The 125216-nt window shown below is 53.9% G+C and overlaps 3 protein-coding genes across 4 annotated transcripts; 2 read left to right on the plus strand and 1 right to left on the minus strand.

The window, feature by feature from the left end:
- The first annotated feature begins 302 nt into the window (after positions 1-302).
- On the plus strand, positions 303-1826 carry LOC137544568 (E3 ubiquitin/ISG15 ligase TRIM25-like). Its single transcript, XM_068265668.1, has one exon. It carries the CDS (start codon positions 303-305, stop codon positions 1824-1826), a length of 1524 nt encoding a protein of 507 aa, XP_068121769.1.
- A 32662-nt stretch (positions 1827-34488) lies between these two features.
- Positions 34489-120921, plus strand: FHIP1B (FHF complex subunit HOOK interacting protein 1B). 2 transcript variants are annotated; one of them, XM_068266470.1, is made up of 13 exons: positions 34489-34571; positions 62148-62416; positions 64556-64780; positions 67440-67832; positions 89412-89570; positions 89652-89738; positions 91454-91621; positions 91947-92026; positions 105050-105216; positions 111035-112114; positions 112881-113059; positions 113906-114068; positions 119650-120921. In XM_068266470.1, exons 2-13 carry the CDS (start codon positions 62288-62290, stop codon positions 119943-119945), a joined length of 3126 nt encoding a protein of 1041 aa, XP_068122571.1. In that variant the 5' UTR covers positions 34489-34571; positions 62148-62287; the 3' UTR covers positions 119946-120921. The 2 variants fall into 2 exon arrangements, with proteins under 2 accessions (XP_068122571.1, XP_068122572.1); XM_068266471.1 differs by lacking the exon at positions 34489-34571 and adding an exon at positions 51918-51937.
- On the minus strand, positions 35735-52832 carry LOC137544570 (mucin-12-like). Its single transcript, XM_068265669.1, has 9 exons — positions 52810-52832; positions 50388-51032; positions 49174-50181; positions 42143-48921; positions 41512-42051; positions 41357-41450; positions 40104-41300; positions 38952-40044; positions 35735-38890 (listed from the first exon to the last, which is right to left on the minus strand). The coding sequence occupies exons 1-9, from the start codon at positions 52830-52832 to the stop codon at positions 35735-35737; spliced, it is 14535 nt and encodes a 4844-aa protein (XP_068121770.1).
- Positions 120922-125216: the final 4295 nt, after the last annotated feature.

The following is a 125216-nucleotide window of genomic DNA, read 5'->3' on the forward strand; positions in this document are numbered from 1 at the left end:
GAAGATGGCCACCCGAAGCCCTGTACTGGAGACATAGTCTCCAGAGCAGGGCTTCGGCGGCGGCCATCTTCCTGTAGCCCTGCTCTGCTCTGCCAGCCCGGCGGGGCTGCGGGGAAAAAGTGACGTCACGCCGACGTCACGGAGCCGCCGAGGCCCCTAAGATTGTGAGGCCCCAAGCGACCGCTTGGTTCGCTTTATGCCTCGCGGCGCCCCTGCTTGTATGTGCCCAGGAAATACTTGTAATTCCAGGTGTGGCAATGGCATCTGCTGATGTGACCTCTGAGCTGCGCTGCTCCATCTGTATGGAGATCTATAGAGATCCTGTGACCTTGCCGTGTGGCCACAACTTCTGTCGGGGCTGCATCACGCGAACCTGGGACCTCCGAGACGATCTAACAGAACATAGATGTCCTGAATGTCATAGGATATACAGGAAGAGGCCTGAGCTGGTGAGGAACACAACTCTACATAATATCTGTGAGGCTTTTCATGCTACAGAGACAGATCAGGAGCAGACCGGGGTCTTCTGTAATTACTGTGACTTTCCTGTTCCTGCTACTAAATCCTGTCTGCAGTGTGAGACCTCCTTGTGTGACCATCACCTGAGGAAACATGACAGGTCAGGGGAACACACTTTACTGCCTCCCACCACTGACCTGGGGAAGAGGAAATGCCCCATCCATAAGAAGGTCCTTGAGTTGTTCTGCACTGAGGATGATGCCTGTGTCTGTGTGTCCTGCTCCGTGATTGGGGGACATGTAGGACATAAGATGATGTCACTGGGTGAAGCCTCTGAGGAGAAGAAGAAGAAGCTTAGAAATGAACTATGGAAGCTGATGGCAGAGACAAAGAAGGCAGAGAAAAGAGTCCAGAGTCTGGAGGAAGGCGGGAGAAAAGCACAAGAAAAAGCATATGGTGATACAGAGAGAGTCACTGCCCTATTTAGAGACCTCAGGAGACGGCTGGTAGAACTGGAGAAGAGAGTCCTAAGTGACATCACCAGGCAGGCAGAGCAGGTGTCAAAATACTATGATGATGTCATCAGACAGCTGGAGATAAAGAAAGAGGAGCTGTCCAGGAAGATGCGTCACATTGAGGAGCTGTGTAACATGACTGATCCACTGACTGTCTTACAGGAATCAGACACAGGTGACTTGTGTGACACGGAGGACAGACATGATAAGCAGCTCCATGATGGAGGGGATATGGATGTGGCTGGCATCTCATACACATTACACACGTTATCTGATATCATGTATCAGGTAATTGGCGGGATCTACATACATTATATACGGCCTGAAGACATATTACTGGATGTAACCACAGCTAGTAATTATCTACATATATCAAATGACAGGAAAACTGCATCCTGGGCAGATAGAAGACAGAATCGCCCAGAAACACCAGAGAGATTTCAATGTTCTCAGGTGCTGAGCAGCCAGAGTTTCTCCTCAGGGAGACATTACTGGGAAGTGGATGTTGGGGGATCAGATAGGTGGAGAGTCGGGATGTGTTACCCCAGTATAGCCAGGAGGGGAGAGCAGTCACTGATTGGATGTAATAACATGTCCTGGGGTTTGTGTAGGTGGGATAATAAGTATTACACAAGACATAACTGGAGAGAGATCCAGTTACCCGACAGGATCCCCAGTGATAGAGTCAGGATATACCTGGATTATGAGGCTGGGCAGATCTCCATTTATGCCCTGTGTGACCCCATCAGACACCTCCACACCTTCACTGCCACCTTCACTGACCCCCTCCATGCTGGGCTATATGTGGGCAGAGGTTGTATAAAGATATCTGGGGGCAATCAGGGGTTGTAAGGGATCCACCCACTGGTGACATCACAGGGAGAGACTTGTGATTGGCTCATTGTTCAGCCAAAACTGAAACTGGTATTGTGGCGAACATTACGGAAAGTCGTGCGCAATCGCCAACGATTTTCATATGGTCCTGCACAATTACTGTCAGTCCTGGGTAAATGTACAATAGATGTCTTTTCCCTCTCTTCTCTTAAAAACAGAGCCCCTCACCCCCTCCACCTCCTCCAGCTTTTCACACGTAGCTGGTGACACATAGGTGTTACAAGCTAGGACCAAATGGTGGCCATGGGATAGCTTCAGCAGCTCAGCAGATAACAATCAGACCCTCTCCCCCAAGCCAGCTCAAACTGGCTGAGATAAGAGCCCCCTCCAAAATCATACAATCAAACAAAGAGAACTTTAATTTATTTGTAATTCAAAATAGCCTTGTCGCAGAAAAACAAAAAACACATTTTCTGATACCTAGAAATCAGTTCTATCATTCACCTGAATTACAATTTTCTAACTGTCAGGAATCCATAGGAAAATCACTTTATCCGGCCTGCGTAGAGCGAATGCGATAGAATAGGCATGTATAGCCTCGTTTGATACAGGGTCGCAGGCCGCTTATGAATATAGTCTCGGATTTGCGATGCGCCAATCTGGGACGGAGTCACACAGATTATTAATAATTGGTACATTTTCCTGCTCTGAGTCTGGGGGTGGCAACCTTGCTGCCAGGAGATAACCCTGCCTTAAACACACCTACTTTCCAGGTAGTGACAGCCCAAAACTCAGGTCCTATAAAAGTGGGGCGGGACCAAACCCGCCCAGTTCTCCAAATTCCATCGACCAGGAAAGTCCAGGCATGCGTTCAAGGAGGACCGACACATGCTGTGTTCCAGGACTATTAACATTAATGCCTACTTTTAAACTGGACTCTTTTTCTTCATTCTTCAAATGGACTGCTCAGCTAACTAAGTAAGAACTTTCTTATTTTATTCCTTTTTATTTTTAAGCTCTGTGTGTATATGTTAATTGGTGTATATAACTGTATGTAATGCAATTTTGTTATTAAACGTTTTAAAAATCGTTTAGCGGTTATAACCTGTTGCTGAACATACACAATCGTACCTATTCTCCTGAAATCGCTACCCTGTGTTTAATAGAAGTGTGCCTTTATAACTCGTATGCGAGAACCCGGCCCAGATATAAAGATCTGACCCAGGTTCCTGCATACTGCTAAGGGTTAATATAGCGTTCTCGAAGTCCTAGTATAATTACAGTAGCGGGCTGTGTAACCCGATTGGTGGCGGATCTTTGAATTGTATGTGTGTGGTGAGTCCTTTGTCGTCTGAACGCTCCCTCCACGAGTCAGTTCATCAAATTGCGAAGTCGGGTTACCCTTCATGATGAGCAAAAGTTGTTTGCTATTGCTCAAACAACTGATAAGACGCAGCTCAAGTCAATCCAACAATTGTTGTTTGATAATTGTGCATTTAAAAGACATTTGTTGAGAGTGTGTGTAGGAGCCTTTAGCTTGTGGTCAATTAATTTTCTGTTCCTTCTGACTGACTGTTCGGCCCGAGAAAGAGGAATACTTCCTGTAACTTTAACACTTGATTGTAAAAAAAGGAGGTAAAATTAATGGGTTTTTTTAAATTGAACCATATGTTTAGCATACATTTTCAATTTGCTATAGAGTTGATCTGGGAGTTAAAAATAATGCTCGGTTACCTTTAATTTAACTAGTTAACAACTGAGGGGTTTTCCCCTGGAGGACCAGAGCAATTTTCACCTTTCAGTGCTCTTCCCTTTCATTTACCAATAACTTTATCACTACTAATCAAAACAAAATGATCTATAGCTTCTTTTTTTTGCCATCAATTAGGCTTTCTACGGGTGGTACATTATGCTAAGGATTATTTTATTCTAAATGCCTTCTAATGAGAAATATAAGAAAATAATTGAAAAAAAATCATTTTTTCTCAGTTTTCAGCCATTATAGTTTTAAAATAATACGTGCTACCGTAATTAAAATGTAATTATTTTATTTGCTGATTTATCCTGGTTATTAAATGATGTATCTATCACAATATATGCCGACAATATTTTATTTGGAAATAAAGGTGCATTTTTTCCAGTTTTGCGTCTGTCACTAATCACAAGCCCTTAATTGCCAAAAAAAAAAACAAAAAAACAGTAATATACACTCTTGACATACATATTAAAAAACTATTTGTGTATTTTTTTATGTCACTTTTTTGTACTAAAGTTTTTATTTTGGTAAGTATGGGAGGTAAGGGGTTAATTAACGGTATAACCACTTTATTTGGATTATTTACTTTGACGGTATGCACGCATTACAGGAAGTAACGCATGTATGCAATACATTCATTTTTGTCATTCATTTAATGAGATGCCGGTTTTCATTGATAAAGGCACTTAGATCAGCGAATGTTCACTGATCTGTGCACTAACAGATGGCGTTGAGAACGGCGCGCAGGACTCGACGGGAGCGCACACAGCGGCGATCTTGGCAGTAGACTAATATCTACGTCCCTGGGAATTCAGATGAAATCCTGCAGGGCGTAGATATACCTCCCTGGGTGCGGTAACTAGTTATTGTCTGTCATTTCCAAGGACAGTTCCTGGTTTCCATCCTGGGTAATTATCCACCCTGGCGTTCTGATTAAATCGCCAGGGTGGCTGCGGGAGGGTTTTTTTTAAATTAAAAAAAAACTATTTCATGCAGCCAACTGAAAGTTGGCTGCATGAAAGCCCACTAGAGGGCGCTCCGGAGGCGTTCTTCCGATCAGAGGCGTATCTAGAGGGGTGCAAGCATGGCTTGTGCCACGGGCGCCACAGCACCATGGGCGCCATTCCTGCCCCTGTGCTGCACCGCTATGCCTGCCCCTGTGCTGTGCCTCCATGCCTGCCCTTGTGCTGTACTAGCCTGCCTGCCTCAATGCCTCCCTGTCATTCAGACCTCAGATCAGATTAATGCTGTTATCTGGGGAACATGACTACTTAACCTATGCATGTAGGACGCACTTTGCTTAGTGTTAGAACAGAGGACAGAGGGTGAATAACAAGAGCCATTTCCAAAAAAGTAACTTCAGCAATATCCTGAACCAAAACACACAAGCAACCATAACACATGTACACAAGAAATGATGCTGTTTTTAGAGGGGAAGGGGGCTCTAGCTGAGGGGGGGGGGGCGCAATTTCAGTGTTTGCCATAGGCGCTATATTACCCAGATACGCCCCTGCTTCCGATCGCCTACGGCGCCCAGAATAAACAAGGAAGGCCGCAATGAGCGGCCTTCCTTGCTTTGCTTACATCGTCGCCATAGCGACGAGCGGAGTGACGTCATCGACGTCAGCCGACGTCCTGACGTCAGCCGCCTCCGATCCAGCCCTTAGCGCTGGCCGGAACTTTTTGTTCCGGCTACTCTGGGCTCAGGCGGCTGGGGGGACCCTCTTTCGCCGCTGCTCGCGGCGGATCACCGCAGAGCGGCGGCGATCAGGCAGCACACGCGGCTGGCAAAGTGCCGGCTGCGTGTGCTGCTTTTTATTTGACGAAAATCGGCCCAGCAGGTCCTGAGCGGCAGCCTCTGGCGGTGTTGGACGAGCTGAGCTCGTCCAGACCGCTCAGCAGGTTATATCCTGAAATCCTCATTTATTGTCACATTATTATAATTGTATTTGTTTATCTGTAATTGGTAATACTCTATATACTCTGTATTACTTCCAGCGCAGAGCTGCCTGTGATAAGGAAAATGTAACATGAAACAAATCAATTCTATATCTGCTTATAATCTGGAGTCCTATAAAAATAAATCTATCCTGTATAATAAAACCCCTGTGTCCCTGCGTCACACTGTCCCTGTGTAGCTAGGTCCATGCTTTTTGCTACTGCGCATGTGCGCAGGACGGACCTAGCCTCAGAGACAGGAGGACAGGGAGCCAGGCGGGCGTGTGAGCGGGCGGCCGGTGCGCGCGCGTATGCAGTACATGCGGCGGGCGGTGGAGAGAAACACAGACCCTAGAGCCTGTTTTTAAATGGGCTTGGGTCTGCTAGTATATTGTATATATAAAATCGGATGTATGTATGTGCTGTGATCACGCGAAAACGCCTTGACCTATTTGAATGAAACTTGGTACACAGATCCCTTACTACCTGGGATGATATGTTCTTGGGGTCTCGCGGCCCCCCTGCACACCTGGACGGAGCTACAAACAGCAAATTAGATTCCACCCATTCAAATCAATGGAAAAAATGTAAAAGGCTGCCATTCTCACAGTAATCAAGCCAGAGTCCCCACACTTGGCACAGTTGGTCACTTGGTGACCGAGGTTACAAATCCAGGAAAAGTGGGCGGAACATAAAACAGCCAATTATATTTCAGCTATTCATTTTCAATGGGAAAATGTAAACTGCAGTTATCTGTACACTGTTAATCGCAGGGTTCTCCAACTTGGCACACTTGGTCACTGGATGACTGGGATTAATATTCAGGAAAGTGAGTGGAGCCTACAACAGCCAATCAAAATTCAATCAACTATTGATTTTCAAGGGGAATATTTAAACTGCTGCTATTCTTACACTGTTAATGGCAGAGGCTTCAAACTTGCTACACTCGGTCATTGGGTGACTAAGGTTCAAATTCACTAAATAGGGTGGAGTCACAAACAGCAAATCAGATTTCTTTGCTGGATAAACTGCTTCCAGTCACACAATTTAGATGCCAGGAACCTGAAAGCTCACACACTTGGTCATTGAGTGACTGTGTGTCCAGGTTACACAAAGTGGGCAAAGCCAAAAACAAATTTCCCTGAGAAAATGTGAACTGCAGCCATTCTCACACTGTTAATCGCAGGGGTCTCAAACTTTGCACCGCTTGTCGCTGGGTGTCTGGGATTAAGATTCAGAAAAGAAGGTGGAGCCTACAAATCCCTATCAAAATTCACCTTTTGATTTTTTTAGGGGAAAATTTTAATGCTGCCATTTTTGCACTGTTAATGGCAGAGGCCTGAAACCTCAAACAGTTAGGTGACTGGGGTTTAAATTCAGAAAAGAGGGTGGAGCCAAAAACAGCCAAACAGATTTGTCTGATTTCAGTGGGAAAATATAAATTATTGATGCCAAGGACCCCAAAGCTCATAAACGTGGTCATTGAGTGACTGTATGTCAAGGTTACAAAAAGTAGGTGGAGCCAACAACAACCAGATTCATATCCGAGCAACGCCAGATCATCTGTAAACTGCAGCCATTCTTACACTTGGCACAGTTGTTCACTGGGTGACGAGAATTAAGATTTAGGAAAGGGGGCGGAGCCACAAACAGCCAATCACATTTCTTTGCTTGATAAACTGCTTCCATTCTCACATTATTGATGCCAGCAACCTGAAAGCTCACAAACTTGGTCATTGAGTGACTGTGTGTCAAGGTTAGAAACAGTGGGCGGAGTCAACAACAACCAAATACATACCCGGGCAACATCGGGTCTTCAGTTCGTACATGTTATACAGTAGGGGGAGCTCAGACACTGCACTGGCATTTTGCGACTTTATCAGGGAGGGACACAACAATATGTGCCTCTCTGGAAAACTGCAATTGCAAATACAAAATAGCAGTGACGTGTCTAGGAGGGGTACAAATGGGGGCGGGACAGCCCCAGGTGACTGTAAGACAGGGGTGACACACTGTGCCCCAGGTGTCAGGGCAATGTACTCCGGAGACATACTCTTTCCTACTCGACCCTGGCGATGTTGCAGCGGCTGTGGCAGCACAGGATGGCACTTCGCAGGTACATGTGTCAGACAAACGTCTAGGACAGCACCACCAACCTGCAGGCGATCTCCGCAGCTCAGTGGCAACACATGCAGCAAGTGTGCTGCATGTGTTGCCACTGAGTAACAGGCAGAGACTGAAACTATGATAGCCCGAGGTGCACAGCAGGAAGCAGCTCTTTATGCTGAGGTCATCCAATGGGAGCAGACATGCAGATTCCCACACAGGTGAATGATAATCAGTCACAAGCTGGCAGCAGGAAAAGGCAGACAAAACTATGCAACCTGCATGAAAGGGATTGCAGCTCCACTGCAACAGACAATGTTTGACTTCACAAGAGCATCCCAAACTGCCATGAACTGCAGAGCTATTGCAGATGAAATCAACACTTAGTGTGAATGCCAGCAAAACTATGCGAGCAAATGCATGTAAAGAAATCAAAAACTGCTTGGCTGCAGTACATGCTGCAGCCAGCAGTACATGCTGCAGAAGTGATCATAACACTGTGATCACGGATTCAAATGGTAATCACGGCTAAAGTCCGACTCGAATTCTTAAGTCAGTTTCAAATCCGGATCAGAATCACGACTTATCCAGATTTGGGACTGCCGTGGCCGGGTTTATTTGAATCCGTGATCGGGGGTATCCGAGCAACACTACCTCTAGGTATGGGTGCAACCCCCCCTCTTGTTCCCCCCTATTCCTTTATGCTGGGAAAATACCATGATATTTTTGTGCAGATAGATGGCTCTATAGATAATTTCTGACAGGTCTGATCTAATTTTGATCGTTTTTCGGATTGATTTTCTCATAGAAGTGAATTGAAATCGATCGGAAAATCGATCGGCCAGTAAATCTGCCAAAAGAACGAAAAATTCTTTCCCCTTTTGTGTCTTGGAATTTGTTATACATTTTATTCACGTTATTTTTGTCACCGTCATTGCCAATCCTGTTGTATTATGTGCCAGTGTATATTTGGTGTACACAACTGCCTGTGTACGATTACGTGTGTACCACATGTCATTTTTTTTATTGTGTACACTACAGCACCACGGAATATGGTAGCGCTTTATAAATCAACTAGCCGACCCGCGGCGTAGCATACGCCACATAAGAGGGCAAGAAGGGGGTATTGGGCACAGCGGTGGGGAGGGGGGTTGGACCCCTCCTTAACTGGGTCCCCCATGTGTGCGCTACCTCCAGCTTAAGCTCAGCAGGACCCCCCTCACCTGGGTCCTCCATGTGCGCTCCCCCTCCTGCTTAAGCACAGCGGGAACCTCCCTCCCTCACCTGGGTCCCCCATGTGCACTCCCCCCCCTCACCTGGGTCCCCCATGTGCACTCCCCCCCCTCACCTGGGTCCCCCATGTGCACTCCCCCTCCAGCTTAAGCTCTGCAGGAACCCCCCTCACCTTGGTCCCCCATGTGCACTCCACCTCCTGCTTAAGCACAGTAGCAGCCGCCACTATTAGTAAGAGGCAACGGGCGGGGATGACTCACCTCTTCCGTGTTCCATCGTGCGTTCCACTGTCGTCACTTCCTGCAATGCCGCACACTGTATTGGTGTAATTTGCCTTTTTAAAACAGAAGGAAATCTGCAGTAATTCAGCTATAAGTGAACATTTGTGGTTACCCACAATGCACTGCTACTAAATATGCAAATTACCCCTTTTCCCCCTTGGTAAGCCAAGCAAGCATCCAGAGCTGCTGGTGTATAGCAAGCATATAGCTTTAAATTTTACATAGTCATATCAAACCCACATGTAGACAGCCTGTTTCAGACTTTTGGTCCTCATCAGTACATGGCAGGGATTGATACGGCTGTATAAGATAGGGCTTGGACCAGTACAACAGAGTAACCAAGCAGCTCAGGGTGACCCAAACTACTCGTAATGTATAGGGGGTAAAAGGGACCAAAAAGACCTACTAAAAAAATCAAAGCTTGGTGTAATTTGCCTTCCTAAAACAGAAGGAAATATGCAATAATTCAGCTATAAGTGAACATTTGTGGTTACCCACAATGCACTGCTACTAAATATGCAAATAATTCCTTTTCACCCTTAGCAAGCCAAGCAAGCATCCAGAACCACTGGTGTATAGCAAGCCTATAGCTTTAAATTTTACACAGCCATATCAAACCCACATGTGACAGCCTGTTTTGGACTTTTGGTCCTCATCAGTACATGGCAAGGATTGATAAGGCTTGGACCAGTACAACAGAGTAACCAAGCAGCTCAGGGTGACCCAAACCACTCGGAATGTATAGGTGGATAAAAGGGACCAAAAAGAAAATCTGCAATAATTCAGCTATAAGTGAACATTTGTGATTACCCACAATGCACTGCTACTAAACATGCAAATTATTCCTTTTCACCCTTGGTAAGTCAAGCAAGCCTATAGCTTTAAGTTTTACACAGTCATATCAAACCCACATGTGACAGCCTATTTCAGACATTTGGTCCTCATCAGTACATGGCAGGGATTGATAAGGCTGTATGAGATAGGGCTTGGACCAGTACAACAGAGTAACCAAGCAGCTCAGGGTGACCCCAATTACTAAGAATGTATAGGTGGGTAAAATAGGTGGATAAAAGGGACCAAAAAGACCTCCTACTAAAAAAAAGCAAAGCTTGGTGTAATTTGCCTTCTTAAAACAGAAGCAAATCTGCACTAATTCAGCTATAAGTGAACATTTGTGGTTACCCACAATGCACTGCTACTGAATATGCAAATTATCCCTCTTCGCCCTTGGTTTGATATGACACTACTTCTTCTTCTTGCTTGGCCCGGCCCCTTCTTCTTGCTTGGACCGGCCCTGGGGGCAGGGCGCTACTTCTTCTTCTTGCTTGAAGGTTGAGGCACTTACTTTATTGTATATATAGATAGCAGGTTGGGCTATGGTGATGGGAGAGGCTGGCTGCAGTACCGCCTTGGGCCGGCAGGTGGAGTTCCTGCATAGCAGGTGACAGGGGATGAGGCTGGCTGCAGTACCGCCTCTGGCCGGCAGGTGGAGCTCCTGCACAGCAGGTGACAGAGGCTGGCTGCAGTACCGCCTTGGGCCGGCAGGTGGAGCTCCTGCACAGCAGGTGACAGGGGATGAGGCTGGCTGCAGTACCGACTCTGGCCGGCAGGTGGAGCTCCTGCACAGCAGGTGACAGGGGATGAGGCTGGCTGCAGTACCGCCTCTGGCCGGCAGGAGGAGCTCCTGCACAGCAGGTGACAGAGGATGAGGCTGGCTGCAGTACCGCCTCGGCCGGCAGGTGGAGCTCCTGCACAGCAGGTGACAGGGGATGAGGCTGGCTGCAGTACCGCCTCTGGCTGGCAGGTGGAGCTCCTGCACAGCAGGTGACAGAGGCTGGCTGCTGGTACCGCCTTGGGCCTGGCAGCTGGAGCTCCTGCATAGCAGGTGACAGGGGATGAGGCTGGCTGCAGTACCGCCTCTGGCCGGCAGGTGGAGCTCCTGCACAGCAGGTGACAGTGGATAAGGCTGGCTGCAGTACCGCCTCGGGCCGGCAGGTGGAGCTCCTGCACAGCAGGTGACAGTGGATGAGGCTGGCTGCAGTACCGCCTTGGGCCGGCAGGTGGAGCTCCTGCACAGCAGGTGACAGAGGCTGGATGCAGTACCGCCTCGGGCCGGCAGGTGGAGCTCCTGCACAGCAGGTGACTGTGGATGAGGCTGGCTGCAGTACCGCCTCGGCCGGCAGGTGGAGCTCCTGCACAGCAGGTGACAGGGGATGAGGCTGGCTGCAGTACCGCCTCGGGCCGGCAGGTGAAGCTCCTGCACGGCAGGTGACAGTGGATGAGGCTGGCTGCAGTACCGCCTCGGGCCGGCAGGTGGAGCTCCTGCACGGCAGGTGACAGTGGATGAGGCTGGCTGCAGTACCGCCTTGGGCCGGCAAGTGGAGCTCCTGCACAGCAGGTGACAGTGGATGAGGCTGGCTGCAGTACCGCCTCGGGCGGGCAGGTGGAGCTCCTGCACAACAGGTGACAGTGGATGAGGCTGGCTGCAGTACCGCCTCGGGCCGGCAGGTGGAGCTCGTGCACAGCAGGTGACAGTGGATGAGGCTGGCTGCTGTACCGCCTCGGGCCGGCAGGTGGAGCTCGTGCACAGCAGGTGACAGTGGATGAGGCTGGCTGCAGTACCGCGTCGGCCGGCAGGTGGAGCTCCTGCACAGCAGGTGACAGTGGATGAGGCTGGCTGCAGTACCGCCTCGGCCGGCAGGTGGAGCTCCTGCACAGCAGGTGACAGTGGATGAGGCTGGCTGCAGTACCGCCTCGGGCCGGCAGGTGGAGCTCCTGCACAGCAGGTGACAGTGGATGAGGCTGGCTGCAGTACCGCCTCGGGCCGGCAGGTGGAGCTCCTGCACAGCAGGTGACAGTGGATGAGGCTGGCTGCAGTACCGCCTCGGGCCGGCAGGTGGAGCTCCTGCACAGCAGGTGACAGTGGATGAGGCTGGCTGCAGTACCGCCTCGGGCCGGCAGGTGGAGCTCCTGCACAGCAGGTGACAGTGGATGAGGCTGGCTGCAGTACCGCCTCCGGCCGGCAGGTGGAGCTCCTGCACAGCAGGTGACAGTGGATGAGGCTGGCTGCAGTACCGCCTCGGGCCGGCAGGTGGAGCTCCTGCACAGCAGGTGACAGAGGCTGGCTGCAGTACCGCCTCGGGCCGGCAGGTGGAGTTCCTGCATAGCAGGTGACAGGGGATGAGGCTGGCTGCAGTACCGCCTCTGGCTGGCAGGTGGAGCTCCTGCACACCTGGTGACAGTGGATGAGGCTGGCTGCAGTACAGCCTCGGGCCGGCAGGTGAAGCTCCTGCACAGCAGGTGACAGTGGATGAGGCTGGCTGCAGTACCGCCTCGGGCCGGCAGGTGGAGCTCCTGCACAGCAGGTGACAGTGGATGAGGCTGGCTGCAGTACCGCCTCGGGCCGGCAGGTGGAGCTCCTGCACAGCAGGTGACAAGGGATGAGGCTGGCTGCAGTACCGCCTCGGGCCGGCAGGTGGAGCTCCTGCACAGCAGGTGACAGTGGATGAGGCTGGCTGCAGTACCGCCTCGGGCCGGCAGGTGGAGCTCCTGCACAGCAGGTGACAGTGGATGAGGCTGGCTGCAGTACCGCCTCGGGCCGGCAGGTAGAGCTCCTGCACAGCAGGTGACAGTGGATGAGGCTGGCTGCAGTACCGCCTCGAGCCGGCAGGTGGAGCTCCTGCACAGCAGGTGACAGAGGCTGGCTGCAGTACCGCCTCGGGCCGGCAGGTGGAGTTCCTGCATAGCAGGTGACAGGGGATGAGGCTGGCTACAGTACCGCCTCGGGCCGGCAGGTGGAGCTCGTGCACAGCAGGTGACAGTGGATGAGGCTGGCTGCAGTACCGCCTCGGGCCGGCAGGTGGAGCTCCTGCACAGCAGGTGACAGTGGATGAGGCTGGCTGCAGTACCGCCTCGGGCCGGCAGGTGGAGCTCGTGCACAGCAGGTGACAGTGGATGAGGCTGGCTGCAGTACCGCCTTGGGCCGGCAGGTGGAGCTCCTGCACAGCAGGTGACAGTGGATGAGGCTGGCTGCAGTACCGCCTCGGGCCGGCAGGTAGAGCTCCTGCACAGCAGGTGACAGTGGATGAGGCTGGCTGCAGTACCGCCTCGGGCCGGCAGGTGGAGCTCCTGCACACCTGGTGACAGTGGATGAGGCTGGCTGCAGTACCGCCTCGGGCCAGCAGGTGGAGTTCCTGCATAGCAGGTGACAGGGGATGAGGCTGGCTGCAGTACCGCCTCTGGCTGGCAGGTGGAGCTCCTGCACACCTGGTGACAGTGGATGAGGCTGGCTGCAGTACCGCCTCGGGCCGGCAGGTGGAGCTCCTGCACAGCAGCTGACACTGGATGAGGCTGGCTGCAGTACCGCCTCGGGCCGGCAGGTGGAGCTCCTGCACAGCAGGTGACAGAGGCTGGCTGCAGTACCGCCTCGGGCCGGCAGGTGGAGTTCCTGCATAGCAGGTGACAGGGTATGAGGCTGGCTGCAGTACCGCCTCGGGCCGGCAGGTGGAGCTCCTGCACACCTGGTGACAGTGGATGAGGCTGGCTGCAGTACCGCCTCGGGCCGGCAGGTGGAGCTCCTGCACAGCAGGTGACAGTGGATGACGCTGGCTGCAGTACCGCCTCGGGCCGGCAGGTGGAGCTCCTGCACAGCAGGTGACAGTGGATGAGGCTGGCTGCAGTACCGCCTCGGGCCGGCAGGTGGAGCTCCTGCACAGCAGGTGACAGTGGATGAGGCTGGCTGGAGTTCCGCCTCCGGCCGGCAGGTGGAGCTCCTGCACAGCAGGTGACAGTGGATGAGGCTGGCTGCAGTACCGCCTCCGGCCGGTAAGTGGAGCTCCTGCACAGCAGATGACAGTGGATGAGGCTGGCTGCAGTACCGCCTCGGGCCGGCAGGTGGAGCTCCTGCACACCTGGTGACAGTGGATGAGGCTGGCTGCAGTACCGCCTCGGGCCGGCAGGTGGAGCTCCTGCACAGCAGGTGACAGTGGATGAGGCTGCCTGCAGTACCGCCTCTGGACGGCAGGTGGAGCACCTGCACACCTGGTGACAGTGGATGAGGCTGGCTGCAGTACCGCCTCGGGCCGGCAGGTGGAGCTCCTGCACAGCAGGTGACAGTGGATGAGGCTGGCTGCAGTACCGCCTCTGGCCGGTAGGTGGAGCTCCTGCACAGCAGATGACAGTGGATGAGGCTCGCTGCAGTACCACCTCTGGCCGGTAGGTGGAGCTCCTGCACAGCAGGTGACAGGGGATGGCTGCAGTACCGCCTCGGGCCGGCAGGTGGAGCTCCTGCACACCTGGTGACAGGGGATGAGGCTGGCTGCAGTACAGCCTCGACCGGCAGGTGGAGCTCCTGCACAGCAGGTGACAGTGGATGAGGCTGGCTGCAGTACCGCCTTGGGCCGGCAGGTGGAGCTCCTGCACAGCAGGTGACAGTGGATGAGGCTGGCTGCAGTACCGCCTTGGGCCGGCAGGTGGAGCTCCTGCACAGCAGGTGACAGTGGATGAGGCTGGCTGCAGTACCGCCTCGAGCCGGCAGGTGGAGCTCCTGCACAGCAGGTGACAGAGGCTGGCTGCAGTACCGCCTCGGGCCGGCAGGTGGAGTTCCTGCATAGCAGGTGACAGGGGATGAGGCTGGCTACAGTACCGCCTCGGGCCGGCAGGTGGAGCTCCTGCACAGCAGGTGACAGTGGATGAGGCTGGCTGCAGTACCGCCTCGGGCCAGCAGGTGGAGCTCCTGCACAGCAGGTGACAGTGGATGAGGCTGGCTGCAGTACCGCCTCGGGCCGGCAGGTGGAGCTCGTGCACAGCAGGTGACAGTGGATGAGGCTGGCTGCAGTACCGCCTCCGGCCGGTAAGTAGCGCTCCTGCACAGCAGGTGACAGTGGATGAGGCTGGCTGCAGTACCGCCTCGGGCCGGCAGGTGGAGCACCTGCACACCTGGTGACAGTGGATGAGGCTGGCTGCAGTACCGCCTCGGGCCGGCAGGTGGAGCTCCTGCACAGCAGGTGACAGTGGATGAGGCTGGCTGCAGTACCGCCTCTGGCCGGTAGATGGAGCTCCTGCACAGCAGATGACAGTGGATGAGGCTCGCTGCAGTACCACCTCTGGCCGGTAGGTGGAGCTCCTGCACAGCAGGTGACAGGGGATGGCTGCAGTACCGCCTCGGGCCGGCAGGTGGAGCTCCTGCACACCTGGTGACAGGGGATGAGGCTGGCTGCAGTACAGCCTCGACCGGCAGGTGGAGCTCCTGCACAGCAGGTGACAGTGGATGAGGCTGGCTGCAGTACCGCCTTGGGCCGGCAGGTGGAGCTCCTGCACAGCAGGTGACAGTGGATGAGGCTGGCTGCAGTACCGCCTCGGGCCGGCAGGTAGAGCTCCTGCACAGCAGGTGACAGTGGATGAGGCTGGCTGCAGTACCGCCTCGAGCCGGCAGGTGGAGCTCCTGCACAGCAGGTGACAGAGGCTGGCTGCAGTACCGCCTCGGGCCGGCAGGTGGAGTTCCTGCATAGCAGGTGACAAGGGATGAGGCTGGCTACAGTACCGCCTCGGGCCGGCAGGTGGAGCTCCTGCACAGCAGGTGACAGTGGATGAGGCTGGCTGCAGTACCGCCTCGGGCCGGCAGGTGGAGCTCCTGCACAGCAGGTGACAGGGGATGAGGCTGGCTGCAGTACCACCTCGGGCCGGCAGGTGGAGCTCGTGCACAGCAGGTGACAGTGGATGAGGCTGGCTGCAGTACCGCCTCCGGCCGGTAAGTAGAGCTCCTGCACAGCAGGTGACAGTGGATGAGGCTGGCTGCAGTACCGCCTCGGGCCGGCAGGTGGAGCACCTGCACACCTGGTGACAGTGGATGAGGCTGGCTGCAGTACCGCCTCGGGCCGGCAGGTGGAGCTCCTGCACAGCAGGTGACAGTGGATGAGGCTGGCTGCAGTACCGCCTCGGGCCGGTAGGTGGAGCTCCTGCACAGCAGATGACAGTGGATGAGGCTCGCTGCAGTACCACCTCTGGCCGGTAGGTGGAGCTCCTGCACAGCAGGTGACAGGGGATGGCTGCAGTACCGCCTCGGGCCGGCAGGTGGAGCTCCTGCACACCTGGTGACAGGGGATGAGGCTGGCTGCAGTACAGCCTCGGCCGGCAGGTGGAGCTCCTGCACAGCAGGTGACAGTGGATGAGGCTGGCTGCAGTACCGCCTTGGGCCGGCAGGTGGAGCTCCTGCACAGCAGGTGACAGTGGATGAGGCTGGCTGCAGTACCGCCTCGAGCCGGCAGGTGGAGCTCCTGCACAGCAGGTGACAGAGGCTGGCTGCAGTACCGCCTCGGGCCGGCAGGTGGAGTTCCTGCATAGCAGGTGACAGGGGATGAGGCTGGCTACAGTACCGCCTCGGGCCGGCAGGTGGAGCTCCTGCACAGCAGGTGACAGTGGATGAGGCTGGCTTCAATACCGCCTCGGGCCAGCAGGTGGAGCTCCTGCACAGCAGGTGACAGTGGATGAGGCTGGCTGCAGTACCGCCTCGGGCCGGCAGGTGGAGCTCGTGCACAGCAGGTGACAGTGGATGAGGCTGGCTTCAGTACCGCCTCGGGCCGGCAGGTGGAGCTCCTGCACAGCAGGTGACAGTGGATGAGGCTGGCTGCAGTACCGCCTCGGGCCGGCAGGTAGAGCTCCTGCACAGCAGGTGACAGTGGATGAGGCTGGCTGCAGTACCGCCTCGGGCCGGCAGGTGGAGCTCCTGCACACCTGGTGACAGTGGATGAGGCTGGCTGCAGTACCGCCTCGGGCCAGCAGGTGGAGTTCCTGCATAGCAGGTGACAGGGGATGAGGCTGGCTGCAGTACCGCCTCTGGCTGGCAGGTGGAGCTCCTGCACACCTGGTGACAGTGGATGAGGCTGGCTGCAGTACCGCCTCGGGCCGGCAGGTGGAGCTCCTGCACAGCAGCTGACACTGGATGAGGCTGGCTGCAGTACCGCCTCGGGCCGGCAGGTGGAGCTCCTGCACAGCAGGTGACAGAGGCTGGCTGCAGTACCGCCTCGGGCCGGCAGGTGGAGTTCCTGCATAGCAGGTGACAGGGTATGAGGCTGGCTGCAGTACCGCCTCGGGCCGGCAGGTGGAGCTCCTGCACACCTGGTGACAGTGGATGAGGCTGGCTGCAGTACCGCCTCGGGCCGGCAGGTGGAGCTCCTGCACAGCAGGTGACAGTGGATGACGCTGGCTGCAGTACCGCCTCGGGCCGGCAGGTGGAGCTCCTGCACAGCAGGTGACAGTGGATGAGGCTGGCTGCAGTACCGCCTCGGGCCGGCAGGTGGAGCTCCTGCACAGCAGGTGACAGTGGATGAGGCTGGCTGCAGTACCGCCTCGGGCCGGCAGGTGGAGCTCCTGCACAGCAGGTGACAGTGGATGAGGCTGGCTGCAGTTCCGCCTCCGGCCGGCAGGTGGAGCTCCTGCACAGCAGGTGACAGTGGATGAGGCTGGCTGCAGTACCGCCTCCGGCCGGTAAGTAGAGCTCCTGCACAGCAGATGACAGTGGATGAGGCTGGCTGCAGTACCGCCTCGGGCCGGCAGGTGGAGCTCCTGCACACCTGGTGACAGTGGATGAGGCTGGCTGCAGTACCGCCTCGGGCCGGCAGGTGGAGCTCCTGCACAGCAGGTGACAGTGGATGAGGCTGGCTGCAGTACCGCCTCGGGCCGGCAGGTAGAGCTCCTGCACAGCAGGTGACAGTGGATGAGGCTGGCTGCAGTACCGCCTCGGGCCGGCAGGTGGAGCTCCTGCACACCTGGTGACAGTGGATGAGGCTGGCTGCAGTACCGCCTCGGGCCAGCAGGTGGAGTTCCTGCATAGCAGGTGACAGGGGATGAGGCTGGCTGCAGTACCGCCTCTGGCTGGCAGGTGGAGCTCCTGCACACCTGGTGACAGTGGATGAGGCTGGCTGCAGTACCGCCTCGGGCCGGCAGGTGGAGCTCCTGCACAGCAGCTGACACTGGATGAGGCTGGCTGCAGTACCGCCTCGGGCCGGCAGGTGGAGCTCCTGCACAGCAGGTGACAGAGGCTGGCTGCAGTACCGCCTCGGGCCGGCAGGTGGAGTTCCTGCATAGCAGGTGACAGGGTATGAGGCTGGCTGCAGTACCGCCTCGGGCCGGCAGGTGGAGCTCCTGCACACCTGGTGACAGTGGATGAGGCTGGCTGCAGTACCGCCTCGGGCCGGCAGGTGGAGCTCCTGCACAGCAGGTGACAGTGGATGACGCTGGCTGCAGTACCGCCTCGGGCCGGCAGGTGGAGCTCCTGCACAGCAGGTGACAGTGGATGAGGCTGGCTGCAGTACCGCCTCGGGCCGGCAGGTGGAGCTCCTGCACAGCAGGTGACAGTGGATGAGGCTGGCTGCAGTACCGCCTCGGGCCGGCAGGTGGAGCTCCTGCACAGCAGGTGACAGTGGATGAGGCTGGCTGCAGTTCCGCCTCCGGCCGGCAGGTGGAGCTCCTGCACAGCAGGTGACAGTGGATGAGGCTGGCTGCAGTACCGCCTCCGGCCGGTAAGTGGAGCTCCTGCACAGCAGATGACAGTGGATGAGGCTGGCTGTAGTACCGCCTCGGGCCGGCAGGTGGAGCTCCTGCACACCTGGTGACAGTGGATGAGGCTGGCTGCAGTACCGCCTCGGGCCGGCAGGTGGAGCTCCTGCACAGCAGGTGACAGTGGATGAGGCTGGCTGCAGTACCGCCTCCGGCCGGTAAGTGGAGCTCCTGCACAGCAGGTGACAGTGGATGAGGCTGGCTGCAGTACCGCCTCGGGCCGGCAGGTGGAGCACCTGCACACCTGGTGACAGTGGATGAGGCTGGCTGAAGTACCGCCTCGGGCCGGCAGGTGGAGCTCCTGCACAGCAGGTGACAGTGGATGAGGCTGGCTGCAGTACCGCCTCTGGCCGGTAGGTGGAGCTCCTGCACAGCAGATGACAGTGGATGAGGCTCGCTGCAGTACCACCTCTGGCCGGTAGGTGGAGCTCCTGCACAGCAGGTGACAGGGGATGGCTGCAGTACCGCCTCGGGCCGGCAGGTGGAGCTCCTGCACACCTGGTGACAGGGGATGAGGCTGGCTGCAGTACAGCCTCGGCCGGCAGGTGGAGCTCCTGCACAGCAGGTGACAGTGGATGAGGCTGGCTGCAGTACCGCCTTGGGCCGGCAGGTGGAGCTCCTGCACACCTGGTGACAGTGGATGAGGCTGGCTGCAGTTCCGCCTCCGGCCGGCAGGTGGAGCTCCTGCACAGCAGGTGACAGTGGATGAGGCTGGCTGCAGTACCGCCTCCGGCCGGTAAGTGGAGCTCCTGCACAGCAGGTGACAGTGGATGAGGCTGGCTGCAGTACCGCCTCCGGCCGGTAAGTGGAACTCCTGCACAGCAGATGACAGTGGATGAGGCTGGCTGCAGTACCGCCTCGGGCCGGCAGGTGGAGCTCCTGCACAGCAGGTGACAGGGGATGAGGCTGGCTGCAGTACCACCTCGGGCCGGTAGGTGGAGCTCCTGCACAGCAGGTGACAGTGGATGAGGCTGGCTGCAGTACCGCCTCGGGCCGGCAGGTGGAGCTCCTGCACACCTGGTGACAGTGGATGAGGCTGGCTGCAGTACCACCTCGGTCCGGTAGGTGGAGCGCCTGCACAGCAGGTGACAGGGGATGAGGCTGGCTGCAGTACCGCCTCTGGCCGGCAGGTGGAGCTCCTGCACAGCAGGTGACAGTGGATAAGGCTGGCTGCAGTACCGCCTCGGCCAGCAGGTGGAGCTCCTGCACAGCAGGTGACAGGGGATGAGGCTGGCTGCAGTACCGCCTCGGGCCGGCAGGTGAAGCTCCTGCACAGCAGGTGACAGTGGATGAGGCTGGCTGCAGTACCGCCTCGGGCCGGCAGGTGGAGCTCCTGCACAGCAGGTGACAGTGGATGAGGCTGGCTGCAGTACCGCCTCGGCCAGCAGGTGGAGCTCCTGCACAGCAGGTGACAGGGGATGAGGCTGGCTGCAGTACCGCCTCGGGCCGGCAGGTGAAGCTCCTGCACAGCAGGTGACAGTGGATGAGGCTGGCTGCAGTACCGCCTCGGGCCGGCAGGTGGAGCTCCTGCACGGCAGGTGACAGTGGATGAGGCTGGCTGCAGTACCGCCTTGGGCCGGCAGGTGGAGCTCCTGCACAGCAGGTGACAGTGGATGAGGCTGGCTGCAGTACCGCCTCGGGCGGGCAGGTGGAGCTCCTGCACAACAGGTGACAGTGGATGAGGCTGGCTGCAGTACCGCCTCGGGCCGGCAGGTGGAGCTCGTGCACAGCAGGTGACAGTGGATGAGGCTGGCTGCTGTACCGCCTCGGGCCGGCAGGTGGAGCTCGTGCACAGCAGGTGACAGTGGATGAGGCTGGCTGCAGAACCGCGTCGGCCGGCAGGTGGAGCTCCTGCACAGCAGGTGACAGTGGATGAGGCTGGCTGCAGTACCGCCTCGGCCGGCAGGTGGAGCTCCTGCACAGCAGGTGACAGTGGATGAGGCTGGCTGCAGTACCGCCTCGGGCCGGCAGGTGGAGCTCCTGCACAGCAGGTGACAGTGGATGAGGCTGGCTGCAGTACCGCCTCGGGCCGGCAGGTGGAGCTCCTGCACAGCAGGTGACAGTGGATGAGGCTGGCTGCAGTACCGCCTCGGGCCGGCAGGTGGAGCTCCTGCACAGCAGGTGACAGTGGATGAGGCTGGCTGCAGTACCGCCTCGGGCCGGCAGGTGGAGCTCCTGCACAGCAGGTGACAGTGGATGAGGCTGGCTGCAGTACCGCCTCGGGCCGGCAGGTGGAGCTCCTGCACAGCAGGTGACAGAGGCTGGCTGCAGTACCGCCTCGGGCCGGCAGGTGGAGTTCCTACATAGCAGGTGACAGGGGATGAGGCTGGCTGCAGTACCGCCTCGGGCTGGCAGGTGGAGCTCCTGCACAGCAGGTGACAGTGGATGAGGCTGGCTGCAGTACCGCCTCGGGCCGGCAGGTGGAGCTCCTGCACAGCAGGTGACAGTGGATGAGGCTGGCTGCAGTACCGCCTCGGGCCGGCAGGTGGAGCTCCTGCACAGCAGGTGACAGTGGATGAGGCTGGCTGCAGTACCGCCTCGGGCCGGCAGGTGGAGCTCCTGCACAGCAGGTGACAGTGGATGAGGCTGGCTGCAGTACCGCCTCGGGCCGGCAGGTAGAGCTCCTGCACAGCAGGTGACAGTGGATGAGGCCGGCTGCAGTACCGCCTCGAGCCGGCAGGTGGAGCTCCTGCACAGCAGGTGACAGTGGCTGGCTGCAGTACCGCCTCGGGCCGGCAGGTGGAGTTCCTGCATAGCAGGTGACAGGGGATGAGGCTGGCTACAGTACCGCCTCGGGCCGGCAGGTGGAGCTCCTGCACAGCAGGTGACAGTGGATGAGGCTGGCTGCAGTACCGCCTCGGGCCGGCAGGTGGAGCTCCTGCACAGCAGGTGACAGTGGATGAGGCTGGCTGCAGTACCGCCTCGTGCCGGCAGGTGGAGCTCGTGCACAGCAGGTGACAGTGGATGAGGCTGGCTGCAGTACCGCCTAGGGCCGGCAGGTAGAGCTCCTGCACAGCAGGTGACAGTGGATGAGGCTGGCTGCAGTACCGCCTCGAGCCGGCAGGTGGAGCTCCTGCACAGCAGGTGACAGAGGCTGGCTGCAGTACCGCCTCGGGCCGGCAGGTGGAGTTCCTGCAGAGCAGGTGACAGGGGATGAGGCTGGCTACAGTACCGCCTCGGGCCGGCAGGTGGAGCTCCTGCACAGCAGGTGACAGTGGATGAGGCTGGCTGCAGTACCGCCTCGGGCCGGCAGGTGGAGCTCCTGCACAGCAGGTGACAGTGGATAAGGCTGGCTGCAGTACCGCCTCGGGCCGGCAGGTGGAGCTCGTGCACAGCAGGTGACAGTGGATGAGGCTGGCTGCAGTACCGCCTCGGGCCGGCAGGTGGAGCTCCTGCACAGCAGGTGACAGTGGATGAGGCTGGCTGCAGTACCGCCTCGGGCCGGCAGGTAGAGCTCCTGCACAGCAGGTGACAGTGGATGAGGCTGGCTGCAGTACCGCCTCGGGCCGGCAGGTGGAGCTCCTGCACACCTGGTGACAGTGGATGAGGCTGGCTGCAGTACCGCCTCGGGCCAGCAGGTGGAGTTCCTGCATAGCAGGTGACAGGGGATGAGGCTGGCTGCAGTACCGCCTCTGGCTGGCAGGTGGAGCTCCTGCACACCTGGTGACAGTGGATGAGGCTGGCTGCAGTACCGCCTCGGGCCGGCAGGTGGAGCTCCTGCACAGCAGCTGACACTGGATGAGGCTGGCTGCAGTACCGCCTCGGGCCGGCAGGTGGAGCTCCTGCACAGCAGGTGACAGAGGCTGGCTGCAGTACCGCCTCGGGCCGGCAGGTGGAGTTCCTGCATAGCAGGTGACAGGGTATGAGGCTGGCTGCAGTACCGCCTCGGGCCGGCAGGTGGAGCTCCTGCACACCTGGTGACAGTGGATGAGGCTGGCTGCAGTACCGCCTCGGGCCGGCAGGTGGAGCTCCTGCACAGCAGGTGACAGTGGATGGCGCTGGCTGCAGTACCGCCTCGGGCCGGCAGGTGGAGCTCCTGCACAGCAGGTGACAGTGGATGAGGCTGGCTGCAGTACCGCCTCCGGCCGGCAGGTGGAGCTCCTGCACAGCAGGTGACAGTGGATGAGGCTGGCTGCAGTACCGCCTCGGGCCGGCAGGTGGAGCTCCTGCACAGCAGGTGACAGTGGATGAGGCTGGCTGCAGTTCCGCCTCCGGCCGGCAGGTGGAGCTCCTGCACAGCAGGTGACAGTGGATGAGGCTGGCTGCAGTACCGCCTCCGGCCGGTAAGTGCAGCTCCTGCACAGCAGATGACAGTGGATGAGGCTGGCTGCAGTACCGCCTCGGGCCGGCAGGTGGAGCTCCTGCACACCTGGTGACAGTGGATGAGGCTGGCTGCAGTACCGCCTCGGGCCGGCAGGTGGAGCTCCTGCACAGCAGGTGACAGTGGATGAGGCTGGCTGCAGTACCGCCTCCGGCCGGTAAGTGGAGCTCCTGCACAGCAGGTGACAGTGGATGAGGCTGGCTGCAGTACCGCCTCGGGCCGGCAGGTGGAGCACCTGCACACCTGGTGACAGTGGATGAGGCTGGCTGCAGTACCGCCTCGGGCCGGCAGGTGGAGCTCCTGCACAGCAGGTGACAGTGGATGAGGCTGGCTGCAGTAACGCCTCTGGCCGGTAGGTGGAGCTCCTGCACAGCAGATGACAGTGGATGAGGCTCGCTGCAGTACCACCTCTGGCCGGTAGGTGGAGCTCCTGCACAGCAGGTGACAGGGGATGGCTGCAGTACCGCCTCGGGCCGGCAGGTGGAGCTCCTGCACACCTGGTGACAGGGGATGAGGCTGGCTGCAGTACAGCCTCGGCCGGCAGGTGGAGCTCCTGCACAGCAGGTGACAGTGGATGAGGCTGGCTGCAGTACCGCCTTGGGCCGGCAGGTGGAGCTCCTGCAAAGCAGGTGACAGTGGATGAGGCTGGCTGCAGTACCGCCTCGGGCCGGCAGGTAGAGCTCCTGCACAGCAGGTGACAGTGGATGAGGCTCGCTGCAGTACCACCTCTGGCCGGTAGGTGGAGCTCCTGCACAGCAGGTGACAGGGGATGGCTGCAGTACCGCCTCGGGCCGGCAGGTGGAGCTCCTGCACACCTGGTGACAGGGGATGAGGCTGGCTGCAGTACAGCCTCGGCCGGCAGGTGGAGCTCCTGTACAGCAGGTGACAGTGGATGAGGCTGGCTGCAGTACCGCCTTGGGCCGGCAGGTGGAGCTCCTGCACACCTGGTGACAGTGGATGAGGCTGGCTGCAGTTTCGCCTCCGGCCGGCAGGTGGAGCTCCTGCACAGCAGGTGACAGTGGATGAGGCTGGCTGCAGTACCGCCTCCGGCCGGTAAGTGGAGCTCCTGCACAGCAGGTGACAGTGGATGAGGCTGGCTGCAGTACCGCCTCGGGCCGGCAGGTGGAGCTCCTGCACAGCAGGTGACAGGGGATGAGGCTGGCTGCAGTACCACCTCGGGCCGGTAGGTGGAGCTCCTGCACAGCAGGTGACAGTGGATGAGGCTGGCTGCAGTACCGCCTCGGGCCGGCAGGTGGAGCTCCTGCACACCTGGTGACAGTGGATGAGGCTGGCTGCAGTACCACCTCGGTCCGGTAGGTGGAGCGCCTGCACAGCAGGTGACAGTGGATGAGGCTGGCTGCAGTACCGCCTCGGGCCGGCAGGTGGAGCTCCTGCACACCTGGTGACAGGGGATGAGGCTGGCTGCAGTACAGCCTCGGGCCGGCAGGTGGAGCTCCTGCACAGCAGCTGACACTGGATGAGGCTGGCTGCAGTACCGCCTCGGGCCGGCAGGTGGAGCTCCTGCACAGCAGGTGACAGAGGCTGGCTGCAGTACCGCCTCGGGCCGGCAGGTGGAGCTCCTGCACACCTGGTGACAGTGGATGAGGCTGGCTGCAGTACCGCCTCGGGCCGGCAGGTGGAGCTCCTGCACAGCAGGTGACAGTGGATGACGCTGGCTGCAGTACCGCCTCGGGCCGGCAGGTGGAGCTCCTGCACAGCAGGTGACAGTGGATGAGGCTGGCTGCAGTACCGCCTCGGGCCGGCAGGTGGAGCTCCTGCACAGCAGGTGACAGTGGATGAGGCTGGCTGCAGTTCCGCCTCCGGCCGGCAGGTGGAGCTCCTGCACAGCAGGTGACAGTGGATGAGGCTGGCTGCAGTACCGTCTCCGGCCGGTAAGTGCAGCTCCTGCACAGCAGATGACAGTGGATGAGGCTGGCTGCAGTACCGCCTCGGGCCGGCAGGTGGAGCTCCTGCACACCTGGTGACAGTGGATGAGGCTGGCTGCAGTACCGCCTCGGGCCGGCAGGTGGAGCTCCTGCACAGCAGGTGACAGTGGATGAGGCTGGCTGCAGTACCGCCTCTGGCCGGTAGGTGGAGCTCCTGCACAGCAGATGACAGTGGATGAGGCTCGCTGCAGTACCACCTCTGGCCGGTAGGTGGAGCTCCTGCACAGCAGGTGACAGGGGATGGCTGCAGTACCGCCTCGGGCCGGCAGGTGGAGCTCCTGCACACCTGGTGACAGGGGATGAGGCTGGCTGCAGTACAGCCTCGGCCGGCAGGTGGAGCTCCTGCACAGCAGGTGACAGTGGATGAGGCTGGCTGCAGTACCGCCTTGGGCCGGCAGGCGGAGCTCCTGCACAGCAGGTGACAGTGGATGAGGCTGGCTGCAGTACCGCCTCGGGCCGGCAGGTAGAGCTCCTGCACAGCAGGTGACAGTGGATGAGGCTCGCTGCAGTACCACCTCTGGCCGGTAGGTGGAGCTCCTGCACAGCAGGTGACAGGGGATGGCTGCAGTACCGCCTCGGGCCAGCAGGTGGAGCTCCTGCACACCTGGTGACAGGGGATGAGGCTGGCTACAGTACCGCCTCGGGCCGGCAGGTGGAGCTCCTGCACAGCAGGTGACAGTGGATGAGGCTGGCTGCAGTACCGCCTCGGGCCGGCAGGTGGAGCTCCTGCACAGCAGGTGACAGTGGATGAGGCTGGCTGCAGTACCGCCTCGTGCCGGCAGGTGGAGCTCGTGCACAGCAGGTGACAGTGGATGAGGCTGGCTGCAGTACCGCCTAGGGCCGGCAGGTAGAGCTCCTGCACAGCAGGTGACAGTGGATGAGGCTGGCTGCAGTACCGCCTCGAGCCGGCAGGTGGAGCTCCTGCACAGCAGGTGACAGAGGCTGGCTGCAGTACCGCCTCGGGCCGGCAGGTGGAGTTCCTGCAGAGCAGGTGACAGGGGATGAGGCTGGCTACAGTACCGCCTCGGGCCGGCAGGTGGAGCTCCTGCACAGCAGGTGACAGTGGATGAGGCTGGCTGCAGTACCGCCTCGGGCCGGCAGGTGGAGCTCCTGCACAGCAGGTGACAGTGGATGAGGCTGGCTGCAGTACCGCCTCGGGCCGGCAGGTGGAGCTCGTGCACAGCAGGTGACAGTGGATGAGGCTGGCTGCAGTACCGCCTCGGGCCGGCAGGTGGAGCTCCTGCACAGCAGGTGACAGTGGATGAGGCTGGCTGCAGTACCGCCTCGGGCCGGCAGGTAGAGCTCCTGCACAGCAGGTGACAGTGGATGAGGCTGGCTGCAGTACCGCCTCGGGCCGGCAGGTGGAGCTCCTGCACACCTGGTGACAGTGGATGAGGCTGGCTGCAGTACCGCCTCGGGCCAGCAGGTGGAGTTCCTGCATAGCAGGTGACAGGGGATGAGGCTGGCTGCAGTACCGCCTCTGGCTGGCAGGTGGAGCTCCTGCACACCTGGTGACAGTGGATGAGGCTGTCTGCAGTACCGCCTCGGGCCGGCAGGTGGAGCTCCTGCACAGCAGCTGACACTGGATGAGGCTGGCTGCAGTACCGCCTCGGGCCGGCAGGTGGAGCTCCTGCACAGCAGGTGACAGAGGCTGGCTGCAGTACCGCCTCGGGCCGGCAGGTGGAGTTCCTGCATAGCAGGTGACAGGGTATGAGGCTGGCTGCAGTACCGCCTCGGGCCGGCAGGTGGAGCTCCTGCACACCTGGTGACAGTGGATGAGGCTGGCTGCAGTACCGCCTCGGGCCGGCAGGTGGAGCTCCTGCACAGCAGGTGACAGTGGATGACGCTGGCTGCAGTACCGCCTCGGGCCGGCAGGTGGAGCTCCTGCACAGCAGGTGACAGTGGATGAGGCTGGCTGCAGTACCGCCTCCGGCCGGCAGGTGGAGCTCCTGCACAGCAGGTGACAGTGGATGAGGCTGGCTGCAGTACCGCCTCGGGCCGGCAGGTGGAGCTCCTGCACAGCAGGTGACAGTGGATGAGGCTGGCTGCAGTTCCGCCTCCGGCCGGCAGGTGGAGCTCCTGCACAGCAGGTGACAGTGGAAAAGGCTGGCTGCAGTACCGCCTCCGGCCGGTAAGTGCAGCTCCTGCACAGCAGATGACAGTGGATGAGGCTGGCTGCAGTACCGCCTCGGGCCGGCAGGTGGAGCTCCTGCACACCTGGTGACAGTGGATGAGGCTGGCTGCAGTACCGCCTCGGGCCGGCAGGTGGAGCTCCTGCACAGCAGGTGACAGTGGATGAGGCTGGCTGCAGTACCGCCTCCGGCCGGTAAGTGGAGCTCCTGCACAGCAGGTGACAGTGGATGAGGCTGGCTGCAGTACCGCCTCGGGCCGGCAGGTGGAGCACCTGCACACCTGGTGACAGTGGATGAGGCTGGCTGCAGTACCGCCTCGGGCCGGCAGGTGGAGCTCCTGCACAGCAGGTGACAGTGGATGAGGCTGGCTGCAGTACCGCCTCTGGCCGGTAGGTGGAGCTCCTGCACAGCAGATGACAGTGGATGAGGCTCGCTGCAGTACCACCTCTGGCCGGTAGGTGGAGCTCCTGCACAGCAGGTGACAGGGGATGGCTGCAGTACCGCCTCGGGCCGGCAGGTGGAGCTCCTGCACACCTGGTGACAGGGGATGAGGCTGGCTGCAGTACAGCCTCGGCCGGCAGGTGGAGCTCCTGCACAGCAGGTGACAGTGGATGAGGCTGGCTGCAGTACCGCCTTGGGCCGGCAGGTGGAGCTCCTGCAAAGCAGGTGACAGTGGATGAGGCTGGCTGCAGTACCGCCTCGGGCCGGCAGGTAGAGCTCCTGCACAGCAGGTGACAGTGGATGAGGCTCGCTGCAGTACCACCTCTGGCCGGTAGGTGGAGCTCCTGCACAGCAGGTGACAGGGGATGGCTGCAGTACCGCCTCGGGCCGGCAGGTGGAGCTCCTGCACACCTGGTGACAGGGGATGAGGCTGGCTGCAGTACCGCCTCCGGCCGGTAAGTGGAGCTCCTGCACAGCAGGTGACAGTGGATGAGGCTGGCTGCAGTACCGCCTCGGGCCGGCAGGTGGAGCTCCTGCACAGCAGGTGACAGGGGATGAGGCTGGCTGCAGTACCACCTCGGGCCGGTAGGTGGAGCTCCTGCACAGCAGGTGACAGTGGATGAGGCTGGCTGCAGTACCGCCTCGGGCCGGCAGGTGGAGCTCCTGCACACCTGGTGACAGTGGATGAGGCTGGCTGCAGTACCACCTCGGTCCGGTAGGTGGAGCGCCTGCACAGCAGGTGACAGTGGATGAGGCTGGCTGCAGTACCGCCTCGGGCCGGCAGGTGGAGCTCCTGCACACCTGGTGACAGGGGATGAGGCTGGCTGCAGTACAGCCTCGGGCCGGCAGGTGGAGCTCCTGCACAGCAGCTGACACTGGATGAATCTGGCTGCAGTACCGCCTCGGGCCGGCAGGTGGAGCTCCTGCACAGCAGGTGACAGAGGCTGGCTGCAGTACCGCCTCGGGCCGGCAGGTGGAGTTCCTGCATAGCAGGTGACAGGGTATGAGGCTGGCTGCAGTACCGCCTCGGGCCGGCAGGTGGAGCTCCTGCACACCTGGTGACAGTGGATGAGGCTGGCTGCAGTACCGCCTCGGGCCGGCAGGTGGAGCTCCTGCACAGCAGGTGACAGTGGATGACGCTGGCTGCAGTACCGCCTCGGGCCGGCAGGTGGAGCTCCTGCACAGCAGGTGACAGTGGATGAGGCTGGCTGCAGTACCGCCTTGGGCCGGCAGGCGGAGCTCCTGCACAGCAGGTGACAGTGGATGAGGCTGGCTGCAGTACCGCCTCGGGCCGGCAGGTAGAGCTCCTGCACAGCAGGTGACAGTGGATGAGGCTCGCTGCAGTACCACCTCTGGCCGGTAGGTGGAGCTCCTGCACAGCAGGTGACAGGGGATGGCTGCAGTACCGCCTCGGGCCAGCAGGTGGAGCTCCTGCACACCTGGTGACAGGGGATGAGGCTGGCTACAGTACCGCCTCGGGCCGGCAGGTGGAGCTCCTGCACAGCAGGTGACAGTGGATGAGGCTGGCTGCAGTACCGCCTCGGGCCGGCAGGTGGAGCTCCTGCACAGCAGGTGACAGTGGATGAGGCTGGCTGCAGTACCGCCTCGTGCCGGCAGGTGGAGCTCGTGCACAGCAGGTGACAGTGGATGAGGCTGGCTGCAGTACCGCCTAGGGCCGGCAGGTAGAGCTCCTGCACAGCAGGTGACAGTGGATGAGGCTGGCTGCAGTACCGCCTCGAGCCGGCAGGTGGAGCTCCTGCACAGCAGGTGACAGAGGCTGGCTGCAGTACCGCCTCGGGCCGGCAGGTGGAGTTCCTGCAGAGCAGGTGACAGGGGATGAGGCTGGCTACAGTACCGCCTCGGGCCGGCAGGTGGAGCTCCTGCACAGCAGGTGACAGTGGATGAGGCTGGCTGCAGTACCGCCTCGGGCCGGCAGGTGGAGCTCCTGCACAGCAGGTGACAGTGGATGAGGCTGGCTGCAGTACCGCCTCGGGCCGGCAGGTGGAGCTCGTGCACAGCAGGTGACAGTGGATGAGGCTGGCTGCAGTACCGCCTCGGGCCGGCAGGTGGAGCTCCTGCACAGCAGGTGACAGTGGATGAGGCTGGCTGCAGTACCGCCTCGGGCCGGCAGGTAGAGCTCCTGCACAGCAGGTGACAGTGGATGAGGCTGGCTGCAGTACCGCCTCGGGCCGGCAGGTGGAGCTCCTGCACACCTGGTGACAGTGGATGAGGCTGGCTGCAGTACCGCCTCGGGCCAGCAGGTGGAGTTCCTGCATAGCAGGTGACAGGGGATGAGGCTGGCTGCAGTACCGCCTCTGGCTGGCAGGTGGAGCTCCTGCACACCTGGTGACAGTGGATGAGGCTGGCTGCAGTACCGCCTCGGGCCGGCAGGTGGAGCTCCTGCACAGCAGCTGACACTGGATGAGGCTGGCTGCAGTACCGCCTCGGGCCGGCAGGTGGAGCTCCTGCACAGCAGGTGACAGAGGCTGGCTGCAGTACCGCCTCGGGCCGGCAGGTGGAGTTCCTGCATAGCAGGTGACAGGGTATGAGGCTGGCTGCAGTACCGCCTCGGGCCGGCAGGTGGAGCTCCTGCACACCTGGTGACAGTGGATGAGGCTGGCTGCAGTACCGCCTCGGGCCGGCAGGTGGAGCTCCTGCACAGCAGGTGACAGTGGATGACGCTGGCTGCAGTACCGCCTCGGGCCGGCAGGTGGAGCTCCTGCACAGCAGGTGACAGTGGATGAGGCTGGCTGCAGTACCGCCTCCGGCCGGCAGGTGGAGCTCCTGCACAGCAGGTGACAGTGGATGAGGCTGGCTGCAGTACCGCCTCGGGCCGGCAGGTGGAGCTCCTGCACAGCAGGTGACAGTGGATGAGGCTGGCTGCAGTTCCGCCTCCGGCCGGCAGGTGGAGCTCCTGCACAGCAGGTGACAGTGGATGAGGCTGGCTGCAGTACCGCCTCCGGCCGGTAAGTGCAGCTCCTGCACAGCAGATGACAGTGGATGAGGCTGGCTGCAGTACCGCCTCGGGCCGGCAGGTGGAGCTCCTGCACACCTGGTGACAGTGGATGAGGCTGGCTGCAGTACCGCCTCGGGCCGGCAGGTGGAGCTCCTGCACAGCAGGTGACAGTGGATGAGGCTGGCTGCAGTACCGCCTCCGGCCGGTAAGTGGAGCTCCTGCACAGCAGGTGACAGTGGATGAGGCTGGCTGCAGTACCGCCTCGGGCCGGCAGGTGGAGCACCTGCACACCTGGTGACAGTGGATGAGGCTGGCTGCAGTACCGCCTCGGGCCGGCAGGTGGAGCTCCTGCACAGAAGGTGACAGTGGATGAGGCTGGCTGCAGTACCGCCTCTGGCCGGTAGGTGGAGCTCCTGCACAGCAGATGACAGTGGATGAGGCTCGCTGCAGTACCACCTCTGGCCGGTAGGTGGAGCTCCTGCACAGCAGGTGACAGGGGATGGCTGCAGTACCGCCTCGGGCCGGCAGGTGGAGCTCCTGCACACCTGGTGACAGGGGATGAGGCTGGCTGCAGTACAGCCTCGGCCGGCAGGTGGAGCTCCTGCACAGCAGGTGACAGTGGATGAGGCTGGCTGCAGTACCGCCTTGGGCCGGCAGGTGGAGCTCCTGCAAAGCAGGTGACAGTGGATGAGGCTGGCTGCAGTACCGCCTCGGGCCGGCAGGTAGAGCTCCTGCACAGCAGGTGACAGTGGATGAGGCTCGCTGCAGTACCACCTCTGGCCGGTAGGTGGAGCTCCTGCACAGCAGGTGACAGGGGATGGCTGCAGTACCGCCTCGGGCCGGCAGGTGGAGCTCCTGCACACCTGGTGACAGGGGATGAGGCTGGCTGCAGTACAGCCTCGGCCGGCAGGTGGAGCTCCTGCACAGCAGGTGACAGTGGATGAGGCTGGCTGCAGTACCGCCTTGGGCCGGCAGGTGGAGCTCCTGCACACCTGGTGACAGTGGATGAGGCTGGCTGCAGTTTCGCCTCCGGCCGGCAGGTGGAGCTCCTGCACAGCAGGTGACAGTGGATGAGGCTGGCTGCAGTACCGCCTCCGGCCGGTAAGTGGAGCTCCTGCTCAGCAGGTGACAGTGGATGAGGCTGGCTGCAGTACCGCCTCGGGCCGGCAGGTGGCGCTCCTGCACAGCAGGTGACAGGGGATGAGGCTGGCTGCAGTACCACCTCGGGCCGGTAGGTGGCGCTCCTGCACAGCAGGTGACAGTGGATGAGGCTTGCTGCAGTACCGCCTCGGGCCGGCAGGTGGAGCTCCTGCACACCTGGTGACAGTGGATGAGGCTGGCTGCAGTACCACCTCGGTCCGGTAGGTGGAGCGCCTGCACAGCAGGTGACAGTGGATGAGGCTGGCTGCAGTACCGCCTCGGGCCGGCAGGTGGAGCTCCTGCACACCTGGTGACAGGGGATGAGGCTGGCTGCAGTACAGCCTCGGGCCGGCAGGTGGAGCTCCTGCACAGCAGCTGACACTGGATGAGGCTGGCTGCAGTACCGCCTCGGGCCGGCAGGTGGAGCTCCTGCACAGCAGGTGACAGAGGCTGGCTGCAGTACCGCCTCGGGCTGGCAGGTGGAGTTCCTGCATAGCAGGTGACAGGGTATGAGGCTGGCTGCAGTACCGCCTCGGGCCGGCAGGTGGAGCTCCTGCACACCTGGTGACAGTGGATGAGGCTGGCTGCAGTACCGCCTCGGGCCGGCAGGTGGAGCTCCTGCACAGCAGGTGACAGTGGATGACGCTGGCTGCAGTACCGCCTCGGGCCGGCAGGTGGAGCTCCTGCACAGCAGGTGACAGTGGATGAGGCTGGCTGCAGTACCGCCTCCGGCCGGCAGGTGGAGCTCCTGCACAGCAGGTGACAGTGGATGAGGCTGGCTGCAGTACCGCCTCGGGCCGGCAGGTGGAGCTCCTGCACAGCAGGTGACAGTGGATGAGGCTGGCTGCAGTTCCGCCTCCGGCCGGCAGGTGGAGCTCCTGCACAGCAGGTGACAGTGGATGAGGCTGGCTGCAGTACCGTCTCCGGCCGGTAAGTGCAGCTCCTGCACAGCAGATGACAGTGGATGAGGCTGGCTGCAGTACCGCCTCGGGCCGGCAGGTGGAGCTCCTGCACACCTGGTGACAGTGGATGAGGCTGGCTGCAGTACCGCCTCGGGCCGGCAGGTGGAGCTCCTGCACAGCAGGTGACAGTGGATGAGGCTGGCTGCAGTACCGCCTCTGGCCGGTAGGTGGAGCTCCTGCACAGCAGATGACAGTGGATGAGGCTCGCTGCAGTACCACCTCTGGCCGGTAGGTGGAGCTCCTGCACAGCAGGTGACAGGGGATGGCTGCAGTACCGCCTCGGGCCGGCAGGTGGAGCTCCTGCACACCTGGTGACAGGGGATGAGGCTGGCTGCAGTACAGCCTCGGCCGGCAGGTGGAGCTCCTGCACAGCAGGTGACAGTGGATGAGGCTGGCTGCAGTACCGCCTTGGGCCGGCAGGCGGAGCTCCTGCACAGCAGGTGACAGTGGATGAGGCTGGCTGCAGTACCGCCTCGGGCCGGCAGGTAGAGCTCCTGCACAGCAGGTGACAGTGGATGAGGCTCGCTGCAGTACCACCTCTGGCCGGTAGGTGGAGCTCCTGCACAGCAGGTGACAGGGGATGGCTGCAGTACCGCCTCGGGCCGGCAGGTGGAGCTCCTGCACACCTGGTGACAGGGGATGAGGCTGGCTGCAGTACAGCCTCGGCCGGCAGGTGGAGCTCCTGCACAGCAGGTGACAGTGGATGAGGCTGGCTGCAGTACCGCCTTGGGCCGGCAGGTGGAGCTCCTGCACACCTGGTGACAGTGGATGAGGCTGGCTGCAGTTCCGCCTCCGGCCGGCAGGTGGAGCTCCTGCACAGCAGGTGACAGTGGATGAGGCTGGCTGCAGTACCGCCTCCGGCCGGTAAGTGGAGCTCCTGCACAGCAGGTGACAGTGGATGAGGCTGGCTGCAGTACCGCCTCGGGCCGGCAGGTGGAGCTCCTGCACAGCAGGTGACAGGGGATGAGGCTGGCTGCAGTACCACCTCGGGCCGGTAGGTGGAGCTCGTGCACAGCAGGTGACAGTGGATGAGGCTGGCTGCAGTACCGCCTCGGGCCGGCAGGTGGAGCTCCTGCACACCTGGTGACAGTGGATGAGGCTGGCTGCAGTACCGCCTCGGGCCGGCAGGTGGAGCTCCTGCACAGCAGGTGACAGGGGATGAGGCTGGCTGCAGTACCACCTCGGGCCGGCAGGTGGAGCTCCTGCACAGCAGGTGACAGTGGATGAGGCTGGCTGCAGTACCGCCTCGGGCCGGCAGGTGGAGCTCCTGCACACCTGGTGACAGTGGATGAGGCTGGCTGCAGTACCACCTCGGTCCGGTAGGTGGAGCGCCTGCACAGCAGGTGACAGTGGATGAGGCTGGCTGCAGTACCGCCTCGGGCCGGCAGGTGGAGCTCCTGCACACCTGGTGACAGGGGATGAGGCTGGCTGCAGTACAGCCTCGGCCGGCAGGTGGAGCTCCTGCACAGCAGGTGACAGTGGATGAGGCTGGCTGCAGTACAGCCTCGGCCGGCAGGTGGAGCTCCTGCACAGCAGGTGACAGTGGATGAGGCTGGCTGCAGTACCGCCTCGGGCCGGCAGGTGGAGCTCCTGCACACCTGGTGACAGTGGATGAGGCTGGCTGCAGTACCACCTCGGTCCGGTAGGTGGAGCTCCTGCACAGCAGGTGACAGTGGATGAGGCTGGCTGCAGTACCGCCTCGGGCCGGCGGGTGGAGCTCCTGCACAGCAGGTGACAGAGGCTGGCTGCAGTACCGCCTCGGGCCGGCAGGTGGAGCTCCTGCACACCTGGTGACAGTGGATGAGGCTGGCTGCAGTACCACCTCGGTCCGGTAGGTGGAGCTCCTGCACAGCACACAGGCAGCGGAGAGGCGCTGTGCGGGGCGGGACTACATTTCCCGACATTCCCTGCGAGCCGCGCCTACTGGTGGGCGGAGCCAGAGAGGTGCAGTAGCCACAGAGCGGAGCAAGATGGCGGCGGGGAGCTGCTGAGACAGGTGAGACCCCCCCGGGCTGTGCTGCGAGTGCGACCCCAATATCTCCCCTCCCCCCCCGTGTACCCCACCGGGTGTGTGCAGTGTGGCCCCTCCCCCATATATTATACATATATACTGTGTGCCTGCCCTGTCCATATACAGCACTGTATACACTGGTCATTATATACCTGTACAGCTGTGCCTGCACTACATGTACCAGCATACCCCCTGGATATACACTGCACTGTATATACTGGCCATTATATATACCAGTACAGCTTTGTGTGCACTACATATACCAGCATACTCCCCATATACCCTGTGCCTGCAATACATGTACCAGCATACCCCCCATATATACTCTGTACTTGCACTACATGTACCAGGCCAGCATACACTGTACCTATATACCCTCTGTATACTCCATTATATATACACTGTACCTGAACTACATGTACCAGCACACTATCATATATATATATATACACACACACACACACACACACACACACACACACACACACACACACACACACACACACCTATATACCCCCCATATACATTGCACCTATATACACCGCTAGATATACTTGCATACCCCCCCATATATACACTGTACCTGCACTATATATATATATATATATATATATATATATATATATATATATATATTCTGTGTGCCGTTCACTGTACCTATATACGCCACTGTGTACACTGTCTGTATGATACCGATATGTATACTGTCTAGTTTATATATACTGTATGCCTGTACTGTACACTCCCATATGTATACTGTGACTATACTCTCTGTACTTTATACCTGTGTACACCATTATATACGCTGCCTGTATTACACCTGTTATATATACGCTGTGTGTTCCCATACATATTGTGTGTGTATATATCATTTTTTATTTATTTTTTGCATTTTGTATAACATATCAGGGTATGTGTTAGAATTATAGCCTGTAGGGGGCACTAGTCTAGTTTAGGGGACCCAGCAGATAAATGTCATAGGTTACAGTTCTCCGATCACAGCATCCTCTTCCAGCACAAAGCATTTGGATTGGCCGAATGGTCATACAATGATTCCTATGGACTATCTGAAACCTAAAAGTGTGAGATGGTGCCGTCCATCCAATCATACTAGCAGAATTTCCCTATGAGATTTCCTGCTGGGTCCCCTAAAGTAGACTAGTGCTGGGATTGGTGTGCTTGTTAGTGTGAGGGTTGGGTGTGATATGATTGTTAGTGTGAGGGTTGGGACTGGTATTCCTGTTAGTGTGAGGGCTGGGTCTGGTATGACTGTTAGTGTGAGAGCTGGGTCTGGTATGACTGTTAGTGTGAGGGCTGGGTCTGGTATGACTGTTAGTGTGAGGGTTGAGACTGGTTTTCCTGTTAGTGTGATAGTTTGCACTGGTATGACTGTTAGTATGAGGGTTGGGACTGGTATTCCTGTTAGTGTGAGGGTTGGGTCTGATATGACTGTTAGTATGAGGGTTGGGACTGGTATTCCTGTTAGTGTGAGGGCTGGGTCTGGTATGACTGTTAGTGTGAGAGCTGGGTCTGGTATGACTGTTAGTGTGAGGGCTGGGTCTGGTATGACTGTTAGTGTGAGGGTTGAGACTGGTTTTCCTGTTAGTGTGATAGTTTGCACTGGTATGACTGTTAGTATGAGGGTTGGGACTGGTATTCATGTTAGTGTGAGGGTTGGGTCTGGTATGACTGTTAGTGTGAGGGTTGGGACTGGTATTCCTGTTAGTGTGAGGGTTGGGTCTGGTATGACTGTTAGTGTGAGGGTTGGGGCTGACATGACTGTTGGTGTGAGGGCTGGGACTGGTATGACTGTCAGTGTGAGGGTTGGGACTGGTATTCCTGTTAGTGTGAGGGTTGAGTCTGGTATTCCTGTTAGTGTGAGGGTTGAGTCTGGTATTCCTGTTAGTGTGAGGGTTGAGTCTGGTATGACTGTTAGTGTGAGGGTTGGGACTGGTATGACTGTTAGTGTGACGGTTGGGACTGGTATGACTGTTAGTGTGAGGGTTGGGACTGGTATTCCTGTTAGTGTGAGGGTTGAGTCTGGTATGACTGTTAGTGTGAGGGTTGGGACTGGTATGACTGTTAGTGTGACGGTTGGGACTGGTATGACTGTTAGTGTGAGGGTTGGGACTGGTATTCCTGTTAGTGTGAGGGTTGAGTCTGGTATGACTGTTAGTGTGAGGGTTGGGACTGGTTTTCCTGTTAGTGTGAGGGTTGAGTCTGGTATGACTGTTAGTGTGAGGGTTGGGTCTGGTATGACTGTTAGTGTGAGGGCTGGCTCTGGCATGACTGTTAGTGTGAGGGCTGGGTCTGGTATGACTGTTAGTGTGAGGGTTGGGACTGGTTTTCCTGTTAGTGTGATAGTTGGGACTGGTATGACTGTTAGTGTGAGGGTTGGGACTGGTATGACTGTTAGTGTGAGGGTTGGGTCTGGTATGACTGTTAGTGTGAGGGTTGGGACTGGTATTCCTGTTAGTGTGAGGGTTGGGACTGGTATTCCTGTTAGTGTGAGGGTTGGGTCTGGTATGACTGTTAGTGTGAGGGTTGGGGCTGACATGACTGTTAGTGTGAGGGTTGGGACTGGTATTCCTGTTAGTGTGAGGGTTGAGTCTGGTATTCCTGTTAGTGTGAGGGTTGAGTCTGGTATTCCTGTTAGTGTGAGGGTTGAGTCTGGTATGACTGTTAGTGTGAGGGTTGGGTCTGGTATAACTGTTAGTGTGAGGGTTGGGACTGGTATGACTGTTAGTGTGACGGTTGGGACTGGTATGACTGTTAGTGTGAGGGTTGGGACTGGTATTCCTGTTAGTGTGAGGGTTGAGTCTGGTATTCCTGTTAGTGTGAGGGTTGAGTCTGGTATGACTGTTAGTGTGAGGGTTGGGTCTGGTATGACTGTTAGTGTGAGGGTTGGGACTGGTATGACTGTTAGTGTGACGGTTGGGACTGGTATGACTGTTAGTGTGAGGGTTGGGACTGGTATTCCTGTTAGTGTGAGGGTTGAGTCTGGTATTCCTGTTAGTGTGAGGGTTGGGTCTGGTATGACTGTTAGTGTGAGGGTTGGGACTGGTATGACTATTAGTGTGACGGTTGGGACTGGTATGACTGTTAGTGTGAGGGTTGGGACTGGTATTCCTGTTAGTGTGAGGGTTGAGTCTGGTATGACTGTTAGTGTGAGGGTTGGGACTGGTTTTCCTGTTAGTGTGAGGGTTGGGTCTGGTATGACTGTTAGTGTGAGGGCTGGCTCTGGCATGACTGTTAGTGTGAGGGCTGGGTCTGGTATGACTGTTAGTGTGAGGGTTGGGACTGGTATGACTGTTAGTGTGAGGGTTGGGGCTGACATGACTGTTGGTATGCTGGTTGGGTCTGGTATTCCTGTTAGTGTGAAGGTTGGGTCTGGTATGACTGTTAGTGTTAGTGTGAGGGTTGGGGCTAGTATTCCTGTTAGTGTGATAGTTGGCACTGGTATGACTGTTAGTATGAGGGTTGGGACTGGTATTCCTGTTAGTGTGAGGGATGGGTCTGGTATGACTGTTAGTGTGAGGGTTGGGACTGGTATTCCTGTTAGTGTGAAGGTTGGGTCTGGTATGACTGTTAGTGTGAGGGTTGGGGCTGGTATTCCTGTTAGTGTGATAGTTGGCGCTGGTATGACTGTTAGTATGAGGGTTGGGACTGGTATTCATGTTAGTGTGAAGGTTGGGTCTGATATGACTGTTAGTGTGAGGGTTGGGACTGGTATGACTGTCGGTGTGAGGGTTGGGTCTGGTATGACGGTTAGTATGAGGGTTGGGGCTGGTATGACTGTTAGTATGAGGGTTGGGACTGGTATTCCTGTTAGTGTGAGGGATGGGTCTGGTATGACTGTTAGTGTGAGGGTTGGGGCTGGTATGGCTGTTGGTATGCTGGTTGGGCCTGGTTTTCCTGTTAGTGTGATAGCTGGCACTGGTATGACTGTTAGTATGAGGGTTGGGACTGGTATTCCTGTTAGTGTGAAGGTTGGGTCTGGTATGACTGTTAGTGTGAGGGTTGGGGCTGGTATTCCTGTTAGTGTGATAGTTGGCGCTGGTATGACTGTTAGTATGAGGGTTGGGACTGGTATTCATGTTAGTGTGAAGGTTGGGTCTGATATGACTGTTAGTGTGAGGGTTGGGACTGGTATGACTGTCGGTGTGAGGGTTGGGACTAGTATGACTGTCGGTGTGAGGGTTGGGACTGGTATTCCTGTTAGTGTGAGGGTTGAGTCTGGTATTCCTGTTAGTGTGAGGGTTGAGTCTGGTATTCCTGTTGAGTGAGGGTTGAGTCTGGTATTCCTGTTAGTGTGAGGGTTGAGTCTGGTATTCCTGTTAGTGTGAGGGTTGGGTCTGGTATGACTGTTAGTGTGACGGTTGGGACTGGTATGACTGTCAGTGTGAGGGTTGGGACTGGTATTCCTGTTAGTGTGAGGGTTGAGTCTGGTATTCCTGTTAGTGTGAGGGTTGAGTCTGGTATTCCTGTTAGTGTGAGGGTTGAGTCTGGTATGACTGTTAGTGTGAGGGTTGGGTCTGGTATGACTGTTAGTGTGAGGGTTGGGACTGGTATGACTGTTAGTGTGACGGTTGGGACTGGTATGACTGTTAGTGTGACGGTTGGGACTGGTATGACTGTTAGTGTAACGGTTGGGACTGGTATGACTGTTAGTGTGACGGTTGGGACTGGTATGACTGTCAGTGTGAGGGTTGGGACTGTTATTCCTGTTAGTGTGAGGGTTGAGTCTGGTATTCCTGTTAGTGTGAGGGTTGAGTCTGGTATTCCTGTTAGTGTGAGGGTTGAGTCTGGTATGACTGTTAGTGTGAGGGTTGGGTCTGGTATGACTGTTAGTGTGACGGTTGGGACTGGTATGACTGTTAGTGTGACGGTTGGGTCTGGTATGACTGTTGGTGTGAGGGTTGGGTCTTGAGGGTTGGGTCTGGTATGACCGTTAGTGTGAGGGTTGGGTCTGGTATGACTGTTAGTGTGAGGGTTGGGTCTGGTATGACTGTTAGTATGAGGGTTGGGACTGGTATTCCTGTTAGTGTGAGGGTTGGGTCTGGTATGACTGTTAGTGTGAGGGTTGGGTCTGGTATGACTGTTAGTGTGATAGTTGGCACTGGTATGACTGTCAGTGTGAGGGTTGGGTCTGGCATGACTGTTGGTGTGAGGGTTGGGTCTGGCATGACTGTTGGTGTGAGGGTTGGGTCTGGCATGACTGTTGGTGTGAGGGTTGGGTCTGGCATGACTGTTGGTGTGAGGGTTGGGTCTGGCATGACTGTTGGTGTGAGGGTTGGGTCTGGCATGACTGTTGGTGTGAGGGTTGGGTCTGGCACGACTGTTGGTGTGAGGGTTGGGTCTGGCACGACTGTTGGTGTGAGGGCTGGGTCTGGCATGACTGTTGGTGTGAGGGCTGGGTCTGGCATGACTGTTGGTGTGAGGGCTGGGTCTGGCATGACTGTTGGTGTGAGGGCTGGGTCTGGCATGACTTAGTGTGAGGGCTGGGTCTGGCATGACTTAGTGTGAGGGCTGGGTCTGGCATGACTGTTGGTGTGAGGGCTGGGTCTGGTATGACTGTTAGTGTGAGGGCTGGGTCTGGTATGACTGTTGGCGTGAGGGTTGGGTCTGGTATGACTGTTGTCGTGAGGGTTGGGTCTGGTATGACTGTTGGTGTGAAGGTTGGGTCTGGTATGACTGTTAGTGTGAGGGCTGGGTCTTGTATGACTGTTGGTGTGAGGGTTGGGACTGGTATGACTGTTGGTGTGAGGGTTGGGTCTGGTATGACTGTTAGTGTGAGGGTTGAGTCTGGTATGACTGTTGGTGTGAGGGTTGGGTCTGGTATGACTGTTGGTGTGAGGGTTGGGTCTGGTATGACTGTTGGTGTGAGGGTTGGGTCTGGTATGACTGTTAGTTTGAGGGTTGGGACTGGATTTACTGTTAGTGTGAGGGCTGGGTCTTGTATGATTGTTAGTGTGAGGGCTGGGTCTGGTATAACTGTTAGTATGAGGGTTGGGACTGGTATTCCTGTTAGTATAAGGGTCGGGTCTGGTACGACTGTTAGTGTGAGGGTTGGGTCTGGTACGACTGTTAGTGTGAGGGTTGGGACTGGTATGAACGTTGGTGTGAGGGTTGGGACTGGTATGACCGTTGGTGTGAGGGTTGGGACTGGTATGACTGTTAGTGTCAGGGTTGGGACTGGTACTCCTGTTAGTGTAAGGGTTGGGTCTGGTATGACTGTTAGTGTGAGAGTTGAGTCTGGTATGACTGTTAGTGTGAGGGCTGGCTCTGGCATGACTGTTAGTGTGAGGGCTGGGTCTGGTATGACTGTTAGTGTGAGGGTTGGGACTGGTTTTCCTGTTAGTGTGAGGGTTGAGTCTGGTATGACTGTTAGTGTGAGGGTTGGGTCTGGTATGACTGTTAGTGTGACGGTTGGGACTGGTATGACTGTTAGTGTGACGGTTGGGTATGGTATGACTGTTGGTGTGAGGGTTGGGTCTGGTATGACTGTTGGTGTGAGGGTTGGGTCTGGTATGACCGTTAGTGTGAGGGTTGGGTCTGGTATGACCGTTAGTGTGAGGGTTGGGTCTGGTATGACTGTTAGTGTGAGGGTTGGGTCTGGTATGACTGTTAGTATGAGGGTTGGGACTGGTATTCCTGTTAGTGTGAGGGTTGGGTCTGGTATGACTGTTAGTGTGAGGGTTGGGGCTGGTATTCCTGTTAGTGTGATAGTTGGCACTGGTATGACTGTCAGTGTTAGGGTTGGGTCTGGCATGACTGTTGGTGTGAGGGTTGGGTCTGGCATGACTGTTGGTGTGAGGGTTGGGTCTGGCATGACTGTTGGTGTGAGGGTTGGGTCTGGCATGACTGTTGGTGTGAGGGTTGGGTCTGGCATGACTGTTGGTGTGAGGGTTGGGTCTGGCATGACTGTTGGTGTGAGGGTTGGGTCTGGCATGACTGTTGGTGTGAGGGTTGGGTCTGGCACGACTGTTGGTGTGAGGGCTGGGTCTGGCATGACTGTTGGTGTGAGGGCTGGGTCTGGCATGACTTAGTGTGAGGGCTGGGTCTGGCGGCATGACTGTTGGTGTGAGGGCTGGGTCTGGTATGACTGTTAGTGTGAGGGCTGGGTCTGGTATGACTGTTGGCGTGAGGGTTGGGTCTGGTATGACTGTTGGCGTGAGGGTTGGGTCTGGTATGACTGTTGGAGTGAAGGTTGGGTCTGGTATGACTGTTAGTGTGAAGGTTGGGTCTGGTATGACTGTTAGTGTGAGGGCTGGGTCTTGTATGACTGTTGGTGTGAGGGTTGGGACTGGTATGACTGTTGGTGTGAGGGTTGGGTCTGGTATGACTGTTAGTGTGAGGGTTGAGTCTGGTATGACTGTTGGTGTGAGGGTTGGGTCTGGTATGACTGTTGGTGTGAGGGTTGGGTCTGGTATGACTGTTGGTGTGAGGGTTGGGTCTGGTATGACTGTTGGTGTGAGGGTTGTGTCTGGTATGACTGTTAGTGTGATGGTTGGGTCTGGTATGACTGTTAGTGTGAGGGTTGGGACTGGATTTACTGTTAGTGTGAGGGCTGGGTCTTGTATGATTGTTAGTGTGAGGGCTGGGTCTGGTATGACTGTTAGTATGAGGGTTGGGACTGGCATTCCTGTTAGTATAAGGGTCGGGTCTGGTACGACTGTTAGTGTGAGGGTTGGGTCTGGTACGACTGTTAGTGTGAGGGTTGGGACTGGTATGAACGTTGGTGTGAGGGTTGGGACTGGTATGACCGTTGGTGTGAGGGTTGGGACTGGTATGACTGTTAGTGTCAGGGTTGGGACTGGTACTCCTGTTAGTGTAAGGGTTGGGTCTGGTATGACTGTTAGTGTGAGAGTTGAGTCTGGTATGACTGTTAGTATGAGAGTTGGGTCTGGTATGACTGTTAGTGTGAGGGCTGGCTCTGGCATGACTGTTAGTGTGAGGGCTGGGTCTGGTATGACTGTTAGTGTGAGGGTTGGGACTGGTTTTCCTGTTAGTGTGATAGTTGGGACTGGTATGACTGTTAGTATGAGGGTTGGGACTGGTTTTCCTGTTAGTGTGATAGTTAGGACTAGTATGACTGTTAGTGTGAGGATTGGGACTGGTATGACTGTTGGTGTGAAGGTTGGGTCTGGTATGACTGTTAGTGTGAGGGTTGGTTCTGGTATGACTGTTAGTGTGAGGGTTGGGACTGGTATTCCTGTTAGTGTGATAGTTGGGACTGGTATGACTGTTAGTATGAGGGTTGGGTCTGGTATGACTCTTGGTGTAAGGGTTGGGACTGGTATTCCTGTTGGTGTGAGGGCTGGGTCTGGCATGACTGTTGGTGTGAGGGCTGGGTCTGGTATGACTGTTGGTGTGATAGTTGGCACTGGTATGACTATTAGTATGAGGGTCTGGTCTGGTATGACTGTCGGTGTGAGGGTTGGTACTGGTATGACTGTTAGTTTGACGGTTGGGACTGGTATGACTGTTGGTGTGAGGGTTGGGACTGGTATGACTGTCGGTGTGAGGGTTGTGTCTGGTATGACTGTTGGTGTGATAGTTGGCACTGGTATGACTGTTAGTATGAGGGTTGGGACTGGTATGACTGTCGGTGGGAGGGTTGGGACTGGTATAACTGTCGGTGTGAGAGTTGGGTCTGGTATTCCTGTTAGTGTGAGGGTTGAGTCTGGTATGACTGTTGATGTGAGGGTTGGGACTGGTATGACTGTTAGTATGAGGGTTGGGTCTGGTATGACTCTTGGTGTAAGGGTTGGGACTGGTATTCCTGTTGGTGTGAGGGCTGGGTCTGGCATGACTGTTGGTGTGAGGGCTGGGTCTGGCATGACTGTTGGTGTGAGGGCTGGGTCTGGCATGACTGTTGGTGTGAGGGCTGGGTCTGGCATGACTGTTGGTGTGAGGGCTGGGTCTGGCATGACTGTTGGTGTGAGGGCTGGGTCTTGCATGACTGTTGGTGTGAGGGCTGGGTCTGGTATGACTGTTGGTGTGAGGGCTGGGTCTGGTATGACTGTTAGTGTGAGGGCTGGGTCTGGTATGACTGTTAGTGTGAGGGCTGGGTCTGGTATGACTGTTAGTGTGAGGGTTGGGTCTGGTATTCCTGTTAGTGTGAGGGTTGGGTCTGGTGTTGCTGTTAGTGTGAGGGTTGGGTCTGGTATTCCTATTAGTGTGAGGGTTGGGTCTGGTATTCCTATTAGTGTGAGGGTTGGGTCTGGTATTCCTGTTAGTGTGAGGGTTGGGTCTGGTATGACTGTTGCTGTGAGGGTTGGGTCTGGTATGAACGTTGGAGTGAGGGTTGGGACTGGTATGACTGTTAGTGTGAGGATTGGGTCTGGTATGACTGTTAATGTGAGGGTTGGGTCTGTTATGACTGTTGGTATGCTGATTGGGTCTGGCATGACTGTTGGTGTGAGGGCTGGGTCTGGTATGACTGTTAGTGTGAGGGTCGGGTATGGTATGACTTTTGGTGTGAAGGTTGGGTCTGGTATGACTGTAAGTGTGACGGTTGGGACTGGTATGACTGTTAATGTGACGGTTGGGACTGGTATGACTGTTGGTGTGAGGGCTGGGTCTGGTATGACTGTTGGTGTGAGGGTCGGGTATGGTATGACTTTTGGTGTAAAGGTTGGGTCTGGTATGACTGTTAGTGTGACGGTTGGGTCTGGTATGATTGTTAGTGTGACGGTTGGGTCTGGTATGACTGTTAGTATGACGGTTGGGACTGGTATGACTGTTAGTGTGACGGTTGGGACTGGTATGACTGTTAGTGTGAGGGCTGGGTCTGGTATGACTGTTAGTGTGAGGGTTGGGTCTGTTATGACTGTTAGTGTGAGGGCTGGGGCTGGTATGACTGTTAGTGTGAGGGTCGGGTATGGGATGACTTTTTGTGTAAAGGTTGGGTCTGGTATGACTGTTAGTGTGACGGTTGGGTCTGGTATGACTGTTAGTGTGACGGTTGGGACTGGTATGACTGTTAGTGTGACGGTTGGGACTGGTATTCCTGTTAGAGTGAGGGTTGGGTCTGGCATTCCTGTTAGTGTGAGGGTTGGGTCTGGTATGACTGTTGGTGTGAGGGTCGGGTATGGTATGACTTTTGGTGTAAAGGTTGGGTCTGGTATGACTGTTAGTGTGACGGTTGGGTCTGGTATGACTGTTAGTGTGACGGTTGGGTCTGGTATGACTGTTAGTATGACGGTTGGGACTGGTATGACTGTTAGAGTGACGGTTGGGACTGGTATGACTGTTAGTGTGAGGGCTGGGTCTGGTATGACTGTTAGTGTGAGGGTTGGGTCTGTTATGACTGTTGGTATGCTGATTGGGTCTGGCATGACTGTTGGTATGATGGTTGGGACTAGTATGACTGTTGGTATGATGGTTGGGACTGGTATGACTGTAAGTGTGAGGGCTGGGTCTGGTATGACTGTTAGTGTGATGGTTGGGTCTGGTATGACTGTTAGTGTGAGGGTTGGGACTGGATTTACTGTTAGTGTGAGGGCTGGGTCTGGTATGACTGTTAGTGTGAGGGTTGGGTCTGGTATTCCTGTTAGTGTGAGGGTTGGGTCTGGTGTTGCTGTTAGTGTGAGGGTTGGGTCTGGTATTCCTGTTAGTGTGAGGGTTGGGTCTGGTATTCCTGTTAGTGTGAGGGCTGGGTCTGGTATGACTGTTGCTGTGAGGGTTGGGTCTGGTATGAACGTTGGAGTGAGGGTTGGGACTGGTATGACTGTTAGTGTGATGATTGGGTCTGGTATGACTGTTAATGTGAGGGTTGGGTCTGTTATGACTGTTGGTATGCTGATTGGGTCTGGCATGACTGTTGGTATGATGGTTGGGACTGGTATGACTGTTGGTGTGAGGGCTGGGTCTGGTATGACTGTTGGTGTGAGGGCTGGGTCTGGAATGACTGTTGGTGTGAGGGCTGGGTCTGGAATGACTGTTGGTGTGAGGGCTGGGTCTGGAATGACTGTTAGTGTGAGGGTCGGGTATGGTATGACTTTTGATGTGAGGGTTGGGTCTGATATGACTGTTAGTGTGACGGTTGGGACTGGTATGACTGTAAGTGTGACGGTTGGGACTGGTATGACTGTTAATGTGACGGTTGGGACTGGTATGACTGTTAGTGTGAGTGCTGGGTCTGGTATGACTGTTGGTGTGAGGGCTGGGTCTGGTATGACTGTTGGTGTGAGGGTCGGGTATGGTATGACTTTTGGTGTAAAGGTTGGGTCTGGTATGACTGTTAGTGTGACGGTTGGGTCTGGTATGACTGTTAGTGTGACGGTTGGGTCTGGTATGACTGTTAGTATGACGGTTGGGACTGGTATGACTGTTAGTGTGACGGTTGGGACTGGTATGACTGTTAGTGTGAGGGCTGGGTCTGGTATGACTGTTAGTGTGAGGGTTGGGTCTGTTATGACTGTTAGTGTGAGGGTCGGGTATGGGATGACTTTTGGTGTAAAGGTTGGGTCTGGTATGACTGTTAGTGTGACGGTTGGGTCTGGTATGACTTTTAGTCTGACGGTTGGGTCTGGTATGACTGTTAGTATGACGGTTGGGACTGGTATGACTGTTAGTGTGACGGTTGGGACTGGTATGACTGTTAGTGTGAGGGCTGGGTCTGGTATGACTGTTAGTGTAAGGGTTGGGTCTGTTATGACTGTTGGTATGCTGATTGGGTCTGGCATGGCTGTTGGTATGATGGTTGGGACTGGTATGACTGTTAGTGTGAGGGCTGGGTCTGGTATGACTGTTGGTGTGAGGGCTGGGTCTGGTATGACTGTTAGTGTGAGGGTCGGGTATGGGATGACTTTTGGTGTAAAGGTTGGGTCTGGTATGACTGTTAGTGTGACGGTTGGGTCTGGTATGACTGTTAGTGTGACGGTTGGGACTGGTATGACTGTTAGTGTGAGTGCTGGGACTGGTATGACTGTTAGTGTGAGGGTTGGGTCTGGCATTCCTGTTAGTGTGAGGGTTGGGTCTGGTATAACTGTTGGTGTGAGGGCTGGGTCTGGTATGACTGTTGGTGTGAGGGTCGGGTATGGTATGACTTTTGGTGTAAAGGTTGGGTCTGGTATGACTGTTAGTGTGACGGTTGGGACTGGTATGACTGTAAGTGTGAGGGCTGGGTCTGGTATGACTGTTAGTGTGATGGTTGGGTCTGGTATGACTGTTAGTGTGAGGGTTGGGACTGGATTTACTGTTAGTGTGAGGGCTGGGTCTGGTATGACTGTTAGTGTGAGGGTTGGGTCTGGTATTCCTGTTAGTGTGAGGGTTGGGTCTGGTGTTGCTGTTAGTGTGAGGGTTGGGTCTGGTATTCCTGTTAGTGTGAGGGTTGGGTCTGGTATTCCTGTTAGTGTGAGGGCTGGGTCTGGTATGACTGTTGCTGTGAGGGTTGGGTCTGGTATGAACGTTGGAGTGAGGGTTGGGACTGGTATGACTGTTAGTGTGATGATTGGGTCTGGTATGACTGTTAATGTGAGGGTTGGGTCTGTTATGACTGTTGGTATGCTGATTGGGTCTGGCATGACTGTTGGTATGATGGTTGGGACTGGTATGACTGTTGGTGTGAGGGCTGGGTCTGGTATGACTGTTGGTGTGAGGGCTGGGTCTGGAATGACTGTTGGTGTGAGGGCTGGGTCTGGAATGACTGTTGGTGTGAGGGCTGGGTCTGGAATGACTGTTAGTGTGAGGGTCGGGTATGGTATGACTTTTGATGTGAGGGTTGGGTCTGATATGACTGTTAGTGTGACGGTTGGGACTGGTATGACTGTTAATGTGACGGTTGGGACTGGTATGACTGTTAGTGTGAGTGCTGGGTCTGGTATGACTGTTGGTGTGAGGGCTGGGTCTGGTATGACTGTTGGTGTGAGGGTCGGGTATGGTATGACTTTTGGTGTAAAGGTTGGGTCTGGTATGACTGTTAGTGTGAAGGTTGGGTCTGGTATGACTGTTAGTGTGACGGTTGGGTCTGGTATGACTGTTAGTATGACGGTTGGGACTGGTATGACTGTTAGTGTGACGGTTGGGACTGGTATGACTGTTAGTGTGAGGGCTGGGTCTGGTATGACTGTTAGTGTGAGGGTTGGGTCTGTTATGACTGTTAGTGTGAGGGTCGGGTATGGGATGACTTTTGGTGTAAAGGTTGGGTCTGGTATGACTGTTAGTGTGACGGTTGGGTCTGGTATGACTTTTAGTCTGACGGTTGGGTCTGGTATGACTGTTAGTATGACGGTTGGGACTGGTATGACTGTTAGTGTGAGGGCTGGGTCTGGTATGACTGTTAGTGTAAGGGTTGGGTCTGTTATGACTGTTGGTATGCTGATTGGGTCTGGCATGGCTGTTGGTATGATGGTTGGGACTGGTATGACTGTTAGTGTGAGGGCTGGGTCTGGTATGACTGTTGGTGTGAGGGCTGGGTCTGGTATGACTGTTAGTGTGAGGGTCGGGTATGGGATGACTTTTGGTGTAAAGGTTGGGTCTGGTATGACTGTTAGTGTGACGGTTGGGTCTGGTATGACTGTTAGTGTGACGGTTGGGACTGGTATGACTGTTAGTGTGAGTGCTGGGACTGGTATGACTGTTAGTGTGAGGGTTGGGTCTGGCATTCCTGTTAGTGTGAGGGTTGGGTCTGGTATAACTGTTGGTGTGAGGGCTGGGTCTGGTATGACTGTTGGTGTGAGGGTCGGGTATGGTATGACTTTTGGTGTAAAGGTTGGGTCTGGTATGACTGTTAGTGTGACGGTTGGGACTGGTATGACTGTTAGTGTGACGGTTGGGACTGGTATGACTGTTAGTGTGAGGGTTGGGTCTGTTATGACTGTTGGTATGCTGATTGGGTCTAACATGACTGTTGGTATGATGGTTGGGTCTGGTATGACTGTTGCTGGGAGGGTTGGGTCTGGTATGAACGTTGGTGTGAGGATTGGGACTGGTATGACTGTTAGTGTGAGGATTGGGTCTGGTATGACTGTTAGTGTGAGGGTTGGGTCTGTTATGACTGTTGGTATGCTGATTGGGTCTAACATGACTGTTGGTATGATGGTTGGGTCTGGTATGACTGTTAGTGTGACGGTTGGGACTGGTATGACTGTAAGTGTGACGGTTGGGACTGGTATGACTGTTAATGTGACGGTTGGGACTGGTATGACTGTTAGTGTGAGGGCTGGGTCTGGTATGACTGTTGGTGTGAGGGCTGGGTCTGGTATGACTGTTAGTGTGAGGATCGGGTATGGTATGACTTTTGGTGTAAAGGTTGGGTCTGGTATGACTGTTAGTGTGACGGTTGGGTCTGGTATGACTGTTAGTGTGACGGTTGGGTCTGGTATGACTGTTAGTGTGACGGTTGGGTCTGGTATGACTGTTAGTGTGACGGTTGGGTCTGGTATGACTGTTAGTGTGACGGTTGGGTCTGGTATGACTGTTAGTGTGACGGTTGGGACTGGTATGACTGTTAGTGTGACGGTTGGGACTGGTATGACTGTTAGTGTGACGGTTTAGACTGGTATGACTGTTAGTGTGAGGGCTGGGTCTGGTATGACTGTTAGTGTGAGGGTTGGGTCTGTTATGACTGTTGGTATGCTGATTGGGTCTGGCATGACTGTTGGTATGATGGTTGGGTCTGGTATGACTGTTAGTGTGAGGGTCGGGTATTGTATGACTTTTGGTGTGAAGGTTGGGTCTGGTATGACTGTTAGTGTGACGGTTGGGACTGGTATGAATGTTAGTGTGAGGGTTGGGACTGGTATGACTGTTAGTGTGAGGGCTGGGTCTGGCATGACTGTTAGTGTGAGGGTTGGGTCTGATATGACTGTTAGTGTGAGGGTTGGGTCTGGTATGACTTTTGGTGTCAGGGTTGGGTCTGGTATGACTGTTAGTGTGAGGGTCAGGTATGGTATGACTTTTGGTGTGAAGGTTGGGTCTGGTATGACTGTTAGTGTGACGGTTTGGACTGGTATGACTGTTAGTGTGACGGTTGGGACTGGTATGACTGTTAGTGTGACGGTTGGGATTGGTATGACTGTTAGTGTGACGGTTGGGACTGGTATGACTGTTAGTGTGACGGTTGGGACTGATATGACTGTTAGTGTGACGGTTGGGACTGGTATGACTGTTAGTGTGAGGGCTGGGTCTGGTATGACTGTTGGTGTGAGGGATGGTTCTGGTATGACTGTTAGTGTGAGGGTCGGGTATGGTATGACTTTTGGTGTGAAGGTTGGGTCTGGTATGACTGTTGGTGTGAGGGATGGGTCTGGTATGACTGTTAGTGTGAGGGTCGGGTATGGTATGACTTTTGGTGTGAAGGTTGGGTCTGGTATGACTGTTAGTGTGACGGTTGGGACTGGTATGACTGTAAGTGTGACGGTTGGGACTGGTATGACTGTTAATGTGACGGTTGGGACTGGTATGACTGTTAGTGTGAGGGCTGGGTCTGGTATGACTGTTGGTGTGAGGGCTGGGTCTGGTATGACTGTTAGTGTGAGGGTCGGGTATGGTATGACTTTTGGTGTAAAGGTTGGGTCTGGTATGACTGTTAGTGTGACGGTTGGGACTGGTATGACTGTTAGTGTGACGGTTGGGACTGGTATGACTGTTAGTGTGACGGTTGGGACTGGTATGACTGTTAGTGTGACGGTTGGGACTGGTATGACTGTTAGTGTGACGGTTGGGACTGGTATGACTGTTAGTGTGACGGTTTAGACTGGTATGACTGTTAGTGTGAGGGCTGGGTCTGGTATGACTGTTAGTGTGAGGGTTGGGTCTGTTATGACTGTTGGTATGCTGATTGGGTCTGGCATGACTGTTGGTATGACTGTTAGTGTGAGGGTCGGGTATTGTATGACTTTTGGTGTGAAGGTTGGGTCTGGTGTGACTGTTAGTGTGACGGTTGGGACTGTTATGAATGTTAGTGTGAGGGTTGGGACTGGTATGACTATTAGTGTGAGGGCTGGGTCTGGCATGACTGTTAGTGTGAGGGTTGGGTCTGATATGACTGTTAGTGTGAGGGTTGGGTCTGGTATGACTTTTGGTATCAGGGTTGGGTCTGGTATGACTGTTAGTGTGAGGGTCGGGTATGGTATGACTTTTGGTGTGAAGGTTGGGTCTGGTATGACTGTTAGTGTGACGGTTTGGACTGGTATGACTGTTAGTGTGACGGTTGGGACTGGTATGACTGTTAGTGTGACGGTTCGGATTGGGATGACTGTTGTGTGATGGTTGGGACTGGTATGACTGTTAGTGTGAGGGCTGGGTCTGGTATGACTGTTGGTATGAGGGCTGGGTCTGGTATGACTGTTGGTATGAGGGCTGGGTCTGGTATGACTGTTAGTGTGAGGGTGGGGTATGGTATGACTTTTGGTGTAAAGGTTGGGTCTGGTATGACTGTTAGTGTGACGGTTGGGTCTGGTATGACTGTTAGTGTGACGGTTGGGACTGGTATGACTGTTAGTGTGAGGGTTGGGACTGGTATGACTGTTAGTGTGAGTGCTGGGTCTGGTATGACTGTTGGTGTGAGGGTTGGGTCTGGTATGACTGTTAGTGTGAAGGTTGGGTCTGGTATGACTGTTAGTGTGAGGGTTGAGTCTGGTATGACTTTTGGTGTCAGGGTTGGGTCTGGTATGACTTTTGGTGTCAGGGTTGGGTCTGGTATGACTATTGGTGTGAGGGTTGGGTCTGGTATGACTGTTGGTGTGAGGGTTGGGTCTGGTATGACTGTTGGTGTGAGGGTTGGGTCTGGTATGACTGTTGGTGTGAGGGCTGGGTCTGATATGACTGTGAGGCCTGGCGCACACCAAAAACCCCTAGCAGATCCGCAAAATGCTAGCAGATTTTGAAACGCTTTTTCTTCTTTTTCCGTAGCGTTTCAGCTAGCATTTTGCGGTTTTGTGAAGCGTTTTTGGTGTAGTAGATTTCATGTATTGTTACAGTAAAGCTGTTACTGAACAGCTACTGTAACAAAAACCGCCTGGCAAACCGCTCTGAAGTGCCATTTTTCAGAGCAGTTTGCGTTTTTCCTATACTTAACATTGAGGCAGAAACGCCTCCGCAATCCAAAATCTGCAGCAGCCCGGGAGTATGCGTTTCTGCAAAACGCCTCCCGCTCTGGTGTGCACCAGTCCATTGAAATACATTACCCAAGCGGATCCGCACCCGCAAGCGGATCGCAAACCGCAGCAGAACCGCTCTGGTGTGCACTAGTTAGTTAGACTAGTTAGACTGTTAGTGTGAGGGTTGGGTCTGGTATGACTGTTAGTGTGACGGTTAGGACTGGTATGATGGTTGGGTCTGGTATGCTAGTTTGGTCTGGATTGGAGGGATGTCAGAGGTTAATGTGATAGTCTGGGCTGGTGAGAGTTATGTTTTGATGTCATGACTTGGTTATTTATATACTTTGCTAGTGACATTGTCCTGGATATCAGAAATGTATTTGATGGTCAGGGCTGGTAAAAGGTATGATGTGAAGGTCTGGATTAGTTATTGCTATACTGGCTAGTGTGATTGGTTTCGATTGAAGTGATGGCAGATGGTGGTTGGTATGTTTTGATGGCATGACCTGGTTTTTGCGATGCTGGCTAGTGTGATGGTCCATGTCAGTGTAATGTGATTGTCTAGGCTGGCTAGTGTGATCGGCCTGGATTAGAGAGATGTCAGATGTTAAGTGAGGGTTAGGGCTGGTAAGAGGTAAGTTGTGATGTTCTGGACAGGGTTGTGGAGTCGGTACAAAAGTCATCCGACTACAACTCTGACTCCTCAGTTTATAAAACCACAGTCTCTACGTACCCAAATATGCTCCAACTCCTCGACTCCGACTCCACAACCCTGGCAGAGCTATGGAGTGGGTATAAAAAAATGACCCGAATATAAAACTACCAACTACGATGCCAGGTACCCAAAAATGTCTCCAACTCCACAGCCCTGCATATTACACAGCACACACTGATCACCCCAGCACTGATCATACCAGCCTCAACATCATGCAAGCCCCTCACACCAATGACACTGACCCCAATCCCCGTACCAGTTCCACTCAACCCTCAAACCAGCTCTAACCTCACACTGACCCCCAACCCCTACCAGTTCCACTCAACCCTCACACCAGCCCCAACCTTACACTGACCTCAATCCCCATACCAGTTCCACTCAACCCTCACACCAGCCCCAACCTCACACTGACCCCCAACCCCTACAAGTTCCACTCAACCTTCACACCAGCCCCAACCTTACACTGACCCCAATCCCCATACTAGTTCCATTCAATACTCACATCAGCCCCAACCTCACACTGACCCCAATCCCCGTAACAGTTCCACTCAACCCTCACACCAGCCCCAACCTCGCAATGACCCCAATCCCCATACCAGTTCCACTCAACCCTCACACCAGCCCCACACTCACTCTGACCCCAACCCCCATACCAGTTCCACTCAACCCTCACACCAGCCCCAACCTCACAATGACCCCAATCCCCATACCAGTTCCACTCAACCCTCACACCAGCCCCACACTCACTCTGACCCCAACCCCCATACCAGTTCCACTCAACCCTCACACCAGCCCCAACCTCACAATGACCCCAATCCCCATACCAGTTCCACTCAACCCTCACACCAGCCCCACACTCACTCTGACCCCAACCTCCATACCAGTTCCACTCAACCCTCACACCAGCCCCAACCTCACAATGACCCCAATCCCCATACCAGTTCCACTCAACCCTCACACCAGCCCCACACTCACTCTGACCCCAACCCCCATACCAGTTCCACTCAACCCTCACACCAGCCCTAACCTCACACTGACCCCCAACACCTACCAGTTCCACTCAACCCTCACACCAGCCCCACACTCACTCTGACCCCAACCCCCATACCAGTTCCACTCAACCCTCACACCAGCCCTAACCTCACACTGACCCCCAACCCCTACCAGTTCCACTCAACCTTCACACCAGCCCCAACCTCACACTGACCCCAACCCCCATACCAGTTCCACTCAACCCATACACTGACCACAACCCTCAAAACATCCTACTAAGCACAATTATCAGATCCACCTAGAACTTCCCATCAAACAAGACCCTCGCACTACCACTAACTGCTTTGGCAGTTTTGACTCTCACAATGGTTCCAGCCCCGACCACTTCACCAACGCTCACATCTAACATCACAACGGCCCCCAACCCTCATACTAGTCCCAATCATTACACCGACCCAAAACCTCATACCAACCAGTCACCAGACTAACCCAGAATTTCATCAAGGGTGATGTATAACAACTGTACATGAATGGTCCTCTTGCCTGTCATCTTTGTTGGGACACTCGGGAATAAATGAAAGCTTCATATCATTGGAGCCCACATTGGTTTCTTGATGCTACATTTCTCATCATCACACTGACCTCATGCCAAACATTATACCAACAACAGTCATCAGACCAACTCAGAACACCAGCCCACTACACCAGCCCCGACCACTTCTCTATCCTACAAACGGACCTGAACTCAGAACTTCCTCTCTGCTGTAAAAGATACGCAACCGCATAATAACCTTTAAGCAAAAACATTTCTTTGTTACAGCTGATAGGTACAGACTAACCAGCAGGCTCATGGTGACCCAGAACTCATTGGAGTGTGTGAGGGGCTACAATGGTCCTAAAAGCCCCTTTACTAAAATACTAAGGAAAACAAAAGTTTGCTTTCTTAAAGAGACACTGAAGCGAGTAAAAAAACTCGCTTCAGAGCTTATATTCAGCAGGGGCATGTGTGCCCCTGCTAAACCTCCGCTATCCCGCGGCTTAACGAGGATCCCTTCACCCCCAAACCTCCCCCTGCAAAATCAACGACCAAATTGGTCGTAGATTTTGCTGCTCCTAGAGGCAGGGCTAATGGCTGCAGCCCTGCCTCTCAGCGCCGTCTATCAGCAGCGTATCGCCGCCTCTCCCCCGCCCCTCTCAGCGAAGGAAGACTGAGAGGGGCGGGGGAGAGGCGGAGATACGCGCTGACAGACGCGTGTGAGGCAGGGCTGCAGCGGTTAGCCCTGCCACAATGCGGAAGAGATCCCCGGCGAGGACAGAGGGGATTTGGTGGGTAAGGGACCCGATGACCCGTTGTGCGTGATAGCAGTGCACAATGGGGGTCCCTTACCCCCCAAATCCCCTCTGTCCTCGCCAGGGATTTCTATAAGAGAAGAAGCGAGTTTTATACTCGCTTCAGATTCTCTTTAAAACAGAAAGAATTTGTGATAATTCAGGTTGGAGTGAGCTTGAGGTGTCTCCCAGTGCATCACTGCTGAACATATGCAAATTAACCATCGATACCCTTAGAAGCTAAACACACCTCCAGATCCGCTGGAATGCAATGATGTGTCAGCTTGTTAATTTGTACAGAGCCATAATAATCCAACATGCATACAGACTGTTTCGTAATTTTTCACCCTCATCAGTGCATGGCATGGATTAATGTGGCTCTATGCAGTAGGGCTTGTAACACCGAGAGGTACAGACTAACCAGCAAGCTCATGGTGACCCAGAACTCATTAGGACCATTGTAGTCCCTTACACACTCCAATGAGTTCTGGATCACCATGAGCTTGCTGGTTAGTCTGTACCTCTCGGTTTACAAGCCCTACTCCATAGAGCCAAATTAATCCATGTCATGCACTGATGAGGATCAAACAATCCTAAAGCAGTTTGTATGCATGTTGGATTAATATGGCTCTGTACAAATTAACAAGCTGACACATCATTGCATTCCAGCGGTTCTGGAGGTGTGTTTAGCTTCTAAGGGTAGAATGGTTAATTTGCATATATTCAGCAGTGATGCACTGGGAGATATCTCAAGCTCACTCCAACCTGAATTATCGCAAATTCTTTCTGTTTTAAGAAAGCAAACTTTTGTTTTACTGCTGATACAAATCCTAAAATAAATGTGTACAGTTTCTACTTCCTGATTCATATAGGCAGACATAGAGTTAGCATCCTGCGCTTTCAAATGAGCTTATCTGCCGTGGCAGTCAGGTGACACGGGAGGAATCAGATTACAACTTGTGATTAGTCACAAATGAGGGAGGGATTAGACAGGATAAACTCTCTAAATACGTACAGGGTGCATTTCTTCTGTTTTCCTTCTGTACTGTGCAAGAGCTGAGGTCCACTTTCACCGTAAAGCCAATCACCACACTGACTCCAATCCTCATATCAGCCATAGTTATTGGACCAACTCAGAACATGGCCCACCCCCATCCTAGCACTGATTATCACTCTGGCCTTCACTGTCATGCCAAACATCATCCTAACCACAGTCATCGGACCAACTCAGAACATCAGAGCAGACCCCTACATACCCACTTCACTGACCTTCACCGTAAACCCAATCATCACACTGACCTCCGCTCTTATGGCAAACATCATACCAGCTCCAGTCATCAGACCAACTCAGAACATCAGCCCGACCACTTCTCTAACTTTCACCGTAATGCCATTCATCACACTGACTCCAATCTCCATACCAACCACAGTCATCAGACCAACTCAGAACATGGCCCACCCCCATCCTAGCACTGATCATCACTCTGGCCTTCACTGTCATGCCAAACATCATCCTAACCACAGTCATCGGACCAACTCAGAACATGGCCCACCCCCACCCTAACACTGATTATCACACTGACCTGCACCCTCATGCCAAACATCAGACCCCAACACCAGCCCTGACCACTTTTCCAACCTTCCCCGTAAAGCCAATCAATCCATAACCAATCTTTCCCAAGCACGCTGCTATCTTGCCTTATACACCGCGGTTGTGACAATGTATGTTGCCTCTCCTGACCACACCCGGCAGAGCTCTTGGTCTCAGGTTGGCACATGCAGGGTTACCTGTCTCCATGGTGTTTGTGCCAGGCTGGCTGCCAGGTAGAGTCACACCCAGGTGACGGTGTTTAGTTACAGCCGGGAGCGTTAATTCCCTTGGCAGGAAACCTCCGGCAGCAGCCACAACACCTCCCCTGAGCAGAACAAACAAGAGCTCTCCGTGTCCCGGACCATGTAATAAACAATAGACAAGACACAGGAGAGCAGGGCTGTGGTATAAGATACTCCGACTCCTCGCTGTATGAAACCTCCGACTCCAGGAACCCACAACTGCTCCAACTCCTCGACTCCGACGCCTTAGTGTAATTCTCACCAGGGCTGTGGAGTCGGTCCAAAAATACTCCAACTCCTCGCTGTATGAAACCTCCGACTCCAGGAACCCACAACTGCTCCAACTCCTCGACTCCGACGCCTTAGTGTAATTCTCACCAGGGCTGTGGAGTCGGTCCAAAAATACTCCAACTCCTTGCTGTATGAAACCTCCGACTCCAGGAACCCACAACTGCTCCAACTCCTCGACTCCGACGCCTTAGTGTAATTCTCACCAGGGCTGTGGAGTCGGTCCAAAAATACTCCAACTCCTCGCTGTATGAAACCTTCGACTCCAGGAACCCACAACTGCTCCAACTCCTCGACTCCGACGCCTTAGTGTAATTCTCACCAGGGCTGTGGAGTCGGTCCAAAAATACTCCAACTCCTCACTGTATGAAACCTCCGACTCCAGGAACCCAAAACTGCTCCAACTCCTCGACTCCGACGCCTTAGTGTAATTCTCACCAGGGCTGTGGAGTCGGTCCAAAAATACTCCAACTCCTCACTGTATGAGACCTCCGACTCCGCAGCCCTGCAAGATAGTCACCTGAATTAGAGGGATCTGGAGGCTGCCATATTTCTTTCCTGATAACCGTTCGTTGCCCGGAGTGATGTCCATATGGGGTAGGTCATCAGCGTGACCAAGCCGTCCTCGCGCTTTGAATCCCACGTCATCCCGCTAGGCCCACATCATCCCGCTTGAGTTCCGTATCATCACGCTAGGCCCACGTTGACTTAGCGCAGTCGCAGTACAGCTCTCAGGTATCCTAAACAGCTGGTGAATACCGTAGTTGTTTTCTGAGACCTGATCAGAGGAAGCTGCAGCGATTAACTTGTGCTGCCCGGCAGGGATGGGATTTTCAATTCAGAAGGACTCGAATTCGGAATTCAAATGAAGTCTAATTACTTCAGGTGAGACCACAGGCAACAGGGGGTTAACTTACCCAGAAGTCTTCGGGGGTGTCTGTGTTCACCTCGAAAGCACATCCCTGCTGCCCGGATATCAGCTTCTATAGCCCTTACTGACCCCAAACTTGGGGTGGCAAACCCCGCCCCTCCCCTGCTGGATCCAGAGACAGGGTCCTATACCATAAGAACTAGTGGGGATGGTGGGGGTCTGCAAATTAACACAGAAGTGGCTTGGGGGGGGGGGTCCCCTACCTCTCTACCAGGTGTCCTTTAGAGGTTACATAACTAGCTGTGAGAGTTTAACTGTGTCCAGTGAATGCCAACAGTTTATTTCATGTTTTTCAGCTCCAATACAAACGCGTACTGAACTATCAGCTCCCATACAGACACACACTGACCTCTATCAGCTCCCATACAGACACACACTGACCTCTATCAACTCCCATACAGACACACACTGACCTCTATCAACTCCCATACAGACACACACTGACCTCTATCAACTCCCATACAGGCACACACTGACCTCTATCAACTCCCATACAGACACACACTGACCTCTATCAACTCCCATACAGACACATACTGACCTCTATCAGCTCCCATACAGACACACACTGACCTCTATCAACTCCCATACAGGCACACACTGACCTCTATCAGCTCCCGTACAGACACACACTGACCTCTATCAACTCCCATACAGACACACACTGACCTCTATCAGCTCCCATACAGACACACACTGACCTCTATCAGCTCCCATACAGACACACACTGACCTCTCTCAGCTCCCATACAGACACACACTGACCTCTATCAGCTCCCATACAGACACACACTGACCTCTATCAGCTCCCATACAGACACATACTGACCTTTCTCAGCTCCCATACAGACACACACTGACCTCTATCTGCTCCCATACAGACACACACTGACCTCTATCAGCTCCCATACAGACACATACTGACCTTTCTCAGCTCCCATACAGACACACACTGACCTCTATCTGCTCCCATACAGACGCACACTGACCTCTATCTGCTCCCATACAGACGCACACTGACCTCTATCAGCTCCCATACAGACACACACTGACCTCTATCAGCTCCCATACAGACACACACTGACCTCTATCAGCTCCCATACAGACACACACTGACCTCTATCTGCTCCCATACAGACACACACTGACCTCTATCTGCTCCCATACAGACACACACTGACCTCTATCAGCTCCCATACAGACATACACTGACCTCTATCAGCTCCCATACACAAACACACTGACCTCTATCAGCTCCCATACAGACGCACACTGACCTCTATCAGCTCCCATACAGACGCACACTGACCTCTATCTGCTCCCATACAGACGCACACTGACCTCTATCTGCTCCCATACAGACACATACTGACCTTTCTCAGCTCCCATACAGACATACACTGACCTCTATCTGCTCCCATACAGACACACACTGACCTCTATCAGCTCCCATACAGACACACACTGACCTCTATCAGCTCCCATACAGACACACACTGACCTCTATCAGCTCCCATACAGACACACACTGACCTCTATCTGCTCCCATACAGACACACACTGACCTCTATCAGCTCCCATACAGACACACACTGACCTCTATCAGCTCCCATACAGACACATACTGACCTTTCTCAGCTCCCATACAGACACACACTGACCTCTATCAGCTCCCATACAGACACATACTGACCTTTCTCAGCTCCCATACAGACATACACTGACCTCTATCAGCTCCCATACACAAACACACTGACCTCTATCAGCTCCCATACAGACGCACACTGACCTCTATCAGCTCCCATACAGACACACACTGACCTCTATCAGCTCCCATACAGACGCACACTGACCTCTATCTGCTCCCATACAGACGCACACTGACCTCTATCAGCTCCTATACAGACACATACTGACCTCTATCAGCTTCCATACAGACACACACTGACCTCTATCAGCTCCCATACAGACACACACTGACCTCTATCTGCTCCCATACAGACACACACTGACCTCTATCAGCTCCCATACAGACACACACTGACCTCTATCAGCTCCCATACAGACACATACTGACCTCTATCAGCTCCCATACAGACACACACTGACCTCTATCAGCTCCCATACAGACGCACACTGACCTCTATCTGCTCCCATACAGACGCACACTGACCTCTATCAGCTCCTATACAGACACACACTGACCTTTATCAGCTCTCATACAGACACACACTGACCTCTATCAGCTCCCATACAGACACACACTGACCTCTATCAGCTCCCATACAGACACACACTGACCTCCTTCCACTCCAATACAGACACATACTGACCTCAGCTCCCATACAGACACATACTGACCTCTATCAGCTCCCATACAGACACACACTGACCTCTATCAGCTCTCATACAGACACACATTGAAGATCCGTAAGCTTCCGTCCATTCTAGTGTAGTGCTGGATCATGTAGTGCAGGTGCTGAGCAGTGCTGGGTCATGTAGTGCATGCTGCGCAGCATTTACAGATAGCTGAGGAATGTTGGCGTGGTCTCTCCATGTTGTCACATTACACGTCCTTCAGGACAGAGGTCATGTGACACGCCCGCATCACACGGTCTCCAGGACAGAGGTCATGTGACACGCCCGCACTGTTTAGTGACTGGCTTCCTGGTGCTGGGGTCAGAGTCCTTTCGAGGAGAGTAGTGTTGTGTGCTGTCACCTGTGTGCTACCTACACACTCTGCAGACTCCCCCCCCCCCCCCCCTCCACACACACACCATTCATTCTTACCACTCATGTACTAACTGGTGTGTGTGAGTATACAGTGTGTGTACAGTGTGTGTGCTCGAGTCATGTCAGGCTTTTTTTCCACTGTTACCGTATTAATAATTATTAACTAACACAAAACGCACATGGCAGGAATCTGATGCTTCTCTGTGCGGACTTGTCTGGCCCCGGCCTTAGTGTCTAAATGTGAATTGGAGGATTTGTGGGGACTAACTTTGTTTATATTTTGTCATTATTTTACACATACCAGCATGCTGGCTTCTGTGGATTTGAAAGTGAGCCAATTGATCCCAGTGGCTGCTGGGTAATTATCCAGATGCCAGCTGATTGGATAGCAGTTAAGCTAGCCATACATCTAGCGATAATGGGCAGATTTGACCAAGACACAAATATCTCTCTAATCGAATCTGAGAGAGATCTGTCAGCTGCCCATACACCACAGGACGATTCCTGATCAATTTCATGGTGAAATCGATCCAGAGTCGGCCTTGTGACGCCGTATCCGCTGCCTCGCCGGTCCAACGCTGCCCCCCTTCCCGGTTCCCCATGCACTAAACATTGCCTGTCTGTGCTCGCCGCTTTGTGCCGCTGGCTCCATCCTTGGTCCATACACGCGCCGCACGTGGTTGCCGGCATACACCCAGGCGCGTCTATAGACCAAGGACGGAGACAGTGGCACAAAATGGCGGACACGGACAGGTATTGTATAGTGCACAGGGCACTGGGGGGCACATTAGGGGGGACAGCGTCAGGGGTTTCGTCGCTCATCCCGATATTGCTCATCATTACGCCCGCTCACCCGATCGAGCAAGTCATCCGATTCGATCATAATCAATTGGGTGGTCGATCAGCCGCCCAGTCAGCCAATGTATGGCCACCTGAACTGTGTTTGAGTAGGCCAGTTTTAGGTTCTAAGTTGGATTTCAAATACAGAACAGCAGCCTTGTGTTGGCTGACTTGGCCTGTGTGATGCCATATCTAGAGCAGGGCATTATGGGTAACTGTCCTCTTCTGATGATACAACATGGCTCTGTGTGCTCTATGCCTTCATATCTAGAGCAGGGCATGATGGGTAACTGTCCTCTTCTGATGATACAACATGGCTCTGTGTACTCTATGCCTTCATATCTAGAGCAGAGCATGATGGGTAACTGTCCTCTTCTGATGATACAACATGGCTCTGTGTACTCTATGCCTTCATATCTAGAGCAGGGCATGATGGGTAACTGTCCTCTTCTGATGATACAACATGGCTCTGTGTGCTCTATGCCTTCATATCTAGAGCAGGGCATTATGGGTAACTGTCCTCTTCTGATGATACAACATGGCTCTGTGTGCTCTATGCCTTCATATCTAGAGCAGGGCATGATGGGTAACTGTCCTCTTCTGATGATACAACATGGCTTTGTGTACTCTGTATCTTCATATCTAGAGCTGAGCTTGATGGCTAACTGTCCTCTTCTGTAGAGACATCATGGCTTTGTGTACTCTGTATCTTCATATCTAGAGTAGAGCATGATGGGTAACTGTCCTCTTCTGTAGAGACATCATGGTATTCAGGTCTTGACCTTGTCTGTGTGTTTTTCTTTAAGCCTGAACATTATGATTAGTTCTCCTTCCTTTTCTCTCTCCAGGCACCCTGGAGGTGGCCACCCTACAGACGGGATGAACTGGGGTCACGTCTACCTCTGTGTCCCGATCGCCCCATGGTTACCCCTTCTTCTGTTTCTCCTCCCCACCTGCACTGACACCCAGTAACCCCACTGTGCCAACAATGAGCTGGCTTAGTAAACTCAACCCCCGTGGAGGAGGTGCCAAAACCGGTCGTAATGCCAGTCTCCAGCCCATGGTGACTGCTGACCCAGAGACCTGCCTGATGGTCTTCAAGAATCACTGGTCCCAGGTAAGAGTTGTGGGCATCTAGAAGGATTCTGTCTCCACTCTGCGGTGTATGGAAACTTGCAGCTCATAAATTCATTGTCATGAAGAATACAGTAGATAATGAGTTCTGTGTATCTCAGAGTGTCTTCTCACTCCTGTCCTCCAGATTCTGAGGGGTCCGGGGTTATCAGGGAGGACATGAGAGATAATATGTATTATGCTGTATATTTTGTCACTCCTGTCCTCCAGATTCTGGGGAGTCGAGGCTCATCATGAAGGACACTGTAGATCAAGGGTCCCCAAGCTTTTTCAGTCAAGGGCCGGGTCAACATACTTCAGACTGCTGGGAGGCCGGAACATACATAAAATGATGTTGTAAGACATTACATTGAATCTAGGTATTGATTCCCCCCAATCATGCCCAGAGGAGAACTCCCAGCTGCAGTCATTCAGTCATACGACGCCCCAAAAAAGTCTTTGTGCACCAGATAGAAGCATACCCAGGTGACAACCTGTCGTCCAATTGGACAGTAGTGTCACCTGATGCAGAATTGGAAGCCAGTGAATGCCTGCTAGCTGGCTTCTGCAGTATGTGGATGGGTGGTGCCAGTATGCATACATATGAACTGACCACCAGGAGACTTGGGAGCAGGATACAGCAGATATACGGCTTACCCTGCTCCTGCACAAGTCCCGGTGGCGTTAAATACTATTCCCCCTCTAGGTCCAAATCTTATTACGACCTACGGTGGCGCCGGCTGCGCCCAAATCTCCTGCACTGTAATTACAGCTCTCGGCCAGCACGGGTATTCTGTATGCAGGGTGCTGACATTTAAATGTGCAGTGGGCCACATCTATAAGTTATACATTTTGTGTTTGAGGGGCCAGGGAAAAAGCCTCGGCAGGCCGTAGTTTGAGGACCACTGCTGTAGATTATTTAGGGTCTCTGCATTACTGTGTAATTTTCACACTTCGGTCCTCCAGATTCTGGGATGTTAGGGTCATCATGAAGGACCATAGATTTGGGGTCTCTGTATCACAGTGTGTCTTCACACTTAGGTCCTCCAGATTCTGGGAAGTTGGGGTCATCATGAAGGACCATAGATTTGGAGTCTCTGTATCACAGTGTGTGTCTTCACACTTAGGTCCTCCAGATTCTGGGATGTTGGGGTCATCATGAAGGACCATATATTTGGGGTCTCTGTATCACAGTGTGTCTTCACACTTAGGTCCTCCAGATTCTGGGAAGTTGGGGTCATCATGAAGGACCATATATTTGGAGTCTCTGTATCACAGTGTGTCTTCACACTTAGGTCCTCCAGATTCTGGGAAGTTGGGGTCATCATGAAGGACCATATATTTGGAGTCTCTGTATCACAGTGTGTGTCTTTACACTTAGGTCCTCCAGATTCTGGGATGTTGGGGTCATCATGAAGGACCATAGATTTGGAGTCTCTGTATCACAGTGTGTCTTCACACTTAGGTCCTCCAGATTCTGGGAAGTTGGGGTCATCATGAAGGACCATATATTTGGAGTCTCTGTATCACAGTGTGTCTTCACACTTAGGTCCTCCAGATTCTGGGATGTTGGGGTCATCATGAAGGACCATAGATTTGGGGTCTCTGTATCACAGTGTGTCTTCACACTTAGGTCCTCCAGATTCTGGGATGTTGGGGTCATCATGAAGGACCATAGATTTGGAGTCTCTGTATCACAGTGTATGTCTTCACACTTAGGTCCTCCAGATTCTTGGATGTTGGGGTCATCATGAAGGACCATAGATTTGGAGTTTCTGTATCACAGTGTGTCTTCACACTTAGGTCCTCCAGATTCTGGGATGTTGGGGTCATCATGAAGGACCATAGATTTGGAGTCTCTGTATCACAGTGTGTGTCTTCACACTTGGGTCCTCCAGATTCTGGGAAGTTGGGGTCATCACGAAGGACCATAGATTTGGGGTCTCTGTATCACAGTGTGTCTTCACACTTAGGTCCTCCAGATTCTGGGAAGTTGGGGTCATCATGAAGGACCATAGATTTGGAGTTTCTGTATCACAATGTGTCTTCACACTTAGGTCCTCCTGATTCTGGGATGTTAGGGTCATCATTAAGGACTATAGATTTGGGGTCTCTGTATCACAGTGTGTGTCTTCTCACTTAGATCCTCCGGATTCTGGAGCGCCAGGGGTCATCCTCTGATACGGTCACCACAGATGACATGAGCTGTGTGCGGAACAACACCTACCAGATGCTGAGCCTGTTGTCAGAGGAGCGGCCGCGGGATGGCGAGAGTCCAGGACCCATCCTGGCTTATATGGCATCAGAGGGCATTCTGGAAAGGCTCCTACGGTGGCACCTGCAGAGGGACTTCACGGAAGAGAAGAAGGTGATTTTACTGCTGGGTGATGTCACAAAAGTACTGCTGTTCATAACTGCTGGGTTATGTCACAAAAGTACTGCTGGTCAGAACTGATGGGTTTTGTCACAAAAGTACTGCTGGTCAGAACTGATGGGCTATGTCACACAAGTACTGCTGGCTCAGTCAGCTGTGTCCACCCTGCAGTCAGTAGCCCCTCCTCTCAGCTCTTAGCTCCTCCGCTCTTAGCTCCTCCTCTCCGCTCTTAGCTCCTCCTCCCAGCTGTGGCCATGGGTGATGTCATACAAGGAGATGGCCCAGTCAGGCAGCTGTGTCCACCATAAAAGGAGATGGCCCAGTCAGGTAGCTGTAGCTCTTCCTCCCAGCTCTTAGCTCCTCCTCCCAGTTCTGGCCATGGGTGATGTCATACAAGGGGATGGCCCAGTCAGTCAGCTGTGTCCACCTTGCAGTCAGTAGCTCCTCCTCCCAGCTCTTAGCTCCTCCTCCCAGCTCTTGGCTCCTCCTCCCAGCTGTGGCCATGGGTGATGTCATACAAGGGGATGGCCCAGTCAGGCAGCTGTGTCCACCATACAAGGAGATGGCCCAGTCAGTCAGCTGTGTCCACCTTGCAGTCAGTAGCTCCTCCTCCCAGCTCTTAGCTCCTCCTCCCAGCTCTTGGCTCCTCCTCCCAGCTGTGGCCATGGGTGATGTCATACAAGGGGATGGCCCAGTCAGGCAGCTGTGTCCACCATACAAGGAGATGGCCCAGTCAGGCAGCTGTAGCTCCTCCTCCCAGCTCTTAGCTCCTCCTCCCAGCTTTGGCCGTGGGTGATGTCACACAAGCAGATTGCCCAGTCAGGCAGCTGTGTCCCCACCCTTCAGTCAGTAGCTCCTCCTCCCACCTCTGGCCTGTGAGTTGAGCGAGTTTCTGGCCGCAGGTTCCTGATATTGGTCAGATATTAATCTGATACAGAAAGGGGTATAATCTCCTGACATCAACTGGCGAGAAGCTGGAAGATGTCTTCAGATTCCCCATTGCTCAGTGAGGATTGAGAAGGAATAGCTTTGCTGCTTCCATTACTGGATGGATGTGGGATTTGGGGTGATGGGATTTTGGTTCTGGGTATTTGTAGGGAAGGAATAGCTTTGCTGCTTCCATTACTGGATGGATGTGGGATTTGGGGTGATGGGATTTTGGTTCTGGGTATATGTAGGGAAGGAATAGCTTTGCTGCTTCCATTACTGGATGGATGTGGGATTTGGGGTGATGGGATTTTGGTTCTGGGTATTTGTAGGGAAGGAATAGCTTTGCTGCTTCCATTACTGGATGGATGTGGGATTTGGGGTGATGGGATTTTGGTTCTGGGTATTTGTAGGGAAGGAATAGCTTTGCTGCTTCCATTACTGGATGGATGTGGGATTTGGGGTGATGGGATTTTGGTTCTGGGTATTTGTAGGGAAGGAATAGCTTTGCTGCTTCCATTACTGGATGGATGTGGGATTTGGGGTGATGGGATTTTGGTTCTGGGTATTTGTAGGGAAGGAATAGCTTTGCTGCTTCCATTACTGGATGGATGTGGGATTTGGGGTGATGGGATTTTTGTTCTGGGTATTTGTAGGGAAGGAATAGCTTTGCTGCTTCCATTACTGGATGGATGTGGGATTTGGGGTGATGGGATTTTTGTTCTGGGTATTTGTAGGGAAGGAATAGCTTTGCTGCTTCCATTACTGGATGGATGTGGGATTTGGGGTGATGGGATTTTGGTTCTGGGTATTTGTAGGGAAGGAATAGCTTTGCTGCTTCCATTACTGGATGGATGTGGGATTTGGGGTGATGGGATTTTTTGTTCTGGGTATTTGTAGGGAAGGAATAGCTTTGCTGCTTCCATTACTGGATGGATGTGGGATTTGGGGTGATGGGATTTTGGTTCTGGGTATATGTAGGGAAGGAATAGCTTTGCTGCTTCCATTACTGGATGGATGTGGGATTTGGGGTGATGGGATTTTGGTTCTGGGTATTTGTAGGGAAGGAATAGCTTTGCTGCTTCCATTACTGGATGGATGTGGGATTTGGGGTGATGGGATTTTTTGTTCTGGGTATTTGTAGGGAAGGAATAGCTTTGCTGCTTCCATTACTGGATGGATGTGGGATTTGGGGTGATGGGATTTTGGTTCTGGGTATATGTAGGGAAGGAATAGCTTTGCTGCTTCCATTACTGGATGGATGTGGGATTTGGGGTGATGGGATTTTGGTTCTGGGTATTTGTAGGGAAGGAATAGCTTTGCTGCTTCCATTACTGGATGGATGTGGGTTTTGGGGTGATGGGATTTTTTGTTCTGGGTATTTGTAGCATTGTGTAGCTTATGCTATATACTCACCTTGGGAGGGGGACGTCTCCAGATGCTGGAAAGGCTTTCCCCACCGTCCTCGCCATGCCGATCCAGCGATGAGATCCTGAAGCATAGCCGCACTGCGTAGTCGCACAGACCCGATTGGGCTCTGATTTTTCTCATGCACTGTCTGTCAGGCAGGTTTTTTCGGGGGTCCTAGTTCTTGACGTGGCTGGTGGAGGGGGACGGGGAAGGCTCTCTAGGATGCAGAGGCTACCTTCTCTGGAGGTGAGTTGTATTGGCATGTTTTTCCCCGACAGGTGCACTTAATATTTGCCTCTCTTCTTTGTCATTGCAGGTGGAGCAGCTGAAGTTGTATGAGATGCTGATCAGCCAATGCCGGCAGCCGCTCTTGCGCTACCAGCCTGTCCTGCGTCCCCTGGTCACCCTTCTGGGCACGTTCTCCCCTGGGCCCGCCTCTCCCGTGCTGGAGAATAACCTGGTGTTACTCCTGAATCAGCTGTGTGTGACTCTGGCTCGGGAACCCTCCACTCTGGAACTTTTCTTTCAGGACTCCACCGGACCAGATGGTGCTGCAAACCTCATGATCTTCTCCCTGCTGGTCCCCTTCATCCACCATGAGGGGGTTATTGGCCAGCAGGCCCGGGATGCTCTGCTTCTCATAATGGCCATGTCTTCAGATAACCCCACAATGGCCAGATATATCACCGAGAACTCCTTCTTCTGTCCTGTAAGTATACAATCTGCTGCTGAGGGGTTAGAGGCCAAGGATGGTCGTGGGGTTTACAGTATATTGCTGCTCTAGATTGCTGGAGGAAGTTTCAGACACATCTCTGCAGCTTTTGTTGGGGTTTTGAAACCCACAGAATTGGGTCACAATATTCTGTCTTCTTCTCTTACTATATGTTCTAATGCGGAGGGGCCAGCAACTCCTGTACACCATCCTGTGGTTGATTGTCTAGTGGTGTCTGCAGAAGTTGGTGCTCTAAAACACAGGAGGGACCATCAACCTCTGTTTGTTAATTTTCTAGAGCCCTGAGCCTCAGGCTATCCCTAAAGTAGTTTGTCTCCAGAATCCAGGAGTGAACCCCAAGTTCTTCTGATTTTTCCCAACTAGTTTGTGCTCAAGAACGTAGGAGAGGGGACTGGACCCTTCTGTCTATTCTCAGATGAGGTTTGTGTTCTGGAAAGTAGGAGAAGGTTTTAGCGTGTTGGAGAAATTTCAATTTTCAGGTATAAAAACCAAGATAGCTCTGTAATTAGGTCACTGGTTCGATTCCAGGCTCGAACCACCATTAAGATTTCACATAATAACAAGAACGTTGGAAAATACACAAAAAGTAGTCAATGGTATAATATCTGACTAGCTGTCAGTGGGATATTATGGTAGAGTTGACAGTAACATAACATCAGAAAATCTATACAGCTGAAGTCCAGTCATGAGCAGTATATTCAGATCGGGGATTAGGAAGGTAAACTGGCATGTAGAGTTGTCCTTCTCCTTGGTCTTTGATGAGTTTGTCTTCAGACTTGAGGGTTTGTCTGGTTGATGTCATTGAGGATAATGTAAACTTGTATTGTACATATAGGAGACAATGAAGCTGGTGTAGATACACAACAGATTGTTTAGTCTTTTCTTACTATACAATGCAGATATTTGCCAAGTCTACACAACAGATAGCTATGAGAAGGTGAGCAAACAGTTACAAAGAGACCATCCCTTCCCTGTTATACATTCAGTTATTTGTAGAGTTTAGCAACAAATAAGAACGAACTCGAACCATTACTAAAGTCCCATACACACACTCAACAGCGGTCTTTATGCTTTCACAACTTTTTTTATGAAACACCTAAAAAAAAAAAAAGTATTTTGCTATTGTTCAAAGAGCTGATAAGACTGATAAGAAATCAATGCAACTGTTGGATTAACTTCTTATCAGTTTTATCAGCTCTTTGAACAATAGCAAAATACTTTCTTTAGGTGTTTCAACTTGTTTTACAACAAAAGTTGTGACGGCATAAAGACCGCTGTTGAGTGTGTGTACGGGGTTTAATCCTCCCTCGCGGTACGCAGTTTCTGAGGCTGCGTCCGCAGGAGGGATTTTTTGAATCAAAGTGGTTGTAAACCTTTTAGCTACCACTAGGCTAGCTACTATTGTCCCCCAAGTACCCCCAGCACCCTTCTGATTCTTCCGATCGCCACCGCTATACGTTACATAACCGCAATACCGCGAGAGCCGCAGCCTCCCCAATGAACTTCAGTCGTCGCTATGGCGTTGTGCGCAATCCCGATCCTCCCCATAGCAACGCCTGGAGCTCATTGGAGAGGCTGCGCCATCGCGTGATCCGGGGGGGGGGGGGGGCACCTATATTGGGGGACTATGGTAGCTAGCGAAGTGCTAGCTACAAGGTTTACAGCAAATTTTATACAAAAAAATCCCCCCCGGGGCAGAGAAATCCTCTGCGGCGGCTACCCCGAGTGTAGGTCGGGGTTAACGCCAGGGAGGTCGAGGGTAGCAACACACCAGGCAATGTATGGGCAGATCAACAAAGCGACAACTCTCTCGCTCTGATGGAATCTGATTAGACAGAGATCTGTCAGCTGCCTATACACCACAGGCTGATTACAGATCAATCTCGGCAACCCAGCCCAGCAATGTGGCCTACAGAAACTGCATCCAACCAGCCCAGCAATGTGGCCTACAGAAACCTCATCCAACCAGCCCAGCAATGTGGCCTACAGAAACCTCATCCAACCAGCCCAGCAATGTGGCCTACAGACACCTCATCCAACCAGCCCAGCAATGTGGCCTACAGAAACCTCATCCAACCTGCCCAGCAATGTGGCCTACAGAAACCTCATCCAACCAGCCCATCAATGTGGCCTACAGACACCTCATCCAACCAGCCCAGCAATGTGGCCTACAGACACCTCATCCAACCAGCCCAGCAATGTGGCCTACAGAAACCTCATCCAACCAGCCCAACAATGTGGCCTACAGAAACCGCATCCAACCAGCCCAGCAATGTGGCCTACAGACACCTCATCCAACCAGCCCAGCAATGTGGCCTACAGACACCTCATCCAACCAGCCCAGCAATGTGGCCTACAGAAACCTCATCCAACCAGCCCAGCAATGTGGCTTACAGAAACTGCATCCAACCAGCCCAGCAATGTGGCCTACAGAAACCTCATCCAACCAGCCCAGCAATGTGGCCTACAGACACCTCATCCAACCAGCCCAGCAATGTGGCCTACAGACACCTCATCCAACCAGCCCAGCAATGTGGCTTACAGAAACTGCATCCAACCAGCCCAGCAATGTGGCCTACAGAAACCTCATCCAACCAGCCCAGCAATGTGGCCTACAGAAACCTCATCCAACCAGCCCAGCAATGTGGCCTACAGAAACCTCATCCAACCAGCCCAGCAATGTGGCCTACAGAAACCTCATCCAACCAGCCCAACAATGTGGCCTACAGAAACCGCATCCAACCAGCCCAGCAATGTGGCCTACAGACACCTCATCCAACCAGCCCAGCAATGTGGCCTACAGACACCTCATCCAACCAGCCCAGCAATGTGGCCTACAGAAACCTCATCCAACCAGCCCAGCAATGTGGCTTACAGAAACTGCATCCAACCAGCCCAGCAATGTGGCCTACAGAAACCTCATCCAACCAGCCCAGCAATGTGGCCTACAGACACCTCATCCAACCAGCCCAGCAATGTGGCCTACAGACACCTCATCCAACCAGCCCAGCAATGTGGCTTACAGAAACTGCATCCAACCAGCCCAGCAATGTGGCCTACAGAAACCTCATCCAACCAGCCCAGCAATGTGGCCTACAGAAACCTCATCCAACCAGCCCAGCAATGTGGCCTACAGAAACCTCATCCAACCAGCCCAACAATGTGGCCTACAGAAACCTCATCCAACCAGCCCAGCAATGTGGCCTACAGAAACCTCACCCAACCAGCCCAGCAATGTGGCCTACAGAAACCTCATCCAACCAGCCCAGCAATGTGGCCTACAGAAACCTCATCCAACCAGCCCAACAATGTGGCCTACAGAAACCGCATCCAACCAGCCCAGCAATGTGGCCTACAGAAACCTCATCCAACCAGCCCAGCAATGTGGCCTACAGAAACCTCATCCAACCAGCCCAACAATGTGGCCTACAGAAACCTCATCCAACCAACCTAGCAATGTGGCCTACAGAAACCTCATCTAACCAGCCCAGCAATGTGGCCAACAGAAACCGCATCCAACCAGCCCAGCAATATGGCCTACAGAAACTGCATCCAACCAGCCCAGCAATGTGGCCAACAGAAACTGCATCCAACCAGCCCAGCAATGTGGCCTACAGAAACCTCATCCAACCAGCCCAGCAATGTGGCCTACAGAAACCTCATCCAACCAGCCCGGCAATGTGGCCTACAGACACCTCATCCAACTAGCCCAGCAATGTGGCCTACAGAAACCTCATCCAACCAGCCCAGCAATGTGGCCTACAGAAACTGCATCCAACCAGCCCAGCAATGTGGCCTACAGAAACCTCATCCAACCAGCCCAGCAATGTGGCCTACAGAAACTGCATCCAACCAGCCCAGCAATGTGGCCTACAGAAACTGCATCCAACCAGCCCAGCAATGTGGCCTACAGAAACCGCATCCAACCAGCCCAGCAATGTGGCCTACAGAAACCTCATCCAACCAGCCCAGCAATGTGGCCTACATAAACCTCATCCAACCAGCCCAGCAATGTGGCCTACAGAAACCTCATCCAACCAGCCCAGCAATGTGGCTTACAGAAACCTCATCCAACCAGCCCAGCAATGTGGCCTACAGAAACTGCATCCAACCAGCCCAGCAATGTGGCCTACAGAAACCTCATCTAACCAGCCCAGCAATATGGCCTACAGAAACCTCATCCAACCAGACCCGCAATGTGACCTACAGAAACCTCATCCAACCAGCCCAGCAATATGACCTACAGACACCTCATCCAACCAGCCCAGCAATGTGGCCTACAGAAACCTCATCCAACCAGCCCAGCAATGTGGCCTACAGAAACCGCATCCAACCAGCCCAGCAATGTGGCCTACAGAAACCGCATCCAACCAGCCCAGCAATGTGGCCTACAGAAACCGCATCCAACCAGCCCAGCAATGTGGCCTACAGAAACCGTACCAACCAGCCCAGCAATGTGGCCTACAGAAACCGCATCCAACCAGCCCAGCAATGTGACCTACAGAAACCTCATCCAACCATCCCAGCAATGTGGCCTACAGAAACCTCATCCAACCAGCCCAGCAATGTGGCCTACAGAAACCGCATCCAACCAGCCCAGCAATGTGACCTACAGAAACCTCATCCAACCAGCCCAGCAATGTGGCCTACAGAAACCTCATCCAACCAGCCCAGCAATGTGACCTACAGAAACCTCATCCAACCAGCCCAGCAATGTGGCCTACAGAAACCTCATCTAACCAGCCCAGCAATATGACCTACAGAAACCTCATCCAACCAGCCCAGCAATGTGGCCTACAGACACCTCATCCAACCAGCCCAGCAATGTGGCCTACAGAAACCTCATCCAACCAGCCCAGCAATGTGGCCTACAGAAACCTCATCCAACCAGCCCAGCAATGTGGCCTACAGAAACCTCATCTAACCAGCCCAGCAATATGACCTACAGAAACCTCATCCAACCAGCCCAGCAATGTGGCCTACAGACACCTCATCCAACCAGCCCAGCAATGTGGCCTACAGAAACCTCATCCAACCAGCCCAGCAATGTGGCCTACAGAAACCTCATCTAACCAGCCCAGCAATGTGGCCTACAGAATCCGCATCCAACCAGCCCGGCAATGTGGCCTACAGAAACCTCATCCAACCAGCCCAGCAATGTGGCCTACAGAAACCGCATCCACCCAGCCCAGCAATGTGGCCTACAGAAACTGCATCCAACCAGCCCAGCAATGTGGCCTACAGAAACTGCATCCAACCAGCCCAGCAATGTGGCCTACAGAAACCTCATCCAACCAGCCCAGCAATGTGGCCTACAGAAACCTCATCCAACCAGCCCAGCAATGTGGCCTACAGAAACCTCATCCAACCAGCCCAGCAATGTGGCCTACAGAAACTGCATCCAACCAGCCCAGCAATGTGGCCTACAGAAACTGCATCCAACCAGCCCAGCAATGTGGCCTACAGAAACTGCATCCAACCAGCCCAGCAATGTGGCCTACAGAAACCTCATCCACCCAACCCAGCAATGTGGCCTACAGAAACCTCATCCAACCAGACCGGCAATGTGGCCTACAGAAACCTCATCCAACCAGCCCAGCAATGTGGCCTACAGAAACCTCATCCAACCAGCCCAGCAATGTGGCCTACATAAACCTCATCCAACCAGCCCAGCAATGTGGCCTACAGAAACCTCATCCAACCAGCCCAGCAATGTGGCTTACAGAAACCTCATCCAACCAGCCCAGCAATGTGGCCTACAGAAACTGCATCCAACCAGCCCAGCAATGTGGCCTACAGAAACCTCATCTAACCAGCCCAGCAATATGGCCTACAGAAACCTCATCCAACCAGACCCGCAATGTGACCTACAGAAACCTCATCCAACCAGCCCAGCAATATGACCTACAGACACCTCATCCAACCAGCCCAGCAATGTGGCCTACAGAAACCTCATCCAACCAGCCCAGCAATGTGGCCTACAGAAACCGCATCCAACCAGCCCAGCAATGTGGCCTACAGAAACCGCATCCAACCAGCCCAGCAATGTGGCCTACAGAAACCGCATCCAACCAGCCCAGCAATGTGGCCTACAGAAACCGCATCCAACCAGCCCAGCAATGTGGCCTACAGAAACCGTACCAACCAGCCCAGCAATGTGGCCTACAGAAACCGCATCCAACCATCCCAGCAATGTGACCTACAGAAACCTCATCCAACCATCCCAGCAATGTGGCCTACAGAAACCTCATCCAACCAGCCCAGCAATGTGGCCTACAGAAACCGCATCCAACCAGCCCAGCAATGTGACCTACAGAAACCTCATCCAACCAGCCCAGCAATGTGGCCTACAGAAACCTCATCCAACCAGCCCAGCAATGTGACCTACAGAAACCTCATCCAACCAGCCCAGCAATGTGGCCTACAGAAACCTCATCTAACCAGCCCAGCAATATGACCTACAGAAACCTCATCCAACCAGCCCAGCAATGTGGCCTACAGACACCTCATCCAACCAGCCCAGCAATGTGGCCTACAGAAACCTCATCCAACCAGCCCAGCAATGTGGCCTACAGAAACCTCATCCAACCAGCCCAGCAATGTGGCCTACAGAAACCTCATCTAACCAGCCCAGCAATATGACCTACAGAAACCTCATCCAACCAGCCCAGCAATGTGGCCTACAGACACCTCATCCAACCAGCCCAGCAATGTGGCCTACAGAAACCTCATCCAACCAGCCCAGCAATGTGGCCTACAGAAACCTCATCTAACCAGCCCAGCAATGTGGCCTACAGAATCCGCATCCAACCAGCCCGGCAATGTGGCCTACAGAAACCTCATCCAACCAGCCCAGCAATGTGGCCTACAGAAACCGCATCCACCCAGCCCAGCAATGTGGCCTACAGAAACTGCATCCAACCAGCCCAGCAATGTGGCCTACAGAAACTGCATCCAACCAGCCCAGCAATGTGGCCTACAGAAACCTCATCCAACCAGCCCAGCAATGTGGCCTACAGAAACCTCATCCAACCAGCCCAGCAATGTGGCCTACAGAAACCTCATCCAACCAGCCCAGCAATGTGGCCTACAGAAACTGCATCCAACCAGCCCAGCAATGTGGCCTACAGAAACTGCATCCAACCAGCCCAGCAATGTGGCCTACAGAAACCTCATCCACCCAACCCAGCAATGTGGCCTACAGAAACCTCATCCAACCAGACCGGCAATGTGGCCTACAGAAACCTCATCCAACCAGCCAAGCAATGTGGCCTACAGAAACTGCATCCAACCAGCCCAGCAATGTGGCCTACAGAAACCTCATCCAACCAGCCCAGCAATGTGGCCTACAGAAACCTCATCCAACCAGCCCAGCAATGTGGCCTACAGACACCTCATCCAACCAGCCCAGCAATGTGGCCTACAGAAACCTCATCCAACCTGCCCAGCAATGTGGCCTACAGAAACCTCATCCAACCAGCCCATCAATGTGGCCTACAGAAACCTCATCCAACCAGCCCAACAATGTGGCCTACAGAAACCGCATCCAACCAGCCCAGCAATGTGGCCTACAGACACCTCATCCAACCAGCCCAGCAATGTGGCCTACAGACACCTCATCCAACCAGCCCAGCAATGTGGCCTACAGAAACCTCATCCAACCAGCCCAGCAATGTGGCTTACAGAAACTGCATCCAACCAGCCCAGCAATGTGGCCTACAGAAACCTCATCCAACCAGCCCAGCAATGTGGCCTACAGACACCTCATCCAACCAGCCCAGCAATGTGGCCTACAGACACCTCATCCAACCAGCCCAGCAATGTGGCTTACAGAAACTGCATCCAACCAGCCCAGCAATGTGGCCTACAGAAACCTCATCCAACCAGCCCAGCAATGTGGCCTACAGAAACCTCATCCAACCAGCCCAGCAATGTGGCCTACAGAAACCTCATCCAACCAGCCCAACAATGTGGCCTACAGAAACCTCATCCAACCAGCCCAGCAATGTGGCCTACAGAAACCTCATCCAACCAGCCCAGCAATGTGGCCTACAGAAACCTCATCCAACCAGCCCAGCAATGTGGCCTACAGAAACCTCATCCAACCAGCCCAACAATGTGGCCTACAGAAACCGCATCCAACCAGCCCAGCAATGTGGCCTACAGAAACCTCATCCAACCAGCCCAGCAATGTGGCCTACAGAAACCTCATCCAACCAGCCCAACAATGTGGCCTACAGAAACCTCATCCAACCAACCTAGCAATGTGGCCTACAGAAACCTCATCTAACCAGCCCAGCAATGTGGCCAACAGAAACCGCATCCAACCAGCCCAGCAATATGGCCTACAGAAACTGCATCCAACCAGCCCAGCAATGTGGCCAACAGAAACTGCATCCAACCAGCCCAGCAATGTGGCCTACAGAAACCTCATCCAACCAGCCCAGCAATGTGGCCTACAGAAACCTCATCCAACCAGCCCGGCAATGTGGCCTACAGACACCTCATCCAACTAGCCCAGCAATGTGGCCTACAGAAACCTCATCCAACCAGCCCAGCAATGTGGCCTACAGAAACTGCATCCAACCAGCCCAGCAATGTGGCCTACAGAAACCTCATCCAACCAGCCCAGCAATGTGGCCTACAGAAACTGCATCCAACCAGCCCAGCAATGTGGCCTACAGAAACTGCATCCAACCAGCCCAGCAATGTGGCCTACAGAAACCGCATCCAACCAGCCCAGCAATGTGGCCTACAGAAACCTCATCCAACCAGCCCAGCAATGTGGCCTACAGAAACCTCATCCAACCAGCCCAGCAATGTGGCCTACAGAAACCTCATCCAACCAGCCCAGCAATGTGGCTTACAGAAACCTCATCCAACCAGCCCAGCAATGTGGCCTACAGAAACTGCATCCAACCAGCCCAGCAATGTGGCCTACAGAAACCTCATCTAACCAGCCCAGCAATATGGCCTACAGAAACCTCATCCAACCAGACCCGCAATGTGACCTACAGAAACCTCATCCAACCAGCCCAGCAATATGACCTACAGACACCTCATCCAACCAGCCCAGCAATGTGGCCTACAGAAACCTCATCCAACCAGCCCAGCAATGTGGCCTACAGAAACCGCATCCAACCAGCCCAGCAATGTGGCCTACAGAAACCGCATCCAACCAGCCCAGCAATGTGGCCTACAGAAACCGCATCCAACCAGCCCAGCAATGTGGCCTACAGAAACCGCATCCAACCAGCCCAGCAATGTGGCCTACAGAAACCGTACCAACCAGCCCAGCAATGTGGCCTACAGAAACCGCATCCAACCAGCCCAGCAATGTGACCTACAGAAACCTCATCCAACCATCCCAGCAATGTGGCCTACAGAAACCTCATCCAACCAGCCCAGCAATGTGGCCTACAGAAACCGCATCCAACCAGCCCAGCAATGTGACCTACAGAAACCTCATCCAACCAGCCCAGCAATGTGGCCTACAGAAACCTCATCCAACCAGCCCAGCAATGTGACCTACAGAAACCTCATCCAACCAGCCCAGCAATGTGGCCTACAGAAACCTCATCTAACTAGCCCAGCAATATGACCTACAGAAACCTCATCCAACCAGCCCAGCAATGTGGCCTACAGACACCTCATCCAACCAGCCCAGCAATGTGGCCTACAGAAACCTCATCCAACCAGCCCAGCAATGTGGCCTACAGAAACCTCATCCAACCAGCCCAGCAATGTGGCCTACAGACACCTCATCCAACCAGCCCAGCAATGTGGCCTACAGAAACCTCATCCAACCAGCCCAGCAATGTGGCCTACAGAAACCTCATCTAACCAGCCCAGCAATGTGGCCTACAGAATCCGCATCCAACCAGCCCGGCAATGTGGCCTACAGAAACCTCATCCAACCAGCCCAGCAATGTGGCCTACAGAAACCGCATCCACCCAGCCCAGCAATGTGGCCTACAGAAACTGCATCCAACCAGCCCAGCAATGTGGCCTACAGAAACTGCATCCAACCAGCCCAGCAATGTGGCCTACAGAAACCTCATCCAACCAGCCCAGCAATGTGGCCTACAGAAACCTCATCCAACCAGCCCAGCAATGTGGCCTACAGAAACCTCATCCAACCAGCCCAGCAATGTGGCCTACAGAAACCGCATCCAACCAGCCCAGCAATGTGGCCTACAGAAACTGCATCCAACCAGCCCAGCAATGTGGCCTACAGAAACCTCATCCACCCAACCCAGCAATGTGGCCTACAGAAACCTCATCCAACCAGACCGGCAATGTGGCCTACAGAAACCTCATCCAACCAGCCCAGCAATGTGGCCTACAGAAACCTCATCCAACCAGCCCAGCAATGTGGCCTACATAAACCTCATCCAACCAGCCCAGCAATGTGGCCTACAGAAACCTCATCCAACCAGCCCAGCAATGTGGCTTACAGAAACCTCATCCAACCAGCCCAGCAATGTGGCCTACAGAAACTGCATCCAACCAGCCCAGCAATGTGGCCTACAGAAACCTCATCTAACCAGCCCAGCAATATGGCCTACAGAAACCTCATCCAACCAGACCCGCAATGTGACCTACAGAAACCTCATCCAACCAGCCCAGCAATATGACCTACAGACACCTCATCCAACCAGCCCAGCAATGTGGCCTACAGAAACCTCATCCAACCAGCCCAGCAATGTGGCCTACAGAAACCGCATCCAACCAGCCCAGCAATGTGGCCTACAGAAACCGCATCCAACCAGCCCAGCAATGTGGCCTACAGAAACCGCATCCAACCAGCCCAGCAATGTGGCCTACAGAAACCGCATCCAACCAGCCCAGCAATGTGGCCTACAGAAACCGTACCAACCAGCCCAGCAATGTGGCCTACAGAAACCGCATCCAACCAGCCCAGCAATGTGACCTACAGAAACCTCATCCAACCATCCCAGCAATGTGGCCTACAGAAACCTCATCCAACCAGCCCAGCAATGTGGCCTACAGAAACCGCATCCAACCAGCCCAGCAATGTGACCTACAGAAACCTCATCCAACCAGCCCAGCAATGTGGCCTACAGAAACCTCATCCAACCAGCCCAGCAATGTGACCTACAGAAACCTCATCCAACCAGCCCAGCAATGTGGCCTACAGAAACCTCATCTAACCAGCCCAGCAATATGACCTACAGAAACCTCATCCAACCAGCCCAGCAATGTGGCCTACAGACACCTCATCCAACCAGCCCAGCAATGTGGCCTACAGAAACCTCATCCAACCAGCCCAGCAATGTGGCCTACAGAAACCTCATCCAACCAGCCCAGCAATGTGGCCTACAGAAACCTCATCTAACCAGCCCAGCAATATGACCTACAGAAACCTCATCCAACCAGCCCAGCAATGTGGCCTACAGACACCTCATCCAACCAGCCCAGCAATGTGGCCTACAGAAACCTCATCCAACCAGCCCAGCAATGTGGCCTACAGAAACCTCATCTAACCAGCCCAGCAATGTGGCCTACAGAATCCGCATCCAACCAGCCCGGCAATGTGGCCTACAGAAACCTCATCCAACCAGCCCAGCAATGTGGCCTACAGAAACCGCATCCACCCAGCCCAGCAATGTGGCCTACAGAAACTGCATCCAACCAGCCCAGCAATGTGGCCTACAGAAACTGCATCCAACCAGCCCAGCAATGTGGCCTACAGAAACCTCATCCAACCAGCCCAGCAATGTGGCCTACAGAAACCTCATCCAACCAGCCCAGCAATGTGGCCTACAGAAACCTCATCCAACCAGCCCAGCAATGTGGCCTACAGAAACTGCATCCAACCAGCCCAGCAATGTGGCCTACAGAAACTGCATCCAACCAGCCCAGCAATGTGGCCTACAGAAACCTCATCCACCCAACCCAGCAATGTGGCCTACAGAAACCTCATCCAACCAGACCGGCAATGTGGCCTACAGAAACCTCATCCAACCAGCCCAGCAATGTGGCCTACAGAAACTGCATCCAACCAGCCCAGCAATGTGGCCTACAGAAACTGCATCCAACCAGCCCAGCAATGTGGCCTACAGAAACCTCATCCAACCAGCCCAGCAATGTGGCCTACAGACACCTCATCCAACCAGCCCAGCAATGTGGCCTACAGACACCTCATCCAACCAGCCCAGCAATGTGGCCTACAGAAACCGCATCCAACCAGCCCAGCAATGTGGCCTACAGAAACCTCATCCAACCAGCCCAGCAATGGCCTCGATTCATAAAGCATTCCCGCATTCGGAAATGCTGAAAACGGCTCACTTTACCGACCACACAGCAAAATCTGTATTCATAAAGGCTTTTTGCGCGGTGATTATCATAGCAAAAGTAACAAGTAGTCAATTCATAAAGATTAGAGGTAGCGGTATGCGGACGGGTATTACCGCTACCTCTGATGTGGCGAGAAGCGTGCGGAATACATTGCAGTGAATGGGACAGACCTCCCAAGCAGCTGCAGAGAGAACACTGCATGGAGGGACTCGGCCAGCTTCTCCTGTTTCCGCATGTCTCCCGACAGCCTAATGCCTGCCTACAGCGGAATATCTCTGCACGCCTGTCACATCTAGCAACATTTTTATGAATTACCACCCTGAAGGCGGAAATACCGACAGTGGTGTTTCCCCGCTCGACTTTACCTTACCGACAGCACTTTTATGAATCGAGGCCAATGTGGCCTACTGAGGCGTCTAATTAGACTGTGGTTACGCGGCCGTCATCGAGAGCTTACTGCGCAGGCACAGTACAAGAAAACTTCGTACTGCTCCTGCACAGTAAGCTCCCGGTGACGCGCGTGGGAGCGAGCATTATTATTCGTCTTGACGAATATTATACTGGGACCAGCGGTGGGGAACGGAGGATCGTAGGACGACGGTGCGGGACATTACAGCTGCAGGGGGCGGTTAGACACCCCAGGTAAGAGTCCGTTTTTGTTTATTTAACCAGTCCACAGGACCCCTTTAAGGGTTCCTTCGGACGTATGATCCTGTATAAATACACAGTTGTGCCAGGCCAGCTGTCTGGGGGTAATGTGATCCCATGGCTGGATTCTGTGGTCAGCTGGGCTGGTGTTTATAGACACACCATGTGCCCATTACACATTCCTGCAGCAGCTCCTCTGAGGTCACCGCTGGTCAGATGTGGGCATCAGAAGCCACCAGAGTCTATCGGCACAGCCAGAATCCACCCTAAAGGCTGCTGGAGTGCAGAGTGGAGTGAGCTCCGCCCTTCTGTATTTACCCACTCACTGTAGAAATATCTCTTTAGATCAGTGTTTCTCAACCCTTTTAACCTGGAGAAACCCTGTAAATAACTTTTGGATCTCAAGGAACCCCTGCAAACAATTTTTTGGTCTCGAGGAACCCCTACATTTATTTTTCAGGATGCGTGGTCTTTAAATAGGTTAGGCTGCTAATTTCACTATCTCCTATTACACTGCCACTCATTATACTGTCTCCTGACCCCCCAATTTAGTGCTTCTTGTTACAGTACCACCTATTATAGTGTGCTCTATTATACTTCCCCCATGATGGGGTAAAATGCCAAGGAACCCCTGCAGAGTCCTCAAGGAACCCTGGTTGAGAAAGCCTGCTGTAGATGGAGCATTATTGGCTGCTGCTCTGTTCAGTAGGTGCTGGAGGCTGAAACCTCATGTTTATCACAGGACATAGCAGCCGCTTGCACCACTGCAGCCAGGAACGCCACGCCGCTTGCACCTCTGCAGCCAGGAACGCCACGCCGCTGCAGCCAGGAACGCCACGCCGCTTGCACCGCTGCAGCCAGGAACGCCACGCCGCTTGCACCTCTGCAGCCAGGAACGCCACGCCGCTGCAGCCAGGAACGCCACGCCGCTTGCACCTCTGCAGCCAGGAACGCCACGCCGCTTGCACCTCTGCAGCCAGGAACGCCACGCCGCTTGCACCGCTGCAGCCAGGAACGCCACGCCGCTTGCACCTCTGCAGCCAGGAACGCCACGCCGCTTGCACCGCTGCAGCCAGGAACGCCACGCCGCTTGCACCTCTGCAGCCAGGAACGCCACGCCGCTTGCACCTCTGCAGCCAGGAACGCCACGCCGCTGGCACCGCTGCAGCCAGGAACGCCACGCCGCTTGCACCTCTGCAGCCAGGAACGCCACGCCGCTTGCACCTCTGCAGCCAGGAACGCCACGCCGATTGCACCACTGCAGCCAGGAACGACACGCCACTTGCACCTCTGCAGCCAGGAACGCCACGCCGCTTGCACCTCTGCAGCCAGGAACGCCACGCCGCTTGCACCGCTGCAGCCAGGAACGCCACGCCGCTTGCACCTCTGCAGCCAGGAACGCCACGCCGCTTGCACCGCTGCAGCCAGGAACGCCACGCCGCTTGCACCTCTGCAGCCAGGAACGCCACGCCGCTTGCACCTCTGCAGCCAGGAACGCCACGCCGCTGGCACCGCTGCAGCCAGGAACGCCACGCCGCTTGCACCTCTGCAGCCAGGAACGCCACGCCGATTGCACCACTGCAGCCAGGAACGACACGCCGCTTGCACCGCTGCAGCCAGCAACGCCACGCCGCTTGCACCTCTGCAGCCAGGAACGCCACGCCGCTTGCACCTCTGCAGCCAGGAACGCCACGCCGCTTGCACCTCTGCAGCCAGGAACGCCACGCCGCTTGCACCGCTGCAGCCAGGAACGCCACGCCGCTTGCACCTCTGCAGCCAGGAACGCCACGCCACTTGCACCACTGTAGCCAGGAAGAATCTGTGCCGGGCACACACTGTCCCATCACTGCTATAATCTGTGCCGGGCACACACTGTCCCATCGCTGCTATAATCTGTGCCGGGCACACACTGTCCCATCGCTGCTATAATCTGTGCCTGCCACACACTGTCCCATCACTGCTATAATCTGTGCCTGGCACACACTGTCCCATCACTGCTATAATCTGTGCCTGGCGCACACTGTCCCATCACTGCTATAATCTGTGCCGGGCACACACTGTCCCATCGCTGCTATAATCTGTGCCGGGCACACACTGTCCCATCACTGCTATAATCTGTGCCCGGCACACACTGTCCCATCGCTGCTATAATCTGTGCCGGGCACACACTGTCCCATCGCTGCTATAATCTGTGCCGGGCACACCCTGTCCCATCACTGCTATAATCTGTGCCAGGCACACCCTGTCCCATCACTGCTATAATCTGTGCCTGGCACACACTGTCCCATCACTGCTATAATCTGTGCCTGGCACACACTGTCCCATCGCTGCTATAATCTGTGCCTGGCACACACTGTCCCATCGCTGCTATAATCTGTACCTGGCACACACTGTCCCATCACTGCTATAATCTGTGCCTGGCACACACTGTCCCATCGCTGCTATAATCTGTGCCGGGCACACACTGTCCCATCGCTGCTATAATCTGTGCCTGACACACACTGTCCCATCACTGCTATAATCTGTGCCTGGCACACACTGTCCCATCGCTGCTATAATCTGTGCCTGGCACACACTGTCCCATCGCTGCTATAATCTGTGCCAGGCGCACACTGTCCCATCACTGCTATAATCTGTGCCTGGCACACCCTGTCCCATCGCTGCTATAATCTGTGCCTGGCACACACTGTCCCATCACTGCTATAATCTGTGCCCGGCACACCCTGTCCCATCGCTGCTATAATCTGTGCCTGGCACACACTGTCCCATCGCTGCTATAATCTGTGCCGGGCACACACTGTCCCATCACTGCTATAATCTGTGCCTGGCACACACTGTCCCATCACTGCTATAATCTGTGCCGGGCACACACTGTCCCATCACTGCTATAATCTGTGCCTGGCACACACTGTCCCATCACTGCTATAATCTGTGCCTGGCACACACTGTCCCATCGCTGCTATAATCTGTGCCGGGCACACACTGTCCCATCGCTGCTATAATCTGTGCCGGGCACACACTGTCCCATCGCTGCTATAATCTGTGCCTGGCACACACTGTCCCATCGCTGCTATAATCTGTGCCTGGCACACACTGTCCCATCACTGCTATAATCTGTGCCCGGCACACCCTGTCCCATCGCTGCTATAATCTGTGCCGGGCACACACTGTCCCATCGCTGCTATAATCTGTGCCTGGCACACCCTGTCCCATCGCTGCTATAATCTGTGCCCGGCACACCCTGTCCCATCGCTGCTATAATCTGTGCCTGACACACACTGTCCCATCACTGCTATAATCTGTGCCTGGCACACACTGTCCCATCGCTGCTATAATCTGTGCCTGGCACACACTGTCACATCACTGCTATAATCTGTGCCTGGCACGCACTGTCCCATCGCTGCTATAATCTGTGCCGGGCACACACTGTCCCATCACTGCTATAATCTGTGCCGGGCACACCCTGTCCCATCACTGCTATAATCTGTGCCCGGCATACACTGTCCCATCACTGCTGTAATCTGTGCCCGGCATACACTGTCCCATCACTGCTATAATCTGTGCCGGGCACACACTGTCCCATCACTGCTATAATCTGTGCCGGGCACACACTGTCCCATCGCTGCTATAATCTGTGCCTGGTACACACTGTCCCATCACTGCTATAATCTGTGCCGGGCACACACTGTCCCATCACTGCTATAATCTGTGCCGGGCACACACTGTCCCATCACTGCTATAATCTGTGCCCGGCACACACTGTCCCATCGCTGCTATAATCTGTGCCGGGCACACACTGTCCCATCGCTGCTATAATCTGTGCCGGGCACACACTGTCCCATCGCTGCTATAATCTGTGCCGGGCACACACTGTCCCATCGCTGCTATAATCTGTGCCTGGCACACACTGTCCCATCGCTGCTATAATCTGTGCCTGGCACACACTGTCCCATCGCTGCTATAATCTGTGCCTGGCACACACTGTCCCATCACTGCTATAATCTGTGCCGGGCACACACTGTCCCATCACTGCTATAATCTGTGCCTGGCACGCACTGTCCCATCGCTGCTATAATCTGTGCCTGGCACACACTGTCCCATCGCTGCTATAATCTGTACCTGGCACACACTGTCCCATCACTGCTATAATCTGTGCCTGGCACACACTGTCCCATCACTGCTATAATCTGTGCCTGGCACACACTGTCCCATCACTGCTATAATCTGTGCCGGGCACACACTGTCCCATCACTGCTATATTCTGTGCCAGGCACACACTGTCCCATCGCTGCTATAATCTGTGCCAGGCACACACTGTCCCATCGCTGCTATAATCTGTGCCTGGCACACACTGTCCCATGGCTGCTATAATCTGTGCCTGGCACACACTGTCCCATCACTGCTATAATCTGTGCCCGGCACACCCTGTCCCATCACTGCTATAATCTGTGCCTGGCACACACTGTCCCATCGCTGCTATAATCTGTGCCTGGCACACCCTGTCCCATCGCTGCTATAATCTGTGCCTGGCACACCCTGTCCCATCACTGCTACAATCTGTGCCGGGCACACCCTGTCCCATCGCTGCTATAATCTGTGCCGGGCACACCCTGTCCCATCACTGCTATAATCTGTGCCTGGCACACACTGTCCCATCACTGCTATAATCTGTGCCGGGCACACACTGTCCCATCACTGCTATATTCTGTGCCAGGCACACACTGTCCCATCGCTGCTATAATCTGTGCCAGGCACACACTGTCCCATCGCTGCTATAATCTGTGCCTGGCACACACTGTCCCATGGCTGCTATAATCTGTGCCTGGCACACACTGTCCCATCACTGCTATAATCTGTGCCCGGCACACACTGTCCCATCGCTGCTATAATCTGTGCCTGGCACACCCTGTCCCATCGCTGCTATAATCTGTGCCTGGCACACCCTGTCCCATCACTGCTATAATCTGTGCCGGGCACACCCTGTCCCATCGCTGCTATAATCTGTGCCGGGCACACCCTGTCCCATCACTGCTATAATCTGTGCCTGGCACACACTGTCCCATCGCTGCTATAATCTGTGCCGGGCACACACTGTCCCATCGCTGCTATAATCTGTGCCGGGCACACACTGTCCCATCACTGCTATAATCTGTGCTGGGCACACACTGTCCCATCACTGCTATAATCTGTGCCGGGCACACCCTGTCCCATCGCTGCTATAATCTGTGCCGGGCACACCCTGTCCCATCACTGCTATAATCTGTGCTGGGCACACACTGTCCCATCACTGCTATAATCTGTGCCGGGCACACACTGTCCCTGATTGGTAATGTCTTCACCACTATTCACTGATAAGTATTAGACGTGATTTCAGCAGATATACTGTAGTCAGTGCAGAGCAGGCAGGAATGTGGCGTGTGTGCCGTGTGCCCCCTGGCAGTACATGTGTAGCCTGACACCTTCCTGTCTACGCTTCCTCCCGGAGACACTCCCTGCGCTACTAGTGTGGAATGCAGCAGCCACTCCCTGCCTCATCCTTCCAGCCCTGATCCTTCCAGCCCTGATCCTCTGCCTGCTGATCCTTCCAACCCTGATCCATCCAGCCCTGATCCATCCAGCCCTCATCCTCCAGCTCTAAACCATCCAGCCCTGATCCTTCCAGCCCGGTCCTCTGCCTCCTGATCCTTCCAGCCCTGATCCCTCCAGCCCTGATCCTCTGCCTGCTGATCCTTCCAACCCTGATCCATCCAGCCCTCATCCTCCAGCTCTAAACCATCCAGCCCTGATCCTTCCAGTCCGGTCCTCTGCCTCCTGATCCTTCCAGCCCTGATCCTTCCAGCCCTGATCCCTCCAGCCCTGATCCCTCCAGCCCTGATCCCTCCAGCCCTGATCCTTCCATCCCTGATCCATCCAGCCCTGATCCATCCAGCCCTCATCCTCTGCCTCCTGATCCCTCCAGCCCTGATCCATCCAGCCCTGATCCCTCCAGCCCTGATCCCTCCAGCCCTGATCCCTCCAGCCCTGATCCTTCCATCCCTGATCCATCCAGCCCTGATCCATCCAGCCCTCATCCTCTGCCTCCTGATCCCTCCAGCCCTGATCCATCCAGCCCTGATCCCTCCAACCCTGATCCTTCCAGCCCTGATCCATCCTGCCCTGATCCTTCCAGCCCTGATCCTCTGCCTCCTGATCCTTCCAGCCCTGATCCTCTGCCTCCTGATCCCTCCAGCCCTGATCCTCTGCCTCCTGATCCCTCCAGCCCTGATCCTCTGCCTCCTGATCCATCCAGCCCTGATCCATCCAGCCCTGATCCTCCAACCCTGATCCTTCCAGCCCTGATCCTTCCAGCCCTGTTCCTCTGCCTCCTGATCCTTCCAGCCCTGACCCTCTGCCTGCTAATCCATCCAGCCCTGATCCTCCAACCCTGATCCATCCAGCCCTGACCCTCCAACCCTGATCCTCCATCCTTGATGCCTACCTGCTGATCCTTCCAGCCCTGATCCATCCAGCCCTGACCCTCCAACCTAGATCCCTACCTGCTGATCCTTCCAGCCCTGGTCCTTCCAACCCTGATCCTTCCAACCCTGATCCTTCCAACCCTGATCCTTCCAACCCTGATCCTTCCAACCCTGATCCATCCTGCCCTGATCCTCCCAGCCCTGATCCTCTGCCTCCTGATCCTTCCAGCCCTGATCCTCAAACCCTGATCCTTCCAGCCCTGATCCTCCAACCCTGATCCTTCCAGCCCTGATCCTCTGCCTCCTGATCTTTCCAGCCCTGATCCTCTGCCTCCTGATCCTTCCAGCCCTGATCCTCTGCCTCCTGATCCTTCCAGCCCTGATCCTTCCAGCCCTGATCCTTCCAGCCCTGATCCATCCTGCCCTGATCCTTCCAGCCCTGATCCATCCTGCCCTGGTCCTTACAGCCCTGATCCATCCTGCCCTGGTCCTTCCAGCCCTGATCCTCCAACCCTCATCCTTCCAGCCCTGATCCATCCTGCCTTGATCCTTCCAGCCCTGATCCTCTAACCCTGATACGCTGCCTGCTCATCCTTCCAGCTCTGATCCTCTGTCTGCTGGTCCTCCACCCCTGATATCTTATTACCTCAGGGTACTAAAGTCCATCTCCTCTTCCTCTCTGTACCTGCTCCTGCCTGGCCAATACTGCCCCCTGCTGTCTGATAGCTGCACCTCCATCCTCTCCATAAACAGCCCCTCCCCTCATCTCTGTACCTGCGCCTACCTGGCCAATACTGCTGTCTGATAACTGCACCTCATCCTCTCCATACACAGCACCTCCCCTCCTCATCTCTGTACCTGCTCCTGCCTGGCCAGTACTGCCCCCTGCTGTCTGATAGCTGCACCTCATCCTCTCCATACACAGCCCCTCCCCTCCTCATCTCTGTACCTGCCCCTGCCTGGCCAGTACTGCCCCCTGCTGTCTGATAGCTGCACCTCCATCCTCTCCATAAACAGCCCCTCCCCTCATCTCTGTACCTGCGCCTACCTGGCCAATACTGCCCCCGGCTGTCTGATAACTGCACCTCATCCTCTCCATACACAGCCCCTCCCCTCCTAATCTCTTTACCTGCTCCTGCCTGGCCAATACTGCCCCCTGCTGTCTGATAGCTGCTCCTCATCCCCTCCATACACAGCCCCTCCCCTCCTCATCTCTGTACCTGCTCCTGCCTGGCCAGTACTGCCCCCTGCTGTCTGATAGCTGCACCTCCATCCTCTCCATACACAGCCCCTCCCCTCATCTCTGTACCTGCGCCTACCTGGCCAGTACTGCCCCCTGCTGTCTGATAGCTGCACCTCCATCCTCTCCATACACAGCCCCTCCCCTCATCTCTGTACCTGCGCCTACCTGGCCAGTACTGCCCCCTGCTGTCTGATAGCTGCACCTCATCCTCTCCATACACAGCCCCTCCCCTCCTCATCTCTGTACCTGCTCCTGCCTGGCCAATACTGCCCCCTGCTGTCTGATAGCTGCTCCTCATCCCCTCCATACACAGCCCATCTCCTTCTCATCTCTGTACTCAGTTTACCCTTCTACTACATGATTTGGTAAAATTGGATGAAAAAGATTGGATCATTTGTGGCTATCTTTAGAAAGGGTTCTTGTATTTTAGTCATGCTGGAATTTCTGTCTCCTGTGGGAGTCAGGCTGCAGTGTAGTAATCTGTCTGCAGGAAACAGTTCGTATATGTTAGGCATGTGATCACTACTACTCTGCTCCAGAGAATGTTAGAGATGGGCTCACAACAAAATATATCACTATGGATCACAACATTGCAGCAATAATCTTTGGCTTGCCTTTAAATCTGCCATGATGGATAATGCAAATAGACATTTTTGACCAATAAGGGAGCTATGTTTAAATGGAATGTTAAGTGGGGGTGCATACAGTTTAAAATATGTTTGTTAGAAGTGATGTTTTCATCAGGTCTGTCTGTTGTATGAAGTACACCTGATAGTATACGGCCAGGTATAGCCCACCTAGGTATTCCCTGTGATGGTGGGTGTGGCTGTCCTGTAGTCATGGTTACGTTTCAGCACTGAGTGTTGGTGTTGTTTATGTTTGCAGATCCTCGCTACAGGCCTGAGCGCGCTCTACTCCTCCCTCCCCCGTAAGATTGAGGTGCGCGGTGACGACTGGCACTTCCTGCGCAGAGAAGATTGGATAGGGGTCTCCTCATTGGTGCTTTTCATGAATTCGCTGGAGTTCTGCAATGCCGTCACACAGGTGGGTGGTCCGTGATGGTCCTGGGTGGGCGGAGCTTCTTCTGTCCGAGGTCAGTCTTACAATGTTACCCTTTCTGTGCAGGTGGCTCATCCGCTCGTCCAGAACCAGCTGGTGGAATATATACACAATGGCTTCCTAGTGCCAGTCATGGGCCCCGCACTGCACAAGGTGAGAGACCACCAAGGAAGACAGAATCCACTGGCGGGGCAGCATGGAGGCGCGCCTGATGTCTAATGCAGACCTTTATCTGCTCCTGTTCTGCAACTCCCTGCTGAGCCTAACCCCACCCACTGCTCACTCCACCTGCAGCCTATCCCTGCCCACGGTCTACCTCTCCTCCACCTGCAGCCTAACCCCACCCACTGCTCACTCCACCTGCAGCCTATCCCCGCCCACTGCTCATTCCACCTGCAGCCTATCCCCGCCCGCTGTCTACCCTTACTCCACCTGCAGCCTATCCCCGCCCACGGTCTACCTCTCCTCCACCTGCAGCCTAGCCCCGCCCACTGCTCACTCTACCTGCAGCCTAACCCCACCCACTGCTCACTCCACCTGCAGCCTAACCCCACCCACTGCTCACTCCACCTGCAGCCCAACCCCACCCACTGCTCACTCCACCTGCAGCCTATCCCCACCCACTGTCTAACACTCCTCCACCTGCAGCCTATCCCTGCCCACTGTCTACCCTTACTCCACCTGCAGCCTAACCCCACCCACTGCTCACTCCACCTGCAGCCTAACTCCACCCATTGCTCAGCCCTTTTCCACCTGCTGCCTAACCCCACCCACTGCTTACCCCACCTCCACCAGCCTAACCCCACCCACTTCTCACTCCACCTGCAGCCTATCCCTGCCCACGGTCTACCTCTCCTCCACCTGCAGCCTAACCCCACCCACTGCTCACTCCACCTGCAGCCTAACCCCACCCACTGCTCACTCCACCTGCAGCCTAACCCCACCCACTGCTCAATCCACCTGCAGCCTAACCCCACCCACTGCTCACTCCACCTGCAGCCTAACCCCGCCCACTGCTCACTCCACCTGCAGCCTAACCCCACCCACTGCTCACTCCACCTGCAGCCTATCCCCGCCCACTGCTCACTCCACCTGCAGCCTAACCCCACCCACTGCTCACTTCACCTGCAGCCTAACCCCACCCACTGCTCACTCCACCTGCAGCCTAACCCCGCCCACTGCTCACTCCAGCTGCAGCCTAACTCCACCCATTGCTCAGCCCTTTTCCACCTGCTGCCTAACCCCACCCACTGCTTACCCCTCCTCCACCAGCCTAATCCCACCCACTTTTCCACCTCCAGCCTAACCCCACCCACTGCTCACCCCTTCTCCACTTCTTACCTAACCCCACCCACTGCTCACCACTCCCCCACCCACTGCTCATCAACCTCTAGCCTAAGCCCACCTGCCCTTTTTGCTTTGTTGTTAAGCAGTATTCCCAAGTCTGTTCCCAGCCGTATGCCATGTATTTTATATGATGATCTACCATTGGTAAATCCAAGGTGCATGACCTTCTGTTTGTCTACATTAAGTTTCATCTGCCATGTAGCCATGCTGTTGATATCCTGTTATAATATGTCACTATCCATCTTACTGTTGATAATTCTGCATGCATTTTTATCATCTGCAAAGATGTCTACATTACTCTATATCTGCTAGATCATTAATAGATAGATTGAAAAGGATTGGGCCTAGTACTGACCCTTGCGGGACGCCACTGCTAACAGTTTCCCATTTTGAATATGAGCGGTTTACCACCCCTCTTTGCCTTCTGTCCCAAGCCAGGTCTTTACACGTTATCACAATTTGATGAGAGCTTGTGACACATTGTAAGAGGTTGTATCTGATTGTCTGTTCCTCCCCCGCAGACCTCCATCGAAGAGATGATCGCCAGCACCGCCTATCTAGAGCTATTCCTGCGCAGCATCAGCGAGAGCACTCTGCTGAAAACCTTCCTCCGCTTCATCCTCCTCCATCGACATGACAACACCACCATCCTGCACACCCTCATCAGCCGCATCGTCAGCAATTCCCGGGTGAGCTACGGTGTCCCTGCAGGCCCAGTCCTGTGTCTCATGTACTGTGTGTATGGTGTCCCTGCAGGCCCAGTCCTGTGCCTCATGTACTGTGTGTGGTACAGCTGTGTATGGTGGCCCTGCATGCCCAGTCCTGTGTCTCATGTACTGTGTGTATGGTGTCCCTGCAGGCCCAGTCCTGTGCCTCATGTACTGTGTGTGGTAAAGCTGTGTATGGTGGCCCTGCAGGACCAGTCCTGTGTCATGTACTGTGTGTGTTACAGCTGTGTACGGTGGCCCTGCAGGCCCAGTCCTGTGTCTTACGTATTATATGTGTGTTTTACAGCTGTGTATGGTGTCGCTGACCCTCTTCCAGACGCTGCTCAACCTGAACTGCGAAGACGTCTTACTTCAGCTGGTTCTCAGGTGAGACAGCCTTATCCAAGTCGTGGGGAAGGGGGGGAGACAAGACCAGCCCCCTTACCTATGTACAACACACAGTGAGTGTTTGTGGGGGTCGCATTTCATCTCTCACAACCAACACCACGTCAGCTAGATTCCAGAATCCACACCTCACCAACCTTCCATCCGCGGGAGATGAGACCGCTGCAGTCCCAGCATGCACCACTAGGCAGCCCGATCGTCCTTCCAATTTCATTGTGTTATCGAATCAGATGCAAATTATCTTTTGATCGATATCTGACCATAATCGGTAAAAGGGATTGGTTGGATATGCAGAAAATCTCGGTCGCAGGGGCTCGATCGGGTGCTCTGCGGTAATGGTGGTCAACATAACCACAACTGGCAGACACCGGGCCAGTGTACCCACAAGTGTGAAAGTGTCTTACCCGTGTGCAGTGTAGAAGTGTCATCTGTTTGCTGGTGGGACTCATAGTCTCCTCCTGTGTCTGCCATCACCACGAGTGTCTCTACCATGTGGCAACAAGCGCATGTAGTGTTAACCACTTCAGGACCGGCTGCCTAAACCCCCTTAAGGCCCAGGGCAATTTGCATGGGGGGGAAGGCGCGTTTGGGGGGGTCGGGCGGCCGGATCCCGTCTGCAGCTGGCTGGACATGGTGTCCCCCTTGTAGCTGGCAGCCATCACTCACCTTCCAGGCTCCAGCGATGAGCCGCAGTAGCCACCTCTTCTCCAACCGGCATCTCCGCTCCAAATGACGCTCAGGTCGGGTCGCGGCTTGATGACGTCATCAAGCCGGGACTCGGCGCTGACGTCAGACGGAGCAGAGATGCCGGCCAGAGCAGAGGGGGGCGTCGATCAGCGCTGGAACGGCAGGGAGGTGAGTGGATCCTCTTCTTTTACCCCTGCCGCCACCGCTGTTAAAGTGATCACTGCGATCCGCCGGCGATCGTAGTGATCACGTGATCAGCAGCCATACGCGATGGCTGCTGATCACTGAGGGGAGATGCCAGCTGTCATATGACAGCTTAATCTCCCCCTCCGGGTGCGCACGATCGCGTCGGGACGGTTTGTTAGCGCGGACGTTGAATCAACGTCCGGTCAGAACTGTACCACCACCTGCTGGACGTTGATTCAATGGCCGTGGTCCGCAAGTGGTTAAAAAAATGCACCGACTCCTGATGAATTTAAACTGTAATTAAAATAGAAAATATGATAAAATGTTCTATTTCTCAGATAATAGTCATCATAAATAATTTATACATACAGTAATAGCTGTGCTTAGTCCACAAAAATGAAATAAACCAATCAAAATAATTTCTTGTGCTGCTTCAATAAAGCAGTCCCCGTATTTTTAAGGTCAGATATACACATCTGATTGTGACTGTATGTATTATGGGTACACAGTAATCTCTTATATATAGATATTAATCATATACACACACACACTGTACACACATTGTACACACACACACACGAAATGGAAATAATTCTGCGTTGATGCTGATTTATGCAAATGTATGCACTCTCTTTGCTCATGAAATCAAATCATTTGATACGTTGTTAAAATTTGGGTTGATGACTACAAATTAAAGGGTACCTGAGACCGACGAAAAGAAAAGTGTTATACATACCTGGGGCTTCCTCCAGCCCCCTTCAGGCTAATCCAGTCACTTGTTAGGAAGAAAAGTGCTATATAGGGGAGGGCTCCCCCGGAAATCCCTCGCATTGTGACTCCATACAATGCTCACTTCATGGATATTAAACAAATCCTACAGAGGCACTGGCATTTGCTTCATAGGGATCCAATTATGGCTAAGATTGAGGGGGGAGACCCACACATGGCCGCAAAAAGATATGTAAATGACCTTTTGGTCAGAAGTGAGTTTGGTGGAAAGGTCACTCTGGTGTGGTTAAGGCCAAAAAAGGCATGCATAAATGTTTGGACTGTGATGTGTGTAGGTATGCCCATAAGGGCAATCAGTTTTTCAATTATGACAGATCTAAATCTTTTTTTTGTGAACGAATATATTGCATGTAATACCACTCGAGTTGTGTATCAAATTAGATGTTTTTGCGATTTAATCTACATTGGAAAAACGTATAGACCTTTGAATACACGCATAGGAGAACATATGAATAATATCAGAAGCACTACTATTGATAAAAAGGAAACGAAACCCCCTTGCTTTGCACTTCAAAACTGTCCATATCTCAGATATTTCCGGTTTGAGATTTATGGGCATTTACAAGTTAAATATTAGCCCACGTCGTGGGGATTATGATAAACAGCTACTGACAAAAGAATCCATGTGGATATATAAATGTGGAAGCTTCTATCCCCGGGGACTCAACAGAGATCTGAACATTAAATCATTTCTTTGAGGAAACAGAATTTAAAGGGGTTCTTCCGCAAATGATGAAAAAAATAAAAAGTGGTTTATGCATAAACTAAAAAACATCCTTTTAAAAATAGTGCAAAAAGTTTTTTTTTAAAAATGAATGCTTTCCTCAATACAACATGTAATATAAACAGTGACGAATGACGGATTGGGAGGCTAATCCATTTAATAGGGGTGTTTTTTTTTACTTGCATTTCACAAACAGAAGTCCTGCCTACTTAGTTTTCAGTTCGGGATAACGGCTGATCTATGTATATGCTTCTTGTATTCACTCACAGAGAAAGGAGCCCCCTCCTCCTCCCTGCAGGAACAGCTAAGCGCAGATGCCGGCAACTATTCAGTGACTTCGTCATGTGTTTACAGTTGCCCAGCAACTGTGCAGAATAGTTTGTATCTTCTCCCAGCGAGTCAGTCCCCTTATCTTATCTCTGCCAGGAGAACTAAGAGTTCAATAAGGGGACACACTACAGGTGCGTACACACGCCGGACTGGAGGCAACGACGGGTCCGTCGTTACCTCCCGCTGGGTGGGCGTGCCAACGACAGTCCGGCGTGTGTACGCACTGTCGGCGGACTGATACGGCTGTTTCAGAGCGATCCGCCCGGCGGATCGCTCAGAAGCAGCCGTATCAGTCCGCCGACAGTGCGTACACACGCCGGACTGTCGTTGGCACGCCCACCCAGCGGGAGGTAACGACGGACCCGTCGTTGCCTCCAGTCCGGCGTGTGTACGCACCTTTAAGCTGATAGCAGAAGACTCTCTGGGAGAAGATACAAACTATTCTGCACAGATGCCGGGTCTGGTTGCTGGGCAACTATGTAAACACATGACGAAGTCCACTGAATCGTTGCCGGCATCTGCGCTTAGCCGTTCCTGCAGGGAGGAGGAGGGGGCTCCTTTATCTGTGAGTGAATACAAGAAGCATATACATAGGAGATCAGCCGTTATCCCTGTAACTGAAACTCCTAACAGCAATGGATTACACAACTGAAAACTACGTAGGCAGGGCTTCTGTTTGTGAAATGCAAATAAAAAAAAAAACACCCCTATCAAATGGATTAGCCTCCCTATCCGTCATTCGTCACTGTTTATATTACATGTTGTATTGAGGAAAGCATTCATTTTGTGAAAAACTTTTTGCACTATTTTAGAAGGATATTTAATAGTTTATTCATAAACCACTTTATATTTTTTTCATCATTCGCGGAAGAACCCCTTTAAGCAACTGAGAGCTCCTGGTTGTACCAATAAGTTTTGGCCACTAGATGGCAGCTGATGGACTTTTAATGGTTCTTTTCCCCACAATCCTTCAGGGCAAAGGTGAGACGTAGCTCCTCCCAGGAACAGGAACAGACAGCACTTCCCCTATAAAAAAAGTCACATGGTTAGTCCACCCTCAGTGCTGTTTGTTCCTGCGTCCAGGCAGGTCGGCATCTCCCCTTTGGGTGAAGCCTGTGTGCTGGGCTGCAGGTGGATCTCTCTGGGTGGCTGAGACTGTGGTACTGAGGCAGTCTGGCCATGCGCCCCAGGCTGGAGCTTTCCTGGGGTTTGCCTACCTTTCTCTCCCGCTTCCAGGGAGAGCAAGAGTGGAAGGCGTGGGTTCCCCTTGGCGGCCTTGCGGCGGAGTGAGCAGGACGGAGGTAAGCCGGCGGCCATGTGCAGCGTGGAGCGCATTGCGGCCATTAGGACGCTTGGCCGCGTCCGGATGCGTACTTTCCGGCGGGTATGCCGAAAGTAACAATTTGTAGTGCCGGCTCATTACTCTCTCTGCAGCTTCCGGGCCGCCACTCATCCATTCGCGGCAGGCCAGGTATGTTTCAAGGGGAAGCTGCGCGGGCCTGTTAGCACTGTTGCTCAGAGAGAGTTTGTCCTGCGCTGGATGTGTCAGCTGGAAGCATGTCAGACGCTGAGAGGATTGAGAGCAACCAGGCCGCCCAAAAGGTGAGATAATGGTTTCTCTTTCTGGGCTGATTGTGCTATATGTGTGAGCAGAGTTACATGCCTTGTTGTGTTGTTGTTTATGCCAATACTAAGGCTTCTGCTAAATCTGCTGCTGCTGCAGATAAGCATAGGCATCCTCCTAATGATAAAACATGCCCTTTGTGCAATTTTTATGTTGCCCTATGCAAAAACTCTGTCAGTTGTGCATACAGAGGGTTGTAGGGGAGGAGCCGGGTCACTCTGTTCAGGATACATTGAATCCTTTAGAGAGGTGATTAATGCTTCATTGGAATCAATTAAGTCCTCATTATTGAATGCTAATCCATCCACTTCTCAGGTTGCTGTATCTGGAGTATCGGTGACTGAAGTTGATAGTTTCAGACACTGGAGAAATAGAATCTGAATCTGTTTCAAAGTTTAAATTCTGTATTGAGGATGTGGTAGCTGTTTTGTTTATTCTAAATCAATTATACAAAGCTGAAGGATCCACTTAATTAAAAGGTGGATGTTTATTTGAAAAGGTCTTGGGAGGCTAGTGCGGCTATGTTTAGGCCGGCTTTTGCCTCTACATGTGTGGCCACAACTTTGGAGCTGTGGATTAATCAGCTCAAAGCTAACATACTGGCTGGTGCACCTGTTTTGCAATTGTTTAATTCTATTGCTATTTTCATTTAAACTGCTGCATATTTATCAGATGCTTCTGCTGAAGCAATTAGGTTTACTGCCAGGTCCATTGCTCTGTTTCTATTAGAGCCTTGTGGCTTAAAATATGGGATGGTAATATCTCATCCAAAAACAGGCTGTGTGGTGTCCCTTTTTCAGGTGAAATGTTGTTTGGTCCAGAACTGGATTCAGCTTTGGAAAAAACATTGAATAAAAATAAAGTTTTGCTTAAGAAACAGAAGACTGTGGTAGCAATATTTTTCGTAAGCCAAGGAGTGATCAAAAGGATGCCTCTAAGGATCAAAGTAAAGGCAGGAGGTGGACTTTTGACAAATCCAGGAAAGGGGGCTTTAAGTCTAAAGCTCTAGAGTCCCAGTCAGAATCCCAATGACTCGTGTCAGGCGGTGGGGGGAAGGCTAAGATACTTTCTCTTAGGTGGGCAAAAGTGTCAAAAAATCCATTTATTCGCCAGACAATAATGTTTGGTTTCCAAATAGTTTGCCCTTCCTCCACCATCAAGATTTGTGATCTCAAAGGCCCTAAGAGATCCCACTCTGGTTCCAGAGATTTTGAGCATATTGCAGAACATGCTAAGACAGAATTATTATTATTGATTTATAAAGCGCCAACATATTCCGTGGAGCTGTACAAGGTAATGGAATTCATCCTGTGCCTGATTCTGCACCTAACAAACCTGAGTCGGTTTATGAAAAATTTTCGGATGGAATCAGTAAGGGAGTTATTGTTTCCAGAGGCCTTTATGGCATCTCTGGATCTAAGAGATGCATATTGGCATATGCCGATTCACCAAAAATCACAAAAATTCTTAAGTTTTGCAGTGAGAATAAATGGGATGGTAGAACACTACCAGTTTGTTTGCCTCCTGTTTGGGATCACTTCTGCCCCAAGAATGTTCACAAAAATTCTGGGAGAAGCATTAATTCCGTTAAGGTAACAATCAATTTTAATCATTCCGTATTTAGACGACTTGCTTATTCTAGGAAGTTCAGCAAAACAGCTGAAAATCCATTTGAATCTGGTATCGGAACATCTCCGATCCCTAGGTTGGATCATCAACCTGGAGAAGTCCTCTCTAATTCCAAGTCAGAGAACTCAGTTTCTTGGCATGCTAGTGGATTCAGTAAAACAGATGATTTTCCTTCCTCCCAAGAAGATTCTGAAGATAAGTTTGGCAGTGAAATCATTACAAGGGGAAGACAAAGTTTCCCTAAGAACGATTTTGTCGGTGTTTGGGTTAATGTCATCCACGATGGTGGCAGTTCCCTGGGCATTAGCGCATATCAGGAAGATACAGAGGTTCCTCCTAGAAAATTGGGACGGTCGTCCACAAACATTAGATTTCAAAGTCAAAATCCCTCAAACTGTGTGTCTCTGCAACGGTGGTTGGAGGAATCCTACCTTATGAAGGGCAGGCCTTGGAAGGGGCCTGTAGACAACATAATAACTACGGATGCAAGCGCCTGGGGCTGAGGAGCTCATATAGCTCACAGAGCCTTTCAGGGGAAATGGACAAAATCAGTCTCAAAGGTTATCCAATTGAAAGGAATTAACAGTAGTAAGGCTGGCTTTATTTCAGGTGCAATCGATACTGTTGCAGTCCAATGTTCTGATCCAGTCGAACAACGTTACGGCAGTAGCGTTTATCAACAAACAGAGGCACGCGATTCCTGTTTTTGCAGGAGGAAGCGGAGGACATCTTGTCTTGGGCAGAAAAGAATGTGTCATCCTTGAGAGCTGTTCATCTCAAGGGAACACTCAATATACATGCAGACAAACTGAACAGAAGCAGGATTCTGTCATCAGAATGGTCTCTAAACAAGGAGGTGTTTTCGCAGACATCATAAAACGATGGGGAACACCGTCAATCGATCTGTTTGCAACAGAAGACAATACCCAGATTCAGACTTTTTTCTCTCTCAATCCAAGAGATCAAAGCAGGGGGGTGAATGCATTCATTCAAGAGTAGAACTTTCCACTTCTGTATGCATTTCCTCCTCTCAATTTGATTCCCGCGGTCATCAGCAAATGGAGAGGTTGTCAAAATTGGATGATTTTGATAGCACCTTGGTGACCGAGAAGGAGCTGGTTTTCAGCTCTCAGGTTAGCATCAGAAGACCCTTGGAGACTTCCTTGCAGGCCGGATCTACTGCTACAAGGGAACCTGTGGCATCCGCATCCAGGAAAATTGAATCTGTTAGTCTGGATCTTAAATTAGCCTTACTCAAAAAGTTGGGAGTATCTGAGAAGGCAGCCTCTACATTGGTTACTAGCTGTAAGGAAGTTACTAGGAGAATCTATCTGAAATACTGGAAGACTTTCCATCTTTGGTTATCTGGCTCTAAGTTTGATAGCTTGTCAGTCCCAGCAGTCCTGGTTTCTCCAGGACGGTTGGGATAAAAATATTTGTGAGTACGCTTAAGGTGCAGATTGCTACCTTATCTGCTTTTTCAGGTATCCCCTTGTCTTCCTCTCCAATACTGAGATTTCGGAAGGCTCTATCTAGGAAACTGCCAGTTTACAAGCCATACGTTTCTCCTTGGGATTTATCGTTAGTATTAGAGGGGCTGTCCAAAGGTCCTTTTGAGCCGCTAGGGGACAGTTCTTTTAAATTTCTTACATTAAAGACGGTATTTTTAGTAGCCATCACTACAGCCAGAAGGGTTAGTGAGCTACAGGCCTTGTCTATGAAAAGTCCTTCTTTTCAGGATAGGTTAGTATTACAGACGGATCCAAAGTTTTGTCCAAAAGTTATGTCTAGGTTTCACAGGTCGCAGGATATTATTTTGCCTACCCTCTGTGAATCCAGGTTGTGGAAAAGAGAGGATTCTTCACTCATTAGATGTTAGAAGATGTGTTCTGGAATACTTGAACAAGACCGATTCCTTATCTGTTTTATTTCAGGGAAAACTGTAGGTCAGATAGCTTCTAAATCTACTATAGCTAGACTCACTTTTCTAGAGCTAGGGCAGCTTCTTGGGCTAATAATGCAGGGGCTTCGCCTGAGCAAATATGTAAAGCAGCAACGTGGTCAAGCTTTTCTACGTTCATCTGTCATTACCGAATTGATGCAATGTCTGCACACGACCAGGTGGTTGGTAGAAACGTTCTCCAAGCATTGGTCCCACCCTGAGGTTGTATTACTTGTTAATCGTCTCACCTTTGCCCTGAAGGATTGTGGGGAAAAAGCAGAGTTAGTACCTGCTAACGATGTTTTCAACAATCCTTCAGGGCAACGATCCCACCCGGGTGTTAATTGTCTGTGTCTGATAGTTGCACGGTTATGGGTAGTGGAATGTTCACCTGTCGGGTACTTGGCTAAACGCACTGAGGGTGGACTAACCATGTGACTTTTTTATAGGGGAAGTGCTGTCTGTTCCTGTTCCTGGGAGGAGCTACGTCTCACCTTTGCCCTGAAGGATTGTTGAAAACATCGTTAGCAGGTACTAACTCTGCTTTTTAAAGTGATCCTTAAGTCAAATGTAAAAAATGAGATTTACTCACCTGGGGCTTCCCTCAGCCCCCAGCAGCCGATTGGTGCCCTCGCAACTCCGCTCCGATGTCCCTAGGACCCGCCGGCGAGCACTTCCGGTTTGGCCGTCACCGGCCGACAGGCATGGGAACGCGAGTGATTCTTTGCGTTCCCAGCCTGTATATCGCCCCCTATGCTGCTATTGCGGCCAGGAGGCTGCAATAGCAGCACAGGGGGCGATATACAGGCTGGGAACGCGAACAATCACTCGCGTTCCCATGCCTGTCGGCCGGTGACGGCCAAACCGGAAGTGTTCGCCGGCGGGTCCTGGGACATCGGAGTGGAGCTGCGAGGGCACCGATCGGCTGCTGGGGGCTGAGGGAAGCCCCAGGTGAGTAAATCTCATTTTTTACATAATTTTTTAATATTCCAGAAAAACATAGAACAATGCAGAACTTAATATATACAAAAGATTACAAAAAACAAAGTAAAAATAGTTACCAAATAAAAGTTACAAAGATAACACACACGGATATTTGCGTAAAATAAAAATGGGGATTAAAAAAACGTTAGCAACTTGAAGGTCTCAACGTTGTCGGCAGGAGCATGCCGCTTGTTCGACCGGAAGTCGAGATCAACTCTAGCTATGCGCTAACTCCAAGAGCAGATGATCACTAGGTATCTGTCTCTGCTTTTTATACTCTGAAGTGTCCCCTGGGGCATTTAATGTCCAGCCCCCAGGAACTAATGCAGTTTCCCTGTTTGTGACATCACCGAACGCTTGTCATAATCTTTCTTGTGATATGCAAACTTCAAAGGGGTTCCTGTTTTAGCTTCTTGAAGTTTGCAGAATTCAATAGGTGAGATTGTATCCTACCAGACATCAAAAAGCTTCCTCCACATTATTTCCTTGGTTAAAGTGTATTTTCGCACATACATGAAAAGATTGCCTTTTGGTTACAGGTAGCAGTTTGCCTGTAATTGCCTGTAGACAGAGGCAGACAATCACACCTGGGACAGCAGATCAAAAGTGACTGCTAGTGGCCTAATGAGCCGCTTCCTTGCCTATTGAAGGTGACTGGTCATATTCACTGAAGACCTCTTTAGATGCAAATGTAGGTCTAGTGACCCACCCACACAAATACATGAACAGTCCATGAATCTAGCCTGCATCTCTACACCTTTGACATACCACAGCAGATATAAAAATGATAGAATATGTTTATGTATTCCTAACATCATAAGCACCCCAATATATCACCACATACACGGCCTGATCCATGCTCAGATTGTGCATGATGACCGTGGGCAGCACGGTGGCGTAGTGGTTAGCTCTCTCGCCTTGCAGCACTGGGTCCCTGGTTCGAATCCCAGCCAGGGCACTATCTGCAAAGAGTTTGTATGTTCTCTCCGTGTCTGTGTGGGTTTCCTCCGGGCACTCCGGTTTCCCCCCACACTCCAAAAACATACGGATAAGTTAATTGGCTCCCCCTAAAAAATTGGCCCTAGACTACAGTACTTACACTACATAATATAGACATATGGCAATGGTAGGGATTAGATTGTGAGCTCCTTTGAGGGACAGTTAGTGACAAGACTATATATATATATATATATATATATATATATATATATATATATATATATATATATATATATACACACACACACACACTGTACAGCGCTGCGTAATATGTCGGCGCTATGTAAATACTAAATAATAATGAATGTGTAATAGAAGAAGAATCGCCTCCTTCTCCTGAAGAGTACCTGCACATCACTCTTACATGTACCCACAGTTACATTGCCTAGAGCCTGATCCATGTTCAGATTGTGCATGAAGAGTGTGTATTAGAGGAGGAATCCCCTCATTCCCCTGCAGAGTACCTGCACATCACTCTTACATGTACCCACAGTCACATTGCCTAGGGCCTGATCCATGTTCAGATTGTACATGAAGAATGTTTAATAGAGGAAGAATCCCCTCATTCCCCTGCAGAGTACCTGCACATCATTCTTACATGTACCCACAGTCACATTGCCTAGGGCCTGATTCATGTTCATATTGTGCATGAAGAATGTGTAATAGAGGAAGAATCCCCTCATTCTCCTGCAGAGTACCTGCACATCACTCTTACATGTACCCACAGTTACATTGCCTAGGGCCTGATCCATGTTCAGATTGTGCATGAAGAATGTGTAATAGAGGAAGAATCCCCTTATTCCCCTGCAGTGTACCTGCACATCACTCTTACATGTACCCACAGTCACATTGCCTAGAGCCTGATCCATGTTCAGATTGTGCATGAAGAGTGTGTATTAGAGGAGGAATCCCCTCATTCCCCTGCAGAGTACCTGCACATCACTCTTACATGTACCCACAGTCACATTGCCTAGGGCCTGATTCATGTTCATATTGTGCATGAAGAATGTGTAATAGAGGAAGAATCCCCTCATTCTCCTGCAGAGTACCTGCACATCACTCTTACATGTACCCACAGTTACATTGCCTAGGGCCTGATCCATGTTCAGATTGTACATGAAGAATGTGTAATAGAGGAAGAATCACCTCATTCCCCTGCAGAGTACCTGCACATCACTCTTACATGTACCCACAGTTACATTGCCTAGGGCCTGATCCATGTTCAGATTGTACATGAAGAATGTGTAATAGAGGAAGAATCACCTCATTCCCCTGCAGAGTACCTGCACATCACTCTTACATGTACCCACAGTTACATTGCCTAGGGCCTGATCCATGTTCAGATTGTACATGAAGAATGTGTAATAGAGGAAGAATCCCCTCATTCCCCTGCAGAGTACCTGCACATCACTCTTACATGTACCCACAGTTACATTACCTAGGGCCTGATAGATGTTCAGATTGTACATGAAGAATGTGTAATAGAGGAAGAATCCCCTCATCCCCCTGCAGAGTACCTGCACATCACTCTTACATGTACCCACTGTTACATTGCCTAGGGCCTGATAGATGTTCCTGTCTGTACCTTCTACAAGAACTCTTACTAAGGACTAGTGTTAGGCCTCGTTCATATCTATGCAGCGCAGATGGCCGTGCGGTCGGAACACAACGCGTACGATCGCATGCCATCTGCGCTGTTACCCGAGCACTGCTGATTCCATCCATTGACAGTGAATGAGTCAGCTCTGGGCTTGCGGGCAGAATGCATGCAGCAGTACACAAGCACATCATAGTGCATCGTACTGCTGCGCAGCGCATTTGATGTGAGTGGCAGTAATGCTGTCTATACCCTTCTGCCGTTATTGCGTGTTACCACGTCATACGTGCTTCCAAATGTGCACGGAAGCTCGTATGATGTGAATGAGGCCTAAGTCTGTGACTAAAAGTATTAGAAGCAGAAGATCAGCTGGATAGACAGGTAACTGGTATTGTTTAAAAGGGAATAAATATGGCAGCCTCCATATACCTCTCAGTTCAGTTGTCTTTTAAAATTCTTAAAAACACACGATTGGTTCGCACGATGGCCAGGGGCCCCAAGGCCAATGCGCAATACCTGGAGGGGAGTGCAGGTGGGCCTGGACCTCTCACATCCAGAAAACCCACCAACACTGCCTCCATACTGAATGCTAAATTCAACACACACAAGCAATAGAACACAGCAGTACATGCATGCAGCTACATTTAAGTGGTCAGCAGGTGCTCGTCAGCCAATCAGGATGCACTGTCATACACCCTTTACCTGCCATACCACATCTAGCAGCCGTTAGCATTCAGGTGGGAGGCTTCAGTTGGACGCCATCGCAAGAGGTCCAGGCCCACCTGCACTCCCCTCCAGGTATCGCATATTGGCCTTGGGGCCCCGGCCAGTGAGAGAGGTCCGGGGCCCCTGGCCATCGTGCGAACCAGTCGTGTGTTTTTAAACGTTTTCTTTCAGCTCTAGGACATGGCGGACAGGTGAGCGGTTAGGGAGGGACCCCTGTGGGAGGGATGCCTGCACGGGGCGGTCCTGCTAGCGACGCAATCTTGCGATGGCGTCCAACTGAAGCCTCCCACCTGAATGCTAATGGCTGCTAGATGTGGTATGGCAGGTAAAGGGTGTATGACAGTGCATCCTGATTGGCTGACGAGCACCTGCTGACCACTTAAATGTAGCTGGATGCATGTATTGCTGTGTTCTATAGCTTGTGTGTGTTGTCTTTTAAAATTCCTATGCGTTGGCAGTTGAGATGCATTTCATGTTACATACTTTCAATCAACAAGATTGTAATATGCAAATTAGAGGCGTTGCGGAGTCGGTGGAATCCTAACCTGAGGAGTCGGAGGATTTTTGTACCGACACCACAGCCCTGCAGGTGAGACTTTACTGAGCACTGGGGGGGAGGGGTGGGGAAGAGTGTGACGCTAGTTTCGGATAGCTTTTTTTGCTGAAATCTTTTGGAAGTCGGTTTACAGTGTGTGGGCAGCCAACAGATCCCTCTCTGATCAGATTGGATCTGTCTCACAGTCGATCTGCCCACACATGTCAGTGACTGTTCTGCTCTTCCCCCGCAGGTATCTGATCCCGTGTAACCATGTCATGCTGAGCCAGAGGAGAGCCGTGAAGGATCTGGATCTCTATTCCAAGACCGCGGATAAATTCCTGTCGCTGATCCCACAGTGCTGCCGCAAGGAACGCCTGCAGGACGCGGAGAGGGAGGAGCACGCCACCTGGTCTAAAAGTGAGCTGTCATGTGATCTGGGGGGAGGAGACACGGGATACAGTCAGCTTACAGGAAGTGACACATCCACTTCCTTTAGGTCAGAGGTCACTGAATCCTCAATGCAGACATTGCCATGTAGAGTATAGGGACACGTCTCATACAGGATGAGTGAACTCTTGTTAAACCTGAAGTACTAAAACACATACTTACCTAAGGAGAGGGCAGCCTCTGGGTCCTAATGAGGCTTCCCTCGCTGTCCAGTCCCCGTTGCTGAGTACAGACCCTCCAAAGATTACCAACAAGGGTCGCTCTCCTCCAACACAAAGCATAGGGACACGGCTTCCATCAGCTAGCTACCATACTGGGTCCTCTATTCCTGGCTACCTATACTGGGGAACCTATTCCTGGCTGCCTACACTGGGGCATCTATTCCAGGCTACCGATACTGGGGGCACCTATACCTGGTTACCTATACTGGGGGCACCTATTCCTGGCTACCTATACTGGGGCACCTATACCTGGTTACCTATACCGGGGGCACCTATTCCTGGCTACCTATACTGGAGGCACCTATACCTGGTTACCTATACTGGGGGCACCTATTCCTGGCTACCTATACTGGGGGCACCTATACCTGGCTACCTATACTGGGGAACCTATTCCTGGCTGCCTATACTGGGGCATCTATTCCTGGCTACCTATACTGGGGCATCTATTCCAGGCTACCGATACTGGGGGCACCTATACCTGGTTACCTATACTGGGGGCACCTATTCCTGGCTACCTATACTGGGGGCACCTATACCTGGCTACCATACTGGGGCATCTATTCCTGGCTGCCTATACTGGTGGCACCTATTCCTGGCTGCCTATACTGGTGGCACCTATTCCTGGCTACCTATACTGGGGGCACCTATGCCTGGCTACCATACTGGGGCATCTATTCCTGGCTGCCTATACTGGTGGCACCTATTCCTGGCTACCTATACTGGGGGCACCTATGCCTGGCTACCATACTGGGGCATCTATTCCTGGCTGCCTATACTAGGGGCACCTATTACTGGCTACCATACTGGGGCATCTATTCCTGGCTACTTATACTGGTGGCACCTATTCCTGGCTACCTATACTGGTGGCTCCTATTCCTGGCTACTTATACTGGTGGCACCTATACCTGGTTACCTATACTGGGGGCACCTATTCCTGGCTACTTATACTGGTGGCACCTATTCCTGGCTGCCTATACTGGGGCATCTATTCCTGGCTACCATACTGGAGCATCTATTCCTGGCTACTTATACTGGTGGCACCTACTCCTGGCTACCTATACTGGGGCATCTATTCCTGGCTACCATACTGGGGCATCTATTCCTGGCTTACCTATACTGGGTCACCTATTCCTGGCTACCTATACTGGGGGCACCTATTCCTGGCTACCTATACTGGTGGCACCTATTCCTGGCTACCTATACTGGTGGCACCTATTCCTGGCTACCTATACTGGTGGCACCTATTCCTGGCTGCCTACACTGGAGCACCTATACCTGGCTACCTATACTGGGGGCACCTATTCCTGGCTACCTATACTGGTGGCACCTATTCCTGGCTACCTATACTGGTGGCACCTATTCCTGGCTACCTATACTGGTGGCACCTATTCCTGGCTGCCTACACTGGAGCACCTATACCTGGCTACCTATACTGGGGCATCTATTCCTGGCTACTTATACTGGTGGCACCTATTCCTGGCTACCTATTCCTGGCTACCTATACTGGGGCATCTATTCCTGGCTACTTATACTGGTGGCACCTATTCCTGGCTACCTATACTGGGGCATCTATTCCTGGCTACCTATACTGGGGGCACCTATTCCTGGCTACCTATACTGGTGGCACCTATTCCTGGCTACCTATACTGGTGGCACCTATTCCTGGCTGCCTACACTGGGGCACCTATACCTGGCTACCTATACTGGGGCATCTATTCCTGGCTACTTATACTGGTGGCACCTATTCCTGGCTACCTATACTGGGGCATCTATTCCTGGCTGCCTATACTGGTGGCACCTATTCCTGGCTGCCTACACTGGCTGCACCTATACCTGGCTACCTATACTGGGGGCACCTATTCCTGGCTACCTATACTGGGGGCACCTATACCTGGCTACTTATACTGGGGCATCTATTCCTGGCTGCCTACACTGGGGCACCTATTCCTGGCTACCTATACTGGGGCATCTATTCCTGGCTACCTATACTGGGGGCACCTATGCCTGGCTACCTATACTGGTGGCACCTATTCCTGGCTACCTATACTGGTGGCACCTATTCCTGGCTACCTATACTGGTGGCACCTATTCCTGGCTGCCTACACTGGAGCACCTATACCTGGCTACCTATACTGGGGGCACCTATTCCTGGCTACCTATACTGGTGGCACCTATTCCTGGCTACCTATACTGGTGGCACCTATTCCTGGCTACCTATACTGGTGGCACCTATTCCTGGCTGCCTACACTGGAGCACCTATACCTGGCTACCTATACTGGGGCATCTATTCCTGGCTACTTATACTGGTGGCACCTATTCCTGGCTACCTATTCCTGGCTACCTATACTGGGGCGTCTATTCCTGGCTACCTATACTGGGGCACCTATTCCTGGCTACCTATACTGGGGCATCTATTCCTGGCTACCTATACTGGGGGCACCTATTCCTGGCTACCTATACTGGTGGCACCTATTCCTGGCTACCTATACTGGTGGCACCTATTCCTGGCTGCCTACACTTGGGCACCTATACCTGGCTACCTATACTGGGGCATCTATTCCTGGCTACTTATACTGGTGGCACCTATTCCTGGCTACCTATACTGGGGCATCTATTCCTGGCTGCCTATACTGGTGGCACCTATTCCTGGCTGCCTACACTGGCTGCACCTATACCTGGCTACCTATACTGGGGGCACCTATTCCTGGCTACCTATACTGGGGGCACCTATACCTGGCTACTTATACTGGGGCATCTATTCCTGGCTGCCTACACTGGGGCACCTATTCCTGGCTACCTATACTGGGGCATCTATTCCTGGCTACCTATACTGGGGGCACCTATGCCTGGCTACCTATACTGGGACACCTATGCCTGGCTACCTATACTGGGGCATCTATACCTGGCTACTTATACTGGGGCATCTATTCCTGGCTGCCTACACTGGGGCACCTATTCCTGGCTACCTATACTGGGGCATCTATTCCTGGCTACCTATACTGGGGCATCTATTCCTGGCTACCTATACTGGGGCACCTATGCCTGGCTACCTATACTGGGGGTACCTATACCTGGCTACCTATACTGGGGGCACCTATGCCTGGCTACCTATACTGGGGCACCTATACCTGGCTACCTATACTGGGGCACCTATTCCTGCCTACCTATACTGGGGCACCTATTCCTGCCTACCTATACTGGGGCACCTATTCCTGGCTACCTATACTGGGGGCACCTATTCCTGGCTACCTATACTGGGGGCACCTATTCCTGGCTACCTATACTGGGGGCACCTATTCCTGGCTACCTATACTGGGGGCACCTATTCCTGGCTACCTATACTGGGGGCGCCTATTCCTGGCTAACTATACTGGGGGCACCTATTCCTGGCTACCTATACTGGGGGCACCTATTCCTGGCTACCTATACTGGGGCGTTTATTCCTGGCTACCTATACTGGGGGCACCTATACCAGGCTACCTATACTGGGGCATTTATTCATGGCTACCTATTCTAGAGGCACCTATGCCTGGCTACCTATATTAGGGCATTTATTCCTGGCTACCTATATTAGGGCATCTATTCCTGGCTACCTATACTGGGGACACCTGTGCCTGGCTACCTATACTGGGGGCACCTATTCCTGGCTACCTATACTGGGGGCATCTATTCCTGGCTACCTATACTGGGGCATTTATTCCTGGCTACCTATACTGGGGGCATTTATTCCTGGCTACCTATACTGGGGGCACCTATTCCTGGCTTCCTATACTGGGGGCATCTATTCCTGGCTACCTATACTGGGGCATTTATTCCTGGCTACCTATACTGGGGACATCTATTCCTGGCTACCTATACTGGGGCATTTATTCCTGGCTACCTATACTGGGGCATTTATTCCTGGCTACCTATACTGGTGGCACCTATTCCTGGCTACCTAAACTGGGGCATTTATTCCTGGCTACCTATACTGGGGGCACCTATTCCTGGCTTCCTATACTGGGGGCAACTATACCTGGCTACCTATACTGGGGGCACCTATTCCTGGCTACCTATACTGGGGGCACCTATTCCTGGCTACCTATACTGGGGGCACCTATTCCTGGCTACCTATACTGAGGGCACCTATACCTGGCTACCTATACTGGGGGCACCTATTCCTGGCTACCTATACTGGGGGCACCTATTCCTGGCTACCTATACTGAGGGCACCTATACCTGGCTACCTACCTATACTGGGGGCACCTATTCCTGGCTATCTATACTGGGGCATTTATTCCTGGCTCAGTGAGTAATTTAAGCACTGTCAAAAGGCAAAGCAGAAATTACCGTATTTTTCACCGTATAAGACGCTCAAGAATATAAGACACACGTAGGTTTGGAGGGCAAAAACCAGGGAAAAAAATATATATACTAAACCTGGTGCGCCTATGTTCCAGATGTTCTCCACCAGTTGGTATCCTTCTATGTCCCTTCTGTCCTCCCAGATTTCTCCAGGTGTCCCCAGGACTCCCTTCTGTTCTCCCAGATGTCTCCAGGTGTCCCCTTCTGTCCCCAGGTCTCCCTTCTGTCCTCCCAGATGTCTCCAGGTGTCCCCTTCTGTCCCCAGGTCTCCCTTCTGTCCTCCCAGATGTCTCCAGGTGTCCCCTTCTGTCCCCAGGTCTCCCTTCTGTCCTCCCAGATGTCTCCAGGTGTCCCCTTCTGTCCCTAGGTCTCCCTTCTGTCCCCAGGTCTCCCTTCTGTCCCCAGGTCTCCCTTCTGTCCCCAGGTCTCCCTTCTGTCCTCCCAGGTGTCCCCTTCTGTCCCCAGGACTCCCTTCTGTTCTCCCAGATGTCTCCAGGTGTCCCCTTCTGTCCCCAGGTCTCCCTTCTGTCCCCAGGTCTCCCTTCTGTCCCCAGGTCTCCCTTCTGTCCCCAGGTCTCCCTTCTGTCCTCCCAGATGTCCACCTTCTGTCCCCAGGTGTTCCTGCTATGTCCCATGTGTCTGTTTCTTCCCCTGTGTCCCTGCGATCTCTGCTGTGTCCCGGCTTTTTCCCCCCATGTCCCTGCTACTTGCACTTGTCCCTGCTCGATGTCTGAATGTATACAGTGTAGTGCTGCTGTATCTCCGCCATGTCACCGCTATGTCCCCCAGTACTAGCATTTGTAGTGGCCCAGCAGCGCCCGCTATGTCAGCCTTTCATCCCCGCGGGCGCTGCTGGAGAGGTAAGGGCCTGCAGCAGCTACACTTCACACATTTACCATCATACAGGGACATATGCTAGTAGCGGGGGACAGAGCGGGCACATAGGCAGGGAATCCCCGAGGTAGCGGCAGGTCGGTGGTTTCTATCGGCGGGTGTTAGGAAGTCGGGGATTCCCTGCCTTTGCCGTATAAGACGCAGGGACTTTCTCCCCATTTTTGGAGGGAAAAAAGTGTGTCTTATACGGCGAAAAATACGGTACTATAAAAGGGGATGCTCGGGTCCAAATAATTGTGATACTGTGATATTTTTGAGATTAGAGACAGTTATCATACCGTTGCAACCCTAGTTCTGGTTGTAAGTAATCTTCATTTTTTTCCTGAAGGTCACGGCAGCCCGAGTATCGACACCTCTTCAGTAAACACTGTGCCCAGACCCTCCACCCCATCTCGGATGGGTTTCTTCATGAGACAGACCCCAGACAGTCCCTCACAGAGGTCCTCCTCCTTCTCCTCACCAGATTCCAGCTTCGGAAGTCCTCGGCACGGTTCTATGTCTTGGGAAGAAGTCGCTGAGCTGGATTCAAACTACTTGGAGTATCTCCAGGAGGCCCGGGCAGGGATAGACCGGTGTACACGGGCCTGCAGGGTGTGGTCTGCTCCATATGATGGAGAGGTGCCAAGCCCCCGTAGCCTTTCACCCCCTACACCAGAAGAGGTCTGTGTGTCCCCAGATTATTTCTCTACTCCGCTTCCTTCCTCCAGATATCAGGGGGAGCGGGAGGGCCGGAGGCACAACATTACCCCCAGGACTAAAAAACGCAGCCTGCAGGAGGAGGAGGGTCAGGAGGCGGGAGGCCAGGGAGGGGGGGCAGATGGAGGACACCAAGAATCATCTCAAGATGGCAACGCCGGGCCTCTTCTCATGAATGGGACCCTGACAGAAGATCAGGGGTACTTGGGTGCCACGGCAAGGACCTCTGCTCACCCTGGCCGCAGTGAAGATGTGGAAGTGAAAAAGGTGAAGCGAGAGCCGGTGGAGCACAGGGGGGTCTCCATGACTGGAGGAGGAGAACGAGTAACAGGGGTAGAAAATGGGACGGAGGAGAAAGGGGTCCTTCCAGGAGATGCACAACCCTGGGCCTCCCCTCAGTGGGAGACGCCTGAGTCTGTGGACAGCCTTATAGACGAGCTGTTAGACCGGGCCCCCGCAGAGACCAACGGGGCCCACCTGAGCATTGAGAAGCTGGGGGAGGAGCTGAAGGAGATGGAGGACAGCATGAGGGAGGTGGCCGTGCAGGAAGAGGAGGAGCCGCTGGAGAGGCGCCTAAGACTCGCCTCCGAGGAGGAAGATGACACAGAGATCGCCAATAGGGAAACTGAGAATGCCAAGAGCAGATCGGACTCTCTGACCCTCCTGCTCAGCAGCCCTCTGAGAGCGCAAACTGGCAGCCAGCCTTTTACCGGTGAGTCCTGGGACCTGTCTTGTTACTCACTGCAATGATACTGCAGCCAGGGGAGGGAATTATACCACACGGGGAGTGACATCAGCTGGGGGAGGGAATTATACCACACAGGGGGAGCACATTGCAGCTGGGGAGGGGATTATACGACACGGGGAGTACACTGCAGCTGGTAGTTGGGGGAGGGAATTATAACACACAGGTGAATGGACAGTAGTTTGGGGGAGGGAATTATACCACACAGGTGAATGGACAGTAGTTGGGGGAGGGAATTATACCACACAGGTGAATGGACAGCAGTTGGGGGAGGGAATTCTACCACACAGGTGAATGGACAGTAGTTGGGGGAGGGAATTATACCACACAGGTGAATGGACAGTAGTTGGGGGAAGGAATTATACCACACAGGTGAAATGATAGTAGTTGGGGGAGGGAATTATACCACACAGGTGAATGGACAGTAGTTGGGGGAGGGAATTATACCACACAGGTGAATGGACAGTAGTTGGGGGAGGGAATTATACCACACAGGTGAATGGACAGTAGTTGGGGGAGGGAATTATACCACACAGGTGAATGGACAGTAGTTGGGGGAGGGAATTATACCACACAGGTGAATGGACAGTAGTTGGAGAGACCCCATTGCAGAAAGCCAGTATTGGTTAGTGGACTGTAGGGAGTCAGTAAATATAATGTGTGATCCAGTGAGTGGCCGCTACCTCATATAACGCATTTGTCGCACGCTGATGATGTCATATCCTCCCCGCAGGACCCTTCATTGCTGTCCTCTTCACTAAGCTGGAGAACATGGTGACCAACTCGCTGTATGTGAACTTCCTGCTGACGGGAATCATTGCCCAGCTGGCCTGTCACCCGCAGCCCCTCCTCCGCTCCTTTCTGCTTAATACCAACATGGTGTTCCAGCCTAGCGTCAAGTCTCTGGTGCAGGTGAGGCCCCAGTGTGTGTGTACAGAGGGGAGGGGCTCTGTCCCGGGGTGTACAGAGGGGGGGGCTATGTCCCATGTCCAGAGGGGAGGAGCTCTGTCCGGTGTATGTGTACAGTGGGGAGGGGCTCTGTCCCATGTACAGCGGGGAGGAGCTCTGTCCCGTGGTGTACAGAGGGGCGGAGCTCTGTCCCATGGTGTACAGAGGGGAGGAGCTCTGTTCCATGGTGTACAGAGGGGAGGGGCTCTGTCCCGTGGTGTACAGAGGGGAGGGGCTCTGTCCCACGTTCGATGTATGTGTATAGAGGGGAGGGGCTTTGTCCACTATATGTTTACAGAGGGGAGGGTCCAGTGTGTGTACAGAGGGGAGGGGCTTCGTCCAGTGTATTTGTACAGAGGGGTGGAGATTTGTCTGTTATACAGAGGGAAGGGGCTCTGGTGTATGTGGAAAGAGAGGAGGGGCATCTGTCCGGTGTACAGAGGGGAGGTGCTTTGTCTGATGTATGTGTACAGAGGGGCGGGGCTCTGTCCAGTGTAAGTGTTCAGAGGGGAGGGGCTCCGTCCAGTGTACAGATCAGATTGGCTTTGTCTGGTATACAAAGAGGAGGGGCTCTGCCCGGTGTATGTGTACCGCGGGGAGGGGCTCCGTCCATTGTATATGTACAGAGGGGATGGGCTTATGGGGTAAGTGTCCTCCTTGTCTGTAGGGTGGCCAACTTGTTGTGTTCAGCCATGCTTAGTATGCCCCGCCTTCTTACCGGCAGGTTCTCTGTCCTTCCCGCACTGTCTGTAGGGCGGCCATCTTGTTGTGTTCAGCCATGCTCAGTATGCCCCGCCTTCTCTCTGGCAGGTCCTCGGCTCGGTGAAGAACAAGATTGAAGCTTTCGCTGCCTCTCAGGAGGATTTCCCAGCACTTCTCTTCAAAGCCAAGAAGTTCCTTATCGCTCGGGGGAAGTTGGACTGGAGCGAGGGGCCCAACTCTGTCCCGGCCCTGCGCCGCTCTGACACACTAGGTGAGAGGTAGTGTTCCCCGCCCTCCTCTGACACGCTAGGTGAGAGGTAGTGTTCCCAGCCCAGCCCCGCTCTGACACGCTAGGTGAGAGGTAGTGTTCCCAGCCCAGCCCCGCTCTGACACGCTAGGTGAGAGGTAGTGTTCCCCGCCCTCCTCTGACACGCTAGGGGAGAGGTAGTGTTCCCACCCCGGCCCTTCTCTGACACGCTAGGTGAGAGGTAGTGTTCCCCGCCCTCCTCTGACACGCTAGGGGAGGGGTAGTGTTCCCAGCCCCGCTCTGACACGCTAGGTGAGAGGTAGTGTTCCAGCACTGTTCTGACACGCTAGGGGAGGGGTAGTGTTCCCAGCCCGGCCCTGCTCGGACAGTCTAGGGGAGGGGTAGTGTTCCTGGCCCCGCCCTGCTCGGACATTCTAGGGGAGGGGTAGTGTTCCTGGCCCCACCTTGCTCTGACACGCTAGGGGAGGGGTAGTGTTCCCGGCTCCACCCTGCTCTGACACACTAGGGGAGGGAAAATATGTAAAACCGGCGCTAGCTGTGGCTAAGTATTGCCCTTTGGATGAGTGTTATGCCCACGGTGCTGCTCCCTCCACTGGGTGGTGCCAGAGATCTAGCATATGAAAAACAAGAGAACCGCCGGCTCCTACACTGACGATCAGACGGCTTGCCGAGAGGTGTAGGAGCCGGCGGTTGGTCCCCAGTCCACTTGCTTTCTATCGCATACGGATCCTTGAAGCCCTGGCCAGGCTCAGGAAGTGGGTGATACTCGCTGGCGGCCCTCTACATGTGCGATAACTACACACTCATTGTAAGTGCAATTGTTTTTAGCGTGGAATTGTCGAATAAAAGGTTAATGCACCATAGGAGCGCACCCTTGTTCTCTTGTTTTTCATACACTAAGGGAGGGGTAGTGTTCCTGGCCCCGCCCCACTCTGACATTCTAGGAGAGGGGTAGTGTTCCCGCCCTGCTCTGACACAGTAGGAGAGGGGTAGTGTTCCTGGCCCCGCCCCACTCTGACACACCTGTATTCAGCAGGGCACCACGCATTTGGACATATGAGATATGATTATGAAACAATAAAGTATGCCTGAGAACCTTCATATCTCGGGGGGAATCTCCGATTTGTGAGGGAATTTCACGAAACGTGTCAAAATGAGCCCAACAACTTTGGAAAAGATTGTTCTAGCATTTTTCTGAAGGCTAGAAAGCCGATGAAATGTGGAGAAATTATTCCTTTTCTACGATAGTGAGTTTGTCTGTGTCTGCTCACAGCAGGGGTGTGTGTACACTAGGCCTGAACAATTTTAGGAGAATATTATATTGCACAATTCCTGTCAGAAATTTCAATACACAATGATGGTGAGTATGAGTGCCTGCAGTAAAGGTAGCCAAGTATAGGTGCCTAAGTAAAGGTTAGCTACAGGTGCCCCAGTACATGTAAGCCAGTATGGGCGCCGCAGTACAGGTTAGCCAGTATGGGCGCCGCAGTACAGGTTAGCCAGTATGGGCTCCGCAGTACAGGTTAGCCAGTATGGGCTCCGCAGTACAGGTTAGCCAGTATGGGCTCAGCAGTACATGTTAGCCAGTATGGGCTCCGCAGTACAGGTTAGCCAGTATGGGCTCCGCAGTGCAGGTTAGCCAGTATGGGCTCCGCAGTACAGGTTAGCCAGTATGGGCGCCGGAGTACAGGTTAGCCAGTATGGGCGCCGCAGTACAGGTTAGCCAGTATGGGCGCCGCAGTACAGGTTAGCCAGTATGGGCGCCGCAGTACAGGTTAGCCAGTATAGGCTCCGCAGTACAGGTTAGCCAGTATGGGCTCCGCAGTGCAGGTTAGCCAGTATGGGCGCGCGAGTGCAGGTTAGCCAGTATGGGCGCGCAAGTGCAGGTTAGCCAGTATGGGCGCGCGAGTGCAGGTTAGCCAGTATGGGCGCGCGAGTGCAGGTTAGCCAGTATGGGCGCGCGAGTGCAGGTTAGCCAGTATGGGCGCGCGAGTGCAGGTTAGCCAGTATGGGCGCGCGAGTGCAGGTTAGCCAGTATGGGCGCGCGAGTGCAGGTTAGCCAGTATGGGCGCGCGAGTGCAGGTTAGCCAGTATGGGCGCGCGAGTGCAGGTTAGCCAGTATGGGCGCGCGAGTGCAGGTTAGCCAGTATGGGCGCGCGAGTGCAGGTTAGCCAGTATGGGCGCGCGAGTGCAGGTTAGCCAGTATGGGCGCGCGAGTGCAGGTTAGCCAGTATGGGCTCCGCAGTACAGGTTAGCCAGTATGGGCTCCGCAGTGCAGGTTAGCCAGTATAGGCGCCGCAGTACAGGTTAGCCAGTATAGGCGCCGCAGTGCAGGTTAGCCAGTATAGGCGCCGCAGTGCAGGTTAGCCAGTATGGGCGCCGCAGTACAGGTTAGCCAGTATGGGCTCCGCAGTACAGGTTAGCAAGTATGGGCGCCGCAGTGCAGGTTAGCCAGTATGGGCTCCGCAGTACAGGTTAGTTAGTATAGGCTCCGCAGTACAGGTTAGCCAGTATGGGCTCCGGAGTACAGGTTAGCCAGTATGGGCGCCGCAGTACAGGTTAGCCAGTATGGGCTCCGCAGTACAGGTTAGCCAGTATGGGCTCCGCAGTACAGGTTAGCCAGTATGGGCACCGCAGTACAGGTTAGCCAGTATGGGCACCGCAGTGCAGGTTAGCCAGTATGAGCGCCGCAGTGCAGGTTAGCCAGTATGGGCTCCGCAGTACAGGTTAGCCAGTATGGGCTCCGCAGTGCAGGTTAGCCAGTATAGGCGCCGCAGTACAGGTTAGCCAGTATAGGCGCCGCAGTGCAGGTTAGCCAGTATGGGCGGCCCAGTGCAGGTTAGCAAGTATGGGCTCCGCAGTACAGGTTAGCCAGTATGGGCTCCGCAGTACAGGTTAGCCAGTATGGGCTCCGCAGTGCAGGTTAGCCAGTATGGGCTCCGCAGTACAGGTTAGCCAGTATGGGCGCCGCAATACAGGTTAGCCAGTATGGGCTCCGCAGTGCAGGTTAGCCAGTATGGGCTCCGCAGTACAGGTTAGCCAGTATGGGCTCCGCAGTACAGGTTAGCCAGTATGGGCTCCGCAGTGCAGGTTAGCCAGTATGGGCTCCGCAGTGCAGGTTAGCCAGTATGGGCTCCGCAGTGCAGGTTAGCCAGTATGGGCTCCGCAGTGCAGGTTAGCCAGTATGGGCTCCGCAGTGCAGGTTAGCCAGTATGGGCGCCGCAGTACAGGTTAGCCAGTATGGGCTCCGCAGTACAGGTTAGCCAGTATGGGCTCCGCAGTGCAGGTTAGCCAGTATGGGCTCCGCAGTGCAGGTTAGCCAGTATGGGCTCCGCAGTGCAGGTTAGCCAGTATGGGCTCCGCAGTGCAGGTTAGCCAGTATGGGCTCCGCAGTGCAGGTTAGCCAGTATGGGCTCCGCAGTGCAGGTTAGCCAGTATGGGCTCCGCAGTGCAGGTTAGCCAGTATGGGCTCCGCAGTGCAGGTTAGCCAGTATGGGCTCCGCAGTGCAGGTTAGCCAGTATAGGCGCCGCAGTGCAGGTTAGCTAGTATAGGCGCCGCAGTGCAGGTTAGCCAGTATGGGCTCCGCAGTGCAGGTTAGCCAGTATAGGCGCCGCAGTGCATGTTAGCCAGTATAGGCGCCGCAGTGCATGTTAGCCAGTATAGGCGCCGCAGTGCATGTTAGCTAGTATAGGCGCCGCAGTGCATGTTAGCTAGTATAGGCGCCGCAGTACAGGTTAGCCAGATCCTTCCCCCCCCCCCCCCCTTTAATGTATACAGGCAGATCCCCACTTTAAATGTATATAGTCAAATCTCCCCATAGGTTATATAGCCAGATCCCACTTTTAGTGTATACAGGCAGACCCCCCCCCCCCCCCCCATTGGTTTATATGGCCAGATCATCCCTTTAGTGCATATAGGCAAATCCCCCCCCCCCCCCCTTTAGTGTGTATAGCCAGATCCCCCTCTTTTAATGTATATAGCCAGATCCCCCGCCCCCTCCCCCCCTTTAGTGTAGTATATAGCCAGATTTCCCAACCCCCCCACCCCCTTTTAGTGTTTATAGCCACTTTTTCCCCAGCCCTTAGTGTATATAGGCAAATCCCCCTGTAGTTTCCCCCTCACTGCCATTGGTACCTGCTCTGCTCCCAGCCTCCTCCAGTAGGTTCTGATCGGCCTTACTGCATTGCCGTGTGTTGAGCTGTAGTGAAGAGACCACGAGTGTTCGCACAGTAACTGCGGGGTCTGTAACAGAAAGTGACATCACGTCACTTCCTGGTGGGCGTGGTTACTGGGCAACACTTGCTGCCACTTCACAGTGGCTCGCCGCACGGCAATGTGGCAAGGGGATCGGGACTTACTGAAGGAGGGTGCTGGGAGCAAAGCAGAGCAGGTACCAGTGGCAGTGAGCACTGCCACAAAACCACCGCTTTGACAAGATTGTCTTGCTACAGATTTTAAACCAAAATTGTTCAATCCCACCGTAGTGTGTGGCCCCTCCTCCCGTGGTGTGTGGCCCCTCCTCCCGTGGTGTGTGGCCCCTCCTCCCGTGGTGTGTGGCCCCTCCTCCCGTGGTGTGTGGCCCCTCCTCCCGTGGTGTGTGGCCCCTCCTCCCGTGGTGTGTGGCCCCTCCTCCCATGGTGTGTGTGGCCCCTCCTCCCGTGGTGTGTGGCCCCTCCCGTGGTGTGTGGCCCCTCCTCCCGTAGTGTGTGTGTGGCCCCTCCTCCCGTAGTGTGTGTGGCCCCTCCTCCCGAAGTGTGTGTGTGGCCCCTCCTCCCGTAGTGTGTGTGTGTGGCCCCTCCTCCCGTAGTGTGTGTGTGTGGCCCCTCCTCCCGTAGTGTGTGTGGCCCCTCCTCCCGTGGTGTGTGGCCTCTTATTTCGTGGTGTGTGGCCCCTCATCTCGTAGTGTGCGTGGCCCTTCCTCCCGTAGTGTGTGTGGCCCTTCCTCCCGTAGTGTGTGTGGCCTCTCCTCCCATAGTGTGTGTGGCACCTCCTCCCGTAGTGTGTTGGCCCCTCCTCCCGTAGTGTGTGTGGCCCCTCCTCCCCTGGTGTGTGGACCCTCCTCCCGTGGTGTGTGGACCTTCCTTCCGTGGTGTGTGGACCCTCCTCCCGTGGTGTGTGGACCCTCCTCCCGTGGTGTGTGGACCCTCCTCCCGTGGTGTGTGGACCCTCCTCCCGTGGTGTGTGGACCCTCCTCCCGTGGTGTGTGGACCCTCCTCCCGTGGTGTGTGTGGCCCCTCCTCCCGTGGTGTGTGTGGACCCTCCTCCCGTGGTGTGTGTGGCCCCTCCTCCCGTGGTGTGTGTGGCCCCTCCTCCCGTGGTGTGTGGCCCCTCCTCCCGTGGTGTGTGTGGCCCCTCCTCCCGTGGTGTGTGTGGCCCCTCCTCCCGTGGTGTGTGTGGCCCCTCCTCCCGTGGTGTGTGTGGCCCCTCCTCCCGTGGTGTGTGTGGCCCCTCCTCCCGTGGTGTGTGGCCCGTCCTCCCATAGTTGGTGTAGCCCCTCCTCCCGTGGTGTGTGGCCTCTTATTTCGTGGTGTGTGGACCGTCATCCCGTTGCACTCCTCTCATGCCTGTTTTCTGTCTCTGTAGTGAAAAGTCGGAAGCCTTCCATCGGAGAGCTGATTCTGCGTCACACTAACAGCCCGACGCGGGCGCGGCAAGCAGCGCAGATGGCTTTCCAGCACGTGCGAGATGGGCAGGTCCTCCACGCTCTCTCCGGGACGTCCATCTTCAAGTCTTCAGCGGAGAAACAGAACGAAGCTCTGCGGGTGAAGAACGCAGTGTACTGCGCTGTAATCTTCACCGAGTTCATGAAGGAACTGGCGGCCATCACGCAGGAGCACGCCGTCACCTCCCCCTACCTCCCAGCGGAGACAGAGGAGTGACCCCCGGGGGGCGTGGCTTCAGAGTATCGCCACAGTCCGTCCTTCTTTCACGAACTCAGCTGGTCTGCAGAGACAACCACCCAACACTGGAGAGGAGGCGTGGCCAGCCGCCTGTGGCCACTCCCTTGAGGGTGACCCCTTGTTTTTAACCTCCCAGCCAGGACTGAACTCCGCCTCCTCCTGTCGCCTGCGTTGGTGCGGGGGAGGGGGATGGATTTGATTTTTAACTTATTTAAATGGCAGTGTGTTCTTACCGGGGCAGCGAGTCCTAGTGTATGTATATATACCGTATGTACATGTGTGTATATATATGTATACATATATTTATATATACATCTCACGCGGGCATTGTGTACATAGCTGCAGAGATCTGCCCACTGGAATTCTGGGAGATCGCGTTTTATTGGCTCCGCCCAAAGGCCATCATTTTAGTTTCTCATTTCACGGATGTGCGCGATTCACCACATGCCAGTCTGTCATTGTGCGTCTTCTGGGGTCCCCTCCCCACTCCCCCCAGACAAAGAACGACAACTGGACTGAGAGTTAAAAAAGGGGGTGTGGTTTAATAATTTATTATGTCAGACTGGATTTCCAGCCCGCCTGTCACTCCACCCCTTATTTCCCAGAGGTCTCTGGCCTCTAATCATCGGAGAGAGGTGTTCCTCCAGTGACCCCTTCTTCCTTCTTGCTGCACACAGCAGTTTCGCTCCATCTCCGTAGATCAGTTAGAAGTTCAATCTCTGACAATAAATCTGACAATAAATCTCCATAACATTGGCAGCAGTGAAGCTGATTGGCGGTTGCTGCTGGATACCCACAATCCCTTGCTCTGTTCACTGCCTTACCTACAGGGGGACTCTGAAGGAGATGACCCATCTCTCTCAGCTGCTTGTAGATTGTGAGTGTCTGACGTCCTCCTAGGATGATACCGGCATTCGCTCCTCTGACATCCTTGCAGCTGTTCAGTGATTGGGGGGGGGGGGGGTTTATCTAGGGGGGAGGGGGTATATCTACCGCACTGTGTAAGCTCCTGGGAAACCCGGAGAGCCAGCTACAGGAGCAGGGGGGTGGGAGTTGCTGTGGTGGCCAGGAAGAGATATATGAATTTTCAGTGGAAGTTCTGTATATAACAACAGCTCTGTGATGGGAAATTCTCTGTAATAATAGGAAGTCATAGAATGGCTTGTGTAGATGAAATTCATTTTTATGTTCTGAAAGGAGATTTTAATGCCTCTTATGTGCCATAAATTGTACCACGATGCATGAATCCTGCCCTCTGCTGGGCACACTGTGGAAGTGCAAACGCTGCGCCTCATGCACTACAGGAAGGGAATGTTTGTGGCGGCTCCTGGCAAGGGGAGCCGAGGGTCTGTCTACAGATAAATGGAGAGTTTGGGTTGTATTTCCTCTAGGGACCTACCTGACCGGGGAGGAGCCATCCTGGGACACGCACTGACCAGGGAAGAGCCATCCTGGGGCAAGTGCTAACCCACCTGACCAGGGAGGAGCCATCCTGGGGTAAGCGCTAACCCACCTGACCAGGGAGGAGCCATCCTGGGACACGTACCAACCCACATGACCAGGGAGGAGCTATCCTGGGCCACACGCTTACCCACCTGACCGGGGAGGGGCCATCCTGGGACAAGCGCTAACCCACCTGACCAGGGAGGAGCCATCCTGGGACAAGCGCTAACCCACCTGACCAGGGAGGGGCCATCCTGGGACAAGCGCTAACCCACCTGACCAGGGAGCGGCCATCCTGAGGCAAGCGCTGACCAGGGAGGAGCCATCCTGGGACACGCACCAACCCACATGACCAGGGAGGAGTCATCCTGGGACACACGCTTACCCACCTGACCAGGGAGGGGCCATCCTGGGACAAGCGCTAACCCACCTGACCAGGGAGGAGCCATCCTGGGACAAGCGCTAACCCACATGACCAGGGAGGAGCCGTCCTGGGACAGAGCGCTAACCCACCTGACCAGGGAGGGGCCATCTTGGGACACATGCTTACCCACCTGACCGGGGAGGGGCCATCCTGGGACAAGCGCTAACCCACCTGACCAGGGAGGAGCCATCCTGGGACAGAGCGCTAACCCACCTGACCAGGGAGGAGCCATCCTGGGACACATGCTTACCCACCTGACCAGGGGGGGGCCATCCTGAGTCGAGTGCTAGTCCACCTGACGAGGGGGAGCCTTCCTGGGAAAGAGCGCTAACCCACCTGACCAGGGAGAGGCCATCCTGGGACAGAGCGCTCACCCACCTGACCAGGGAGGGGCCATCTTGGGACACATGCTTACCCACCTGACCAAGGAGGGGCCATCTTGGGACACATGCTTACCCACCTGACCGGGGAGGGGCCATCCTGGGACAAGCGCTAACCCACCTGACCAGGGAGGAGCCATCCTGGGACAGAGCGCTAACCCACCTGACCAGGGAGGAGCCATCCTGGGACACATGCTTACCCACCTGACCAGGGAGGGGCCATCCTGAGTCGAGTGCTAGTCCACCTGACGAGGGGGAGCCTTCCTGGGACAGAGCGCTAACCCACCTGACCAGGGAGGGGCCATCTTGGGACACATGCTTACCCACCTGACCAAGGAGGGGCCATCTTGGGACACATGCTTACCCACCTGACCGGGGAGGGGCCATCCTGGGACAAGCGCTAACCCACCTGACCAGGGAGGAGCCATCCTGGGACAGAGCGCTAACCCACCTGACCAGGGAGGAGCCATCCTGGGACACATGCTTACCCACCTGACCAGGGAGGGGCCATCCTGAGTCGAGTGCTAGTCCACCTGACGAGGGGGAGCCTTCCTGGGACAGAGCGCTAACCCACCTGACCAGGGAGAGGCCATCCTGGGACAGAGCGCTCACCCACCTGACCAGGGAGGGGCCATCTTGGGACACATGCTTACCCACCTGACCAGGGAGGGGCCATCATGAGTCGAACACTAACCCACCTGACCAGGGAGGAGCCATCCTGGGGCAAGCGCTAACCCACCTGACCAGGGAGAAGCCATCCTGGGACAGAGCGCTAACCCACCTGACCAAGGAGGGGCCATCTTGGGACACATGCTTACCCACCTGACCAGGGAGGGGCCATCCTGGGACAGAGCGCTAACCCACCTGACCAGGGAGGCGCCATCCTGGGACAGAGCGCTAACCCACCTGACCAGGGAGGCGCCATCCTGGGACAGAGCGCTAATCCACCTGACCAGGGAGGAGCCATCCTGGGACAGCTCACCCCCATATTCTGCTGTCTGGAAGTTCCTTTTCAGGTAAACATTGATGTAGAAGACAGTCCTCAGCCTCCCCTTCTCTGACTACCCTGGGCCCCTTATTCGTTACTGTGCCCCTCTCTGCACCCCTCCCAGTTCCAGGAAGTCCCGCCTCTTTTCTGCTCTTAATATTCCGTTCCCAAATTCTCTATTTACTGACATAAAGGGATCCGTCTAGTCACATTTTACTGTATAACATGTCTGATTTTTGTTTGTAATTCATTTTAGCCTCTTTTGTGTCATAAAAGCCATACGGCCTTCCGCCATTGCACACCCCGCGACCTTTACACCCAGAATAACGGAAGCGTGTGGGGTACTCTGATTGAGATTTGTGAATCTGTGTTCTGATAATCTGTACACTAGACGTAAAGATCGCCGTGTTTACAGTCCATGGTGGTGCCTGGCTGGTATTCCCAGCAGTTGGGGTAGCGCTGGTCAGCTCTGCACTACTTCCCTTCCCCCACTACGTCTTTCTGGGGAACACTGAGTGTCGGCCGCCTCCTCTGAAGGGCCCGCAGGACAATTCTCATTCGCTTGATGATTTGCGTTTGCTGAGAATGCTTGATTGTGTGTGTGTTAGGTTGTGATCATACCGTATCGAGGGGGGTGTCTGGGGACCCCTCGATTGTTTTGCACATTTTGTTTTGTACCAGATTTTATAATTTTGTCATTTTTCTTCCTTCTGTTGCCAAACTGAATTGTGATGGCGGCCTGATAGCGGGCAGCCATGTCTCGAAGCCCCCTGTTTGCGTGTCAAAGCTGCTCCAGTGTCAGCCATTTTAGATTCTTGCTTCCTGTTTGCACGCCTCTTAATTTTAATTATTTTTACCGTGATTGTTCTTTAGAAAAAAAAAAGGGAATTGACTTTCTTGTCCGTCTGTGTGTTTCCTGTATTAATAGACTATCAGAAGTGGACTCAGACTGCATACCAGTAGAGTGGCCATTAACGCCTACACTTTATCTACACTGCCCAAGAAACGCTCTGTTCTGACCTTTGCTCTCCAAGATGGAGTCTGTTCCGCCCTGTGAAGACTCTGTTGAGTCTTGTTCCTCGGGGGTTGGCCTATCAGAGAAGACTCGGTTGAGTTGTGTCCCTTGGGGGTTGGCCTATCAGAGAAGACTCGGTTGAGTTGTGTCCCTCGGGGTTGGCCTATCAGAGAAGACTCGGTTGAGTTGTGTCCCTCGGGGGTTGGCCTATCAGAGAAGACTCGGTTGAGTTGTGTCCCTCAGTGGTTGGCCTATCAGAGAAGACTTGGTTGAGTTGTCCCTCGGGGGTTGGACTATCAGAGAAGACTCGGTTGAGTTGTCCCTCGGGGGTTGGCCTATCAGAGAAGACTCGGTTGAGTTATGTCCATCGGGGGTGGGTTATACTGGCCGGTTAAGGTCCTGTTGCTGCCTAGTTCCTTGGGAGCCGGCCCTTAGCTCTGCCAGTCAGTGTCTGTAGTGTAGAACAGAGAATATTCTGTAAAAAGAGATCGTTAAGTGGTCGCACCTCAGTCCTGAGTCGTGTGTACATTTTTCACAACTTTTTCGCTGCCAAATCAGTGTGAGGTCTTTGACAATGACAAAACAAATAAAAAAACAATCAATGAATTTTGGCCTCTGTGTTTTATTCTAAAGGTTACCCAGCAATGATGCAATCTTGAATGTAAATCTGAGCAAATCTATGTAGCAGAGGAGTAAACTGAGTGAATATACTTTGAGAGCTCGTTCATACTTCGGGCGTTCTGCGGGGTTTTTAAGCGCCAACGATTTTCACTCGCCCTAAAAATGCTTGTGTAATGATTCCCTATGAGAGAGGTCACATTTGAGCGGTTCATTTCCGATCGCTCAGCAAAACGCTGCCTGGACCATATTTAGGGAGATTTTGCTACCACTGAAGGTATAGGAAAAGCGCAAAATGCCTACAAAACAGCTTTGTGCAGTGATTGCGTTTGCGCTTTTATGAATAAATACGTTGTATTTATTATTTCTGGGTGAAAGCGTT

The sequence above is a fragment of the Hyperolius riggenbachi genome, chromosome 2 (genome assembly GCF_040937935.1).
Source record: "Hyperolius riggenbachi isolate aHypRig1 chromosome 2, aHypRig1.pri, whole genome shotgun sequence".
In the NCBI taxonomy this organism is placed as follows: Eukaryota; Metazoa; Chordata; class Amphibia; order Anura; family Hyperoliidae; genus Hyperolius; species Hyperolius riggenbachi.

What these genes read in the sequence shown, in the direction of transcription:
- LOC137544568 (XM_068265668.1), top strand. Translation starts at nt 303, where the DNA reads ATGGAGATCTATAGAGATCCTGTGACCTTGCCGTGTGGCCACAACTTC.
- LOC137544570 (XM_068265669.1), bottom strand. Translation starts at nt 52,832, where the DNA reads ATGGGGATTGGGGTCAGTGTAAG. An exon ending in ACCCAGCCCTCACACTAACA is followed by an intron (nt 42,052 to 42,142) that starts GTAAATCCAGTC and finishes TCACACCAACAG; the next exon opens with TCATACCAGACCCAACCCTC. An exon ending in ACCCTCACACCAACAGTCAT is followed by an intron (nt 41,301 to 41,356) that starts GCCAGACCCAAC and finishes TCACACTAACAG; the next exon opens with GAATACCAGCCCCAACCCTC.
- FHIP1B (XM_068266470.1), top strand. Translation starts at nt 62,288, where the DNA reads ATGAGCTGGCTTAGTAAACTCAACCCCCGTGGAGGAGGTGCCAAAACC. An exon ending in TCTGCAATGCCGTCACACAG is followed by an intron (nt 89,571 to 89,651) that starts GTGGGTGGTCCG and finishes CTTTCTGTGCAG; the next exon opens with GTGGCTCATCCGCTCGTCCA. An exon ending in TTACTTCAGCTGGTTCTCAG is followed by an intron (nt 92,027 to 105,049) that starts GTGAGACAGCCT and finishes CTTCCCCCGCAG; the next exon opens with GTATCTGATCCCGTGTAACC.